This window comes from Musca domestica, unplaced genomic scaffold (assembly GCF_030504385.1).
Source record: "Musca domestica strain aabys unplaced genomic scaffold, Musca_domestica.polishedcontigs.V.1.1 30, whole genome shotgun sequence".
Classification (NCBI taxonomy): Eukaryota; Metazoa; Arthropoda; class Insecta; order Diptera; family Muscidae; genus Musca; species Musca domestica.
In genome coordinates, this window is record NW_026712300.1 from 8,513,972 (window position 1) to 8,658,150 (window position 144,179).

Genomic DNA, 144,179 nt, shown 5'->3' on the forward strand with positions numbered 1-144,179 from the left:
TGCCTACGACAGAAAATTGTCTGTGCAGGTCAACGTCTTCATGTAGCCCCCATATAACGGCACCACACGATGTTCGGTATTTTGGTTATGTTAGCGACATTATTCACCGGAATTGTTTCAAATTCGTGTTTGAAGTTCCCAATGAATACTACAGCTTACGTCAGAAAATTTTCTCTGCAGGTCCTCGTCTTCGCAAAGCCCCTACATAACGGTACCCTCCTATTTCCGGTATCTTGATAATTTTAGCGACATTATTCACTGTAATTGTTTCAAATTTGATATTTTAAGCTCGTAATGCCTACGACAGAAAATTATCTCTGCAGGACCACGCCTTCGTCTAGCCCCCACACGACAGCAACTCCTGATATTTGGTACTTGAAGTTCGTAATGGATGCTGCAGCCTAAGACAGAAATTTGTCTTTACAGATCCACATCTTCGTACAGACCCTATATAATGGTACCCCCCGATATTCGGTATTTTGATGATTTTAGCGACATTATTTAACGGAATCGTTCCAAATTTGGTATTTGAAGTTCGTAATAGATACTGCAGCATAAAATAGAAAAAGGGCCATGTAGGTCCACGTCTTCGTATAGCCCCCATATACCATACCCCCCGATATTCGGTATTTTGCTGATTGTAGCGACATTTTTTACAGGAATCGTTTCAAAGTTGGCATTTGAAGTTCGTAATAGATGCTGCAGCATTAAACAGAATTTCAAATTTCGAATGTGAAGTTCGTAATGGATACTTCAGCCCATGCTAGAAAATTGTCTGTGCAGGTCCACGTCTTCGTATAGCCCCCATATAACGGTACCCCCCATATACGGTATTTAATGATTTTAGCTACATTATAAACAGATTTTTCTTCAAGTTTCGCATTTAAGTATTGTAATAACTTATGACAAAAGTTGCCTATGCAGGCCCACGTCGTCGTATAAGCATTCGGCATTCTTAAGATATTAACAGAATTTTTAACGGATTTTATTTTTTGGAAATTGCCAAATTTGTACCAAATGGTGGAGGGTATTAACAGTTCGGCCCGGCCCAGCCCGGAACTTACAGCTTTTTTACTTGTTAAAATGTGTTTCCGCAAACTTGCTTTGATTGAAATTTAAAGTTTAATGTGATGCTGTCAAATATTCTATTAATGTACTGCGTACCTGATGAAAACTCGATCTTTTCTCCCAAGTTTTGTTTTATGATTTTTATACCCTACACCATAGTATGGAGGGTATATTAAGTTTGATATTCCGTTTGTAACACATCGAAATATACATAGACTCCACAAAGTATACATATTCTTGATCAGCATAAAAGTCTATGTCGACTCTAGCTTCCAAACGAAATGAAGTAGGTTGATAAAATTTTACTCAAATGTAAATTATGTTGCTGGACTTTTGGTATTTAAATGGGCCATGTAGCTCACGTTTTGATATAGCCCCCATATAATGATACCTCCCTATTTTCGGTATTTTGATGATTTTAGCGACATTATTCACCGGAATTGTTTCAAGTTTAACATATGAAATTCGTAATGGATACAACAGCCTACGACAGAAAATTGTCTATGCATCTCCACGCCTTCGTCTTACCCCCATATAAAAGCACCAACTGAAATTTGGTAATTGAAGTTCGTAATCGACACTGCAGCCTAAGACAGAAAATTGTCATTACTGGTCCACGTCTTTGTATAGCCTCCATATAACGGTATTTTGATGATTTTAGCGACTTTTTTCACCAGAATTGTTTCAAATTTGGTGTTTGAAGTTCCCAATGAATACTACAGCTTACGTCAGAAATTTTTTCTGCAGGTCCTCGTGTTCGTAAAGCCCCCATATAACGGTACCTCCCTATTTTCGTTATCTTATCTGCCTGTGCATGTCCACGTTTTTGTATAGCCCCCACATGATGGTACATCCCTTTATTCGGTATTATGATGATTTTAGCTACATTAATCACAGAATTTCATTCACCGGAAATGTTTCAAATTTGGTATTTGAAGTTCGCAATGAATACTATCAAATATTCTATTAATGTACTGCGTACCTGATTAAAACTCGATCTTTTCTTCCAAGTTTTGTTTTAGGATTTTTATACCTTACACCATAGTATGGTGGTATGGTATATTAAGTTTGGCATTCCGCTTGTAACACCTCGAAATGTACATTTTAGATCAGCATAAACTTCTATGTCGAGTTAGCGATGTCCGTCCGACAGTGGAATTAACTCTAGCTTCCGAACGAAATAAAGTAGGTTGACAATATTTTAGCCAAATGTAAAATATATTGCACGACTTTTGGTATTTAAAATGGGCCCTCACCATTTTCGGTATTTTGATGATTTTAGCGGCATTATTCAGCGGAATTGTTTCAAGTTTAGTATTTAAAATTCGTAATGAATACTACAGAATATGCCAGAAAATTGTCTGTGCAGCTCCACGTCTTCGTATAGTTCCCATCTAACGGTACCTCCTGATATTCGGTATTTTGATGATTTTAGCGATATTATTCACCGGAATTGTTTCAAATTTGGTATTTGAAGTTCGCAATGAATACTACAGCCTACGACAGAAAATTGTCTATGCAGGTCCGTCTGTCTGTTGTAATCACGATATCTTTCGAACGAATTGAGATAGAAGGCTAAAATTTTGCATACATGCATAGTTTACCAGTAGGCAGATTAAGGTTGTAAATGGGTCATGTCGGTTCACGTTTTCGTATAGCCCCCATGTAACGGTACCTCCCGATATTTGGTATTTTGATGATTTTAGTGATATTATTCCCCGGAATTGTTTCAAATTTCGTATTTGAAGTTCGTAATGGGTACAGGTGCACGTCTTTGTATAGTCCCCATATAACGGTTTTCATTTAGGTGGTAGTTTTAGGATTTTTTTTTAATTTGATCAATTTCCTTCGAAATGGAGGAGGGTATTAAAAGTTTGGTCCGGCCGAACTTAGATTATTTTTTGCTTGTTAACATTATAAAAGAATTTTTGATGGATTTAATTTTTTGAAAATTGCCAAATTCGTTCCAATGGTGGGGGGTTTTCACGGCACGGCCGAACATATAGTTTGTTTACTTGTTTGTTTTTAGAAATAATGGAGTTTTTGCTGGTCTGGGGATGGATTCTTTTTCTACAATAGTGAACATTTAATCAACTATTTAAATTATATGTAATTTTGAACGTATTAAATAACGTTTTTGTCGGGTCCTCTTCTATCTCGTCAACAACAATAAAATCCACAATTATGGGATTAATCCCATCTATTTTGCAAAACCAAAATGCCATCGGGCTGCTGTACAAGAATGCAAACACTGGTTGAGTTAGGAATCTCCGATATTCAGATCAGTGGAAAAAATCGAGAAATCGTAAGAAAATATGTACATTGAGCTAAACAGAGGCATAAATATAGAAAGCATACATGTAAGTGCCAATATAATTATTAAAAATAAAATTAGCTTTATTATATCTAAACTAGATACATTTGAAACTCAAAAATACTGAGACAACTCTGTATACCAAATTTTGATCGATTTTTCTCAAGTCGGAAAGATTGGGAGATTGATATGCTTCGAAGATTTACCCATTTTTTAAGTAGATTTTGGCGGATAGTAACATGTTTAATTTTTCTTTGTACTTTTTGAGTCCTTTTTGAAACAGATTTTCGGAATTTCAGCAAACGTTTTGTGCAATATAAATAAATATATGTACACAAATTTAGAGCAATACCTCTTCGTGGTCGCTTCATATTATTGAAAAAGGATGTAATTTTCTCCCGTTTAATACGAATTTTCAAGATGTGTTTCCGCAAACTTGCTTTGATTGAAATTGAAAGTTTTATGTTATGCTACCAAATATTCTATTAATGTACTGCGTACCTGATTAAAACTCAATCTTTTCTTGCAAGTTTTGTTTTAGGATTTTTATACCTTACACCATAGTACGGAGGTAACACCTCGAAATATACATTTTAGACCCAACAAAGTATACATATTCTTGATCAGCATATACTTCTATGGCGAGTTAGCGATGTCCGTCCGACAGTGGAATTTACTCTAGCTTCCGAACGAAATAAAGTAGGTTGATAATATTTTACCCAAATATAAAATGTAAATCTTCTATAGCCCCCATATAACGGCACAACCCCATATTCGGTATTTCTATGATTTTAGCGACATTATTCACCGGAATTGTTTCAAATTTGGTATATGAAGTTCGTAATAGATACTACACCCTTTGACAGAAAATTGTCTGTGCAGGTCAACGTCTTCATGTAGCCCCCATATAACGGCACCACACGATGTTCGGTATTTTGGTTATGTTAGCGACATTATTCACCGGAATTGTTTAAAATTTGGTATTTGAAATTCGCAAAGCATACTACTGCCTACGACAGAAAATTGTCTGTGCAGGTCAACGTCTTCATGTAGCCCCCATATAACGGCACCACACGATGTTCGGTATTTTGGTTATGTTAGCGACATTATTCGCCGGAATTGTTTCAAATTTCGTGTTTGAAGTTCCCAATGAATACTACAGCTTACGTCAGAAAATTTTCTCTGCAGGTCCTCGTCTTCGCAAAGCCCCTACATAACGGTACCCTCCTATTTCCGGTATCTTGATAATTTTAGCGACATTATTCACTGTAATTGTTTCAAATTTGATATTTTAAGCTCGTAATGCCTACGACAGAAAATTATCTCTGCAGGACCACGCCTTCGTCTAGCCCCCACACGACAGCAACTCCTGATATTTGGTACTTGAAGTTCGTAATGGATGCTGCAGCCTAAGACAGAAATTTGTCTTTACAGATCCACATCTTCGTACAGACCCTATATAATGGTACCCCCCGATATTCGGTATTTTGATGATTTTAGCGACATTATTTAACGGAATCGTTCCAAATTTGGTATTTGAAGTTCGTAATAGATACTGCAGCATAAAATAGAAAAAGGGCCATGTAGGTCCACGTCTTCGTATAGCCCCCGTATAGTATGGTATACCCCCCGATATTCGGTATTTTGCTGATTGTAGCGACATTTTTTACAGGAATCGTTTCAAAGTTGGCATTTGAAGTTCGTAATAGATGCTGCAGCATTAAACAGAATTTCAAATTTCGAATGTGAAGTTCGTAATGGATACTTCAGCCCATGCCAGAAAATTGTCTGTGCAGGTCCACGTCTTCGTATAGCCCCCATATAACGGTACCCCCATATACGGTATTTTAATGATTTTAGCTACATTATAAACAGATTTTTCTTCAAGTTTCGCATTTTAATATTGTAATAACTTATGACAAAAGTTGCCTATGCAGGCCCACGTCGTCGTATAAGCATTCGGCATTCTTAAGATATTAACAGAATTTTTAACGGATTTTATTTTTTGGAAATTGCCAAATTTGTACCAAATGGTGGAGGGTATTAACAGTTCGGCCCGGCCCAGCCCGGAACTTACAGCTTTTTTTACTTGTTAAAATGTGTTTCCGCAAACTTGCTTTGATTGAAATTTAAAGTTTAATGTATGCTGTCAAATATTCTATTAATGTACTGCGTACCTGATGAAAACTCGATCTTTTCTCCCAAGTTTTGTTTTATGATTTTTATACCCTACACCATAGTATGGAGGGTATATTAAGTTTGATATTCCGTTTGTAACACATCGAAATATACATAGACTCCACAAAGTATACATATTCTTGATCAGCATAAAAGTCTATGTCGACTCTAGCTTCCAAACGAAATGAAGTAGGTTGATAAAATTTTACTCAAATGTAAATTATGTTGCTGGACTTTTGGTATTTAAATGGGCCATGTAGCTCACGTTTTGATATAGCCCCCATATAATGATACCTCCCTATTTTCGGTATTTTGATGATTTTAGCGACATTATTCACCGGAATTGTTTCAAGTTTAACATATGAAATTCGTAATGGATACAACAGCCTACGACAGAAAATTGTCTATGCATCTCCACGCCTTCGTCTTACCCCCATATAAAAGCACCAACTGAAATTTGGTAATTGAAGTTCGTAATCGACACTGCAGCCTAAGACAGAAAATTGTCATTACTGGTCCACGTCTTTGTATAGCCTCCATATAACGGTATTTTGATGATTTTAGCGACTTTTTTCACCAGAATTGTTTCAAATTTGGTGTTTGAAGTTCCCAATGAATACTACAGCTTACGTCAGAAATTTTTTCTGCAGGTCCTCGTGTTCGTAAAGCCCCCATATAACGGTACCTCCCTATTTTCGTTATCTTATCTGCCTGTGCATGTCCACGTTTTTGTATAGCCCCCACATGATGGTACATTCCTTTATCGGTATTATGATGATTTTAGCTACATTAATCACAGAATTTCATTCACCGGAAATGTTTCAAATTTGGTATTTGAAGTTCGCAATGAATACTATCAAATATTCTATTAATGTACTTCTATGTCGAGTTAGCGATGTCCGTCCGACAGTGGAATTAACTCTAGCTTCCGAACGAAATAAAGTAGGTTGACAATATTTTAGCCAAATGTAAAATATATTGCACGACTTTTGGTATTTAAAATGGGCCCTCACCATTTTCGGTATTTTGATGATTTTAGCGGCATTATTCAGCGGAATTGTTTCAAGTTTAGTATTTAAAATTCGTAATGAATACTACAGAATATGCCAGGAAAATTGTCTGTGCAGCTCCACGTCTTCGTATAGTTCCCATCTAACGGTACCTCCTGATATTCGGTATTTTGATGATTTTAGCGATATTATTCACCGGAATTGTTTCAAATTTGGTATTTGAAGTTCGCAATGAATACTACAGCCTACGACAGAAAATTGTCTATGCAGGTCCGTCTGTCTGTTGTAATCACGATATCTTTCGAACGAATTGAGATAGAAGGCTAAAATTTTGCATACATGCATAGTTTACCAGTAGGCAGATTAAGGTTGTAAATGGGTCATGTCGGTTCACGTTTTCGTATAGCCCCCATGTAACGGTACCTCCCGATATTTGGTATTTTGATGATTTTAGTGATATTATTCCCCGGAATTGTTTCAAATTTCGTATTTGAAGTTCGTAATGGGCACTACAGCCTATGACAAAAAAATCGTGTACAGGTGCACGTCTTTGTATAGTCCCCATATAACGGTTTTCATTTAGGTGGTAGTTTTAGGATTTTTTTTTAATTTTATCAATTTCCTTCGAAATGGATGAGGGTATTAAAAGTTTGGTCCGGCCGAACTTAGATTCTTTTTTGCTTGTTAACATTATAAAAGAATTTTTGATGGATTTAATTTTTTGAAAATTGCCAAATTCGTTCCAATGGTGGGGGGTTTTCAAGGCACGGCCGAACATATAGTTTGTTTACTTGTTTGTTTTTAGAAATAATGGAGTTTTTGCTGGTCTGGGGATGGATTCTTTTTCTACAATAGTGAACATTTAATCAACTATTTAAATTATATGTAATTTTGAACGTATTAAATAACGTTTTTGTCGGGTCCTCTTCTATCTCGTCAACAACAATAAAATCCACAATTATGGGATTAACCCATCTATTTTGCAAAACCAAAATGCCATCGGGCTGCTGTACAAGAATGCAAACACTGGTTGAGTTAGGAATCTCCGATATTCAGATCAGTGGAAAAAATCGAGAAATCGTAAGAAAATATGTACATTGAGCTAAACAGAGGCATAAATATAGAAAGCATACATGTAAGTGCCAATATAATTATTAAAAATAAAATTAGCTTTATTATATCTAAACTAGATACATTTGAAACTCAAAAATACTGAGACAACTCTGTATACCAAATTTTGATCGATTTTTCTCAAGTCGGAAAGATTGGGAGATTGATATGCTTCGAAGATTTACCCATTTTTTAAGTAGATTTTGGCGGATAGTAACATGTTTAATTTTCTTTGTACTTTTTGAGTCCTTTTTGAAACAGATTTTCGGAATTTCAGCAAACGTTTTGTGCAATATAAATAAATATATGTACACAAATTTAGAGCAATACCTCTTCGTGGTCGCTTCATATTATTGAAAAAGGATGTAATTTTCTCCCGTTTAATACGAATTTTCAAGATGTGTTTCCGCAAACTTGCTTTGATTGAAATTGAAAGTTTTATGTTATGCTACCAAATATTCTATTAATGTACTGCGTACCTGATTAAAACTCAATCTTTTCTTCCAAGTTTTGTTTTAGGATTTTTATACCTTACACCATAGTACGGAGGTAACACCTCGAAATATACATTTTAGACCCAACAAAGTACACATATTCTTGATCAGCATATACTTCTATGGCGAGTTAGCGATGTCCGTCCGACAGTGGAATTTACTCTAGCTTCCGAACGAAATAAAGTAGGTTGATAATATTTTACCCAAATATAAAATGTAAATCTTCTATAGCCCCCATATAACGGCACAACCCCATATTCGGTATTTCTATGATTTTAGCGACATTATTCACCGGAATTGTTTCAAAATTGGTATATGAAGTTCGTAATAGATACTACACCCTTTGACAGAAAATTGTCTGTGCAGGTCAACGTCTTCATGTAGCCCCCATATAACGGCACCACACGATGTTCGGTATTTTGGTTATGTTAGCGACATTATTCACCGGAATTGTTTAAAATTTGGTATTTGAAATTCGCAAAGCATACTACTGCCTACGACAGAAAATTGTCTGTGCAGGTCAACGTCTTCATGTAGCCCCCATATAACGGCACCACACGATGTTCGGTATTTTGGTTATGTTAGCGACATTATTCGCCGGAATTGTTTCAAATTTCGTGTTTGAAGTTCCCAATGAATACTACAGCTTACGTCAGAAATTTTTCTCTGCAGGTCCTCGTCTTCGCAAAGCCCCTACATAACGGTACCCTCCTATTTCCGGTATCTTGATAATTTTAGCGACATTATTCACTGTAATTGTTTCAAATTTGATATTTTAAGCTCGTAATGCCTACGACAGAAAATTATCTCTGCAGGACCACGCCTTCGTCTAGCCCCCACACGACAGCAACTCCTGATATTTGGTACTTGAAGTTCGTAATGGATGCTGCAGCCTAAGACAGAAATTTGTCTTTACAGATCCACATCTTCGTACAGACCCTATATAATGGTACCCCCCGATATTCGGTATTTTGATGATTTTAGCGACATTATTTAACGGAATCGTTCCAAATTTGGTATTTGAAGTTCGTAATAGATACTGCAGCATAAAATAGAAATAGGGCCATGTAGGTCCACGTCTTCGTATAGCCCCCATATACCATACCCCCCGATATTCGGTATTTTGCTGATTGTAGCGACATTTTTTACAGGAATCGTTTCAAAGTTGGCATTTGAAGTTCGTAATAGATGCTGCAGCATTAAACAGAATTTCAAATTTCGAATATGAAGTTCGTAATGGATACTTCAGCCCATGCTAGAAAATTGTCTGTGCAGGTCCACGTCTTCGTATAGCCCCCATATAACGGTACCCCCCATATACGGTATTTTAATGATTTTAGCTACATTATAAACAGATTTTTCTTCAAGTTTCGCATTTAAATATTGTAATAACTTATGACAAAAGTTGCCTATGCAGGCCCACGTCGTCGTATAAGCATTCGGCATTCTTAAGATATTAACAGAATTTTTAACGGATTTTATTTTTTGGAAATTGCCAAATTTGTACCAAATGGTGGAGGGTATTAACAGTTCGGCCCGGCCCAGCCCGGAACTTACAGCTTTTTTACTTGTTAAAATGTGTTTCCGCAAACTTGCTTTGATTGAAATTTAAAGTTTAATGTTATGCTGTCAAATATTCTATTAATGTACTGCGTACCTGATGAAAACTCGATCTTTTCTCCCAAGTTTTGTTTTATGATTTTTATACCCTACACCATAGTATGGAGGGCATATTAAGTTTGATATTCCGTTTGTAACACATCGAAATATACATAGACTCCACAAAGTATACATATTCTTGATCAGCATAAAAGTCTATGTCGACTCTAGCTTCCAAACGAAATGAAGTAGGTTGATAAAATTTTACTCAAATGTAAATTATGTTGCTGGACTTTTGGTATTTAAATGGGCCATGTAGCTCACGTTTTGATATAGCCCCCATATAATGATACCTCCCTATTTTCGGTATTTTGATGATTTTAGCGACATTATTCACCGGAATTGTTTCAAGTTTAACATATGAAATTCGTAATGGATACAACAGCCTACGACAGAAAATTGTCTATGCATCTCCACGCCTTCGTCTTACCCCCATATAAAAGCACCAACTGAAATTTGGTAATTGAAGTTCGTAATCGACACTGCAGCCTAAGACAGAAAATTGTCATTACTGGTCCACGTCTTCGTATAGCCCATATATAACGGTAACTCCAGATATTTGGTATATTGACGATTTTAGCGACATTATTCCCCGGAATTGCTTCCAATGCGGTATTTGAAGTTCGTAATGGATACTACAGCCTACGACAAAAATCGTCTATGCTGGTCCATGTCCAAATAACGGTACCTCCCGGTATTCGTTATTTTGATTTTAGTGACATTATTCACAGGAATTGTTTCAAATTTGGTATTTACAACCCTTTATGAATAATACAGCCTATGACAGAAACTGCATGTGCATGTCCACGTTTTTGTATAGCCCCCACATGATGGTACATCCCTTTTTTCGGTATTATGATGATTTTTAGCTCATTAATCACAGAATTTCATTCACCGGAAATGTTTCAAATTTGGTATTTGAAGTTCGCAATGAATACTATCAAATATTCTATTAATGTACTTCTATGTCGAGTTAGCGATGTCCGTCCGACAGTGGAATTAACTCTAGCTTCCGAACGAAATAAAGTAGGTTGACAATATTTTAGCCAAATGCAAAATATATTGCACGACTTTTGGTATTTAAAATGGGCCCTCACCATTTTCGGTATTTTGATGATTTTAGCGGCATTATTCAGCGGAATTGTTTCAAGTTTAGTATTTAAAATTCGTAATGAATACTACAGAATATGCCAGAAAATTGTCTGTGCAGCTCCACGTCTTCGTATAGTTCCCATCTAACGGTACCTCCTGATATTCGGTATTTTGATGATTTTAGCGATATTATTCAACGGAATTGTTTCAAATTTGGTATTTGAAGTTCGCAATGAATACTACAGCCTACGACAGAAAATTGTCTATGCAGGTCCGTCTGTCTGTTGTAATCACGATATCTTTCGAACGAATTGAGATAGAAGGCTAAAATTTTGCATACATGCATAGTTTACCAGTAGGCAGATTAAGGTTGTAAATGGGTCATGTCGGTTCACGTTTTCGTATAGCCCCCATGTAACGGTACCTCCCGATATTTGGTATTTTGATGATTTTAGTGATATTATTCCCCGGAATTGTTTCAAATTTCGTATTTGAAGTTCGTAATGGGCACTACAGCCTATGACAAAAAAATCGTGTACAGGTGCACGTCTTTGTATAGTCCCCATATAACGGTTTTCATTTAGGTGGTAGTTTTAGGATTTTTTTTAATTTTATCAATTTCCTTCGAAATGGAGGAGGGTATTAAAAGTTTGGTCCGGCCGAACTTAGATTCTTTTTTGCTTGTTAACATTATAAAAGAATTTTGATGGATTTAATTTTTTGAAAATTGCCAAATTCGTTCCAATGGTGGGGGGTTTTCACGGCACGGCCGAACATATAGTTTGTTTACTTGTTTGTTTTTAGAAATAATGGAGTTTTTGCTGGTCTGGGGATGGATTCTTTTTCTACAATAGTGAACATTTAATCAACTATTTAAATTATATGTAATTTTGAACGTATTAAATAACGTTTTTGTCGGGTCCTCTTCTATCTCGTCAACAACAATAAAATCCACAATTATGGGATTAACCCCATCTATTTTGCAAAACCAAAATGCCATCGGGCTGCTGTACAAGAATGCAAACACTGGTTGAGTTAGGAATCTCCGATATTCAGATCAGTGGAAAAAATCGAGAAATCGTAAGAAAATATGTACATTGAGCTAAACAGAGGCATAAATATAGAAAGCATACATGTAAGTGCCAATATAATTATTAAAAATAAAATTAGCTTTATTATATCTAAACTAGATACATTTGAAACTCAAAAATACTGAGACAACTCTGTATACCAAATTTTGATCGATTTTTCTCAAGTCGGAAAGATTGGGAGATTGATATGCTTCGAAGATTTACCCATTTTTTAAGTAGATTTTGGCGGATAGTAACATGTTTAATTTTTCTTTGTACTTTTTGAGTCCTTTTTGAAACAGATTTTCGGAATTTCAGCAAACGTTTTGTACAATATAAATAAATATATGTACACAAATTTAGAGCAATACCTCTTCGTGGTCGCTTCATATTATTGAAAAAGGATGTCATTTTCTCCCGTTTAATACGAATTTTCAAGATGTGTTTCCGCAAACTTGCTTTGATTGAAATTGAAAGTTTTATGTTATGCTACCAATATTCTATTAATGTACTGCGTACCTGATTAAAACTCAATCTTTTCTTGCAAGTTTTGTTTTAGGATTTTTATACCTTACACCATAGTACGGAGGTAACACCTCGAAATATACATTTTAGACCCAACAAAGTACACATATTCTTGATCAGCATATACTTCTATGGCGAGTTAGCGATGTCCGTCCGACAGTGGAATTTACTCTAGCTTCCGAACGAAATAAAGTAGGTTGATAATATTTTACCCAAATATAAAATGTAAATCTTCTATAGCCCCCATATAACGGCACAACCCCATATTCGGTATTTCTATGATTTTAGCGACATTATTCACCGGAATTGTTTCAAAATTGGTATATGAAGTTCGTAATAGATACTACACCCTTTGACAGAAAATTGTCTGTGCAGGTCAACGTCTTCATGTAGCCCCCATATAACGGCACCACACGATGTTCGGTATTTTGGTTATGTTAGCGACATTATTCACCGGAATTGTTTAAAATTTGGTATTTGAAATTCGCAAAGCATACTACTGCCTACGACAGAAAATTGTCTGTGCAGGTCAACGTCTTCATGTAGCCCCCATATAACGGCACCACACGATGTTCGGTATTTTGGTTATGTTAGCGACATTATTCGCCGGAATTGTTTAAAATTTGGTATTTGAAATTCGCAAAGCATACTACAGCTTACGTCAGAAAATTTTCTCTGCAGGTCCTCGTCTTCGCAAAGCCCCTACATAACGGTACCCTCCTATTTCCGGTATCTTGATAATTTTAGCGACATTATTCACTGTAATTGTTTCAAATTTGATATTTTAAGCTCGTAATGCCTACGACAGAAAATTATCTCTGCAGGACCACGCCTTCGTCTAGCCCCCACACGACAGCAACTCCTGATATTTGGTACTTGAAGTTCGTAATGGATGCTGCAGCCTAAGACAGAAATTTGTCTTTACAGATCCACATCTTCGTACAGACCCTATATAATGGTACCCCCCGATATTCGGTATTTTGATGATTTTAGCGACATTATTTAACGGAATCGTTCCAAATTTGGTATTTGAAGTTCGTAATAGATACTGCAGCATAAAATAGAAAAAGGGTCATGTAGGTCCACGTCTTCGTATAGCCCCCATATACCATACCCCCCGATATTCGGTATTTTGCTGATTGTAGCGACATTTTTTACAGGAATCGTTTCAAAGTTGGCATTTGAAGTTCGTAATAGATGCTGCAGCATTAAACAGAATTTCAAATTTCGAATGTGAAGTTCGTAATGGATACTTCAGCCCATGCTAGAAAATTGTCTGTGCAGGTCCACGTCTTCGTATAGCCCCCATATAACGGTACCCCCCATATACGGTATTTTAATGATTTTAGCTACATTATAAACAGATTTTTCTTCAAGTTTCGCATTTAAATATTGTAATAACTTATGACAAAAGTTGCCTATGCAGGCCCACGTCGTCGTATAAGCATTCGGCATTCTTAAGATATTAACAGAATTTTTAACGGATTTTATTTTTTGGAAATTGCCAAATTTGTACCAAATGGTGGAGGGTATTAACAGTTCGGCCCGGCCCAGCCCGGAACTTACAGCTTTTTTACTTGTTAAAATGTGTTTCCGCAAACTTGCTTTGATTGAAATTTAAAGTTTAATGTTATGCTGTCAAATATTCTATTAATGTACTGCGTACCTGATGAAAACTCGATCTTTTCTCCCAAGTTTTGTTTTATGATTTTTATACCCTACACCATAGTATGGAGGGTATATTAAGTTTGATATTCCGTTTGTAACACATCGAAATATACATAGACTCCACAAAGTATACATATTCTTGATCAGCATAAAAGTCTATGTCGACTCTAGCTTCCAAACGAAATGAAGTAGGTTGATAAAATTTTACTCAAATGTAAATTATGTTGCTGGACTTTTGGTATTTAAATGGGCCATGTAGCTCAAGTTTTGATATAGCCCCCATATAATGATACCTCCCTATTTTCGGTATTTTGATGATTTTAGCGACATTATTCACCGGAATTGTTTCAAGTTTAACATATGAAATTCGTAATGGATACAACAGCCTACGACAGAAAATTGTCTATGCATCTCCACGCCTTCGTCTTACCCCCATATAAAAGCACCAACTGAAATTTGGTAATTGAAGTTCGTAATCGACACTGCAGCCTAAGACAGAAAATTGTCATTACTGGTCCACGTCTTTGTATAGCCTCCATATAACGGTATTTTGATGATTTTAGCGACTTTTTTCACCAGAATTGTTTCAAATTTGGTGTTTGAAGTTCCCAATGAATACTACAGCTTACGTCAGAAATTTTTTCTGCAGGTCCTCGTGTTCGTAAAGCCCCCATATAACGGTACCTCCCTATTTTCGTTATCTTATCTGCCTGTGCATGTCCACGTTTTTGTATAGCCCCCACATGATGGTACATCCCTTTATTCGGTATTATGATGATTTTAGCTACATTAATCACAGAATTTCATTCACCGGAAATGTTTCAAATTTGGTATTTGAAGTTCGCAATGAATACTATCAAATATTCTATTAATGTACTTCTATGTCGAGTTAGCGATGTCCGTCCGACAGTGGAATTAACTCTAACTTCCGAACGAAATAAAGTAGGTTGACAATATTTTAGCCAAATGTAAAATATATTGCACGACTTTTGGTATTTAAAATGGGCCCTCACCATTTTCGGTATTTTGATGATTTTAGCGGCATTATTCAGCGGAATTGTTTCAAGTTTAGTATTTAAAATTCGTAATGAATACTACAGAATATGCCAGAAAATTGTCTGTGCAGCTCCACGTCTTCGTATAGTTCCCATCTAACGGTACCTCCTGATATTCGGTATTTTGATGATTTTAGCGATATTATTCAACGGAATTGTTTCAAATTTGGTATTTGAAGTTCGCAATGAATACTACAGCCTACGACAGAAAATTGTCTATGCAGGTCCGTCTGTCTGTTGTAATCACGATATCTTTCGAACGAATTGAGATAGAAGGCTAAAATTTTGCATACATGCATAGTTTACCAGTAGGCAGATTAAGGTTGTAAATGGGTCATGTCGGTTCACGTTTTCGTATAGCCCCCATGTAACGGTACCTCCCGATATTTGGTATTTTGATGATTTTAGTGATATTATTCCCCGGAATTGTTTCAAATTTCGTATTTGAAGTTCGTAATGGGCACTACAGCCTATGACAAAAAAATCGTGTACAGGTGCACGTCTTTGTATAGTCCCCATATAACGGTTTTCATTTAGGTGGTAGTTTTAGGATTTTTTTTTAATTTTATCAATTTCCTTCGAAATGGAGGAGGGTATTAAAAGTTTGGTCCGGCCGAACTTAGATTCTTTTTTGCTTGTTAACATTATAAAAGAATTTTTGATGGATTTAATTTTTTGAAAATTGCCAAATTCGCTGGTCTGGGGATGGATTCTTTTTCTACAATAGTGAACATTTAATCAACTATTTAAATTATATGTAATTTTGAACGTATTAAATAACGTTTTTGTCGGGTCCTCTTCTATCTCGTCAACAACAATAAAATCCACAATTATGGGATTAACCCCATCTATTTTGCAAAACCAAAATGCCATCGGGCTGCTGTACAAGAATGCAAACACTGGTTGAGTTAGGAATCTCCGATATTCAGATCAGTGGAAAAAATCGAGAAATCGTAAGAAAATATGTACATTGAGCTAAACAGAGGCATAAATATAGAAAGCATACATGTAAGTGCCAATATAATTATTAAAAATAAAATTAGCTTTATTATATCTAAACTAGATACATTTGAAACTCAAAAATACTGAGACAACTCTGTATACCAAATTTTGATCGATTTTTCTCAAGTCGGAAAGATTGGGAGATTGATATGCTTCGAAGATTTACCCATTTTTTAAGTAGATTTTGGCGGATAGTAACATGTTTAATTTTTCTTTGTACTTTTTGAGTCCTTTTTGAAACAGATTTTCGGAATTTCAGCAAACGTTTTGTGCAATATAAATAAATATATGTACACAAATTTAGAGCAATACCTCTTCGTGGTCGCTTCATATTATTGAAAAAGGATGTCATTTTCTCCCGTTTAATACGAATTTTCAAGATGTGTTTCCGCAAACTTGCTTTGATTGAAATTGAAAGTTTTATGTTATGCTACCAAATATTCTATTAATGTACTGCGTACCTGATTAAAACTCAATCTTTTCTTGCAAGTTTTGTTTTAGGATTTTTATACCTTACACCATAGTACGGAGGTAACACCTCGAAATATACATTTTAGACCCAACAAAGTACACATATTCTTGATCAGCATATACTTCTATGGCGAGTTAGCGATGTCCGTCCGACAGTGGAATTTACTCTAGCTTCCGAACGAAATAAAGTAGGTTGATAATATTTTACCCAAATATAAAATGTAAATCTTCTATAGCCCCCATATAACGGCACAACCCCATATTCGGTATTTCTATGATTTTAGCGACATTATTCACCGGAATTGTTTCAAAATTGGTATATGAAGTTCGTAATAGATACTACACCCTTTGACAGAAAATTGTCTGTGCAGGTCAACGTCTTCATGTAGCCCCCATATAACGGCACCACACGATGTTCGGTATTTTGGTTATGTTAGCGACATTATTCACCGGAATTGTTTCAAATTTGGTATTTGAAATTCGCAAAGCATACTACTGCCTACGACAGAAAATTGTCTATGCAGGTCCACGCCTTCGTATAGTCCCCATATCATGGTACCACCCGATATTCGGTGTTTTGATGATTTTAGCGACATTATTAACCGGAATTCTGTCTGCCTACGACAGAAAATTGTCTATGCAGGTCCACGCCTTCGTATAGTCCCCATATCATGGTACCACCCGATATTCGGTGTTTTGATGATTTTAGCGACATTATTAACCGGAATTGTTTCAAATTTCGTGTTTGAAGTTCCCAATGAATACTACAGCTCACGTCAGAAAATTTTCTCTGCAGGTCCTCGTCTTCGCAAAGCCCCCACATAACGGTACCCTCCTATTTCCGGTATCTTGATAATTTTAGCGACATTGTTCACTGTAATTGTTTCAAATTTGATATTTTAAGCTCGTAATGCCTATGACAGAAAATTATCTCTGCAGGACCACGCCTTCGTCTAGCCCCCACACGACAGCAACTCCTGATATTTGGTACTTGAAGTTCGTAATAGATACTGCAGCCTAAGACAGAAATTTGTCTTTACAGATCCACGTCTTCGTACAGACCCTATATAACGACATTTCCCAATATTCGGTATTTTTATGGTTTTAGCTGCATTATTCACCGGAACTGTTTCAAATTTGGTGTTTGAAGTTCCCAATGAATACTACAACTTACGTCAGAAATTTTCTCTGCAGGTCCTCGTCGTCGTAAAGCCCCCACATAACGGTACCTCCCTATTTGCGTTATCTTACTGATATTAGCAACATTATTCACAGGAATTGTTTCAAATTTGGTATTAGAAGTTCGCATTGAATACCACAGCCTACGACAGAAAATTGTATATGCAGGTCCGTATGTCTGTTGTAATCACGCTATCTTTCGAATGAATTGAGATATAAGGCTAAAATGTTGCATACATGCGTAGTTCACCAGTAGGCAGGTTAAGGTTGTAAATGGGTCATGTCGGTTCACGTTTTCGTATAGCCACCATGTAACGGTACCTCCCGATATTCGGTATTTTGATTTTAGTGACATTATTCACCGGAATTGTTTCAAATTTGGTATTCAAATTTCGCAATGCATACTACAGCCTTTGACAGAAAATTATCTATGCAGGTCCACGCCTTCGTATAGCCCCCATATAACGGCACCACACGATGTTCGGTATTTTGGTTATGTTAGCGACATTATTCACCGGAATCATTTCAAATTTCGTACTGGAAGTTCCTAATGGCTACTACATCTTAGGACAGAAAATAGTCTGCGCTGGTCCGCGACTTCGTATAGACCCTATATAACGGTACCTCCCGATATTCGTTATTTTGATTTTAGTGACATTATTCACCGGAATTGTTTCAAATTTGGTATTCAAATTTCGCAATGCTTGCTACAGCCTTTGACAGAAAATTATCTGTGCAGGTCCACGTTTTCGTATAGCCCCCATATAACGGTACCTTCCGATATTCGAATTTTGATAATTTCAGCAACAGTATTCACCGGAATCATTTCAAATTTCGTACTGGAAGTTCCTAATGGGTACTACATCTTAGGACAGAAAATAGTATGCGCAGGTTCGCGACTACGTATATACCCTATATAACGGTACCTCCCGATATTCGTTATTTTGATAGTTTTAGTGACATTATTCACCGGAATTGTTTCAAATGCGGTATTTAAAGTTCGTAATGGATGCTACAGCCTACGACAGAAAATTGTCTATGCAGGTCCATATCTACGTATAGCCTCCATATAACGGTACCTCCCGATATTCGTTATTTTGATGGTTTTAATGACATTATTCACCGGAATTGTTTCAGATTTGGTATTTAAATTTCGCAATGCTTACTACAGCCTTTGACAGAAAATTATCTGTGCAGGTCCACGTTTTCGTATAGCCACCATATAACGGTACCTCCCGATATTCGAATTTTGATAATTTCAGCAACAGTATTCACCGGAATCATTTCAAGTTTCGTAATGGAAGTTCCTAATGGGTACTACATTTTGGGACAGAAAATTGTCTGCGCAGGTCCGCGACTTCGTATAGATCCTGTATAACGGTACCTCCCAATATTCGTTATTTTGGTGGTTTTAGTGACATTATTCACCGGAATTGTTTCAAATGCGGTATTTGAAGTTCGTAATGGATGCTACAGCCTACGATAGAAAATTGTCCATGCAGGTCCATTTCTACGTATAGCCTCCATATAACGGTACCTCCCGATATTCGTTATTTTGATGGTATTAGTGACATTATTCACCGGAATGGTTTCAAATTTGGTATATGAATTTCATAATGAATACTTCAGCCTATGACAGAAAATTGTCTGTGCAGGTCCACGTCTTCGTATAGCCCCCATATAACGGAACCCCCGATATTTGGTATTTTGATGATTTTAGCGACATTATTTACCGGAATTATTTCAAATTTTGTATTTGAAGTTCATAATGGATACTACATCCTATGACGGAAAATTGGCTGTGCAGGTCCACTTTTTATAACGCCCATGGTACCTACTTATATTTGGTATTTTGATGATTTTATCTACATTATAAACAGATTTTTTCTCAAGTTTCGCATTTGAATATTGTAATAGCTTGTGACAAAAGTTGCCTATGTAGGTCCACGTCGTCGTATAGACCCTAATTTTCGTTTACATTTGGTATTTTTAAGATTTTAACAGAATTTTTAACTGATTTTATATTTTTGAAAATTGTTAAATATTTACCATATGGTTGAGGGTATTCAAAGTTCGGCCCGAACTTACAGCTTTTTTACTTGTTTTCTTTATTTTAATTAAAAAAATATATTTCAAACGTCTAAGACAAACGTCTAAGAGCTAGCTTGGTAATACCTTGGATGTTATCACGGAGCACTTTCCTGTGACGTTTGGCGCTACCTTTCCCCAAGCCTTTACCACCTTTACAACGACCAGTCATTTTTTCACTTTAGTTTATTTCACTAACGTTCAAAGCACGAATGTTTTTTTGAACCCAGGTCCGCTTTACAAAATTTGAGGCTCTCTCCAACCATTGAACGCACAAGTAAAGTACAAGTATATGTGTGTGTGTGCATCTGCCGTTAGTATTGTATTTTCTCTTTTGTGTGTGCGTGTATATTTGGAATATCGATAGGTAAGAATTCCCTAACATATCAACCCCAAAAGTTGATGCTAACAGCACAATTTGCTATTAATACTTTCTATTAATACAGTGTTAACAGTGTTTGTGTGCATATCTAGTGAAGTGAAAAATTTCAAGTCAAAAATGGCTCGTACTAAGCAAACTGCCCGTAAATCGACCGGTGGAAAGGCTCCCCGTGAACAACTAGCCACCAAAGCTGCCCGTCCTGGTATAGTTGCTTTGCGTGAAATCCGTCGTTACCAGAAGAGTACTGAATTGTTGATCCGTAAATTGCCCCTCCAACGTTTGGTTCGTAAAATCGCTCAAGATTTCAAAATTGACTTGCGTTTCCAGAGCTCTGCTGTTATAGCCTTGCAAGAAGCCAGCGAAGCCTACTTGGTTGGTCTTTTCGAAGATACTTACTTGTGCGCCATCTATGCTAAGCGTGTCACCATCATGTCTAAGGATATCCAATTGGTCAGACGTACTCGTGGAGAACGTGCTTAAATTCTTGACGTTTTAAAAGCAACAATTTTACGACAAAACAATCGGTCCTTTTCAGGACCGCAAATATTTTACAAAATATAGGTATTTTTTCACTCAATCTACAATTTTAGTATTTTTTTTTTTGAAATAAATAATATATTCATAATCAGCATAAAATTCTAAGTCGATTTAACGATGTCCGTCTGTCTGTCTGTCTGTTGAAATCACGATACAGCCCACATTATTTGACGTAGAGCGCCAAAATTTAGCAGAGCAATTTGTGTTCTGTCTAGGATGGTTGGTATTAAAATGAGATATATCGGATGATTTATGCTACACGGGTCCCTGTGCGTGTGGCAAAACATTGCATGTATAGGTCCATGATTTGGTATAGCCCCCATATAACGGTACCTCCTGATATTCGGTATTTTGATGGTTTTTGCCACATTCTTTCACTGATTTGTCTAAAAATTGGTATTTGTGGATCGTAATAGGTCATAGCTCGTGTGGCGAAACATTGTATGTATACGTCCACGTTTTGATAAAGTCCCCAGATAACGGTACCTTCCAATATTCGGTATTTTGATGATTTTTGACACATTTTTTCAAGAATTTCTCTGAAAAATTTTAGATCATAATGGCTCCCAGTTCTTGTGGCGAGTCATTGTTATTAAAGGTCCACGTTTTGGTATAGCCCCCATATAACGGTACCTCCCGATATTCGGTAATTTGATTATTTTTGCCACATTTCTTCACGGATTTGTCTGAATATTGGTATTTGTAGGTCGTAATGGGTTCTAGCTCCTTTGGTAAAACATTGCTTGTGTAGGTCCACGATTGATATTTACCTGTAAAGAGGACTTTTTTTGGAAATATGTTTTAAAGAAATTAAAAAAAAAAAGATATTGACAAAATCAAGTAGAAAATGGCTTTCAATATTATTTGAATAAATTCTAGAAAGCAATATGCTAAATTTCATAAAAAATATTTGCAAAATGAAAATACACAACCGTTTGTCACTGAATGCCTTACATGGGTAGTGTTCATAAAAGATGCTATATTTTTGCGCAACAGCCTACTTGGTTGGTCTTTTCGAAGATACTAACTTGTGCGCCATATATGCTAAGCGTGTCACCATCATGTCTAAGGATATCCAATTGGTCAGACGTACTCGTGGAGAAAGTGCTTAAATTCTTGACGTTTTAAAAGCAACAATTTTACGACAAAACAATCGGTCCTTTTCAGGACCGCAAATATTTTACAAAATATAGGTATTTTTTCACTCAATCTACAATTTTAGTATTTTTTTTTTTGAAATAAATAATATATTCATAATCAGCATAAAATTCTAAGTCGATTTAACGATGTCCGTCTGTCTGTCTGTCTGTCTGTTGAAATCACGATACAGCCCACATTATTTGACGTAGAGCGCCAAAATTTAGCAGAGCAATTTGTGTTCTGTCTAGGATGGTTGGTATTAAAATGAGATATATCGGATGATTTATGCTACACGGGTCCCTGTGCGTGTGGCAAAACATTGCATGTATAGGTCCATGATTTGGTATAGCCCCCATATAACGGTACCTCCTGATATTCGGTATTTTGATGGTTTTTGCCACATTCTTTCACTGATTTGTCTAAAAATTGGTATTTGTGGATCGTAATAGGTCATAGCTCGTGTGGCGAAACATTGTATGTATACGTCCACGTTTTGATAAAGTCCCCAGATAACGGTACCTTTCAATATTCGGTATTTTGATGATTTTTGACACATTTTTTCAAGAATTTCTCTGAAAAATTTTAGATCATAATGGCTCCCAGTTCTTGTGGCGAGTCATTGTTATTATAGGTCCACGTTTTGGTATAGCCCCCATATAACGGTACCTCCCGATATTCGGTAATTTGATTATTTTTGCCACATTTCTTCACGGATTTGTCTGAATATTGGTATTTGTAGGTCGTAATGGGTTCTAGCTCCTTTGGTAAAACATTGCTTGTGTAGGTCCACGATTGATATTTACCTGTAAAGAGGACTTTTTTTTGGAAATATTTTTTAAAGAAATTAAAAAAAGATATTGACAAAATCAAGTAGAAAATGGCTTTCAATATTATTTGAATAAATTCTAGAAAGCAATATGCTAAATTTCATAAAAAATATTTGCAAAAAGAAAATACACAACCGTTTGTCACTGAATGCCTTACATGGGTAGTGTTCATAAAAGATGCTATATTTTTGCGCAACAGTGTTGTTTGTTACATTACTGGTGGCTGCATAAATAACATCATAAAAAAATGATGTACATATTAGATACATATGCACACACACATGCACATATATGCAGCCACCGTTAAATTCCAATGCTGAATTGAAATAAATAAGCATCGTCACCAGCCAAAACAGGTTTGCTGTGACGATGCAAATTGGAGTTAGTTCAGTTCAGTCTCGAATTTAAAAGCGCGTACGCAAGTTTAAAGGTTTTTAAAATTCTGTTAAAATCATGTAGCCGTATATTAGAGTCTATATGGCGACGTGGACCTGCATAGGCAACTTTTGTCACAAGGCAACTTATATCACAATATTCAAATGCGAAACTTGAAAAAAATCTGTTTACAATGTAGATAAAATCGTCAAAATCCTCGAATATAGGGAGGTACCAAGGTGGTTATAAAACGTGGATCTGCACAGAAAATTTTTTTTCATAGGCTGTTATATCGAACTTCACGAACTTCAAATGCGAAATTTGAAACAATTCCGATAAATAATGTCGCCAAAATCATCAAAATACCGAATATCGGGGTGTACCGTTATATGGGGGCTATACGAAGGCGTGGTTCTGCACAGACAATTTTCTGTGATAGGCTGTAGTATTCATTACGAACTTCAAATACCAAATTTGAAACCATTCCGGTAAATAATGTCGCTAAAATCATCAAAATACTGAATATATGGGGGGGTACCGTTATATGGGGGCTATACGAAGACGTGGACCTATATGGCCCATTTTCAATACCAAAAGTCCTGCAGACATAGTACACATTTGAGTAAAATTTTATCAACCTACTTCATTTCGTTCGGAGGCTAGAGTGATTTCCACAGACGGACCGACGGATAGACGGACAGACGGACGGACATTGATAAATCGACATAGAATTTTATGCTGATCAAGAATATATATATACTTTGTGGGGTCTAAAATGTATATTTCGAGGTGTTACAAACGGAATGACAAACTTAATATACCCTCCATACTATGGTGGAGGGTATAAAAAGGTGAAGTAATAAACATTTGGTCCGGATCAAAAAGTGAGGTTTTTAAAATATTAAAAACAACCAGTGAAGAAAGTCCTAAAGTCGGGCGGGGCCGATTTTATGATACCCTACACCACACAATTTAGTTGAGCTCCACTTAATAATTAAAGTTTTTATGGGAGAATTCAATCATACACGCTATGATTATAATTATAATTTAAAATTCAAAGGACTAAATATGCCGAAGCATTTGTATCTTTTAAATTCGGACTTGTATTGCCCATTTGGTGCGAAATTAATTTGAAATCAGATAAAGATATATATGGGAGCTATATCCAAATCTGAACCGATCTCGATAAAATTTGGCAAAGATATTTCTGAGCTGTATTTGATCCCATATATAATATAACACATTTTTATTATATTTTAAAAATCTCTTAACATTTTTAAATCAAGAAAAACATTTCTGGACCGAAAATTTATTTCTGGATTTTTTCGCAGAAATATTTTTTTGGTATTTTTTGCTTTTTGCAAAAACAAACATTTTGAAAGAATTTGCTGAACGAAAAAGTTAGGTTTTTGTGGAAATTTTAATTGGAGTTTGACACAACAAAAATTTTGCTGGAATATACAAATTTTTTTGGAAAATTTTGCAAATTACTGGAATTTTTTTTTTGTGGAACTTGACCCAATACTAGCACCTTGTGACTTTAAATTAGTTACCTAGCGTTTTTAGAAAATTTGTTGCTTCAAACAAATTTTCATAGCAATATTTTTGGCTCGTCAAAATTTAAAATTCCTCCTGCAATTTTATGGTAATATTTTTGAGGATTCTTTGTTCGACAACCCAGCACACATTTTTATTTCAATTGAAAATATTTTTCACTTTTGGAAATATTTATTGAAAATTTTCATTTTCTACAATTTTACTGCTGGGAAAAAAACCCTCGTTGGTGGAAAATCAAAAATCTTTTGGTCGTTTTTGTAGGGTTGTTTGCCTGTACAATCCTCACCTTTACTCCTTTTGGAATAATATTGATTATTTCTGGATTTTCTTCAAATAAAAGCGGATTTCAAGACATTTTATGACACCTTGGCATATCTTGATTGAGTTTGACTTCTCTGGACAACCCAGCAAACCTTTTTAAACAAAATTATTTCAGCGACACATACAAAGTAAAGTTTTTGGGATTTCGAAAAACTTTCAAGTCTTTTGGAACAAAATGAAATATAATTCGACCCAAACCAAAAATTGAACATAGATTTCGTTGATCGAATTAAAGAAGATAGCTTATCCTTATTTTTTAAAAATAAAAATTTGGATAAAGGTTTGAATCTTATTCCAAGTCAATCCTTTTCATTGGGTTGCCTTTCCTTTTTGCAACACAACAAAATTTCGGTAAAGGTTAATAATCAGCCATCAAGATGGATAAGACCCTAAGCGAAAAATTCGCAAACTGCGTCAACGATCTTCAGGATTATATTTCAATTTTTTCAATAACCAAACCGGATGACACGGTTCATACTTTGGAGACAACACGTATGGAGTTGGATTCTGCATGGGACCAGATCAAAAGGGCATATTTAGACTGCCGTGATTTTGTTCCAGAGGAAGGAGGAAAAACCATCGACAAAAATAAACTGAGGAAACATTATATGGATACCATGGGATCATATAAACAGGTGCTGAGTTCAATAAATGGACAAATTTACAATATTTTGGATGAAAAAGCACAGGAGAAAATGAAAAGAGATTCAGAGATGTCACAGCAAGGAAAGGAAGTGGATTTTACGCCAATATCACGGCTGCCGCCATGCGACACAGACACTTTTAAAGTGGGTTATCGAGAATGGCCGAAATTCAGAGATTTATTTTCGGCAATTTACATAAACAATTCATAATTAAGTAATGTCGAAGAGTTATTCCATTTGACTCAAAAGACAACAGGAGAAGCACGAGAAATTATAACGCATGTTCCACTAACTAATGATGGATATGCATTAGCGTGGAAAAATCTTACGAATCGTTAAGAGAACAAAAGGATGCAAATTAATGAAGAAATTAAAACACTTTTTAATCTACCTGGTGTTTCTACAGACTCAAGTCACACTTTTCAAAAACTACAACGCGCTGTAAATAGCTGTATTCAAACCTTGGGGATGCTTGACGTCGATGTAAAAGTATGGGATCCGATTTTAATATACATTTGCTCAACAAAATTACCTAGAGGCTTCCTAGAAGAATTCGAGAACTCATTAAGCGATTGTCAACAAATACCAAAATGGGACCATTTTGACGATTTCTTAACAAACAAATTCAAAACCTTGGAATCAGTAGGGAATATAAAACCCTCAACATCAAAATTTGCTCAACAGAAGCAAAATAACATCAATAAACCTAGATTTTTGAAAACAGTTCAAACAAATGTTACAAAAAATACAACCAATTTTGGAGGAAGAAGCAACTTAGCACAACCTCAACAAAATAAATCACACAATACTCAAACATGTCTGCAAATCAAATCATTTTATCAGGGATTGCAGCGAATTTTTAAAAAAGAGTGTAAATGACAGAATTCACACTGTGAAAACGTCACACTTAAGCTACAACTGCTTGTCTTCAAACCACGGAGTAAAAAATTGCAAAAGTCGCTTTGGTTGTCGTATTTGTACTATGAGACATAATACTTTGGAGTCGGAAATCCAAACCACAAACACATACCTAGCTCGAGTGGAAACACAACCTAGTACCAGTGCTGCTGCTCTTTCAAATCACATACAGTCCACTACAAACCTAGAACCAACTACTATTACCACTTTGACTCTCCAAGATGAGCGAATTAGTGAGCAACAATCTGGAGGAACTCTACTTTTCACAGCAATAGTACAAATTGAAACCAAAGGATAACTATACGATGCCCGAGCTCTAATAAACTCAGGATCACAATCCACTTTTATTTCTGAGAAGATGAAAAACCTCCTGAAATCACCCACAAGGAACAATCTAGTTCATATCACTGGCCTTAGTCAATTTGTTGCCGAAACATCTACGAAATCTTGCTTGTTTACTATGAGATCCAAATACGACCCTACCTTTAAACTGGAAGTCTACCTTTAAACTGGAAGTAAAGAATTTACCTTCAAATTTACCACCACAAAACTTAGATGAATCACAACTTCGAGATGTAACCTCATTAGAACTGGCTGACCCGAAATTTTACGTTAGTCAACCTATTAATTTACTTATTGGAATGGACATAGGACCATTAATATTCACAATTGGAACTCCAATGAAAACATTTGGATCAATTTTAGCACAAAAAACCAACTTTGGATGGATAGTTGGAAGACCTATGCCAGGAAGCATCCTTCAACGAAAACAAATATCACTTCTAAACACAACTTCAATAGAGAAAGTACTTACACGTTTTTGGGAGGTGGAAGAGACCCCTAAAAAAGTTTTACGGTCAGAAGAAGACCAATTTTGTGAAAAAAATTTTACTGAAACAACAATACGTCTTCAATGCTTCTTGCCCATCATCAAACAAAACAATGACATATTGTTTCCGGGACCCATTTTACAACAAGATTTGGTACTACAAATTCTAAAATGGAGATTTTTTAAGTATGCTTTTAACGCCGATATTACTAAAATGTATAGGCAAATAATGTTGGATTCAACTCAAACAAAATATCAAAAAAGTTGAAGACTATGAATTACTAACTGTAACATTTGGAGTAAATTGCGCACCGTTTCTGGCACTGAGAACTCTTATGAAATTGGCAGATGATACTCAAGATTCGTATCAAGAGCTGCAAGAATTATAAGACAAAATCTTTATGTGGATAATGTACTTGCGGGTGGTCACACAATCGAGGAGACTATAGAAGCTCGGAAGGACTTAGTAGCAGCGCTCGCTGGATTTCAACTTATGAAATCGGCCTCAAATTATCATACAATAATAAAAGATATTCCACAAGAAAATTTATTGCCTCTTAACTGGTTGGATATCTCTGAAGATGCGTCCACGAAAACGTTGAGAATTCGATGGAATATATCAGGTGATTTTTTCACTTTTACACCTCCAACCGTGGAAAACAAAAACATTTACACAAAACGAGAAGTTTTGTCAACTATAGCCAAATTGTTATACCCATGCGGATGGCTAGCGCCAATAGTGCTCGTAGCAAAACTGATAATGCAACAAATTTGGCTGGATAAAATCGATTGGGATGATACACTGAAACCAATCACCCATATAAATTTTCAAAACTTTGTCGAAAATAGCAATGATATTAAATCTCTCAGAGTTCCAAGATGGATACAGTTTACACCAGATGCTTCTTTTGAGATTCATGGATTTTGTGACGCATCAGGGAGCGCGTATGAAGCCACGCTGTATGTTCGGATTGAAAAAACTGACCATACCACACACACCTTTTTATTAGCAGCAAATACTCGTGTAGCACCAATCAAAAAACTATCAATACCAAGGCTCGAATTATGTGGGGCAGTATTACTTTCCAAATTAGCAAAATCTATTACAAACAGTCTACAAATATCAAAATATTCAACACATTTTTGGAAAGACTCTACTATCGTCTAGGCCTGGTTAAAAAAGCCTCCTTGTAATTGGAGCACCTTTGTGGGAAATAGAGTCTCGGAAATATCTGATAATGTTGGGCAAGAAAACTGGAAACATGTTGACTCTGAAAGCAACCCAGCTGACATTGCTAGTCGTGGATATTCTCCAACTGAACTAACGACTCATGAGCTCTGGTGGCATGGACCTCAATGGCTCAAAATGCCAAAAGATCGTTGGCCATCGCAAAATATCCCAAACGACACAAATTTAGAGGCTAAAGCTGTAAAAGTTCTGACTATATTTTAAGAAAGAGATGATCCATTAAAAAATTTCTCATCTTTGGCAAAAGTCTACCGATCATACGCCTATGCTCTGCGATTTTGGAAAAATACAGGCGCAATCGGCAAAATCTTCGCTCCTCATCAATAGATCTTACCGCAGCCGAAATCCAAGATGGAAAACGATCTTGCATAATTCGTACACAAAAATTCGTTTATGCAGATGAATATAATTCACTAATGAAAAAGTCTCCAATTTCTCCATCTAGCCCTCTATTGACGTTAAACCCGTTGCTCGACTCAAAGGGTATTATTCGAGCTAATGGCAGATTAGTTCAATCTCGAGCCCTTACATATAGCGAACGTCATCCCATAATACTACCACACGGAACTACCTTTAGCAAATTGTTGGTCGAATTCACTCATAAGATCACTTTACATGGTGGTAATGAATTGATGACCAGAGTGCTAAGATCCGAATTCTGGATATTTGGACTCAAATCTCTGGTTAAACAAACTATACGAAAATGTCGAATCTGCTTAATTCACAAGAAACAAACCCAAACTCAAATAATGGCCTCGCTGCCACCCGAACGTACTTTTCTGTCTCGACCCTTTACAAACACTAGAGTAGATTTTGCAGGACCCTTTAATATTAAAAGTTATTCAGGAAGGGCTTGCTTTATTACAAAAGGCTATGTTTGCCTGTTCGTCTGCTTCGCCACCAAGGCTATACATTTAGAACCAACTAGCGATTTATCTACATATGCCTTTCTCGCCGCTTTCTCCAGATTCATAAGTCGGCGAGGTTGTCCGTCTTGTATATTTTCCGACAACGGAACCAATTTTGTGGGAGCGATCGATCTATTAAAGCGAGATCGATTAGCTTTCATGAAGAATATTCAAAGTAGCACAATCCAAAACAATTTCAATCAAAATCTTACTTGGAAATTTATCCCGCCTGGCGCTCCGCACATGGGCGGTTTGTGGGAGGCCGGCGTTAAATCGTTTAAAATGAAATTGTGAAAAAGTATTACAAAAATGAATTTCACGTTTGAAGAATTTACAACTATCTTAGCAAGAATTGAAGCCTGCCTTAATTCGCGACCCTTAAGTCCTGGTAGCGATGATCCAAATGACCTTTCCCCGTTAACTCCTGGTCATTTCTTAATTGGAACATCAATTCTTACTCCTGCTGAACCCGACATTTCCGACACAGATCCTAGTCTAGTAAATCGTTGGAAACGACTCAAAGTTATTTCACAATACTTTTGCAATAGGTGGAAACTAGAATATCTCCACGAACTTCACAGAAGAACTAAATGGAAGCGTGCAAAGGAGAATGTCAAAGAAGGAGATTAAGTAGTCATAAAGGACGACAGGTTGGCTCCAAATGAATGGAAGTTGGGTCGAATTGCAAAAACATATCTCGGTAGCGATCAGAATACGAGGGTTGTAGACATACGGACATCAAGTGGCAACATTAGCAGACCTATCACAAAAATTGTCAAATTGTTTTCCGACCGACTAGCCGGAATCCTACTTACAAAGGCCATAGTACTCGCCTTTGGTTTTTTTCAGATATGGCTGCCTACTTGCCCAATCAAGACTGCCGTTTAGATGATCGCAGCCGCAGTCCCAACCAATCCGCACGTCCAACAGCGAGAAGTTCTAGCAGATCCAGACGCCCAACCAAACCCAGTCCCAGCAGACCGGCTCATAGACACCGCAGACTTCCCAGTTCCACATCGCCAGAAAGACGTCAACGAAGCCGCTCCGATGCAAGACCCCGCCAACGCCAAGAACGACCCAGCTATTGGCAATATTCCTGTGGGTTGTGTCAGGAGGACTATGCCCTCAGTGCTTGCGAGAGGTTTCGCCACCAGACCCCCTTCCAGCGCTATGAGACTGTGGAGCGTAGGGGGTACTGCAGAAATTGCCTTGCCAGAAGTCATTTGGCCCTTGACTGTCCGTTGACTGGTTGCAGGAGGTGCAACAATCGGCATCATACGCTGCTACACGGGGCGTCTCAGCTGGAGGAAGTATCCCTAAACGTGGAAGTTGTAACAACACCAAACTTTGCGTGGGATTTGGTATTTGTGCCAACGGCTATGGTGCGCATCAAGGCTGACAAAATAGAGGGGTATAGCATGCTAAGGGCATTAATCAGGCAATCAGCGACGATGTCCAAAATATCGTATGCGGCTTTCCGTAGATTGGGCCTACAATCGCGGATTTACAAAGGGCAGCGAATTACCACTTTTACGGTTTCGCCCCGCCGCACAAAGTCTCAGAGTCAATGCCTTGATAATCGAAGATTTGCCCAGGCGCATATACTCGGACCCGATCCTCGAGGACCCCACAAGAAGTTTCAGAAATAGCGCCCTAGCCGACCCTGATCCCCGAGGCAACAATCCGGTCGATGTGGAACTGGGTGCTGACGTTTACTCAGCCATAAGAAAAGACGAGTGCAAGGAGGCTGGAATTGGAGATGTCCTGGCCTATGATACCCAACTGGGTTACGTGTTTGCAGATCCAATAAATAATATGCCAAAAATATAAAGAACAATATTGTATTTCAAAAATGAATGTAAACACTTGTCATTCGGGGGCCAGAAATGTTCATAAAAGATGCTATATTTTTGCGCAACAGTGTTGTTTGTTACATTACCGGTGGCTGCATAAATAACATCATAAAAAAATGATGTACATAAGTGAACAGTACCCAAAAACCAAAAAAAAACAAAGTGTTAATATAACAACATCATACCAAAAAACATAAAACATTGTACAAAAAACCAAAACCAATTGAACAAAAAACTACAAATAAACAAAAAAAAAATTGTAAACAAAAACATTGTACAAAAAAAATAAAAATTAATTGAACAAAAAAACCCTAAAACTAAACAAAAAAGTGTAAACGAAACAAACTGAATTTGAAAATTGAAATAAAACAATACAAAAAAAAACAGAAATAAAACAACATCTTAATTACATCAAAAATAAAAAAGGTGAAGTAATAAACAGGTAGTATGAAGTATTCTGGGGATTTTGTAACTTTTCCCCGTAAATTATGACTTTTTGTGAAAAATGTTATATTTTGATGTAAATAAACAAATTCTGAAATGTTTTTTAAGAAATGTTTATAAAACTTATTAAGATTTTTCAATTTATTTGAAGGAAAACGTTTCTTCATTGAAATTATGCCAACAAGAGGATTTCTGCTGTCATAGACCACATAATAATTTTATTTTTTTCACATAGTATTTTCAAAAAGAATTTTCAATTACGGATATGTTTGTATACATAATACAGCATGTGTATATATAACCGATATAGACTTAGAACAATAGTAATATGCTAAGTAATATTAAGAACTATTTTTAAACGTAAGTTATTGAAATATTGTTTATTGATTTTGGAATCAATAAATTTGAAGCGCCGCTAACAAACGAGGGCTATTTAGGCTAAAACTCTTCCTCAATAGCTCAATTAAAGTCAGTAAAGATAAGTGTAAAAGATTGACTCAGTGCCATAACTGTCAACGTTATAAGCATATATCGACAAATGCCGTATAGATGCGTGAAATGTGGAGGCGGTCAAAAACAAAATTGATCGAGGTAATGGTGAAAAAAAAACCTTGCAGCCAGAATTCACATACTTCTGTGTTAAACGCAACAAACCAGGTCATGCGGCGAATGCTCTTGAATGTCCAATTAGAATTGCGCTAATAGCCAAGATGAATGCAGCTAAACCTGCTAAATCTTTCCCAACGCCAAAAACCAGAGTTATTAAGGACAGTGGTACAGTCCAGGCCGGTGTCCAATATGCCTCAATAGCAGCTAAAGGAAGCAGAAATGATAAGGCAACCCCATCCATGGGAAATAATCCAATGGGAGAAGCTCTGAACTCTTTAGCAATATTCGACCAAATTTGCATGGAGAGTTTCGGTAAAGATATCTTTACATGCTTTGAAAAAGTCCGCAGGTTCTCTAAAGACATAGGTACATTAGATAAAGGCAACCAAGCGAAAGCAATGGTAGGCATACTAGCAGCTCTTAGTAACGATGATTAGTCAAATAAAATGTATATTTGCTAACATAAATTCCTTAATTACAAGGCGAAAAAGGCACTTACGTCGAGTATTCCTTGACGAATACCGCCCAGAAGTGATGATGTTGGCAGAACACAAACTAGCTGCACAGCATGATTTAGTCATGGATAAATACTTATGTTTTATCCAAAGAAGATGGGAAGGGCCTGGCGGAGGTACCGCCATTCTAGTAAAAGATGACATAAAATGTGAACAAATAGCAGTAAATTCAAGGACTGGTGAAAGCACTTGTGTCAAAATGTATAGGGATAATGGGACATCAGTGTACCTAGTAGCGGGGACTTAGAGTTTCTCCGGTTCCTTTCTTTAATTGGGGATGTTATTGTAGGTGCTGGCATAAGTGCCAGGCATCCTAACTGGGGTGGTCATCTTACTTGCCCCAAGGGAATATCAAATGAATTTTTATGATCTTGCCCACATCTGATTGTTTCACCAACAGATGGACCAACAAGGATTAATAGAGAGTCTAACTCTAATATTGATATTTGTATGATCTTTATTGATATCACAATCGATGACAATGGTGGTAGGGGTATTAGTACCCTGGACTGAAATTCCGACCATTTAGCCTTTGAAATGAAAGTCAGCGGAATAACCCCAGAACGTAGGGATCGCCGTACATTTTACGATTTTAGAAGGCTCAACAAATGCTATTCTTTCTGAGGAACTACCCTCCTATCAACTCTCCAGCGACTGAAATGTTAGCATAATAGAAACAGACCAATGTGTAGAGACTGTTACTGACACATTCAAAAGAGCAATGGATGGTTCTATACACAAAATTGTACCTGGGCCAAAAGGCCCACGTAAGCTCCCTCAAAATATACTACATTTTATTAGTGAGAAAAAAGACTACGAAGGATATCATATCGCACGGGAAATCCGGGCAGATATGATATTTTGAAAGCCCAAATCAATAACTTGGACACGATTATTCAGGGTTCTATTTCTGAGTATGAAAGTACTCAATGGACGAGTTTTCTATAGTATCCAAATGAATGATAGGGTTTACAATAAAGTTAAAGCTGCTGCTGGGGTAAAGCGCGGTATCATCTCCGGCCTGCGCGATGACAATGATGACCTCATTGTCCTTGATGCCTGCAAAGCGAATTTAATCGCTGATACCATGCAAACATTTGAAGTTTCCCATAATATTCCCGACAGGGATATTTATTATGAAATTTAAGCCTTTGATATGAGCTCTCCACTTGTGCAGTTTTCAGCCAACTTCCCTGATTCCAAAACCCGACAAAGATCCGAAGCGGACAGCTACAGACCTATCAGTCTTTTCATGCTCTCACAGCCCTAGGAACACACGTGAGTAAAGGCCTAAATAATAGGCAAATTACTATAGCCGTTAGCCTTGAATTCTCCAAGGCATTCGACAGCGTCTGGCATGAGCCAGACTTGGGTTCCACCCCAACATCTGTCGACTAGTATAAAACTTTCCTAAAAATGGAAAATTTATGATCAGGGTCAAAAATGATTTCTCCACGATTAGAGACATACTTGGCTCGTGAACCCCAAGGATCCCTTTTGGACCCAATACTATTTAACATATATTTGTGTGATATCCCCCAAACTGTGGGGGATCTGCTGCTCAAATACGCTGATGACAATCTTGTTTCAGCTTCTGGTGCGCATGCAGAGAACACAAACATACGTATAAATAAGTATTTGGGACGTTTATCAGCCTTTTTTTGAAACATGGAAACTAAGCCTTAACGTCAATAAATGTAAGGGAATTATGTTTAAAGGACTTAAAAAACATCTTTTCCCCAGTGCCAAACGGTTTGAGGTAGTACTCACAGTCTCGGGACAATAAATTAGGGTTTCTTACCAAATTAAATACTTGGGAGTAAAATTTCACTCCAAATTTGACTTCATAAAATATGTAGATTTTGTTTTAGCGAAGGCAAAGAAAATTTTTTGGGCTTATCAGCGGATAATCCGGCAATCTGGTGGCCTAAATCAAGAGGTTTAATTATTGATATATAAACAAATCATTAGACCAATAATTTCCTACGCATATCTCGTATGGTTCGGCCTTTCCTCCCATCAAATGGAACGAATTCGACAATGGGAAGTAATGATATTAAGACTTTGTCTTGGCATGAAGCCCCAAATGGACGAAAACGGGATATGTATGCACCCTCATAACCGTGAGGTGTACAAAAACCCACCCTTTGACAGAATAGATGTATTTTTAGAGAAAAAATCTTAAAAAATTCCTAGTAAATTCACGTTTTTTGAATATAGTATAATAAGTGAGAGAATATAATATAATAAGTGAGAGTTTAGTAGAAAATAGTAGTATAGACACCTAGTCGAATCAAACTACCATGCTTCAGTGGCCTTGGCACCTTGAACCGAGAAGGTCTACTTTAAATTGACAATAATCTGCATTTCTACCACAGAAGGTATAAAACTTTCGATATTATCAACACCGTTTACAAAACAGATCAATAAACGATTAAGCCCTCTTTTCTTTTGTAAATATTTATTATTTATTTCTCTAGTATAAGTTAGTTTTAAGTAAAACAAAAAAAATGTAATGAACTCCTTTTTATGATTCCTTTTTTTAGAAATATTGAATAAAGATATAAAACTAGTATTACAGATATGTTTGCATACCTGATACAGCATATGTATGTTTAATAGACATAGACTTAGAAAAATCCTAATATGCTAAGTAATATTAAGACCTATTGTTAGACGTAAGTTATTGAAATATTGTTTATGAATTTTGGAACCAATAAATTTGAAGCGCCGCTAACACATAAATTTGTGAGTGTATCTGTGTTAAAAGTGAAATATAAACCAAACAGTGAATAACCATGTCTGACGCCGCCGTTGTTGAAGCCAACGCCTCCCCAGTTGCCGCTATTGCTGCCCCTACCCACCCTTCAACCCAGCAAATGGTTGATGCCGCCATCAAGAACCTGAAGGAATGTGAAGGTTCATAATTGCCGCCATCAAGAAATACTTGGCCAGCACCTACAAAGTAGATGCCCAAAAATTGGCCTTCTTCATCAAGAATTACTTGAAAGGTGCCGTTGCCAGTGGAAAATTGATCCAAACTAAAGGTGAGGGTGCTTTTGGTTCATTCCAATTGTCTGCTTCGGCCTCCAAGAAACCCAAAGCCAAGACTGCTGAAAAGAAGAAGAAGAAGGCCCCAGCCGCTGGTGACAAAAAGAAGAAGGCTGCCGCCCCTAAAAAGGCCACTGGTGAGAAGAAGGCAGCTGACAAAAAACCATCTGCCGCCAATAAGAAGAATGCCGCTGAAAAGAAGAAAGCCGACAAAACAAAGGCAAAGGCAGCCAAGAAAACCGGTACAGTTAAAGATAAACCAGCAAAGACCGCCGCCAAGGCATCTGTCACTAAACCAAAGGCACACAAAAGAAAATACATATTCGAAATATGTTTGGATCCAAGTATGTATATATTTGGGGCTGCTTGCAAATATATATTTGCATGCAAACATATTATGCTTGGGCATGGGTATATATGTGTTTGCAACATTTTGTAACATATTTAAATTTTAACTGTATAGGTTCAAACATATTTTTTATGTTAGAGGGTATTTTTTAACGGTTGAGAGAAAAGTTTTGTGACACAGACCGTAACAATAGCGCTCTCACACATTTTATAACAAAGGGTTGTTTGTAGAGTGCAGCAGAAGACGCAAAAGCGATGACAAGGGGTGTGACTTTATTTTTGCTGCGCGCTAAATACTTGTGTTTTGTTATTTGTGATGCTGTTGCGTGAAGAATGATGAAAATGTTTATAAGTGCGGTTGTAAGATTTAGAAGATTTTCTGAAAGAATTTTAGTTTTATTTAATTCTTTGGTTCCTCTTATATTGAGCTTACGATCTCGTCACTTGGGTAAAAAAAGTTTTTCGACATTTAACATTTGGAGTAAATTGCGCACCGTTTCTGGCACTGAGAACTCTTATGAAATTGGCAGATGATACTCAAGATTCGTATCAAGAGCTGCAAGAATTATAAGACAAAATCTTTATGTGGATGATGTACTTGCGGGTGGACACACAATCGAGGAGACTATAGAAGCTCCTAAGGACTTAGTAGCAGCGCTCGCTGGATTTCAACTTATGAAATCGGCCTCAAATTATCATACAATAATAAAAGATATTCCACAAGAAAATTTATTGCCTCTTAACTGGTTGGATATCTCTGAAGATGCGTCTACGAAAACGTTGAGAATTCGATGGAATATATCAGGTGATTTTTTCACTTTTACACCTCCAACCGTGGAAAACAAAAACATTTACACAAAACGAGAAGTTTTGTCAACTATAGCCAAATTGTTATACCCATGCGGATGGCTAGCGCCAATAGTGCTCGTAGCAAAACTGATAATGCAACAAATTTGGCTGGATAAAATCGATTGGGATGATACACTGAAACCAATCACCCATATAAATTGGCAAAACTTTGTCAAAAATAGCAATGATATTAAATCTCTCAGAGTTCCAAGATGGATACAGTTTACACTAGATGCTTCTGTTGAGATTCATGGATTTTGTGACGCATCAGGGAGCGCGTATGAAGCCACGCTGTATGTTCGGATTGAAAAAACTGACCATACCACACACACCTTTTTATTAGCAGCAAATACTCGTGTAGCACCAATCAAAAAACTATCAATACCAAGGCTCGAATTATGTGGGGCAGTATTACTTTCCAAATTAGCAAAATCTATTACAAACAGTCTACAAATATCAAAATATTCAACACATTTTTGGAAAGACTCTACTATCGTCTAGGCCTGGTTAAAAAAGCCTCCTTGTAATTGGAGCACCTTTGTGGGAAATAGAGTCTCGGAAATATCTGATAATGTTGGGCAAGAAAACTGGAAACATGTTGACTCTGAAAGCAACCCAGCTGACATTGCTAGTCGTGGATATTCTCCAACTGAACTAACGACTCATGAGCTCTGGTGGCACGGACCTCAATGGCTCAAAATGCCAAACGATCTGGCCATCGCAAAATATCCCAAACGACACAAATTTAGAGGCTAAAGCTGTAAAAGTTCTGACTATATTTTAAGAAAGAGATGATCCATTAAAAAATTTCTCATCTTTGGCAAAAGTCTACCGATCATACGCCTATGCTCTGCGATTTTGGAAAAATACAGGCGCAATCGGGAAAATCTTCGCTCCTCATCAATAGATCTTACCGCAGCCGAAATCCAAGATGGAAAACGATCTTGCATAATTCGTACACAAAAATTCGTTTATGCAGATGAATATAATTCACTAATGAAAAAGTCTCCAATTTCTCTATCTAGCCCTCTATTGACGTTAAACCCGTTGCTCGACTCAAAGGGTATTATTCGAGCTAATGGCAGATTAGTTCAATCTCGAGCCCTTACATATAGCGAACGTCATCCCATAATACTACCACACGGAACTACCTTTAGCAAATTGTTGGTCGAATTCACTCATAAGATCACTTTACATGGTGGTAATGAATTGATGACCAGAGTGCTAAGATCCGAATTCTGGATATTTGGACTCAAATCTCTGGTTAAACAAACTATACGAAAATGTCGAATCTGCTTAATTCACAAGAAACAAACCCAAACTCAAATAATGGCCTCGCTGCCACCCGAACGTACTTTTCTGTCTCGACCCTTTACAAACACTGGAGTAGATTTTGCAGGACCCTTTAATATTAAAAGTTATTCAGGAAGGGCTTGCTTTATTACAAAAGGCTGTGTTTGCCTGTTCGTCTGCTTCGCCACCAAGGCTATACATTTAGAACCAACTAGCGATTTATCTACATATGCCTTTCTCGCCGCTTTCTCCAGATTCATAAGTCGGCGAGGTTGTCTGTCTTGTATATTTTCCGACAACGGAACCAATTTTGTGGGAGCGATCGATCTATTAAAGCGAGATCGATTAGCTTTCATGAAGAATATTCAAAGTAGCACAATCCAAAACAATTTCAATCAAAATCTTACTTGGAAATTTATCCCGCCTGGCGCTCCGCACATGGGCGGTTTGTGGGAGGCCGGCGTTAAATCGTTTAAAATGCATTTGTGAAAAAGTATTACAAAAATGAATTTCACGTTTGAAGAATTTACAACTATCTTAGCAAGAATTGTAGCCTGCCTTAATTCGCGACCCTTAAGTCCTGGTAGCGATGATCCAAATGACCTTTCCCCGTTAACTCCTGGTCATTTCTTAATTGGAACATCAATTCTTACTCCTGCTGAACCCGACATTTCCGACACAGATCTTAGTCTAGTAAATCGTTGGAAACGACTCAAAGTTATTTCACAATACTTTTGCAATAGGTGGAAATTAGAATATCTCCACGAACTTCACAGAAGAACTAAATGGAAGCGTGCAAAGGAGAATGTCAAAGAAGGAGATTAAGTAGTCATAAAGGACGACAGGTTGGCTCCAAATGAATGGAAGTTGGGTCGAATTGCAAAAACATATCTCGGTAGCGATCAGAATACGAGGGTTGTAGACATACGGACATCAAGTGGCAACATTAGCAGACCTATCACAAAAATTGTCAAATTGTTTTCCGACCGACTAGCCGGAATCCTACTTACAAAGGCCATAGTACTCGCCTTTGGTTTTTTTCAGATATGGCTGCCTACTTGCCCAATCAAGACTGCCGTTTAGATGATCGCAGCCGCAGTCCCAACCAATCCGCACGTCCAACAGCGAGAAGTTCTAGCAGATCCAGACGCCCAACCAAACCCAGTCCCAGCAGACCGGCTCATAGACACCGCAGACTTCCCAGTTCCACATCGCCAGAAAGACGTCAACGAAGCCGCTCCGATGCAAGACCCCGCCAACGCCAAGAACGACCCAGCTATTGGCAATATTCCTGTGGGTTGTGTCAGGAGGACTATGCCCTCAGTGCTTGCGAGAGGTTTCGCCACCAGACCCCCTTCCAGCGCTATGAGACTGTGGAGCGTAGGGGGTACTGCAGAAATTGCCTTGCCAGAAGTCATTTGGCCCTTGACTGTCCGTTGACTGGTTGCAGGAGGTGCAACAATCGGCATCATACGCTGCTACACGGGGCGTCTCAGCTGGAGGAAGTATCCCTAAACGTGGAAGTTGTAACAACACCAAACTTTGCGTGGGATTTGGTATTTGTGCCAACGGCTATGGTGCGCATCAAGGCTGACAAAATAGAGGGGTATAGCATGCTAAGGGCATTAATCAGGCAATCAGCGACGATGTCCAAAATATCGTATGCGGCTTTCCGTAGATTGGGCCTACAATCGCGGATTTACAAAGGGCAGCGAATTACCACTTTTACGGTTTCGCCCCGCCGCACAAAGTCTCAGAGTCAATGCCTTGATAATCGAAGATTTGCCCAGGCGCATATACTCGGACCCGATCCTCGAGGACCCCACAAGAAGTTTCAGAAATAGCGCCCTAGCCGACCCTGATCCCCGAGGCAACAATCCGGTCGATGTGGAACTGGGTGCTGACGTTTACTCAGCCATAAGAAAAGACGAGTGCAAGGAGGCTGGAATTGGAGATGTCCTGGCCTATGATACCCAACTGGGTTACGTGTTTGCAGATCCAATAAAAAATATGCCAAAAATATAAAGAACAATATTGTATTTCAAAAATGAATGTAAACACTTGTCATTCGGGGGCCAGAAATGTTCATAAAAGATGCTATATTTTTGCGCAACAGTGTTGTTTGTTACATTACCGGTGGCTGCATAAATAACATCATAAAAAAATGATGTACATAAGTGAACAGTGCCCAAAAACCAAAAAAAAAAACAAAGTGTTAATATAACAACATCATACCAAAAAACATAAAACATTGTACAAAAAACCAAAACCAATTGAACAAAAAACTACAAATAAACAAAAACAAATTTGTAAACAAAAACATTGTACAAAAAAATAAAAATTAATTGAACAAAAAAAAACCCTAAAACTAAACAAAAAAGTGTAAACGAAAGAAACTGAATTTAAAAATTGAAATAAAACAATACAAAAAAAAACAGAAATAAAACAACATCTTAATTACATCAAAAATAAAAAAGGTGAAGTAATAAACAGGTAGTATGAAGTATTCTGGGGATTTTGTAACTTTTCCCCGTAAATTATGACTTTTTGTGAAAAATGTTATATTTTGATGTAAATAAACAAATTCTGAAATGTTTTTTAAGAAATGTTTATAAAACTTATTAAGATTTTTCAATTTATTTGAAGGAAAACGTTTCTTCATTGAAATTATGCCAACAAGAGGATTTCTGCTGTCATAGACCACATAATAATTTTATTTTTTTCACATAGTATTTTCAAAAAGAATTTTCAATTACGGATATGTTTGTATACATAATACAGCATGTGTATATATAACCGATATAGACTTAGAACAATAGTAATATGCTAAGTAATATTAAGAACTATTTTTAAACGTAAGTTATTGAAATATTGTTTATTGATTTTGGAATCAATAAATTTGAAGCGCCGCTAACAAACGAGGGCTATTTAGGCTAAAACTTTTCCTCAATAGCTCAATTAAAGTCAGTACAGATAAGTGTAAAAGATTGACTCAGTGCCATAACTGTCAACGTTATAAGTATATATCGACAAATGCCGTATAGATGCGTGAAATGTGGAGGCGGTCAAAAACAAAATTGATCGAGGTAATGGTGAAAAAAAAACCTTGCAGCCAGAATTCACATACTTCTGTGTTAAACGCAACAAACCAGGTCATGCGGCGAATGCTCTTGAATGTCCAATTAGAATTGCGCTAATAGCCAAGATGAATGCAGCTAAACCTGCTAAATCTTTCCCAACGCCAAAAACCAAAGTTATTAAGGACAGTGGTACAGTCCAGGCGGGTGTCCAATATGCCTCAATAGCAGCTAAAGGAAGCAGAAATGATAAGGCAACCCCATCCATGGGAAATAATCCAATGGGAGAAGCTCTGAACTCTTTAGCAATATTCGACCAAATTTGCATGGAGAGTTTCGGTAAAGATTTCTTTACATGCTTTGAAAAAGTCCGCAGGTTCTCTAAAGACATAGGTACATTAGATAAAGGCAACCAAGCGAAAGCAATGGTAGGCATACTAGCAGCTCTTAGTAACGATGATTAGTCAAATAAAATGTATATTTGCTAACATAAATTCCTTAATTACAAGGCGAAAAAGGCACTTACGTCGAGTATTCCTTGACGAATACCGCCCAGAAGTGATGATGTTGGCAGAACACAAACTAGCTGCACAGCATGATTTAGTCATGGATAAATACTTATGTTTTATCCAAAGAAGATGGGAAGGGCCTGGCGGAGGTACCGCCATTCTAGTAAAAGATGACATAAAATGTGAACAAATAGCAGTAAATTCAAGGACTGGTGAAAGCACTTGTGTCAAAATGTATAGGGATAATGGGACATCAGTGTACCTAGTAGCGGGGACTTAGAGTTTCTCCGGTTCCTTTCTTTAATTGGGGATGTTATTGTAGGTGCTGGCATAAGTGCCAGGCATCCTAACTGGGGTGGTCATCTTACTTGCCCCAAGGGAATATCAAATGAATTTTTATGATCTTGCCCACATCTGATTGTTTCACCAACAGATGGACCAACAAGGATTAAGAGAGAGTCTAACTCTAATATTGATATTTGTATGATCTTTATTGATATCACAATCGATGACAATGGTGGTAGGGGTATTAGTACCCTGGACTGAAATTCCGACCATTTAGCCTTTGAAATGAAAGTCAGCGGAATAACCCCAGAACGTAGGGATCGCCGTACATTTTACGATTTTAGAAGGCTCAACAAATGCTATTCTTTCTGAGGAACTACCCTCCTATCAACTCTCCAGCGACTGAAATGTTAGCATAATAGAAACAGACCAATGTGTAGAGACTGTTACTGACACATTCAAAGGAGCAATGGATGGTTCTATACACAAAATTGTACCTGGGCCAAAAGACCCACGTAAGCTCCCTCAAAATATACTACATTTTATTAGTGAGAAAAAAGACTACGAAGGATATCATATCGCACGGGAAATCCGGGCAGATATGATATTTTGAAAGCCCAAATCAATAACTTGGACACGATTATTCAGGGTTCTATTTCTGAGTATGAAAGTACTCAATGGACGAGTTTTCTATAGTATCCAAATGAATGATAGGGTTTACAATAAAGTTAAAGCTGCTGCTGGGGTAAAGGGCGGTATCATCTCCGGCCTGCGCGATGACAATGATGACCTCATTGTCCTTGATGCCTGCAAAGCGAATTTAATCGCTGATACCATGCAAACATTTGAAGTTTCCCATAATATTCCCGACAGGGATATTTATTATGAAATTTAAGCCTTTGATATGAGCTCTCCACTTGTGCAGTTTTCAGCCAACTTCCCTGATTCCAAAACCCGACAAAGATCCGAAGCGGACAGCTACAGACCTATCAGTCTTTTCATGCTCTCACAGCCCTAGGAACACACGTGAGTAAAGGCCTAAATAATAGGCAAATTACTATAGCCGTTAGCCTTGAATTCTCCAAGGCATTCGACAGCGTCTGGCATGAGCCAGACTTGGGTTCCACCCCAACATCTGTCGACTAGTATAAAACTTTCCTAAAAATGGAAAATTTATGATCAGGGTCAAAAATGATTTCTCCACGATTAGAGACATACTTGGCTCGTGAACCCCAAGGATCCCTTTTGGACCCAATACTATTTAACATATATTTGTGTGATATCCCCCAAACTGTGGGGGATCTGCTGCTCAAATACGCTGATGACAATCTTGTTTCAGCTTCTGGTGCGCATGCAGAGAACACAAACATACGTATAAATAAGTATTTGGGACGTTTATCAGCCTTTTTTTGAAACATGGAAACTAAGCCTTAACGTCAATAAATGTAAGGGAATTATGTTTAAAGGACTTAAAAAACATCTTTTCCCCAGTGCCAAACGGTTTGAGGTAGTACTCACAGTCTCGGGACAATAAATTAGGGTTTCTTACCAAATTAAATACTTGGGAGTAAAATTTCACTCCAAATTTGACTTCATAAAATATGTAGATTTTGTTTTAGCGAAGGCAAAGAAAATTTTTTGGGCTTATCAGCGGATAATCCGGCAATCTGGTGGCCTAAATCAAGAGGTTTAATTATTGATATATAAACAAATCATTAGACCAATAATTTCCTACGCATATCTCGTATGGTTCGGCCTTTCCTCCCATCAAATGGAACGAATTCGACAATGGGAAGTAATGATATTAAGACTTTGTCTTGGCATGAAGCCCCAAATGGACGAAAACGGGATATGTATGCACCCTCATAACCGTGAAGTGTACAAAAACCCACCCTTTGACAGAATAGATGTATTTTTAGAGAAAAAATCTTAAAAAATTCCTAGTAAATTCACGTTTTTTGAATATAGTATAATAAGTGAGAGAATATAATATAATAAGTGAGAGTTTAGTAGAAAATAGTAGTATAGACACCTAGTCGAATCAAACTACCATGCTTCAGTGGCCTTGGCACCTTGAACCGAGAAGGTCTACTTTAAATTGACAATAATCTGCATTTCTACCACAGAAGGTATAAAACTTTCGATATTATCAACACCGTTTACAAAACAGATCAATAAACGATTAAGCCCTCTTTTCTTTTGTAAATATTTATTATTTATTTCTCTAGTATAAGTTAGTTTTAAGTAAAACAAAAAAAATGTAATGAACTCCTTTTTATGATTCCTTTTTTTAGAAATATTGAATAAAGATATAAAACTAGTATTACAGATATGTTTGCATACCTGATACAGCATTTGTATGTTTAATAGACATAGACTTAGAAAAATCCTAATATGCTAAGTAATATTAAGACCTATTGTTAGACGTAAGTTATTGAAATATTGTTTATGAATTTTGGAACCAATAAATTTGAAGCGCCGCTAACACATAAATTTGTGAGTGTATCTGTGTTAAAAGTGAAATATAAACCAAACAGTGAATAACCATGTCTGACGCCGCCGTTGTTGAAGCCAACGCCTCCCCAGTTGCCGCTATTGCTGCCCCTACCCACCCTTCAACCCAGCAAATGGTTGATGCCGCCATCAAGAACCTGAAGGAATGTGAAGGTTCATAATTGCCGCCATCAAGAAATACTTGGCCAGCACCTACAAAGTAGATGCCCAAAAATTGGCCTTCTTCATCAAGAATTACTTGAAAGGTGCCGTTGCCAGTGGAAAATTGATCCAAACTAAAGGTGAGGGTGCTTTTGGTTCATTCCAATTGTCTGCTTCGGCCTCCAAGAAACCCAAAGCCAAGACTGCTGAAAAGAAGAAGAAGAAGGCCCCAGCCGCTGGTGACAAAAAGAAGAAGGCTGCCGCCCCTAAAAAGGCCACTGGTGAGAAGAAGGCAGCTGACAAAAAACCATCTGCCGCCAATAAGAAGAATGCCGCTGAAAAGAAGAAAGCCAACAAAACAAAGGCAAAGGCAGCCAAGAAAACCGGTACAGTTAAAGATAAACCAGCAAAGACCGCTGCCAAGGCATCTGTCACTAAACCAAAGGCACACAAAAGAAAATACATATTCGAAATATGTTTGAATCCAAGTATGTATATATTTGGGGCTGCTTGCAAATATATATTTGCATGCAAACATATTATGCTTGGGCATGGGTATATATGTGTTTGCAACATTTTGTAACATATTTAAATTTTAACTGTATAGGTTCAAACATATTTTTTATGTTAGAGGGTATTTTTTAACGGTTGAGAGAAAAGTTTTGTGACACAGACCGTAACAATAGCGCTCTCACACATTTTATAACAAAGGGTTGTTTGTAGAGTGCAGCAGAAGACGCAAAAGCGATGACAAGGGGTGTGACTTTATTTTTGCTGCGCGCTAAATACTTGTGTTTTGTTATTTGTGATGCTGTTGCGTGAAGAATGATGAAAATGTTTATAAGTGCGGTTGTAAGATTTAGAAGATTTTCTGAAAGAATTTTAGTTTTATTTAATTCTTTGGTTCCTCTTATATAGAGCTTACAATCTCGTCACTTGGGTAAAAAAAGTTTTTCGACACAGAAGTTATTTTTAAAATAACTTCTGGGGAGAATATCCCAGACAAATAACAAGGGAACTGACGAGGATTGTAGGCTCTCCGAAACCTAGGTATTCCCTGCCTTACCCCATGGTAATCATTGCCATCGTCCTCCACTAATAAACAAACGTTGTTTTTATAAAAACAACAATAAGCATATACATGCTTAGATCAATCATATATGTGTTTGTATTGAAGTATATATATGCTTACTTGTATCCACGTATAACTTTACCTGCATCCAAGCATATACATATACTTGCATCTAAGCATATATTTACCTGTAGTACCCAAACATATTATATGTTTGAGACTATAGCAAACATATACATGTTTGCTGCAAAATATTTTGGAGACATATGCTAGAGAGGCAATTTTTTTCCTCCATGCACCCAAGGCAAAACCTGCAGCTGCTAAGCTTAAAAAGGCCGCAGCAGCAATGAAGCCAGCTGCTAAGAAAGCAGCCGCCAAGAAGTAATTTTTCCAGAAAGATTACTTTGTCCACAAAAATAGCCCTTTTCAGGGTTACAAATTAAATTAAAAAAGAGACAAATATTTATTTTCAACAGCTATCGTATATTTTTTGTCACCTAAATACGTAAGTAAATTTGTATACGTGTTTTATTTTGGGAAAAAATTACTTTCGCTAGTTACTGTTCTTATTACGTAATTTTATTGAGCCAATATAATCGTGGACGCCGCTGGATTATTTTTTAACACAGGTCATAAAAGATAATAAAATATTTAAATTTTTTCCTAATTACCTTCAGGTCATAATTCTCGAAAATCCCCATAATTCGGTTATTTTTATGACTTCTACTTAATTTTGAAAAAAATGTATTTTTCATATTGTCATTTCTCTGTCAAATTTAACAAATTTCATCCAAAAATGACATTTTGGCAAAATATTTACATTTTCCATCAATACATTTTTTCCATTGAAAATTTCTGTCTCAGCCTTATATTTCATTGCTTTGCCGTTGTACTGAAACAAAATGCTCATGCATACATGATTCCCATTCGATGTTGATCAACGACGGCAAGGCAAATCACCACTAACACACACACACACATATACGACGGCAAGGCTGTTATGACATATCGCAAAAGCAAGCAAAGGCCAAACATAGGTACATATGCGATTAAGCTAAATGCATGGAAAACCATTGTTTAGAGAACAAGTTAAAAAGCAGTAAGTTCGGCCGGGCCGAACTTTTAATACCCTCCACCATTTGCAACGAATTTGGAAATTTTCAAAAAATAAAATCCTTAAAAAATTCTGTTAAAATTTTAAAAATACCGAATATAGCCGTTATATTGGGGTCTATACGACGTGGACATACATATGCATTGTTTGTCATAAGCCATTACCATATTCAAATTCGAAACTGGACCCGCACCGACAATTTTCTGTCACAGGTTAATAATGTCGCTAAAATCATCAAAATACCGAACATAGCGAGGTGCCGTTATATGGGGGCTATACGAAGACGTGGACCTGCACAGAAACTTTCAGTCTTAGGGTGTAGTATCCATTTGGAACTTCAAATACCAAATTTGAAACAATTCCGGTGAATAACGTCGCTAAAATCATCAAAATACCGAATATAGGGAGGTACCGTTATATTGGGGCTATACGAAGACGTGGACCTGCAAAGACAATTTTCTGTCTTAGGGTGTAGTATCCATTTGGAACTTCAAATACCAGATTTGAAACAAATCCCGTGAATAATGTCGCTAAAATCATCAAAATACCGAATATCGGGAGGTACCGTCATTTGGGGGCTATACGAAGACATAGACTTGCACGGACAATTTTCAATCTTAGGGTGTAGTATCCATTTGGAACTTCAAATACCAAATTTGAAACAATTCCGGTGAATAACGTCGCTAAAATCATCAAAATACCGAATATAGGGGGGGTACCGTTATATGGGAGCTATATGAAAACGTGGACCTACATGGCCCATTTACGAACCTAACCTGCCTACTGGAAAAATAAACATGTGTGCAAAATTTTAGCCATCTATCTCAATTCATTCGAAAGATAGCGTGATTACAACAGACAGACAGACGGACAGACAGACGGACATCGCTAAATCGTCTTAGAATTTTACGCTGATCAAGAATATATACTTTGTTGGGTCTGACATGAGTATTTCGAGGAGTTACAAATGGAATGACAAAGTTAATATACCCTCCATAGTATGGTGGAGGGTATAAAAAGGACAAATATTTATTTTCCACAGCTATCGTATATTTTTTGTTACCTAAATACATAAGTAAATTTGTACACGTGTTTGATTTTGGGAAAAAAATACTTTCGCTAATTACTGTTCTTATTACGTAATTTTATTGAGCCAATATAATCGTGGACGCCGCTGGATTATTTTTTAACACAGGTCATAAAAGATAATAAAATATTTAACATTTTTCCTAATTACCTACAGGTCATAATTCTCGAAAATCCCCATAATTTGGTTATTTTTATAATTTCTACTTGATTTTGAAAAAATTGTCATTTTCATATTCTCTGTCAAATTTAACAAATTTCATCCAAAAATGACATTTTGGCAAAATATTCATACGTTTCCATTCAATACATTTTCCATCAATACATTTTTTCCTTTGAAAATTTCTGTCTCAGCCTTATATTTCGTTGCTTTGCCGTTGTACTGAAACAAAATGCTCACACATACATGATGCCCAGTCGATGTTGATCAACGACGGCAAGGCAAATCACCACTAACACACGCACACATATACGACGGCAAGGCTGTTATGACATATCGCAAAAGCAAGCAAAGGCCAAACATAGGTACATATGCGATTAAGCTAAATGCATGGAAAATCATTGTATAGAGAAAAATATAATTTCTATGGATTTTTATTAGTTTATTACTAAATATTTATGATTATGGGGTTTCAACAAAAATATGATATCTTTTTGTGGGCCTGAAAAGGGCCTTTTGAGGTAGTATTTCGACGCAAAATGAAAAAAAGCAAGATATTAACTTGGAGCTGGTGTATTTAGTAACAGCTGTGGTACCTCCATTGACGGGGTGCTTAGCCAATTCACCGGGCAACAATAGACGGACGGCGATCTGCATTTCCCGACTGGTGATTGTTGAGCGCTTGTTGTAGTGGGCCAAACGAGAGGCTTCGGTGGTAATACGTTCGAAGATATCGCTGACGAAACTCTTCATGATGCTCATGGCCTTGGAGGAGATACAGGTGTCGGGATGGACTTGCTTCAACACATTTTAAATAGCGTAGCTCTCCTTACGCTTAGTACGTCTGTTCGACTTATCGCCCTTGGTAATGTTCTTTTGGGCTTTGCCGGCCTTCTTTGCTGCTTTACCACTGGTTTTAGGGGGCATTTTCACTTATTATTTGTTTGAATCACACCACCCCATTATTGAAGAAATGTGTGTGTGAGAAAAGTATAAATAGCACATTGCGAGCCTAAAATTTTTATCATTTGTGTTTTTCAGTGCTTACGTGAAAATGTCTAGTCGTTGTAAAGGTGGCAAAGTTAAGGGAAAGACAAAGTCCCGTTCCAACCGTGCTGGGCTTCAATTCCCCGTTGGCCGTATCCACCGTCTTTTGCGCAAAGGCAACTATGCTGAGCGTGTTGGTGCCGGTGCTCCCGTCTATTTAGCCGCTGTCATGGAATATTTGGCTGCTGACAACAAGAAGACTCGTATCATTTCACGTCACTTGCAATTAGCCATCCGTAACGAAGAAAAATTTAACAAATTGCTGCCTGGTGTTACCATTGCCCAAGGTGGTGTATTGCCAAACATCCAAGCTGTTCTCTTGCCCAAGAAGACCGAAAAGAAAGCCTAAATTATATCAAAAGGTATTATGGAATGAAGAAGAAGAATACAGACCATCGTATAATTCCATACAAAAATCAACCAAGCCCCCCTTTTCAGGACGACAAAAATATTTCAAAAGAGAAAAAATCTCCTCAAACTACATGTGTATGAAAAAAAAAAAAAGAAATTCTCAATCATTTTGTATTTGCCGTTGGCTTCATAAATGTTTTTATACCCTCAAGCGTTCCGTTTGTAACACCTCGAAATATAAATTTTAGACCCCACAAAGTATACATATTCTTGATCAGCATACAATTCTACGTCGATTTATCTATGTCCTTACGTCTGACCGTCTGTGGAAATCACTCTAGCTTCCGAACGAAATGAAGTAGGTTGATAAAATTTTACTCGAATGTGTATTATGTCTGCAGGACTTTTGGTGTTGAAAATGGGCCATGTAGGTCCACGTCTTCGTATAGCCCCCATATAACGGTACCTCCCGATATGCGGTATTTAGCGACATTATTTACTGGAACTATTTCAAATTTGGTATTTGATTTTCATAATGAATACTACAGCCTATGACAGAAAATTGTCTCTGCAGGTCCCATCTCCGTATAGCCCCCATAAAACGGAACCCCCAATATTCGGTATTTTGATGATTTTAGCGACATTATTTACCGGAATTATTTAAAACTTTGACAAAGCAAACAAGCCATCAGCTGCCCCTACCCACCCTTCAAACCAGCAAATGGTTGATGCCGCCATCAAGACCCTGAAGGAATGTGGAGGTTCTCATTGCCCGCCGTCAGGAAATACTTGGCCAGCACCTACAAAGTAGATGCCCAAAAATTTACCCCCTTCATCAAGAAGTGCTTGAAAGTTGCAGTTGCCAGTGGAAAATTGATCCAAACTAAAGGTAAGAGTGCTTTTGGTTCATTCAAATTGTCTGCTTCGGCCTCCAAGGAACCCAAAGCCAAGACTGCTGAAAAGAAGTTCCCAGCCGCTGGTGAAGGCAGCCGCTCCTAAAAAGGCCGCTGGTTAGAAGAAAAACAAAACAAAGGCAAAGGCAGCCAAGAAAACCGGTACAGTTAAAGCTAAATCAACAAAGACCGCGGCCAAAGCATCTGCCACTAAACCAAAGGCAAACGCAGAAAAATACACGTTCGAAATATCTTTGAATCCAAGTATGTATATATTTGGGGCTGCTTGCAAACAAATATATATTTGCATGCAAACATATTATGCTTGAGTATGGGTATATATGTGTTTGCAACATTTTGTAACATATCTATATTTTAATTGTTTGGGTTCAAACATATTTTTGATGTGAGAACGTGTTTTTTAACGGGTGAGAGAAAAGTTATGTGATACAGAGCGTAACAATAGCGCTCTCACACATTTTATAACAAAAGGCTGTTTGTATAGTGCATCAGAAGACGCAAAAGCGATGACAAGGGGGGTGAAAACTTTGTTTTTCCTGCGCCATAAACACTTGTGCGCCATAAACTCTGTATCACAGAACTTTTCTCTCACCAGTTAAAAAACACGTTCTCACATCAAAAAGATGCTTGAACCCAAACAATTAAAATTTAAATATGTTACAAAATGTTGCAAACACATATATACCCATACCCAAGCATAATATGTTTGCATGCAAATATATATTTGTTTGCAAGCAGCCCCAAATATATACATACTTGGATTCAAACATATTTCGAACGTGTATTTTTCTGCGTGTGACTGGTTTAGTGGCAGATACTTTAGCCGCGGTCTTTGTTGGTTTAGCTTTAACTGTACCGGTTTTCTTGGCTGCCTTTGCCTTTGTTTTGTTTTTCTTCTCACCAGTGGCCTTTTTAGGGGCGGCAGCCCAGCGGCTGGGGCCTTCTTTTCAGCAGTCTTGGCTTTGGGTTCCTTGGATCCCGAAGCAGACAATTTGAATGAACCAAAAGCACCCTTACCTTTAGTTTGGATTAAATTTCCACTGGCAACGGCAACTTTCAAGCACTTCTTGATGAAGGGGGTCAATTTTTGGGCATCTACTTTGTAGATGCTGGCCAAGTATTTCTTGATGGTAATGATGAACCTCCACATTCCTTCAGTGTCTTGATGGCGGCATCAACCATTTGCTGAGTTAAAGGGTGGGTAGGGGCAGCTGATGGCTTGTTTGCTTTGTCAAAATTTTAAATAATTCCGGTAAATAATGTCGCTAAAATCATCAAAATACCGAATATTGGGGGTTCCGTTATATGGGGCTATACGGAGATGGGACCAGCACAGACAATTTTCTGTCATAGGCTGTAGTATTCATTATGAAATTCAAATACCAAATTTGAAATAGTTCCAGTAAATAATGTCGCTAAATACCGCATATCGGGAGGTACCGTTATATGGGGGCTATACGAAGACGTGGACCTACATGGCCCATTTTCAACACCAAAAGTCCTGCAGACATAATACACATTCGAGTAAAATTTTATCAACCTACTTCATTTCGTTCGGAAGCTAGAGTGATTTCCACAGACGGGCAGACGTAAGGACATAGATAAATCGACGTAGAATTGTATGCTGATCAAGAATATATATACTTTGTGGGGTCTACAATGTATATTTCGAGGTGTTACAAACGGAACGCTTGAGGGTATAAAAACATTTATGAAGCCAACGGCAAATACAAATGATTGAGAATTTTTATTTTTTTCATACACATGTAGTTTGAGGAGATTCTTTCTCTTTTGAAATATTTTTGTCGTCCTGAAAAGGGCGGCTTGGTTGATTTTTGTATGGAATTATACGATGGTCTGTATTCTTCTTCTTCATTCCATAATACCTTTTGATATAATTTAGGCTTTCTTTTCGGTCTTCTTGGGCAAGAGAACAGCTTGGATGTTTGGCAATACACCACCTTGGGCAATGGTAACGCCAGGCAGCAATTTGTTAAATTTTTCGTCGTTACGGATGGCTTATTGCAAGTGACGTGAAATGATACGAGTCTTCTTGTTGTCACGGGCAGCATTGCCAGCCAATTCCAAGACTTCAGCAGCCAAATATTCCATGACAGCGGCTAAATAGACGGGAGCACCGGCATAGTTGCCTTTGCGCAACAGACGGTGGATACGGCCAACGGGGAAGTGAAGCCCAGCACGGTTGGAACGGGACTTTGTCTTTCCCTTAACTTTGCCACCTTTACAACGACTAGACATTTTCACGTAAGCACTAAAAAACACAAATGATAAAAATTTTAGGCTCGCAATGTGCTATTTATACTTTTCTCACACACACATTTCTTCAATAATGGGGTGGTGTGATTCAAACAAATAATAAGTGAAAATGCCCCCTAAATCCAGTGGTAAAGCAGCTAAGAAGGCCGGCAAAGCCCAAAAGAACATTACCAAGGGCGATAAGTCGAAAAGACGTACTAAGCGTAAGGAGAGTTACGCTATTTAAAATGTGTTGAAGCAAGTCCATCCCAACACCGGTATCTCCTCCAAGGCCATGAGCATCATGAAGAGTTTCGTCAACGATATCTTCGAACGTATTACCGCCGAAGCCTCTCGTTTGGCCCACTACAACAAGCGCTCAACAATCACCAGTCGGGAAATGCAGATCGCCGTCCGTCTATTGTTGCCCGGTGAATTGGCTAAGCACCCCGTCAATGGAGGTACCACAGCTGTTACTAAATACACCAGCTCCAAGTAAATGTCTTGCTTTTTTTTATTCTGCGTCGAAATACTACCTCAAAAGGCCCTTTTCAGGCCCTTTGCTTGCTTTTGCGATATGTCATAACAGCCTTGCCGTCGTATATGTGTGCGTGTGTTAGTGGTGATTTGCCTTGCCGTCGTTGATCAACATCGAATGGGCATCATGTATGTGTGAGCATTTTGTTTCAGTACAACGGCAAAGCAACGAAATATAAGGCTGAGACAGAAATTTTCAAAGGAAAAAATGTATTGATGGAAAATGTATTGAATGGAAACGTATGAATATTTTGCCAAAATGTCATTTTTGGATGAAATTTGTTAAATTTGACAGAGAATATGAAAATGACAATTTTTTCAAAATCAAGAAGAAATTATAAAAATAACCAAATCATGGGGATTTTCGAGAATTATGACCTGTAAGTCTTTGTTGGTTTAGCTTTAACTGTACCGGTTTTCTTGGCTGCCTTTGCCTTTGTTTTGTTTTTCTTCTCACCAGTGGCCTTTTTAGGGGCGGCAGCCCAGCGGCTGGGGCCTTCTTTTCAGCAGTCTTGGCTTTGGGTTCCTTGGATCCCGAAGCAGACAATTTGAATGAACCAAAAGCACCCTTACCTTTAGTTTGGATTAAATTTCCACTGGCAACGGCAACTTTCAAGCACTTCTTGATGAAGGGGGTCAATTTTTGGGCATCTACTTTGTAGATGCTGGCCAAGTATTTCTTGATGGTAATGATGAACCTCCACATTCCTTCAGTGTCTTGATGGCGGCATCAACCATTTGCTGGTTTGAAGGGTGGGTAGGGGCAGCTGATGGCTTGTTTGCTTTGTCAAAGTTTTAAATAATTCCGGTAAATAATGTCGCTAAAATCATCAAAATACCGAATATTGGGGGTTCCGTTTTATGGGGGCTATACGGAGATGGGACCTGCAGAGACAATTTTCTGTCATAGGCTGTAGTATTCATTATGAAATTCAAATACCAAATTTGAAATAGTTCCAGTAAATAATGTCGCTAAATACCGCATATCGGGAGGTACCGTTATATGGGGGCTATACGAAGACGTGGACCTACATGGCCCATTTTCAACACCAAAAGTCCTGCAGACATAATACACATTCGAGTAAAATTTTATCAACCTACTTCATTTCGTTCGGAAGCTAGAGTGATTTCCACAGACGGGCAGACGTAAGGACATAGATAAATCGACGTAGAATTGTATGCTGATCAAGAATATATATACTTTGTGGGGTCTACAATGTATATTTCGAGGTGTTACAAACGGAACGCTTGAGGGTATAAAAACATTTATGAAGCCAACGGCAAATACAAAATGATTGAGAATTTTTATTTTTTTCATACACATGTAGTTTGAGGAGATTCTTTCTCTTTTGAAATATTTTTGTCGTCCTGAAAAGGGCGGCTTGGTTGATTTTTGTATGGAATTATACGATGGTCTGTATTCTTCTTCTTCATTCCATAATACCTTTTGATATAATTTAGGCTTTCTTTTCGGTCTTCTTGGGCAAGAGAACAGCTTGGATGTTTGGCAATACACCACCTTGGGCAATGGTAACGCCAGGCAGCAATTTGTTAGATTTTTCGTCGTTACGGATGGCTTATTGCAAGTGACGTGAAATGATACGAGTCTTCTTGTTGTCACGGGCAGCATTGCCAGCCAATTCCAAGACTTCAGCAGCCAAATATTCCATGACAGCGGCTAAATAGACGGGAGCACCGGCATAGTTGCCTTTGCGCAACAGACGGTGGATACGGCCAACGGGGAATTGAAGCCCAGCACGGTTGGAACGGGACTTTGTCTTTCCCTTAACTTTGCCACCTTTACAACGACTAGACATTTTCACGTAAGCACTAAAAAACACAAATGATAAAAATTTTAGGCTCGCAATGTGCTATTTATACTTTTCTCACACACACATTTCTTCAATAATGGGGTGGTGTGATTCAAACAAATAATAAGTGAAAATGCCCCCTAAATCCAGTGGTAAAGCAGCTAAGAAGGTCGGCAAAGCCCAAAAGAACATTACCAAGGGCGATAAGTCGAAAAGACGTACTAAGCGTAAGGAGAGTTACGCTATTTAAAATGTGTTGAAGCAAGTCCATCCCAACACCGGTATCTCCTCCAAGGCCATGAGCATCATGAAGAGTTTCGTCAACGATATCTTCGAACGTATTACCGCCGAAGCCTCTCGTTTGGCCCACTACAACAAGCGCTCAAAAATCACCAGTCGGGAAATGCAGATCGCCGTCCGTCTATTGTTGCCCGGTGAATTGGCTAAGCACCCCGTCAATGGAGGTACCACAGCTGTTACTAAATACACCAGCTCCAAGTAAATATGTCATAACAGCCTTGCCGTCGTATATGTGTGCGTGTGTTAGTGGTGATTTGCCTTGCCGTCGTTGATCAACATCGAATGGGCATCATGTATGTGTGAGCATTTTGTTTCAGTACAACGGCAAAGCAACGAAATATAAGGCTGAGACAGAAATTTTCAAAGGAAAAAATGTATTGATGGAAAATGTATTGAATGGAAACGTATGAATATTTTGCCAAAATGTCATTTTTGGATGAAATTTGTTAAATTTGACAGAGAATATGAAAATGACAATTTTTTCAAAATCAAGAAGAAATTATAAAAATAACCAAATTATGGGGATTTTCGAGAATTATGACCTGTAAGTAATTAGGAAAAATTTAAAATATTTTATTATCTTTTATGACCTGTGTTAAAAAATAATCCAGCGGCGTCCACGATTATATTGGCTCAATAAAATTACATAATAAGAACAGTAATTAACGAAAGTATTTTTTTCCCAAAATCAAACACGTGTACAAATTTACTTATGTATTTAGGTAACACAAAATACACGATAGCTGTGGAAAATAAATATTTGTCCTTTTTATACCCTCCACCATACTATGGAGGGTATATTAACTTTGTCATTCCATTTGTAACTCCTCGAAATACCCAACCCAGACCCAACAAAGTACATATTCTTGATCAGCGTAAAATTCTAAGACGATTTAGCCATTATATAGTGGCTATACGAAGACGTGGACCTACATAGATTATTTTCTGTCTTAGGCTGTAGTATCCATTACGAACTTCAAATGCCAAATTTGAAACAATTCCGGTGAATAATGTCGCAAAAATCATCAAAATACCGAATATCGGGAGGTACCGTTATATGGGGGCTATATGATTTCTTGGACCTACATGGCACATTTACGAACTTAACCTGCCTAGTGACAAATTTGTATTTCGAGGAGTTACAAACGGAATGACAAAATTAATATACCCTCCATAGTATGGTGGCGGGTATAAAAATGAGCCTTGTAGGTCCACGTCCTCATATAGCCCCCCTATAACGGTAGCCCCCGCTATTCGGTATTTTGATGATTTTAGCTACATTGTTTGCCGGAATCGTTTCAAATTTGGTATTTGAAGTTCGTAATGGATTCGTAATCCTAAGTCAAACAAGCAAAAAAGCTGTAAGTTCGGCCGAACTTTTAGTATTCATTACAGCGTATAATGTCGCTAAAATCATCAAAATACCGAATATCGGTAGGTACGGTTATATGGGGGCTATACGAAGACGTGGACCTGCACAGACAATTTTCTGGCATGGGCTGAAGTATCCATTAAGTACTTCACATGCGAAATTTGAAACAATCCTGGTAAATAATGTCGCTAAAATCATCAAAATACCGAATATCGGGGGGGTACGGTATATAGGGGCTATACGAAGATGTGGACCTACATGGCCCATTTTCTGTTTTATGCTGCAGCATCTATTACGAACTTCAAATGCCAACTTTCAAACGTTTCCGGTAAATAATGTCGCTAAAATCATCAAAATACCGAATATCGGGGGGTATGGTATATGGGGGCTATACGAAGACGTGGACCTACATAGATTATTTTCTGTCTTAGGCTGTAGCATCCATTACGAACTTCAAATGCCAAATTTGATACAATTCCGGTGAATAGTGTCGCAAAAATCATCAAAATACCGAATATCGGGAGGTACCGTTACGTGGGTGCTATATGATTTCTTGGACCTACATGGCCCGTTTACGAACTTCGCCTTATGCTTATACGACGACGTGGGCCTGCATAGGCAACTTTTGTCATAAGTTATTACAATATTTAAATGTGAAACTTGAAGAAAGATCTGTTTATAATATAGCTAAAATCATTAGAATACCGTATATGGGGGGTACCGTTATATGGGGGCTATACGAAGACGTGGACCTGCACAGACAATTTTCTGGCATGGGCTGAAGTATCCATTACGAACTCAACATGCGAAATTTGAAACAATCCCGGTAAATAATGTCGCTAAAATCATCAACATACCGAATATCGGGGGTACGGTATATGGGGGCTATATGAAGACATGGACCTATATGGTCCATATTCTGTTTTATGCTGCAGTGTCTATTACGAACTTCAAATACTAAATTTGAAACAATTTTGCTAAATAATGTCGCTAAAATCATCAAAATGCCGAATATCGGGGGGTGCCATTATATAGGGGCTATACGAAGACTAGGTCCACGTCTCATTTTTTGACTTAGGATTACGAATCCATTACGAACTTCAAATACCAAATTTGAAACGATTCCGGTAAACAATATCGCTAAAATCATCAAAATACCGAATATCGGGGGGTACCATTATAAAGGGGCTATACGAAGACGTGGACCTACATAGATTATTTTCTGTCTTAGGCTGTAGTATCCATTGCGAACTTCAAATGCCAAATTTGAAACAATTCCGGTGAATAATTTCGCAAAAATCATCAAAATACCGAATATCAGGAGGTACGGTAATGTGGGGGCTATATGATTTCTTGGACCTACATAGCCCGTTTACGAACTTAAGCTTATGCTTATACGACGACGTGGGCCTGCATAGGCAACTTTTGTCATAAGTTATTACAATATTTAAATGCGAAACTTGAAGAAAGATCTGTTTATAATGTCGCTAAAATCATCAAAATACCGAATATCGGGGGGTACCGTTATATGGGGGCTACACGAAGACGTGGACCTGCACAGATAATTTTCTGTCTTAGGCTGTAGTATTCATTACGAACTTCAAATGCCAAATTTGAAACAATTCCGGCGAATAATGTCGCTAAAATCATCAAAATACTGAATATCGGGAGGTACGGTTATATGGGGGCTATATGATAACTTGGACCACATGGCCCATTTACGATAGCGTGATTACAACAGACAGACAGACGGACAGACAGACAGACACACATACAGACAGATGGACATGACTTAATCGTCTTAGAATTTTACGCTGATCAAGAATATATATACTTTGTTGGGTCTGACATGAGTATTTCGAGGAGTTACAAACGGAATGAAAAAATTAATATACCCTCCATAGTATGGTGGAGGGTATAAAAATAAAATTCGTTAAAAATTCTGTTAAAATCTTAAAAATACCGAATGCCTATACGACGACGTGGACCTGCATAGGCAACTTTTGTCATAAGTTATTACAATATTTAAATGCGAAACTTGAAGAAAAATCTGCTTATAATGTCGCTAAAATCATCAACTTACCGAATATCGGGGGGTACGGTCTATGGAGGCTATATGAAGACTTGGACCTATATGGCCCATTTTCTGCTTTATGCTGCAGTGTCTATTACGAACTTCAAATACCAAATTTGGAACGATTGCGCTAAATAATGTCGCTAAAATCATCAAAATACCGAATATAGGGGGTACCGTTTTATGGGGGCTATACGAAGACGCGGACCTGCACAGACAGTTTTCTGCCATGGGCTGAAGTATCCATTAAGAACTTCACATGCGAAATTTGAAACAATCCCTGTAAATAATGTCGATAAAATCATCATCATCATCAATATGGGGGGGTACGGTATATGGGGGCTATACGAAGATGTGGACCTACATGGCCCATTTTCTGTTTAATGCTGCAACATCTATTACAAACTTCAAATGCCAACTTTGAAACGATACCGGTAAATAATGTCGCTAAAATCATTACAATACCAAATATCAGGGGGGTATGATATATGGGGGCTATACGAAGACGTGGACCTACATGACCCATTTTCTGTTTTATGCTGCAGTATCTATTACGAACTTCATTTACCAAATTTAGAACGATTCCGTTAAATAATGTCGCTAAAATCATCAAAATACCGAATATCGGGAGGTACCGTTATGTGGGGGCTATATGATTTCTTGGACCTACATGGCCCGTTTACGAACTTAACCTTATGCTTATACAACGACGTGGGCCTGCATAGGCAACTTTTGTCATAAGTTATTACAATATTTAAATGCGAAACTTGAAGAAAAATCTGTTTATAATGTAGCTAAAATCATTAAAATGCCGTATATACGAAGACGTGGGCCTGCACAGACAATTTTCTGGCATGGGCTGAAGTATCCATTACGAACTCCACATGCGAAATTTGAAACAATCCCGGTAAATAATGTCGCTAAATCATCAACATACCGAATATCGGGGGGTACGGTATATGGAGGCTATATGAAGACTTGGACCTATATGGCCCATTTTCTGTTTTATGCTGCAGTGTCTATTACGAACATCAAATACCAAATTTGGAACGATTGCGCTAAATAATGTCGCTAAAATCATCAAAATACCGAATATCGGGGGGTACCGTTATATGGGGGCTACACGAAGACGTGGACCTGCACAGATAATTTTCTGTCTTAGGCTGTAGTATTTATTACGAACTTCAAATGCCAAATTTGAAACAATTCCGGCGAATAATGTCGCTAAAATCATCAAAATACTGAATATCGGGAGGTACGGTTATATGGGGGCTATATGATAACTTGGACCACATGGCCCATTTACGATAGCGTGATTACAACAGACAGACAGACGGACAGACAGACAGACACACAGACAGACAGATGGACATGGCTTAATCGTCTAAGAATTTTACGCTGATCAAGAATATATATACTTTGTTGGGTCTGACATGAGTATTTCGAGGAGTTACAAACGGAATGAAAAAATTAATATACCCTCCATAGTATGGTGGAGGGTATAAAAATAAAATTCGTTAAAAATTCTGTTAAAATCTTAAAAATACCGAATGCCTATACGACGACGTGGACCTGCATAGGCAACTTTTGTCATAAGTTATTACAATATTTAAATGCGAAACTTGAAGAAAAATCTGCTTATAATGTCGCTAAAATCATCAACATACCGAATATCGGGGGGTACGGTCTATGGAGGCTATATGAAGACTTGGACCTATATGGCCCATTTTCTGCTTTATGCTGCAGTGTCTATTACGAACTTCAAATACCAAATTTGGAACGATTGCGCTAAATAATGTCGCTAAAATCATCAAAACACCGAATATAGGGGGTACCGTTATATGGGGGCTATACGAAGACGTGGACCTGCACAGACAATTTTCTGGCATGGGCTGAAGTATCCATTAAGTACTTCACATGCGAAATTTGAAACAATCCTGGTAAATAATGTCGCTAAAATCATCAAAATACCGAATATCGGGGGGGTACGGTATATAGGGGCTATACGAAGATGTGGACCTACATGGCCCATTTACGAACTTAACTTGCCTACTGGCAAAATATACATGTGTGCAAAATTTTAGCCTTCTATCTCAATTTGTTCGAAAGATAGCGTGATTACAACAGACAGACAGACGGACATGGCTAAATCGTCTTAGAATTTTACGCTGATCAAGAATATATATACTTTGTTGGGTCTGACATGAGTATTTCGAGGAGTTACAAACGGAATGACAAAATTAATATACCCTCCATAGTATGGTGGAGGGTATAAAAATAAAATTCGTTAAAAATTCTGTTAAAATCTTAAAAATACCGAATGCCTATACGACGACGTGGACCTGCATAGGCAACTTTTGTCATAAGTTATTACAATATTTAAATGCGAAACTTGAAGAAAAATCTGCTTATAATGTCGCTAAAATCATCAACATACCGAATATCGGGGGGTACGGTCTATGGAGGCTATATGAAGACTTGGACCTATATGGCCCATTTTCTGCTTTATGCTGCAGTGTCTATTACGAACTTCAAATACCAAATTTGGAACGATTGCGCTAAATAATGTCGCTAAAATCATCAAAACACCGAATATAGGGGGTACCGTTATATGGGGGCTATACGAAGACGTGGACCTGCACAGACAATTTTCTGGCATGGGCTGAAGTATCCATTAAGTACTTCACATGCGAAATTTGAAACAATCCTGGTAAATAATGTCGCTAAAATCATCAAAATACCGAATATCGGGGGGGTACGGTATATAGGGGCTATACGAAGATGTGGACCTACATGGCCCATTTACGAACTTAACTTGCCTACTGGCAAAATATACATGTGTGCAAAATTTTAGCCTTCTATCTCAATTTGTTCGAAAGATAGCGTGATTACAACAGACAGACAGACGGACATGGCTAAATCGTCTTAGAATTTTACGCTGATCAAGAATATATATACTTTGTTGGGTCTGACATGAGTATTTCGAGGAGTTACAAACGGAATGACAAAATTAATATACCCTCCATAGTATGGTGGAGGGTATAAAAATAAAATTCGTTAAAAATTCTGTTAAAATCTTAAAAATACCGAATGCCTATACGACGACGTGGACCTGCATAGGCAACTTTTGTCATAAGTTATTACAATATTTAAATGCGAAACTTGAAGAAAAATCTGCTTATAATGTCGCAAAAATCATCAACATACCGAATATCGGGGGGTACGGTCTATGGAGGCTATATGAAGACTTGGACCTATATGGCCCATTTTCTGCTTTATGCTGCAGTGTCTATTACGAACTTCAAATACCAAATTTGGAACGATTGCGCTAAATAATGTCGCTAAAATCATCAAAATACCGAATAGGGGCTATACGAAGATGTGGACCTACATGGCCCATTTACGAACTTAACTTGCCTACTGGCAAAATATACATGTGTGCAAAATTTTAGCCTTCTATCTCAATTTGTTCGAAAGATAGCGTGATTACAACAGACAGACAGACGGACATGGCTAAATCGTCTTAGAATTTTACGCTGATCAAGAATATATATACTTTGTTGGGTCTGACATGAGTATTTCGAGGAGTTACAAACGGAATGACAAAATTAATATACCCTCCATAGTATGGTGGAGGGTATAAAAATGAGCCATGTAGGTCCACGTCCTCATATAGCCCCCCTATAACGGTAGCCCCCAATATTCGGTATTTTGATAATTTTAGCGACATTATTTAGCGAAATCGAATTCATAGGCAAGTTAAGTTCGTAAATGGGCCATGTAGGTCCACATCTTCGTATAGCCCCTATATACCGTACCCCCCCCCCCCCCCCCCCTGATATTCGGTATTTTGATGATTTTAGCGACATTATTTACCAGGATTGTTTCAAATTTCGCATGTGAAGTACTTAATGGATACTTCAGCCCATGCCAGAAAATTGTCTGTGCAGGTCCACGTCTTCGTATAGCCCCCATATAACGGTACCCCATGATATTCGGTATTTTGATGATTTTAGCGACCTTATTTAGCGCAATCGTTCCAAATTTGGTATTTGAAGTTCGTAATAGACACTGCAGCATAAAGCAGAAAATGGGCCATATAGGTCCAAGTCTTCATATAGCCTCCATAGACCGTACCCCCCCGATATTCGGTATGTTGATGATTTTAGCGACATTATAAGCAGATTTTTCTTCAAGTTTCGCATTTAAATATTGTAATAACTTATGACAAAAGTTGCCTATGCAGGTCCACGTCGTCGTATAGGCATTCGGTATTTTTAAGATTTTAACAGAATTTTTAACGAATTTTATTTTTATACCCTCCACCATACTATGGAGGGTATATTAATTTTTTCATTCCGTTTGTAACTCCTCGAAATACTCATGTCAGATCCAACAAAGTATATATATTCTTGATCAGCGTAAAATTCTAAGACGATTAAGCCATGTCCACCTGTCTGTCATTGTGTCTGTCTGTCTGTCCGTCTGTCTGTCTGTTGTAATCACGCTATCGTAAATGGGCCATGTGGTCCAAGTTATCATATAGCCCCCATATAACCGTACCTCCCGATATTCAGTATTTTGATGATTTTAGCGACATTATTCGCCGGAATTGTTTCAAATTTGGCATTTGAAGTTCGTAATAAATACTACAGACTAAGACAGAAAATTATCTGTGCAGGTCCACGTCTTCGTGTAGCCCCCATATAACGGTACCCCCCGATATTCGGTATTTTGATGATTTTAGCGACATTATTTAGCGCAATCGTTCCAAATTTGGTATTTGATGTTCGTAATAGACACTGCAGCATAAAACAGAAAATGGGCCATATAGGTCCAAGTCTTCATATAGCCTCCATATACCGTACCCCCCGATATTCGGTATGTTGATGATTTAGCGACATTATTTACCGGGATTGTTTCAAATTTCGCATGTGGAGTTCGTAATGGATACTTCAGCCCATGCCAGAAAATTGTCTGTGCAGGCCCACGTCTTCGTATATACGGCATTTTAATGATTTTAGCTACATTATAAACAGATTTTTCTTCAAGTTTCGCATTTAAATACTGTAATAACTTATGACAAAAGTTGCCTATGCAGGCCCACGTCGTTGTATAAGCATAAGGTTAAATTCGTAAACGGGCCATGTAGGTCCAAGAAATCATATAGCCCCCACATAACGGTACCTCCCGATATTCGGTATTTTGATGATTTTTGCGACATTATTCACCGGAATTGTTTCAAATTTGTCATTTAAAGTTCGTAATGGATACTACAGCCTAAGACAGAAAATAATCTATGTAGGTCCACGTCTTCGTATAGCCCCCATATACCATACCCCCCGATATTCGGTATTTTGATGATTTTAGCGACATTATTTAACGGAATCGTTCTAAATTTGGTAAATGAAGTTCGTAATAGATACTGCAGCATAAAACAGAAAATGGGTCATGTAGGTCCACGTCTTCGTATAGCCCCCATATATCATACCCCCCGATATTCGGTATTGTAATGATTTTAGCGACATTATTTACCGGTATCGTTTCAAAGTTGGCATTTGAAGTTTGTAATAGATGTTGCAGCATTAAACAGAAAATGAGCCATGTAGGTCCACATCTTCGTATAGCCCCCATATACCGTACACCCCGATATTGATGATGATGATGATTTTATCGACATTATTTACAGGGATTGTTTCAAATTTCGCATGTGAAGTTCTTAGTGGATACTTCAGCCCATGGCAGAAAACTGTCTGTGCAGGTCCGCGTCTTCGTATAGCCCCCATAAAACGGTACCCCCTATATTCGGTATTTTGATGATTTTAGCGACATTATTTAGCGCAATCGTTCCAAATTTGGTATTTGAAGTTCGTAATAGACACTGCAGCATAAAGCAGAAAATGGGCCATATAGGTCCAAGTCTTCATATAGCCTCCATAGACCGTACCCCCCGATATTCGGTATGTTGATGATTTTAGCGACATTATAAGCAGATTTTTCTTCAAGTTTCGCATTTAAATATTGTAATAACTTATGACAAAAGTTGCCTATGCAGGTCCACGTCGTCGTATAGGCATTCGGTATTTTTAAGATTTTAACAGAATTTTTAACGAATTTTATTTTTATACCCTCCACCATACTATGGAGGGTATATTAATTTTGTCATTCCGTTTGTAACTCCTCGAAATACTCATGTCAGACCCAACAAAGTATATATATTCTTGATCAGCGTAAAATTCTAAGACGATTTAGCCATGTCCGTCTGTCTGTCTGTTGTAATCACGCTATCTTTCGAACAAATTGAGATAGAAGGCTAAAATTTTGCACACATGTATATTTTGCCAGTAGGCAAGTTAAGTTCGTAAATGGGCCATGTAGGTCCACATCTTCGTATAGCCCCTATATACCGTACCCCCCCGATATTCGGTATTTTGATGATTTTAGCGACATTATTTACCAGGATTGTTTCAAATTTCGGATGTGCAGTACTTAATGGATACTTCAGCCCATGCCAGAAAATTGTCTGTGCAGGTCCACGTCTTCGTATAGCCCCCATATAACGGTACCCCCTATATTCGGTGTTTTGATGATTTTAGCGACATTATTTAGCGCAATCGTTCCAAATTTGGTATTTGAAGTTCGTAATAGACACTGCAGCATAAAGCAGAAAATGGGCCATATAGGTCCAAGTCTTCATATAGCCTCCATAGACCGTACCCCCCGATATTCGGTATGTTGATGATTTTAGCGACATTATAAGCAGATTTTTCTTCAAGTTTCGCATTTAAATATTGTAATAACTTATGACAAAAGTTGCCTATGCAGGTCCACGTCGTCGTATAGGCATTCGGTATTTTTAAGATTTTAACAGAATTTTTAACGAATTTTATTTTTATACCCTCCACCATACTATGGAGGGTATATTAATTTTTTCATTCCGTTTGTAACTCCTCGAAATACTCATGTCAGACCCAACAAAGTATATATATTCTTGATCAGCGTAAAATTCTAAGACGATTAAGCCATGTCCATCTGTCTGTCTGTGTGTCAGTCTGTCTGTCCGTCTGTCTGTCTGTTGTAATCACGCTATCGTAAATGGGCCATGTGGTCCAAGTTATCATATAGCCCCCATATAACCGTACCTCCCGATATTCAGTATTTTGATGATTTTAGCGACATTATTCGCCGGAATTGTTTCAAATTTGGCATTTGAAGTTCGTAATAAATACTACAGCCTAAGACAGAAAATTATCTGTGCAGGTCCACGTCTTCGTGTAGCCCCCATATAACGGTACCCCCCGATATTCGGTATTTTGATGATTTTAGCGACATTATTTAGCGCAATCGTTCCAAATTTGGTATTTGATGTTCGTAATAGACACTGCAGCATAAAACAGAAAATGGGCCATATAGGTCCAAGTCTTCATATAGCCTCCATATACCGTACCCCCCCGATATTCGGTATGTTGATGATTTAGCGACATTATTTACCGGGATTGTTTCAAATTTCGCATGTGGAGTTCGTAATGGATACTTCAGCCCATGCCAGAAAATTGTCTGTGCAGGCCCACGTCTTCGTATATACGGCATTTTAATGATTTTAGCTACATTATAAACAGATTTTTCTTCAAGTTTCGCATTTAAATATTGTAATAACTTATGACAAAAGTTGCCTATGCAGGCCCACGTCGTTGTATAAGCATAAGGTTAAGTTCGTAAACGGGCCATGTAGGTCCAAGAAATCATATAGCCCCCACATAACGGTACCTCCCGATATTCGGTATTTTGATGATTTTTGCGACATTATTCACCGGAATTGTTTCAAATTTGTCATTTAAAGTTCGTAATGGATACTACAGCCTAAGACAGAAAATAATCTATGTAGGTCCACGTCTTCGTATAGCCCCCATATACCATACCCCCGATATTCGGTATTTTGATGATTTTAGCGACATTATTTAACGGAATCGTTCTAAATTTGGTAAATGAAGTTCGTAATAGATACTGCAGCATAAAACAGAAAATGGGTCATGTAGGTCCACGTCTTCGTATAGCCCCCATATATCATACCCCCCGATATTCGGTATTGTAATGATTTTAGCGACATTATTAACCGGTATCGTTTCAAAGTTGGCATTTGAAGTTTGTAATAGATGTTGCAGCATTAAACAGAAAATGGGCCATGTAGGTCCACATCTTCGTATAGCCCCCATATACCGTACCCCCCGATATTGATGATGATGATGATTTTATCGACATTATTTACAGGGATTGTTTCAAATTTCGCATGTGAAGTTCTTAATGGATACTTCAGCCCATGGCAGAAAACTGTCTGTGCAGGTCCGCGTCTTCGTATAGCCCCCATAAAACGGTACCCCCTATATTCGGTATTTTGATGATTTTAGCGACATTATTTAGCGCAATCGTTCCAAATTTGGTATTTAAAGTTCGTAATAGACACTGCAGCATAAAGCAGAAAATGGGTCATATAGGTCCAAGTCTTCATATAGCCTCCATAGACCGTACCCCCCGATATTCGGTATGTTGATGATTTTAGCGACATTATAAGCAGATTTTTCTTCAAGTTTCGCATTTAAATATTGTAATAACTTATGACAAAAGTTGCCTATGCAGGTCCACGTCGTCGTATAGGCATTCGGTATTTTTAAGATTTTAACAGAATTTTTAACGAATTTTATTTTTATACCCTCCACCATACTATGGAGGGTATATTAATTTTGTCATTCCGTTTGTAACTCCTCGAAATACTCATGTCAGACCCAACAAAGTATATATATTCTTGATCAGCGTAAAATTCTAAGACGATTTAGCCATGTCCGTCTGTCTGTCTGTTGTAATCACGCTATCTTTCGAACAAATTGAGATAGAAGGCTAAAATTTTGCACACATGTATATTTTGCCAGTAGGCAAGTTAAGTTCGTAAATGGGCCATGTAGGTCCACATCTTCGTATAGCCCCTATATACCGTACCCCCCCGATATTCGGTATTTTGATGATTTTAGCGACATTATTTACCAGGATTGTTTCAAATTTCGCATGTGAATTACTTAATGGATACTTCAGCCCATGCCAGAAAATTGTCTGTGCAGGTCCACGTCTTCGTATAGCCCACATATAACGGTACCCCCTATATTCGGTGTTTTGATGATTTTAGCGACATTATTTAGCGCAATCGTTCCAAATTTGGTATTTGAAGTTCGTAATAGACACTGCAGCATAAAGCAGAAAATGGGTCATATAGGTCCAAGTCTTCATATAGCCTCCATAGACCGTACCCCCCGATATTCGGTATGTTGATGATTTTAGCGACATTATAAGCAGATTTTTCTTCAAGTTTCGCATTTAAATATTGTAATAACTTATGACAAAAGTTGCCTATGCAGGTCCACGTCGTCGTATAGGCATTCGGTATTTTTAAGATTTTAACAGAATTTTTAACGAATTTTATTTTTATACCCTCCACCATACTATGGAGGGTATATTAATTTTTTCATTCCGTTTGTAACTCCTCGAAATACTCATGTCAGACCCAACAAAGTATATATATTCTTGATCAGCGTAAAATTCTTAGACGATTAAGCCATGTCCATCTGTCTGTCTGTGTGTCTGTCTGTCTGTCCGTCTGTCTGTCTGTTGTAATCACGCTATCGTAAATGGGCCATGTGGTCCAAGTTATCATATAGCCCCCATATAACCGTACCTCCCGATATTCAGTATTTTGATGATTTTAGCGACATTATTCGCCGGAATTGTTTCAAATTTGGCATTTGAAGTTCGTAATAAATACTACAGCCTAAGACAGAAAATTATCTGTGCAGGTCCACGTCTTCGTGTAGCCCCCATGTAACGGTACCCCCCGATATTCGGTATTTTGATGATTTTAGCGACATTATTTAGCGCAATCGTTCCAAATTTGGTATTTGAAGTTCGTAATAGACACTGCAGCATAAAGCAGAAAATGGGCCATATAGGTCCAAGTCTTCATATAGCCTCCATAGACCGTACCCCCCGATATTCGGTATGTTGATGATTTTAGCGACATAATAAGCAGATTTTTCTTCAAGTTTCGCATTTAAATATTGTAATAACTTATGACAAAAGTTGCCTATGCAGGTCCACGTCGTCGTATAGGCATTCGGTATTTTTAAGATTTTAACAGAATTTTTAACGAATTTTATTTTTATACCCTCCACCATACTATGGAGGGTATATTAATTTTGTCATTCCGTTTGTAACTTCTCGAAATACTCATGTCAGACCCAACAAAGTATATATATTCTTGATCAGCGTAAAATTCTAAGACGATTTAGCCATGTCCGTCTGTCTGTCTGTTGTAATCACGCTATCTTTCGAACAAATTGAGATAGAAGGCTAAAATTTTGCACACAAGAATATTTTGCCAGTAGGCAAGTTAAGTTCGTAAATGGGCCATGTAGGTCCACATCTTCGTATAGCCCCTATATACCGTACCCCCCGATATTCGGTATTTTGATGATTTTAGCGACATTATTTACCAGGATTGTTTCAAATTTCGCATGTGAAGTACTTAATGGATACTTCAGCCCATGCCAGAAAATTGTCTGTGCAGGTCCACGTCTTCGTATAGCCCCCATATAACGGTACCCCCTATATTCGGTGTTTCGATGATTTTAGCGACATTATATAGCGCAATCGTTCCAAATTTGGTATTTGAAGTTCGAATTGGATACTACACCGTAAGACAGAAAATTGTCTATGCTGGTTCATATAGGTTCGTATAGGCCTCATATATCAGTACATCCCTATATTCGGTATTTTGACGATTTTAGGTAGAATACTCATATATATATATATATATATATATATATATATATATATATATATATATATATATATATATATATATATATATATATATGAGTATTCTACCTAAAATCGTCAAAATACCGAATATAGGGATGTACTGATATATGGGGATTATACGAACCTATATGAACGAGCATAGACAATTTTCTATATATATACATTTTATATAAATTTCATATATATATGTTTGCTGCAAAATATGTTTGAAGACATATGTTAGAGAGCCAATGTTTTCTCCTCCGTGCACCCAAGGCAAAACCTGCAGCTGCTAAACCTGGAAAGGCCGCAGCAGCAAAGAAGCCATGCTAAGAAAGCCGCCGCCAAGAAGTGATTTTTCCCAGAAAGATTACTTTTTCTAAAATATATTCGATATTCGAAAACATACTATCTAACAGCCCTTTTCAGGGCTACAAATTAAATAAAACAAGTTAAAAAGCAGTAAGTTCGGCCGGGCCGAACTTTTAATACCCTCCACCATTTGCAACGAATTTGGAAATTTTCAAAAAATAAAATCCTTAAAAAATTCTGTTAAAATTTTAAAAATGCCGAATATAGCCGTTATATTGGGGTCTATACGACGTGGACATACATATGCATTGTTTGTCATAAGCCATTACCATATTCAAATTCGAAACTGGACCCGCACCGACAATTTTCTGTCACAGACTGTAGTTCCCATAACGAACTTCAAATAACAAATTTTAAACAATTCCGGTTAATAATGTCGCTAAAATCATCAAAATACCGAACATAGCGAGGTGCCGTTATATGGGGGCTATACGAAGACGTGGACCTGCACAGACAATTTTCAGTCTTAGGGTGTAGTATCCATTTCGAACTTCAAATACCAAATTTGGAACAATTCCGGTGAATAACGTCGCTAAAATCATCAAAATACCGAATATAGGGAGGTACCGTTATATTGAGGCTATACGAAGACGTGGACCTGCAAAGACAATTTTCTATCTTAGGGAGTAGTATCCATTTGGAACTTCAAATACCAGATTTGAAACAATTCCCGTGAATAATGTCGCTAAAATCATCAAAATACCGAATATCGGGAGGTACCGTCATATGGGGGCTATACGAAGACATAGACTTGCACAGACAATTTTCTATTTTAGGGTGTAGTATCCATTTGGAACTTCAAAACCAAATTTGAAACAATTCCGGTGAATAACGTCGCTAAAATCATCAAAATACCGAATATAGGAGGGTTACCGTTATATGGGAGCTATATGAAAACGTGGACCTACATGGCGCATTTACGAACTTAACCTGCCAACTGGAAAAATAAACATGTGTGCAAAATTTTAGCCATCTATCTCAATTCATTCGAAAGATAGCGTGATTACAACAGACAGACGGACAGACAGGCGGACATCGCTAAATCGACTTAGAATTTTACGCTGATCAAGAATATATATACTTTGTTGGGTCTGACATGAGTATTTCGAGGAGTTACAAACGGATTGACAAAGTTAATATACCCTCCATAGTATGGTGGAGGGTATAAAAAGACAAATAATTATTTTCAACAGCTATCGTATATTCTTTGTTACCTAAATACATAAGTAAATTTGTACACGTGTTTGATTTTGGAAAAAATTACTTTCGCTAATTACTGTTCTTATTCGGTAATTTTATTGAGCCAATATAATCGTGGACGCCACTGGATTATTTTTTTAACCCAGTTCATAAAAGATAATAAAATATTTAAAAATTTTCTTAATTACCCACAGGTCATCCCGATAATTTGGTCATTTTTATAAATTATACTCAATTTTAAAAAAAATTGCCAATTTCATATTCTCTGTCAAATTTGATAAATTTCATCCAAAAATGGCATTTTGGCAAAATATTTACATTTTCCATCAATACATTTTTTCCTTTGAAAATTTCTGCCTCAGCCTTATATTTCGTTGCTTTTCCGTTGTACTGAAACAAAATTCTCACACATACATGATGCCCATTCCATGTTAATCAACGACGGCAAGGCAAATCACCACTAACATACGCACACATATACGACGACGACGAAAGAATCTCATCAAACTAAAATTGTATGTATGCCTTTGGCAGAATAACTGTTTTTATACCCTCCACCATAATATTCTGATGATTTTAGAGACATTATTTACCGGAACTATTTCAAATTTTGTATTTGAAGTTCGTAATGGATACTACAGCCTAGGACAGAAAATGGTCCATGCAGGTCCACGTTTTATAACCTCATGGTAGCTCCTTATTTTAGGTATTTTGATGATTTTAGCTCATTATAAATATATTTTTATACCCTCCACCATACTATGGAGGGTATATTAACTTTGTCAATCCGCTTGTAACTCCTCGAAATACTCATGTCAGACCCAACAAAGTATATATATTCTTGATCAGCGTAAAATTCTAAGTCGATTTAGCGATGTCCGTCTGTCTGTCTGTCTGTCCGTCTGTCTGTCCATCTGTCTGTTGTAATCACGCTATCTTTCGAATGAATTGAGATAGATGGCTAAAATTTTGCACACATGTTTATTTTTCCAGTAGGCAGGTTAAGTTCGTAAATGGGCCATGTAGGTCCACGTTTTCATATAGCTCCCATATAACGGTAACCCCCCTATATTCGGTATTTTGATGATTTTAGCGACGTTATTCACCGGAATTGTTTCAAATTTGGTATTTGAAGTTCCAAATGGATACTACACCCTAAGATAGAAAATTGTCTGTGCAAGTCTATGTCTTCGTATAGCCCCCATATGACGGTACCTCCCGATATTCGGTATTTTGATGATTTTAGCGACATTATTCACGGGAATTGTTTCAGATCTTTTGGAAGATGTTTAAACCACAACAACAAATCGCCATTTTCAATTGTTTTGTAATCGGTCACGATGCAAATCAAGTCACTTCTCATAGTGCAAATCTTTTAATTCTGTTCTACTTTAGACAATTAGACCTTGCGTGGTAAATTCACTATACGTGCTCTACTAGACCCTGGATCACAGGGAAGTCTAATTACAGAATCAACAGTTCAATTTTTAGGGATGGAAAAAACCAGATCACATTGTAAAGGCATAGGAAATGGTGGTGAAAACTTATATAAATTTTCGGAGAATCTTAACTTGTTCACACGAAAACAAGAGTTAGTAATTTCATGTAGTACTTTTCTTTTGTACTTTCTTCTCCTTTTTCTTAAAAACCAAACCCTTCATCTAAACATATTTCTTTGCCTAATGTTGAACTAGAAAACTTAGCTGACCCCTATTATTACAAATCTGACCAAATAGACTTAATTCTAGGATCAGCTATTTGCTCTAAAATTAAAATTCCAACAAAATTCATTCACAATGATCTTTTCTTCCAAAATACAACTTTTCGATGGGTATATCTGTACCCGCTGAATCTATCTCTACAAATAGCATCCATATTCAAACTGTGAACTTGGAAATATTCTAAAATCCTTTTGGGAAAAAAGAGGAAGTTATTTCTAAATGAAAACTTACCAGTGAAGAACTTAAATGTGAGAAACACTTCCAATCTACTACAAATCGGACCGAAAAGGTTCGATATATGGTAAATTTACCATTTAAATTTTTACTAAATTCAAATTCTTATCCTATACTTAAACAAATTGAAATTTCTTTCACAAAAAGACCCAGTTTTAGTGACACATATAAAACTTTTAAGCAAGAGTATGAATCCTTAGGGCACATGGTTAAAATAGGGACTTATCCTACTGACGTTTGTCCAAATTCTTATTTTCTGCCTTACTATGCCGTTTTTAAAGAAAGCAGTTCTACAACAAAATTGGGAGTTATTTTTGATGGCAGCCTTCTAGCTGATTATAAATCACTTAACGAAGAACTTTCTCCTGGATATCCTCTACAAAATGATCTTCCTGGCATTATGACCAAATGGCGAAGACCCAAAATAGTCTTCAGTGCAGACATTGAGAAAATGTTTCGCCAAATACAGGTCTGTCCAAACCACAGAAAATACCAACACATTCTATGGCGCAACAGCCAATTTGAAGACATTTCAATTTACGAACTAAATACTGTAACTTATGGTACAACTTCAGCTCCTTATCCCGCAATTCCTATCCTGCAACAAATAGCATACAAATATTCCCAAAAGCTCGTCAAGTTTTAGTTCACGACTCCTACGTTGACGACATAATTTCTGGTGCAGACACTTCAGAATCTGCAAAACAATTGTTCAAAAATCTACGTGCTCTTTTTGTAAAAGCTGGTTGTAGCCTCCGTAATTGGGGAACTAATTCAAAAGAACTTCTTTCCCAAATACCAGAACAGCATAGAGAAACTTATGTAACACAAAGTTTTGACCATGACAGTATGGTAGAAACCCTTGGCAATCAGTGGAATACAGAAACTGACTACTTTTCTTTTCAAGTTAATCTTGAAAAAAATCTTATTTTTAAAAACGAGAAATTCTGTCTGAATCTGCCGGATTGTATGACCCATTGGGTTGGCTTACACCAACAACTGTTGTAGCCAAATCTATATTGAAATAGCTTTGGGAACATGGCGTCGATTGGGATGAACAAATTCCTTATATATTAGTCTCAATGCCTATACCACTGATCTTCTCTGCCAAAATTTTCTAAACTATCCATTGCAAGATAGATTGAATGGTTGCCAAATTGTAGGACTCCACTTCTAAAATGATCTATACGTCCAAAATATATATAATAATAATAATAATATAATTCTGGCTGAAGAGTAGATTGAAAAACAATCATGGTGGTTTGGACCCCAATTTCTTTATGAAACTGAACAATATTGGCCAGATATTCTTCCAAATTTGCATACATCTGAAGAGGAACGAAAATCTAAAATATACCTTGAACTGTTTTCGAAATACTCAAAACTACAAACTTCAGAAAGAGTAGTCGCATATTAAAAAATAGAGATTTCTCGAAAATTGCAGAAATCCAAAATCTAAAAACCTAAAACCCTTGCAGAATTTAACAAATCCTTATGTATTCTTCGTAAAATTTCACAAAAGGTTGACTTTCCTGAGGAAATGTTTAAGCTTGCCACAAAACGAGACATGAAAACAAGCCCCATTCTAAAACTAATGCCATTTCTAGATGAAAAAGGGAATTCTTCGTGTAGGTGAACGCCTTCAAAATTCAAAGTTTCTTTATGACGCAAACATCCAATTATCTTGTCAAAGCACAATCCATTGTCTCAATTTTTAATTTCTGACGCACATGAAAAAACTTTACATGGCGTTGTTACATAAACTATGTCTTTTGTGGCCCGCAAATTTTGGATTGTATCTGGAAATCAACTTGCAATACACATAATTTAACAAGTTAAAAAGCAGTAAGCTCGGCCGGGCCGAACTTTGAATACCCTCCACCATTTGAAACGAATTTCGAAATAAAATCCTGAAAAAAATTTGGTAAAATTTTAAAAATACCGAATATTGCCGTTATATTGGTGCCTATACGACGTGGACCCACACAGGCATTATTTGTCATGAGTCATTACCAAATTCAAATTCGGAACTTGAAATAAACGCGGACCTGCATAGACAATTTTCTGTCACAGACTGGAGTTTCCATTACGAACTCTAAATGAGTAATTTTAAACAATTTTGGTGAATAAAGACGCTAAAATCACCAAAATACCGAATATAGGGAGGTACCGGTATATGGGGTCTATACGAATACGTGGACCTGAACAGACAATTTTCTGTCTTAGGCTGTAGCATCCATTGCGAACTTCAAATACCAAATTTTGAACAATTCCGATTAATAATGTCGCTAAAATCATCAAAATACTAACTATCGGGAGGTACAGTTATATGGGGGCTATACGAAGACGTTAACCTGCACATACAACTTTCTGTCTTAGACTGTAGTATCTATTTCGAACCTCAAATACTAAATTTGAAACTATTCCGGTGAATAATGTCGCTAAAATCATCGAAATACCGAATATCGGGAGGTACCGTTATATGGGGGCTATACGAAGACGTGGATCTGCACAGACAATTTTCTGTCTTAGACTGTAGTATCCATTTCGAACTTCAAATACCAAATTTGAAACAATTCCGGTGAATAATGTCGCTAAAATCATCAAAATACCGAATATCGGGAGGTACCGTTATATGGGGGCTATATGAAAACGTGGACCCACATGGCCCATTTACGAACTTAACCTGCCTACTGTAAAAATAAACCTGTTTGCAAAATTTTAGCCGTGTATCTCAATTCGTTCGAAAGATAGCGTGATTACAACAGACAGACGGACAGACAGACAGACAGTGTATCTCAATTCGTTCGAAAGATAGCGTGATTACAACAGACAGACGGACAGACAGACAGACAGACGGACAGACAGACATACGGACAGACAGACGGACATCGCTAAATCGACTTAGAATTTTACGCTGATCAAGAATATATATACTTTGTTGTGTCTGACGTGAGTATTTCGAAGAGTTACAAACGGAATGACAAAGTTAATATACCCTCCATAGTATGGTGGAGGGTATAAAAAGGTATAAAATGTTACCGATTAAATGCCGTACCTGCTTAGCAAATAATGAGCAATTTACCAAAAGTTCGTTTAACAATCATAATGGAAAAATGGGATGAAATAAGAAAATATACAGAAATACCAAAATCACGTTTTCTTCAAATTTTACAATTTTGCCTCCAAGACAACAACTATTTCATGTTCGACGATAAAATATATAACCAAGTATTTGGAATGCCAATGGGAAATCCACTATCACCGACAATAGCGGTCATACATAGTCAAATATGTAGATGATATTTTAGCAATTATTAAAAATGACGAATCAGATGAAATTCTGAACACATTGAACAAATACCACAACAAAATACAATTTACCATGGAAACTGAAACAGAAGGCTCAATATCATACTTAGATGCAACATTAATAAGAAATAACCAAAACATAGAATTCGACTGCTACACAAGAGACACATCATCTGGTAGAATAATTAACTATCATGCAACACAGCCGAAACACACAAATTCTTAATACTGCCAAAAATCTCATACATAGAATATTTAACATTAGTGACGCAAAATTCCATAATAAGAACACTGATACAATTTTTAAAATCCTAAAACACAATAGTTTTCCATATAAAGTAATATGCACATTAATTTACGGCGGATAATGAAAAGACAGAACCAAAAAGTTTTTACGGTGTAACTTACATCCCTGGGTTATTTGACAACAAACAGCTGCGACAAATCATTAACAACATTGACTTTGCATATAAATCAAACACAACGTTAAGCACAATATTTACAAACAAAAAAACACCTATTGACAAACAACAACAGAACAACGTTTTTTATAAAAATCCATGTAAAGACAAAGCAAATGAAAGCTGTAACAAAATATACATTGGAACAAAAAGCGATCACTAAGCATACGAATGAGCGAACACAAGTCGGACATAGAAAAACAAAAGGAGACAACAGCGCTATCACAACATGCCTTTCACACTGGCCACTCACCAGACTTTGATAGCATAGAAATATAAGACAAAGAGAAAATAGAAAAGAAAAGACTAATGATTGAGAGCCTTAAGGTACGGTCACACTGGGCAAATATTTGATCGAAATTTGTTTTCCAATATTTGACTAAACAAATGTGAAATTCATACAGAGTTGATTCGATGTTCACATTACAGTCAAATATTTGACAGATTTTGTTTGTTCAAGCAGTCACCAAACAGCGTCAAATAGTGCTATGGGAAAACATGTTCGACACGTGTTCACATTCGTAAAATATATTTTCCCATTAAATTGTTTGATCAAACTGTGAGAAAACATAAGTTTATTTGGCAGAGAGAAATTCACAGAGAGAGTGAAAGAGAGACATAAAGAAAATGGAGTTTATTTGGAGAAGGGAAGCAAAAGACCAGCTGTTGTGGAATAAATTCCTTGTCAGAAAATTTTTTGTTTGCATTTTTGTATGTTTGTATCATGGTAGAAAAATACAGGTAGTCGCATCGACATAGCTGCTGGGACAATGAATTGGCAAGACAATTTTGGAATTGAAAATAATCAATGAAATATTATTGAAATTTGTAAAAATTGTTTAAAAATACATATCAGTACAACCTCCGATTTGCATCGTATAAGAAAACATAGAACAAACTACTTATTTTTGTCAAAACATTTCAAAATTTTTGACACATCAATGTTTTCAAGCGATGATGATATAATAGAAGGAAAATTGGTTACCGTTGTAAAAACATTTACATTTTTGCAGTTCTGGAAAAGACCATATATTCAGGACTGTCACAGAAACCATATCGTTTTTGCTTATTGTCGTTTTTGTAAACCAATGTTGGTTTCATTTGGTGTCATGAAACCAAGTTGATTTGTCAATTTCGAATGTAAATAAAACCAATGTTCGAAACAGCTATTGTTGCTTACATGTGTTGTTTGTTTATTTGTCATTGAAATATCAGTAAAAGTAAAGAAAATAAAAAAGGAATAAGTTGCTATAAATAAAGTAAGATGGCATCAGCTGTGGTAGTTTTTGTGTTGTAGGAGAACGCTCAGAAAAGGTGACGAGAAAAGCTCTTAGAGATTTCAGCAACCCACTGGAACTGCCGGAGATAGCGTCAGTAAATTTTTTTATTGTGAACTTACTCATAAAGGTGCTTTGCAGATTTATGGTTTATGGTCCTTTACATATCCTTTAAAAAATCTTTAAAAAATCCCCGTTTATAGTCCTTTAAAAAATCTTTGAAAAATCCAAAGCAAATGAAAAGTGACAGCTCTAAGCAACTTGGCTTATTTCCAATAACAAAACCAATAACATTCTAATTCGAAAATAAAACCGATAACATTGATTTTCATGACACCAAATCATTTTTTCTTGTCGTTTTTAAAACCAATAGTGACAAAATTGGTTTCTATGACAGCCCTGATTAAATATTTTACTAAACATTAATTCGAAAATATCAAATAAACAAAACCACTTATTACATTCGTTTGTTTTTCTATTCATTAAACATCATGTTACAAATTCTCTTGTTCTTAAAGCAAAATGCTGCCCAAGGTATTAAACTGATATTTTTCCTTGTTTGACCTTACAAAACATTTGCACCGTCAAATAAATGTTTGACCCAAAAAGAAGAAAATAATTGATCATATGTGTTCACATTATGGACACACTGGTCAAATTATTGTTTTCTGGCAAATAATTTTGTTTTCCCAAAATCAGCTGTTTTTGTATTTACCGTCAAATAATATTTGGTGGTCAGATTGTGAAAAAGAAATATTTCACATTTTTCGTCAAATATTTGCCCAATGTGACCTTACCTTTAGAATACAACAACATATTGACAAGACGATGAACCTAAAAGAAGATACTGACAACATAAGTTCGTGCTATGGAGTGGCAATAAAGTAAAAAAACTGTGATATTAATTTTTAAGTAGTGTAATTTATTATATGTTCTATGTAAACTCGTCTTAAAAATTATATTGTAAGTTTATCCCATTTTGTGAATTAAAATGAAATTGAAATGCATATTTTTTGATTTATTTAAATAGACGAATTCCCCAGAAGAAGTCGCCAAAACAGCGACGAAACGTCGGGAATAAAATACAAAATAAAATAATGTTGTTTTAATTTGTATATGAAGCCTAAGGTCAAAAAGCTAAAACACTCAAACCATAGAAATAATCATTGGCCAAAAAATAACAACAATTTTTAGTTTTTTTTTTTTTTTTAAACACAGTGGCGTAGACTATGCAGGACCCATTTCTATCAAAAATTCTAATCTCAGATCTTCTTCTATAACTAAAGGCTACATTTGTATGCATGGTTACAAAAGCCATATACTCAGAGGCAGTTTCTAATCTTATAATATATGTTTTTATTAATGCATTTGTATCTTTTAATTAATGCTTTAAAGCGTTTCACTTCTAGAAGAGGCATTTGTGCTGATATATATATTGATTGTGGCACAAATGTTGTTGGTGTAAGCCAAATTTAAGCCAAAATTCAACTACTTGGCAATTAATCCCACCAGCTTCGCCCAACTTTGGTGACTTTTGGGAAGCAGGTGTAAAATCTGTTAAATATCATTTGAAAAGAATCACAAATTATAGAAATCTTACCTTCGAAGAATAAACTACATTTTAATGACAAATTGAAAGTTGCCTCAACTCTAGGCCGTTTTGTCCTCTCTTTACTCACCCTTCAGATTTTGAAGTGCTCACTCCAGCGTATTTTTTATAGGTGAGCCTACGAATTGTTTACGTGAAGAAATGTTTTTGGATTCTCATATCAATAACTTAACATAAAGAGAACATAAAGCAACATTTATGGAAAAAAACTGACTTAAAACTTCAACGGATCCTAAAATTGGAGATTTGATACTAGTCGCTGATGAAAGATGTGAACCTGTACAATGGATACTTGGCCGTATTGAAAATGGCCATCCAGAACCTAATGGACATACAAGGGTGGTATCTATTCTTATGAAAAACAAACTTATTAAACGATCAATTTCTAAAATTTGTTTACTTCCAGATAACTCACCTCATTCCGACCCTTATGTGGACAATCCAAAAACTCAACTTTAATCTGTACATGTATATAGTTCTATTGGATGTATGGTTGCTATTATGATGACTTCACTAACAGGCTGTGAGTCGGAGCATAGTGGAGGTTACTACCTCGACTAAAATTCTCCCATCGGTTGTTCATCATAGCTAGTAACCCGCATTTAAGAATATTTGCCCTTCAGGGGGGAGAATGTTGATGAATACGTCATCAAGTACAACCAACATCATCAACCCACAAGAATCTTCACCACCCACAAATGGCAACAACACCACCATTGCAAACTTCGTCAAACCCTTCATATAAATTTATTATTATTAAATAGTATTATTATTTTTATACCATCCACCATACTATGGAGGGCATATTAACTATGTTAATCCGTTTGTAACTCCTCGAAATACTCATGTCAGACCCAACAAAGTATATATATTCTTGATCAGCGTAAAATTCTAAGTCGATTTAGCGATGTCCGTCTGTCTGTCTGTTGTAATCACGCTATCTTTCGAAATTTTGCCTCCCGATATTCGGTATTTTGATGACTTTAGCGACATTATTCACGGGAATTGTTCCAAATCTGGTATTTGAAGTTCCAAATGTATACTACACCTCAAGACAGAAAATTGTCTTTGCAGGTCCACGTCTTCGTATAGCCCCAATATAACGGTACCTCCCTATATTCGGTATTTTGATGATTTTAGCGACGTTATTCACAGGAATTGTTTCGAATTTGGTATTGGAAGTTCCAAATGGATACTACACCCTAAGACTTAAAATTGTCTGTGCAGGTCCACGTCTTCGTATAGCCCCCATATAACGGCACCTCGCTATGTTCGGTATTTTGATGATTTTAGCGACATTATTAACCGGAATTGTTTAAAATTTGGTATTTGAAGTTTGTTATGGGAACTACAGTCTGTGACAGAAAATTGTCGGTGCGGGTCCAGTTTCGAATTTGAATATGGTAATGGCTTATGACAAACAATGCATATGTATGTCCACGTCGTATAGACCCCAATATAACGGCTATATTCGGCATTTTTAAAATTTTAACAGAATTTTTTAAGGATTTTATTTTTTGAAAATTTCCAAATTCGTTGCAAATGGTGGAGGGTATTAAAAGTTCGGCCCGGCCGAACTTACTGCTTTTTAACTTGTTATTAATATTACTGTTACTATTTTTTATTATTACTATTATAATTGTTATAGTATTATTATTATTACTGTTATTATTATTATTATTATTATTATTATTATTATTATTATTATTTGAGTTCATACATTCTCAGCGTTTGCTGGAATTTACGCACCGGGTCTTTGACCAAAGGTTGCGCTCTGTTGGGATGTAAAGCATCCATTATATTTTCTTATCCGATTGTCTCCCTTATTATTGATGTTGCCTTTATCAGCACAGCTTTCTGCATTTCGGTTAGGATCCTGCTATGTAAGTTTAACTTTTCTATAGATTTTGTAGTTTCCAGTGGTATAGTACCTAAAGAGCTTATTACTATTGGTAGAATTTCTATTTTCTGAAGTGTTAATGAGTTTTTCAGGTACTGTGATAATGGTTGGTATTTAGATTTCTTTGTGTTGATGGTTTCTACTATATTGTTGTCTAGTGGGACTGCGAAATCTATTATTTTTGCTGTGTGTGCTGTCTTGTCTATGATTATCATATCTGGTCTATTTGGTATGGTTATATCTGGTGGATTATTCACCAGTATTGATCTATCCCAGTATATGGTATAGTTGTCGGTTTCTAGTATGGGCTTCGGGTGGTATTTGTAGTAGTATGTAGTGCGTTCATTGATCTTTAATGATTTGATTATATTTATGTAGATTATTTTTCCAATATTGTTGTGTCTTGTTGTGTAGTGATTGTGCGTTAGTGTAGTGCAACTGTTGAGTAGGTGTGCTATTGTTTCTGAGGCTGCCCCACATCTTCTACATTGGTCGTTTGAGATAGTGTTGTCGTGCATGATATATTTCCTGTAGTTCCTCGTTTGTATTACCCCGTCTTGTATTGCCATTATGAAGCCTTCTGTTTCGGCATATATATTACTGTACTTGAGCCAATTTGCTGTATTTTCGGAATCAACGTATGTTTTGTAGATATGGTTGGGATATTTCCCGTGTTGTGGTTTTGATTTCCATTTTTGTAATAATGATTGAATACTGTCGGTAGGTCTTTCTGTGTAGTTTTTTAGGTTTAATGGTGTAAGGTTGTCGTCGGATCTTGCTATTGCGTTGTAAAGTGCCGATGTTGTTGCTTTCGTCGTGAAATAGTTCGTTAATGAATTTATTTGTTTATCATGTAAGTTTTGGATATTAAGAAGTCCTCTTCCACCCATCTTCCTTGGAATATATAATCTTTCCAAGCAAGATTTAGGGTGGTGTTGTTTATATCTGGTCAATGTTTTTCTAACAGTCCTATCTAGGTCAGTTAGGTCTGTGGGGGTCCATGATATTATTCCGAAGGTGTATGTTAAGAGAGGTATTGAGTAGGTGTTTATTGCCTTTATGAGGTTCTTTCCATTGAGCGCGGTTTTACATATCTTTTGAAGTCGATTTGAGAGTTCTTGTTTTATTTTTACTTTATGGGTTGTATGGTCGATAGTAATGTTTTGTCGGATACCCAGATATTTGTAGTGCTCCTCTTTTAGAAGTGGATTTATTTGTTGTCCAGTCGATGTGCTAAATGTTTCTCCTGTATTGTATTTACCTTTGGTTATGTTTTGCGTTTTACATTTGTCAATTCCAAATGCCATTTTGATGTCTTTGGAGAAGATTTCCACAATTTTTAGCAATTGGTTCAGGTTGGGTTTTGTTCCAGCGTATAATTTAATATCATCCATGTAAAAGCAGTGTGATATTCTGAAGTTTTCAGTTGTTTTAAGTCTATAGCCGTATAGGCTTTGTTTGAGGAGTGTAGAGAGAGGGTTGAGTGCTATGCAGAAGAGCAGTGGGCTTAGAGAGTCGCCCTGGTATATCCCCCTTGCGATCCTGATTGGGTTTGATGTTAGATTGTCGGATCCATTTCGAACATGGAGAGTGGTCTTCCAGTTTTGCATAAGTTGTTTTATGCATTTTATTATTACTGGGTTGATATTATATATGGTTAATACTTCAATTATCCAGGAGTGTGGCACGGAGTCGAAGGCCTTTTGGTAATCTATAAAGGCAGCATACATGTTCTTACGATTTTTTATAGCTTGCTTCGTTACAATACTGTCTATTATAAGTTGGTCCTTGCATCCCTTAGTTCCTTGTCGGCACCCTTTTTGCTCTTCTGCAATTATGTCCTGAGATACGCAATATTCGGATATTTCTTGGCTTATACATGCCGTGAAAATTTTGTATGCCGTATTAAGACATGTTATTGGTCTGTATTGGGCCGGAGAAGATGGGTTTTCAGTTTTAGGTTTGAGGTATGTTATCCCGGAGCTCATGTCGGCAGGTATATTTTCGGGATGTTCTAGCATATTGTTAAATATTTTAATAATTTGCGGATGTAGAGGAGTAAGATACTTGTAGTAGAAATTGTGTATTTTGTCCGGTCCGGGTTGTTTCCAATTGTGCAGTTTTTTAATTACTTTTTTGAATATGGGTTCTGTAATTGTGTAGTGACTCATGTTGAGGTTTGTTGAGGTGCTTTCGATGATAGTATTTATCCATGCAGGATGAGGATTGTGGTTGACTTCTTGGCTCCAGATTGCTTTCCAGTAGTGCTCTATTTCCACTATATTAATATTGTTTTGGGTGGATGATATCGGTATTGAATTTGTGGCTAGACTGTTATAAAATCTTTTTTGGTTATTTTGGAACTGTTTGTTTTGTTTTGACCTTTGATAGCTTTTCATGTATGATCGTAGTCTTGTTGTGTATTTTAGTAGTCTTTGTTTTATAGTGTCGCGGATTTGTTCTATAGAGCTGTTCCTTGGTTCAAATTGAGTGTGGACTATGTATTTCCTTTTTATATGGTTTAATTTATTTTTACACCTTTTCCCTGTTTTCCCGCTTATGTGGCTTGTGATTACGCCTAAGTCCCGTCTATATTGGTCTATCTTTCCCTGTAATCTGAATTGCCACCGGGGTTTTAGGTGGGTTTGTTGTTTCGACGTTGGATTGTTTATTTTAGTTCTTCTTGTTGGTGTATTATAGGGTTTTGACATGCTGGGTTTTTGTGTTTTGTTAGTTAAAGTAGCTATGGTGTTGGCACTACAGTATATAAGTGCACTTAGGTGGTTATAGTTGAGTTCATCTGATAATTCATGTGGTAGGATGTGATTGTTTACTATTGATGTTATTGCTTTTAGTTTTTTCGAGGGGATTGGTTTTGCTATATATGGTCTGTTTTCGGGGCTGATTCCAGAGAACTTAATTTTCATTTCGTTGAAGGTTTCTATTGTTTTTATTATTATATCAGTGTGTGGATCTGTGTTTGATGCTTGGGGTGATCTGTGTGGGGTATCACTTAGTATTGTGTTTTCTGGAATGGTATTAATCGTATCTGGATAGGTTGGTGTTACATTAGGTACGATACTACTTGGGGGTATTTGTGACGTAGAATCATGTTGTGATTCTCGTTCTACAGTTTGTCGTATTTCTTCTTGTACGGTTACTGGAATTAAATTATTTCTTATTATAGCAGCTCGTCTGTCTGCTATGTTTTGTGGGGTGAGATGGGATAGTTCAGGGTATTCGGAAAGAAAGAGAGTATACATTTGCTGCCTGTAACCAGTTTGGTTTTCCGCGCGTTTGGCTTTAAAGTACGCCTTTAGGACTGACATATTCATGTCTTGCGTCCACTTTATTCTGCGTCGCGGCAGCCCTGTCGTAGCGGTCGTCTGTTCTCGAATAACAGAGGAAGCGCGTGTAACGTTATTATTATTATTATTATTATTATTATTATTATTATTATTATTATTATTATTATTATTATCATTATTGTTATTATTATTTTTATTATTATTATTTTTATAATTATTATCTTTCTTTAATAATGCTATTATAATCATTATTAAGATTTGTATTTTTATTTACACTTATTCTCAATTTAATTTATATTATTTACTTTAATTTCCATTCTTTTATACTACCTTTCAATTAGTTAGTTACATACAAACTTTTATATATATTTATAAAACTATAACGTACGTCTGCTAATTATCACGATTGTAGCCAAAAAATATGTTTTTTTGGTGACCACTCATTTGCCTACTCAATTTTCTTTTATTTAACAACAACAACACATCGATCACTGATCAGTGGCGTTGTTATGATGGTCGCCTTGATGCTTGCTTGTGCGTTGCGACGCACTCACCAATATACATTGTTATTCTTATAGATTAATAACAATGGTAATGCATAATAGGAGTAGGCAAATGAAGTGGTACACAACCAACTGCACATGCATGTATACATATTAATGTGTGATAGATGTATGACTAAGCCTTTCATATTACAAATAAATATGTAAAAGAAATGAGAATAAGCTTGATTGGATTAGGTAGTCGATGACATCAAACAAGTATGATGCAAAAATGGAATGTATACAATTGCAATAATGCAACTATATGTTTTTGCATATAATATAAATTAAACAATTATTTAATAAATTTTATTTTTTAAAAAGACCGGAGCGGTTTTTACACCGCTTGTTTATTGTGAAAGCAAATTTGTTACTGATTAACTCAACTAACTTAACTCTAAATGTCACCTACGGAATTATTATTATTTATGCTGACTTTGTATTTCCCACGATAACGCCACTGATATTTGATGATTGTGGAAAAGTGTTATTATTTCGGGTTGCGCGTGTTATGTTGGTTTGCTCGTGTTATAACTGGATCTGCTGTAATGGCATTGGGTTGACTTGCTCGTGTTGTAAGTGAATATGTTATGAGAACAATAATTAAACATTTTTATTCTTAACACCTCCCCTTTAAATCCACATGTCCTCTTGTGGGACTGTACTTACCGTGTTTGTTGTATTAGAAAAAACGGTAAGGTGCGATTACTTTTATTTTTGGGTTTACCATCATCATTTTTGTAGCATTCCATACTAATTGGATCATCTTTGCAGACTGGTGATTCATTAGGATCTAGATGGGGCTGAATAGGTTTGTTGGGAGTAATTGAATGAGTTCTTCTCAAGTGATTAACGGCCAAAAGTGTTATTAATATTATGAATATAAACAGGAGAATGGTGCCAAGTATCAGACTTATGTTGTTCATTTCTCCATAATCTTCCAATCGATGAGAATTATTTAGGTTCATCTGATTTATAAATTCCAGTGAAAAAGTCTTCTGTTGCTTGGTGGTTTTCGTAGGTGGCACTAGGGCTGCTAGAGGCTTTAAACTTGATATCTGGGATGAAGTGTACGTTTTATTGTCAATTTGAACAGTTGAATTATAGTGGTGATTAACATACGAGCCGTTGAGCCATAAAGTTGAATCATCTATTAGTATCTCTCCGACATATTGATTAAGCATTATAACATCTTCCTCTATTTCCTCTATTGTTGGGACGTGATCGTTGTTGGTTGTGGTGCAGGTCGTATGTTAGCTTTTTATCAAATTTGGAATACCACTAGTCTTTGTAATATCAATAATATTATTGGTAATATTTAATGAATTATAAAATGTAAATTTGTCTTTAAGGCCGAAAATTGTTTGCTACATTGAATGATAAATTCAAATTCAATTTTCAATATTTCATCTCTATTTTTTATTTCAATTTTTTCTTACAATTTTCCTCTTTAGTTGTAGGGACACTTATGATATAAATTATATGAAATCCTTCTGATGCTATTTTTACTATCGTGAAATGTAGTAATTCGTCAATACTATTAAACGGAATGTTTTCTTTGTCAAAAATGTTATTAAGTGCTTCAATTTCGATAGCTGACAATATGAATGAATTTACAACGTTTACCTGAGCTAAATGAATCGCTAGTTCTATATTAACCATTTCTTCTTTCAAAATTTCTAATTTATATTTGAATTCAACAATTTTTTCATTTTCTTCGTTATTTTCGGATTTCATGATTTTTACAATTTCGTTAGACATGTTTGTTAATTGATTAATTATTTCAATTGAAAACTTATTAATAATTATTTGACTATCATTGTTCTTAAGAGTATTTTCAATTTGCTTTGAAATGATTTCAAAATCGTGGTAGTCTGGGCTACCAGCCAACCATTTCCAAGCTGTACCGAGAAAATCTAGCGAACATTTGGATCCTATCCTTGGTTTAATTCTAGCAATATGGGATATTATTTGGGATAAGATGAAGGATATGTATGGGATTAAGGGACGACGGCTGGTGTTTATAAAAATGTCTTCTTCAAATTTACGTATTATATTTTCATAATTCTGCAAATCGATGGTATGAATAATTTTAAATGATCCGGTTTGAATTTTTGCTAGTCCTGCATGTATTTAGAATTAGAATAGTCCAATATTTGGAAATCTGCTCTGCATAATGACAGCAGTAGTGATACTCTGTAATATATTAAGTGAATTTAGTTAATGTAGTGGTACTCTGCAATATATTACGTGAATTTAGTTAATTTTTTATGTGGCTTTTGTGAACTAATCGTGCACTACTCGGTATTGGATTTCTATTTTCCTTTACGATCTCTTCTTTATACCTTTCTGACAATTTTGTCCCTTGCCGCTTATTTATCTTAACGTAGATGCGTTGGCCTGGTAAATATTCCTTAACATCGGTTCTGTTTTTGCTGTGATATTTTATGTCACGTGCCTGTTTTTGCTGCAGTTTGTCAACGTTTGAAAGTCTTGTACGGTCGTAACTACTGGGTGAAAAATCTACAGTTCGACCGAAATATAGATCAACCGGTTTTTTCCCTATCGTTGAATGAATCGAGTGATTGTATTCGTTAACGGCCTTTTCTAAAAGTTCTTCAAAATCACGGCATACTCCTTCAGATTTAATGCATCTCAAAAGTTCGACTAATGTTAAGTGGAACCTTTTGATTTGTCCATTAACTTCGCTCCTGTAAGGTGGGCAAGTAAATACATCAATCCCTAATTCATCTTTCATCATAAACATTATTATTATCTTTCATCATAAACGATCATTCATTGTCTATTACCACCGTTTTTGGTACCCCATAAAAGAATAAGAGATCACTAAGATGTCTCCTTACATCTTCCATAGATTTTCCTTTAAGTATACGGGCTTGAGCATATTTTGAAAATTTGTCTATGGATTTTAGCACTAATTTTTTGTCCGTTGAAAAGGTATCTAAATGAAGGATTTGTCCTGGATAGGTGGGGATAGGTGTTTCATTAAGTTTTGGGTTGTTAGGGTGCCTTTTGTATTTATTTTCGTTGCAAATCGTGCATAGTTTCACAATCCTTTTTGTCTTGCCTAGCATTCCGATGAAGTAATATTTTTTTAACATCTGTATTTTATTTTCCTCGGCATTTCGATGTGCCCTTTTATGGGTGTCTATAATAATATTTTCTTGGTCAGTTTCAGATGTAACATCGTCAACAACATTCTGGGAAAATAAAACTTTGTAACTTCGAAAATGAATGGGGTATATTTCCTGAGTTTTGCCCATAATACATTCTGGTGTTTTATACAATTTCTGATTGAAGGATTTAAATAACGTTTTAAAAATTTTGTCAAGTGCTCTAGTGGGAATTCTCGTTCGTTAATAATAAGCCTGTGGTAACCTGGGAATATAATTTAAATTGGTAGGATGGCTCATTATGTATAATGAACCAAATTTGGTTCTTAAATATGTTTATGGGAATTTCTGTACTATGAATTAAATTTTTTTCGGAACTTTCGTAACTGTGCACAGTTCCTGTAAGAGAATTTATATTGAACGTTTTTGTCCTAGAAAGAGTTTCGGCTACCACGTTTGATTTTCCTGGTTGGTATTTTAGCTCATAATTATATTCTTCTAAGATGGCTTTCCATCTTTTCATCTTAGGGGTTGGTGATCGGTAAAAAATACTAATTTAGCTGCTCCATATACGTAATTTCTTAAAGTATCTAAAGCCCATATTATTGCCAACATTTCCCTTTCATTGGTAGCATAGCTTTCTTCAGTTTCTGAAAGTACTCTGGATATAAATGCTATTGGTCTACCTTCTTGGCTAAGAACTGCACCTAATGCACTGTTTGAAGCGTCTGTATTCAAATGAAACTCTTTCTTATAGTCGGGTAATATAGCATTACATCTCTAGATACCAAGGCATTTTTAAGAGTGTCAATCGCTTTTTTCTCATTCTCTCCCAGAGCAATTTTTATTTTGCTTGATTCCGCCCTAGGTATGTTACCATAAGGTCCTCTTAACATAGATGTGAGAGGTTTTGCGATATCTGCAAATCCAAGTACGAATCGTCGATAGTAATTGCATAGTCCTAAAAATGATCTCAATTGCCAAAATGTGACAGGATATAGAATGTTGACAAGTACATCAACCTTCTTCCTTATAGCTTTTATCCCTTCCCCAGAAACTACAAATCCTAAAAAATCTACTTCCTTTTTGAAGAAATTACATTTGTCAAACTGTATCTTCATGTTCGCGTTGTCCAATGTCCAAAAGATTTCTTCCAAATTTTTACATGCGACTGTTCGTCTTCGCTAAAAATAATCACGTCGTCGATGTAGACATAGCAGATCTTACCAATATAATCTCTCAATATAGCGTCGAGTGCCCGTTGGAATATGAAGGGCGCATTCTTTAATCCGAATGACAACCTTGTAAATTCATATTTGCCGTTATTGACCGAGAACGCTGTGATGAAATCAATTTTTAGGTCAATAACTGAAAAGAATTTATTTATTTATTTTATTGCTCAAATTTCTTTACCGAACACTTCAACTAGGGTTTGGTGAATGACTAAAACATTGGCAGAAAAAATTTCCAGATTCGGTTTTGGATCTTGTACGTGGTCTGATTTAATATAGTTCTTATTACTACCAGTGTCTATTAAAATATTGAGTTCTTTTCCGTCCCTCGTTTTTATATTAAAATATGGCAACGAGGAACTATTTAACCAAAAAAATTCATAAGTAAATTGAATTGTAAGGAATAACTGTCCGATTTATCATGTTCCTCTATCCTCTAATCGCATGCATTTAGATAATCTTCTACACCGTTTTGGTTGACAATTTCTTCATAATCTTCATTATAGTCAGCAGCGTCCGATGTTGCTCTGGATGAGCTACATTCTGGTAAATCCCTAAAATCTGTATTTACTAAATTTGGTGTGTCTGTTGGCTTTAAATGAAAGTTGTTGTATCATATTGGTAATGTTGATCCGGATTTATTTGAGAACGATTATTATTAGAATGTTGTCTAAAAGCATGATTACTATTGGCGGCTTGTGGTGCCTTAAACCATGATGGTTTTTGAGTCCGAGGCGGAAATGGAGGTCTCGCTTGGAATTTTTCTGTCCCTCAAAATTAACAAGTTGTGGATAGAATCCTTGTTTAGGTGTTGCATAGTTTCAGAAATTAGTAGCCTTTCTCGTCTGACCAAAGACATGGTTGGTTCTTATGTTCATATTATCCAATTTGAGTCAGATATGCAATGCTTGAGGCAGTGAATTGGGAGCGGAAATTGCTAATTTTGGTAACTCACCCCTAAGCCCTCTAATAAATGTGTCCAAAGCTTTATCTCTGTATGCCTTCGTCATATTCGCAAGACTTTTGTCGTCATAATCTAGGCATACTATTTTGTCTAGGATTAAAGAAAGGTGCTGGTACACAGCACGATAAAACTCAGTAACCGTCATACTGTTTTGTCTCAAGGAACTCATTTGGAATTCTAGTGTACTTATGTCTCGCCTATCGGAATAGTGCATCATGAGACACTTTTTGATTTTTCTTCAGTCTAAAGGAGTTCTGTAAGATTCCAGTGCGGTATCAGCGTCACCAATAACTTTCGATCTAATGGTATGTAGGATGGCAAAATACATACTAGTACCTTTTATAGAATCAAAAATTCTAGTATTCTATCGACTGACATACGCCATGAATTAAACTCTCCTGGTCTACCACTGAATTCTCTTAAACTTTTAACTATATCTGGAATCGAGTCCAATTCCTTAATATTGACTTGTGTTATAGGTTGTTCGCCAATATCCTCTGTGCTGTCTAGTGGAAAGAAACTTCTCATAATTTTAATCACATCATCTTTTTGTGTTTGAGTTAATCCCAAAAAAAAGTTGAAGACGTTCCTAAGTCTAACCCTTTTATTAACTTTCGGCTATGTTGTCTACTTCCGTCATTTTGGTAGATTTAACATGAGAGGATTAGTTGTTCAAATAAATTTAATTTTAATAAGTACTAAAATTTAACAGCAATATTATACTATAAGCTTACTTTAATAACGTTAACATATTCATTTCATTTTGCTGGCTCGTTTTGTTGATGAATATTAGCAGTATGCTGTTTTATATTATGTTAAGTTTTGTAGACTTGTTTGTAAATTTCTGTAGTTCCTCAATTTTTATTTTGATATCTTGATAATAGTTTCATTTTTCATTATTTTTTTTTTCTTTTACATTTTTTTGTATTTAATTAATGTTCACATACAATTTTTTCCTTTAATTGATCGTCACAGTTCAATAATGTTCTATTTGTCCATTTATTCTAAATGTGTATTTAATGTATTTTTTGTTTCATTACTATTCATCGAATTTAACTTTTAATTTTTTACTTCGTTCCTTTTATTTTCTTTATTTCTTGTCAATATTATTTATTTTTCTTCTCTTAAAATTTATTTCAATTTATTTATTTCCACTAATTTTAAAAGTTTATTTTCATTACTATTCATTGAATATCACTTTTAATTTTTTTTCTTTTTAATTTTTAACTTCTTTCTTTTTATTTTCATCTTCTTTTAAAATTTATTTCAATTTAGTTAGTTTATTTTTTGTTTCATTGCTTTTCATTTAATTTCACTTTAATTAATTTTTTTTATTTTATAACTCAATTTTTTATTTTCTTATTAATTATCCACTTAAATTATTTAATTTCCTTTTTTTTCAAAATTTATTTCAATTTATTTATTTCCACTTATTTAAAAGTTGATTGTCATTTATATCTTTTTTTCATTTATTTCTAAAACTAAATACGAGTTCGCGTACCAAGGCTGCTGGCTATAGAAGGCCTCCCTATTGCTATAATGCTACATGGGCGCGACGTTTTTTTTTTTTTTTCGATCGGTTCCAACGCCACTCTCACCCGCCCCTGTCGACCGAGGGGGCCACCTCCCAATTACGTAGGGAGCGCGTACACCCCATAGTCCGAACTATGGAGGGTTAGTAAGTTAGGGAAAACAGCTACAGTTATACATCAGGCTGTTGTTTAAATTCACAAATAAAGACTACACACAGGAAATAAAACAACATATAACAGATAAGAGTAGATAATAGAGAATCTGGCAACTACTTGCTTTAATACTAAAGATGTAAAATAGTGTGTTTAATGACATGCAAAGGGTCTGTCAATGATATCTCATTATATAATTTGTTGTAGATATCACATAAAGACCTCATAGGATTATAAGATTCATAATTGGATTTAGCCAAGCAAAGTTTAAGTGGTATGTAATTTCGAGTATTACGAGCAGGAATATTAAAATTTAATTCACCGGTTAAAAACTGTGAATCGTTTTCGCCACGCAATAGTTTTTTAATAAATAAAGCTCTTAACATTAAACGTCTCTTTTCCAGTGTCGAAAGATCAATTAGTTTTAGGCAATTCTCATATGGTGGAAGTGTATCATTTGTATCCCATCCTAATCCTCTGAGAGCAAATAAAAGAAATTGGGTTTGTACTGATTCCAATTTAGCAGAATATGTTTTATAAAAAGGACTTGGGCCGAACCAAACTAATAAATAAACGTTTAGTCACATAAGGATCGTCAAATTCTTTTGACCATCTTTTTATAAAACCCAGCAATGACTTGGCTTTATTTACACATGAATCAATATGCAAATTAAAACGCAATTTATTGTCTAAAATTACACCAAGATCAACGAATGAGTCTACATTGTCCAATTTGTAAGAACCAATGAGGTAATCACTTTTAAAAGGTTGTGTTCTAAACAAAGACAGTTTTTTACATTTCTTGAGATTTAGCGTCATACCATTAGCACTACACCAATTAACAAGGCAGTAGATATCATGTTGCCAGTTAAGGGAACTAATGTGAGAGTCCATATTACAAAAAAGTTTGACATCATCAGCAAACATTAGGATCTTAGAGTAACATATAACCGTTGGAAGGTCATTTAGATACAATACAAAAAGTAGAGGACCCAAATGGCTACCCTGGGGGACACCAGAGTACACAGTTATCTGTTTAGAAAGAACATTATTGAAAGAAACTCTCTGTGTACGCCCTTGCAAATAAGAAGATATCCATGATAAAAATAATGCGAAACCCATTTTGTCAAGTTTATGTAATAATAATGTGTGATCCACTTTGTCAAAAGCCTTACTGAAATCAGTATATATAATATCTGTTTGGCATTTTATTGAAAACCCCCTGTGTACATAACATATAAGTTCTAATAAATTAGTTACAGTTGACCTACCCTTTACAAATCCATGTTGGTGGTATAATATCCATGTTGGCGATATTATAGACGAAACAAAGTGCGTTAGTCTCCGCGAGACTAAAAACTCAAACAATTTCGGTATTGCACTTAATTTTGCAATACTCCTATAATTTTCGACGACACTTCTATTATCAGCTTTATGCAAAGGAATAATAAAACTAGATCGCCATACTTTAGGAAAATAACCAGATGTCAAAGAATAATTAAATATAGTGGTTAGAGGTAAATAAAGCTCATATGCACATGACTTTAAAATGTAAGCAGGTACTCCATCAGGACCAGGGGAATTACTACTTTTTAACGATAGAAGACCATTTAAAACCTCCTCCTCAGACAGAATAATTTGGGGGAAATAATTTAATCTACTAATATTATAAGCATAATTGTCATTATGATTGGATGAAGGCTTAGAATAAGTATTTTGAAAGAAGTCAGCAAACAAATTTGCTATTCCAAGGTTGTCCCCTGATTCCCTGCAACCAAGTTTCATGCTACCAGGAAATTCGCGGACTTTACGTTATGAATTTACAAATTTATAAAAGCTTTTAGGACTCTTCTGAAAGTTATTTTTCATTTTTCTTAAATAAATCGAATAAGACTTTAAATTTTCAATGTTATATTTACTTCGAGCTTGTGTAAAATGTAATACCACTTTTGTATAATTAAAAGTGGTATTACATTCTTTAAATTTTTTAAATAACCTACTTTTTATGTTGCGCAAGCGTCTAAGATGTGGGTAAACCAAACTGGTCCTGAGTCAGTTTCCTTGGATTTTTTATCTTTATCTTTTTATTGTGGGGTCTTATCCTTTACAGTTTAAGAGGGTGCCCCACGTTGGGCGCCAATTAAACAATTATTTAATAAATTTTATTTAAAAAAAAGACCGGAGCGGTTGTTACAACGCTTGTTTATTATGAAATCAAATTTGTAACTGACTAACTTAACTAACTTAACTCTGAATGTCACCTGCGGAATTATTATTATTTATGCTGACTTTGTATTTCCCACGATCACGCCACTGATATTTGATGATTGTGGAAAAGTGTTATTATTTCGGGTTGCGCGTGTTATGTTGGTATGCTCGTGTTGTAACTGGATCTGCTATTATGGCATTGGGTTGACTTGCTCGTGTTGTAAGTGAATATGTTGTGAGAACAATAATTAAACATTTATGTTCTTAAGTTATACATTTTGGTTTGATGGCTTTGGCTACCAAAGAAAGTAGTTGAAGTTGACCCGCTCTCTTTCAATTAGACAGCCGAGCTATCAACAGCTAAGTACTTTTGCAACAATAGCTTTGTAACCCTTACAGCAAATACTTGTTCTATAAAATAAAACTAATTCTGTGCAGAAAATAAAATTACTTTGTTTCTGTTTTTACTTTACACTATTGAACAGTGGGAATTATCTCAACAACAGAATATGGCAGAAAACTGTCTGTGCATGTCCACGGTTTGGTATAGCCCCCACATGATGGTACCTCTCTGTTTTCGGTATCTTGTTGATTTTAGCTGCATTACTAATAGGAATTGTTTGAAATTTAGTACTTAAAGTTCGTAGTGGATACTACAGCCTAAGACAGAAAATTGGCTGAGCAGGTCCACGTCTTAGTATAGCATCCATATAATGGTACCTCGCGATATTCGGTATTTTGATGATGTTAGCGACATTATTCACCGGAATTGTTTCATGTTTAGTATTTGAAATTCCTAATGGGTACTACAGTATATGACAGAAAATTGTCAGTGCAAATCCATGTTTTAGAATAGTCCGCAAATAATGGTACCTTCCGATACCCGGTATTTTAATTATTTTAGCGACATTATGCACCGGAATTGTTTCAAGCTTAGTATTTAAAATTCGTAATGGATACAGGAGAATATGTCAGAAAATTGTGTGTGCAAGTCCATGTTTTAGATTAGACAGCAAAAAATGGTACCTCCCGATATTCGGTATTTTGATGATTTTAGCGACATAATTCACCGGAATTGTTTCAAATTTGATTTTTAAGTTCGTAATGAATACTACAGAATATGTCAGAAAACTGTCTGTACAAGGCCACGTTTTAGCATAGTGCGCAAATAATGGTATCTCCCGATATTTTGTATTTCCAAGATTTTAGCGACATTATCCAACGGAATTGTTGCAAATTTGGTATTCTAAGTTAGTAATAGATAATACAGAATATGACAGAAAACTGTCTGTGCATGTCCACGTTTTGGTATAGCCTTCACATGATAGTACCTCCATATTTTCGGTATCTTGATGATTTTAGCGGCATTTAGTACTTGAAGTTCGTAATGGATACTACAGCCTAAGACAGAAAATTGTCTGTGCAGGTCCATGGCTTCGTATAGCCTCACTATAACGGCTCCTCCCGTTATTCGTTATTTTGATGGTTTTAGAGACATTATTCACCAGAATTGTTTCAAATTTGGAATTTGAAGTTCGTAATGCATACTTCAGCCTACGACAGAAAATTGTCCATGCAGGTCCACGTCTTCGTCTAGCCCTTATATAATGGCACCAACCAATATATAGTACTTAAAGCTCGTAATCGATACTACAGAATAAGGCAGAATATTGGTATAGCCCCCACATGATGGTACCCCACATGATGGTCCAAGTCTTCGCATAGTTCCCATGTAATGGTACCTCCCGATATTCGATATTTTGATGATTATAGCAACATTATTCACAGGAATTGTTTAAAATTTGGTATTTAAAGTTCGTAGTGGATACTACAGAATGTGTCAGAAATTTGTCGGTGCAAGTCCACGTTTTAGAATTGTCCGCAAATAATGGTTCCGATACTTGGTATTTAAATGATTTTAGCAACATTATGCACCGGAATTGTTTCAAATTTAGTTTTTGAAATTCGTAATGGGTACTATAGTATATACCAGAACATTGTCTGTGCAAGTCCATGTTTAAGAATAGTCCATAAATAATAGTACCTCACGATATTCGGTATTTTGATAATTTTAGCGACATTATTCACTGGAATTGTTTCCAATTTGATTTGGAATTTCGTAATGGATACTACAGAATATATCAGAAAATTGTCTGTGCACTTTTAGAATAGTCCGCAAATAATGATATCTCCCGATATTCGGTATTTTGATGATTATAGCGACATTATTCACCGGAATTGATTCAAATTAGGTCCACGTCTTCGTCTAGCCCCCATATAACGGCACTACCCGATATTCGGTATTTTGATGATGTTAGCGACATTATTCACCAGAATTGTTTCAAATTTGGCATTTGAAGCTCGTAATGGGTAATGCAGTATATTCCAGAAAATTGTCTGTGCAAGTCCATGTTTTAGAATAGTCCGCAAATAATTTTACCTCCCGTTATTCGTATTTTGATGATTATAGCGACATTATTGACCGGAATTGTTTCAGATTTGATTTTGAAGTTCGTAATGGATACTACAGCCTAAGACAGAAAATTGTCTGTGCAAGTCCATGTTTTAGAATAGTCCGTAAATAATAGTACCTCCCGATTTTCGTAATTTGGTAATTTTAGCGACATTATTCACTGGAACTGTTTCCAATTTGATTTTGAATTTCGTAGTGGATACTACAGAATATGTCAGTAAATTGTCTGTGCACTTTTAGAATAGTCCGCAAATAACGATACCTCCCGATATTCGGTATTTTGATGATTATAGCGACATTATTCACAGGAATTGTTTCAAATTAGGTCCACGTCTTCGTCTAGCCCCCATATAACGGCACTACCCGATATTCGGTATTTTGATGATGTTAGCGACATTATTCACCAGAATTGTTTCAAATTTGGTGTTTGAAGCTCGTAATGGGTACTGCAGTATATGCCAGAAAAATGTCTGTGCAAGTCCATGTTTTAGAATAGTCCGCAAATAATTTTACCTCCCGATATTCGGTATTTTTATGATCTTAGCGACATTATCCAACGGAATTGATGCAAATTTTGTATTTTAAGTTCGTAACAGATAATACAGAATATAACAGAAAACTGTCTGGCATGTTCACATTTTGGTATAGCCCCACATGATGGTACCTCCTTATTTTCGGCATCTTGATGATTTTAGCGAAATTAAGTACTTGAAGTTCGCATTGGATACTACAGCCTAAGACAGAAAATTGTCTGTGCAGGTCCACGTCTTCGTATAGTTCCCATATAACGTTACCTCCCGATATTCGATATTTTGATGATGTAAGCGATATTATTCACCGGAAATATTTCAAATTTGGTATTTGAAGTGCGTAATGTATACTACAGTCCAAGAAAGAAAATTGTCTGTGCAGTCTTCGTATAGCGCTCATATAACGGTACCTCCCGATAATCGATATTATGATGATTTTAGCGACACTGTTCACCGGAATTGTTTTAAATTTGGTATTTGAAGTTTATAATGTATACTACAGCCTACGACAGAAAATTGTCTATACAGGTCCACGCCTTTGTCTAGCCCCCATAGAACGGCAACTCCCGATATTCGGTATTTCGATGATGTTAGCGAAATTAAGTACTTGAAGTTCGTAATGGATACTACAGCCTAAGACAGAAGATTGTCGGTGAAAGTCCACGTTTTAAAATAGTCCGCATACCGATATTCGGTAGTTTGGTAGTATTGGTAGTATTCACCGGAACTGTTTCAAATTTAGTATTTGAAGTTCGTAATGGATACTGTTTAAGAAAGAAAAAGGTGATTCCTGCTTGCAATCGGTTGAGTGTTCGTGCTCAACACTGTAAACATTACATGTTCGTGTGTAACTACAGAGGTAAATTAGGTTAACTATTGGTTTGAATATCAATAAAGAATTCATATATTTATTTGAATAAGAAACTAAAACTATCGTGTTTTATTTCTATTTATTTTTCTCTGAAAGAAAAAGCTTCATACCACAATGAAATGCTACGTTCCACCAATGAAATTTGTCATTCATTTTGAACCAACGTAGAGTTTCATTGAATGAATGAAAAAAGTTTCATTGAGTTTCATTAATGTAAAATTAACGAATATCGGGAGGTACCGTTATATGGGGGCTATATCAAATCATGGACCCATGCATGCAATGTTTCGCCACCGAAGCTGGAACCGATTATGACCAACAAATACCAATTTTCAGACAAATCCGTGAAAAAATGTGGCAAAAATCATCATATTACCGAATATCGGGAGGTACCGTTATATGGGGGTTATACCAAAACGTGGAGCTATAATAATTACAATGTTTTGCCACACGAACTAGGACCCATTATGATCCACAAATACCAATTTTCAGACAAATCAGTGAATAAATGTCGTAAAAACCATCAAAATACCGAATATCGGGAGGCACTCTTATATGGGGGCTATACCAAATCATTTGGTATATGAAGTTCGTAATAGATACTACACTCTTTGACAGAAAATTGTCGGTGCAGGTCAACGTCTTCATATAGCCCCCATAAACTTTGCTGTGAAAAAGATCTGCCAATAGAACTTGAGTCGAACCTGGAGAGTTTCTAGTGTATAATTCGCATATGCTAATTTGCAATAAGTTCGAAATATATACTACTTTCCAGAGAACGGCCCTTGTAAGCCATCATCCACACCAAATATGCCTGATGAGCCGCTTAACCAACGGCGAAACGCGTCGCATAGTGGTGAGTGTGTGATAGTGTCTATCTGGCTTTCCTTTTCACTGCAAATTCCTGATCATTAAGCTCGTCTCGAAAGAGAAAACAAACACATAAATCATAAAACATATGATCTTCGTCTTAACAAGGCAAAACTCAAAAATTCAGCCGAGCCTGGCTGTGGGATTTGAACCGCGGACCTCGGTGTGCAGCCAACTAGAAGTTGCCGTCTCTACGTTCAGAGCCATTAACCCGTCTTCCTAAAGCAGCACTAAAACAAGTGTATGCATTGGAAGCAATGTAGTTGTTGTGGACAAAAAATCCATCACTACAAAAACAAAACTTTGCTGTGAAAAAGATCTGCCAATAGAACTTGAGTCGAACCTGGAGAGTTTCTAGTGTATAATTCGCATATGCTAATTTGCAATAAGTTCGAAATATATACTACTTTCCAGAGAACGGCCCTTGTAAGCCATCATCCACACCAAATATGCCTGATGAACCGCTTAACCAACGGCGAAACGCGTCGCATAGTGGTGAGTGTGTGATAGTGTCTATCTGGCTTTCCTTTTCACTGCAAATTCCTGATCATTAAGCTCGTCTCGAAAGAGAAAACAAACACATAAATCATAAAACATATGATCTTCGCCTTAACAAGGCAAAACTCAAAATTCAGCCGAGCCTGGCTGTGGGATTTGAACCGCGGACCTCGGTGTGCAGCCAACTAGAAGTTGCCGTCTCTACGTTCAGAGCCATTAACCCGTCTTCCTAAAGCAGCACTAAAACAAGTGTATGCATTGGAAGCAATGTAGTTGTTGTGGACAAAAAATCCATCACTACAAAAACAAAACTTTGCTGTGAAAAAGATCTGCCAATAGAACTTGAGTCGAACCTGGAGAGTTTCTAGTGTATAATTCGCATATGCTAATTTGCAATAAGTTCGAAATATATACTACTTTCCAGAGAACGGCCCTTGTAAGCCATCATCCACACCAAATATGCCTGATGAGCCGCTTAACCAACGGCGAAACGCGTCGCATAGTGGTGAGTGTGTGATAGTGTCTATCTGGCTTTCCTTTTCACTGCAAATTCCTGATCATTAAGCTCGTCTCGAAAGAGAAAACAAACACAGGCACCACACGATGTTTGGTATTATGGTTATGTTAGCGACATTATTCACCGGAATCATTTCAAATTTCGTAATGGAAGTTCCTAATGGGTACTACATCTTAGGACAGAAAATTGTCTGCGCAGGTCCGCGACTTCGTATAGACCCTATATAACGGTACCTCCCGATATTCGTTATTTTGATAGTTTTAGTGACATTATTCACCGGAATTGTTTCAAATGCGGTATTTAAAGTTCGTAATGGATGCTACAGCCTACGACAGAAAATTGTCTATGCAGGTCCATATCTACGTATAGCCTCCATATAACGGTACCTCCCGATGTTCGTTATTTTGATGGTTTTAATGACATTATTCACCGGAATTGTTTCAAATTTGGAATTTAAATTTCGCAATGCTTACTACAGCCTTTGACAGAAAATTATCTGTGCAGGTCCACGTTTTCGTATAGCCACCATATAACGGTACCTCCCGATATTCGAATTTTGATAATTTCAGCAACAGTATTCATCGGAATCATTTCAAATTTCGTAATGGAAGTTCCTAATGGGTACTACATTTTGGGACAGAAAATTGTCTGCGCAGGTCCGCGACTTCGTATAGATCCTGTATAACGGTACCTCCCAATATTCGTTATTTTGGTGGTTTTAGTGACATTATTCACCGGAATTGTTTCAAATGCGGTATTTGAAGTTCGTAATGGATGCTACAGCCTACGATAGAAAATTGTCCATGCAGGTCCATTTCTACGTATAGCCTCCATATAACGGTACCTCCCGATATTCGTTATTTTGATGGTATTAGTGACATTATGCACCGGAATGGTTTCAAATTTGGTATATGAATTTCATAATGAATACTTCAGCCTATGACAGAAAATTGTCTGTGCAGGTCCACGTCTTCGTATAGCCCCCATATAACGGAACCCCCGATATTTGGTATTTTGATGATTTTAGCGACATTATTTACCGGAATTATTTCAAATTTTGTATTTGAAGTTCATAATGGATACTACAGCCTATGACGGAAAATTGGCTGTGCAGGTCCACTTTTTATAACCCCCATGGTACCTACTTATATTTGGTATTTTGATGATTTTATCTACATTATAAACAGATTTTTTTCAAGTTTCGGATTTGAATAGTGTAATAGCTTGCGACAAAAGTTGCCTATGTAAGTCCACGTCGTCGTATAGACCCAAATTTCGTTTACATTTGGTATTTTTAAGATTTTAACAGAATTTTTAACTGATTTTAGTTTTTTGAAAATTGTTAAATATTTACCATATGGTTGAGGGTATTCAAAGTTCGGCCCGAACTTACAGCTTTTTTACTTGTTTTCTTTATTTTAATTAAAAAAAATAGATTTCAAACGTCTAAGACAAAGGTCTAAGAGCTAGCTTGGTAATACCTTGGATGTGATCACGGAGCACTTTCCTGTGACGTTTGGCGTGACCTTTCCCCAAGCCTTTACCACCTTTACCACTTTTTTATACCCTCCACCATACTATGGAGGGTATATTAACTTTGTCATTCCGTTTGTAACTCCTCGAAATACTCATATCAGACCCAACAAAGTATATATATTCTTGATCAGCGTAAAATTATAAGTCGATTTGGCGATGTCCGTCTGTCTGTCTCTCCGTCTGTCTGTCTGTCTGTCTGTCTGTTGTAATCACGCTATCTTTCGAATGAATTGAGATAGGTGGCTAAAATTTTGCACACATGTTTATTTTTCCAGTAGGCAGGTTAAGTTCGTAAATGGACCATGTAGGTCAACGTTTTCATGTAGCCCCCATATAACCTCCCTATATTCGGTATTTTGATGATTTTAGCGACATTATTCACGGGAATTGTTTCAAATTTGGTATTTGAAGTTCAAAATGGATACTTCACCCTAAGACGGAAAATTATCCGTGCAGGTCCACGTCTTCGTATAGCCCCCATATAACGGTACCTCCCGATATTCGGTATTTTGATGATTTTAGCGACATTATTCACGGGAATTGTTTCAAATTTAATATTTGAAGTTCAAAATGGATACTACACCCTAAGACAAAAAATTGTCTGTGCAGGTCCACGTCTTCATATAGCCCCCATATAACGGTACCTCCCTATATTCGGTATTTTGATGATTTTAGCTACACTATTCACCGTTTATTTCAAGTTTCGAATTTGAATATGGTAATGGCTTATGACAAACAATGCATATGTATGTCCACGTCGTATAGACCCCAAAATAACGTCTGTATTCGGTATTTTTAAAATTTTAACAGATTTTTTTAAGGATTTTATTTTTTGAAAATTTCCAAATTCGTTGCAAATGGTGGAGGGTATTAAAAGTTCGGCCCGGCCGAACTTACTGCTTTTTAACTTGTTCACTTTAGTTTATTTCACCTATCACTTCACTAACGTTCAAAGCACGAATGTTTTTTTGAACCCAGGTCCGCTTGTACAAAATTTGAGGCTCTCTCCAACCATTGAACGCACAAGTAACCCTTCAGAAAAAAAGAGTAGTACCGCAGTGCTGCTCGAGTACTCGCCAAGCGACACCGACCACTCGCTCTTCATTTCCCCGTTAACGGTAAGAGCTGCCGACTTTTACACTGGACTGTCGTGTGAAAATCAGTACTCGCTTTTGCAGCGCTCTGTGAGGGGTGAGCGACTGCTGAATTTTGCATCAGTCGCCATTGAAAGAAAGTAACTGAACATACTGCACGATCGTAATTATTCGCATTGCCTTTGCGAATAATTAAAAGAATGAAAGACAGATTTTGTTTTCATTCAGCTATTTTTATTTCAAAATATTTTTTTCTTTTTTTTCTTTTCTTTTTCACTTAAAAAAAACATATATTTTACTTGCAAGTCCACACAATGCACAAAACACAAATCACAAATAAGCACCCTGCAGAAAACGGTGGAGGTATTGATGAACTGCGAGTGGTGCTACACTGATGAAAAAGTCAGTAGTATCAATGGTTGTAGGCGGCGAGTACTGCTTGACTACTCGCAAGTGCTGCACTGTTTTTTTTTTTTTATAATCGCATATATTGGTAACACTGTCAGCATCTGATTATGCCCTTCAGAAAAAAAGAGTAGTACCGCAGTGCTGCTCGAGTACTCGCCAAGCGACACCGACCACTCGCTCTTCATTTCTGCAGGGAAAGTACAAGTATATGTGTGTGTGTGTGTGCATCTGCCGTTAGTATTGTATTTTCTCTTTTGTGTGTGCGTGTACATTTGGAATATCGATAGGTAAGAATTCCCTAACATATCAACCCCTAAAGTTGATGCTAACAGCACAATTTGCTATTAATACTTTCTATTAATACAGTGTTAACAGTGTTTGTGTGCATATCTAGTGAAGTGAAAAAATTCAAAAATTCAAAAATGGCTCGTACTAAGCAAACTGCCCGTAAATCGACCGGTGGAAAGGTATAGTTGCTTTGCGTGAAATCCGTTGTTAACAGAAGAGTACTGAATTGTAGATCCGTAACTTGCCCTTCCAACGTTTGGTTCGTAAAATCGCTCAAGATTTCAAAATTGACTTGCGTTTCCAGAGCTCTGCTGTTATAGCCTTGCAAGAAGCCAGCGAAGCCTACTTGGTTGGTCTTTTCGAAGATACTAACTTGTGCGCCATCTATGCTAAGCGTGTCACCACATGTCTAAGGATATCCAATTGGTCAGACGTACTCGTGGAGAACGTGCTTAAATCTTGACGTTTTAAAAGCAACAATTTTACGACAAAACAATCGGTCCTTTTCAGGACCGCAAATATTTTACAAAAAATAGGTATTTTTTCACTCAATCTACAATTTTTAGCATTTTTTTGAAATGTCTATTGAAATCACGACAAAGCCCACATTATTTGACGTAGAGCGCCAAAATTTAGCAGAGCAATTTGTGTTCTGTCTAGGATGGTTGGTATTGAAAATGAGATATATCGGTCCACGTTCTAGTATAGTCCCCATGTAATGGTACCTTCCGATATTCGGTATTTTGATGATTTATGCTACACTGATTTGTCTAAAAATTGGTATTTGTGGATCGTAATGGGTCCTAGTTCGTGTGGCGAAACATTGTATGTATACGTCCACGTTTTGATATAGTCCCCAGATAATGGTACCTTCCAATATTCGGTATTTTGATGATTTTGACACATTTTTTCAATAATTTCTCTGAAAATTTTTAGATCATAATGGCTCCCTGTTCTTTTGGCGAGTCATTGTTATTATAGGTCCACGTTTTGGTATAGCCCCCATATAACGGTACCTCCCGATATTCGGTAATTTGATGATTTTTGCCACATTTCTTCACGGATTTGTCTGAAGATTGGTATTTGAAAATCATAATGGGTTCTAGCTCCTTTGGCGAAACATTGCATGTGTAGGTCCACGATTGATATTTACCTGTAAAGAGGACTTTTTTTGGAAATATTTTTTAAAGAAACTAAAAAAAATATTGACAAAATCAAGTAGAAAGTGGCTTTTAATACTATTTGAATAAATTCTAGAAAGAAATATGCTAAATTTCTTAAAAAATATTTGCAAAATGAAAATACACAACCGTTTGTCACTGAATGCCTTACATGGGTAGTCTGAAGTATTCTGGGGATTTTGAAACTTTTCCCCGTAAATTATGACTTTTTGTGAAAAATGTTATATTTTGATGTGAATAAACAAATTCTGAAATGTTTTTTAAGAAATTTTTATAAAACTTATTAAGATTTGAGCTTTTCAATTTATTTGAAGAAAAACGTTTCTTTATTGAAATTATGCCAACAAGAGGATTTCTGCTGTCATAGACCACATAATAATTTTATTTTTTTCACATAGTAAAATATGAAATTTCATCGATATTTTTCTTTGACCCTAAAGTAAACATATCAGGCTACATTTTCAAAAAGAATTTTCAATCAACTTTTCATAAAAAATTCGATTTTTTTAAATTTTAGTTGGAAATTTGTGATTACAAACGACAAGTGATAATTACACTAAACTTTCTTTAAAACATAGCCTGAAATCTATACTTTAAAGGTATAAAAAATTTTTATTGGAAATTATCAAAGCTTCTTCAGGAAAATTCAATTTCTCCGAAAACTTTTGTAAGAAATTAAACAATTGACTACTATGCACATCTCATCTTTTCGATATACCTACACTTTAGCCCGCCGCTAACAAATTACGGATATGTTTGTATACATTTTTTATTTTTTTTTCAAGATTTATTTTATTTACCCAATCCATTTGTTTTACAAAGTTTTCCTTAACTCTAATTACATAAACATAAGTTTTTTTCCTTACAGTGTAATACTTTTTCAAGGAATATTTCATTCAATTATATTAATTAATCAGGTAGGCCAGCCCCATTTCCAATTTTTGATTTATTTTGACTTTGTCATTTATCATTTATAAAGATAACAAGAAAAGGGCAGAAAAAACTTGTTTTTTTTGTATATATAATACAGCATATGTATATATAACCGATATATACTTAGAACAATAGTAATATGCTAAGTAATATTAAGAACTATTTTTAAACGTAAGTTATTGAAATATAGTTTATGGATTTTGGAATCAATAAATTTGAAGCGCCGCTAACAAACTAGGGCTATATAGGCTCAAACTCTTCCTCAATAGCTCAATAAAAGTCAGTAAAGAAAAGAGTAAAAGATTGACTCAGTGCCTTAACTGTCAACGTTATAAGAATACATCGACAAACTGCGGCATGCATCTATAAGGCGTGAAATGTGGAGGCGGTCAAAACCAAAATTGATCGAGGTAATGGCGAAAAAAACCTTGCAGCCAGAATTCACATACTTCTGTGTTTTCGGAATTTCAGAAAAACTTTCGTGCAATATAAATAAATATATGTGCACAACTTTAGAACAATACCTCTCGTGGTAGCTTCATACTATTGAAAAGGTATGCAATTTTCTCCCGTTTAATACGAATTTTTATACCCTCCACCATACTATGGAGGGTATATTAATATTGTCATTCCGTTTGTAACTCCTCGAAATACTCATGTCAGACCCAACAAAGAATATATATTCTTGATCAGCGTAAAATTCTAAAACGATTTAGCCATGTTCTCCTGTCTGTCTGTCTGTTGTAATCATACTATCTTTCGAACAAATTGAGATAGAAGGCTAAAATTTTGCACACATGTATATTTTGCCAGTAGGCAGGTTAAGTTCGTAAATGGGCCATGTAGGTCCAAGAAATCATATAGCCCCCGTATAACGGTACCTCCCGATATTCAGTATTTTGATGATGTTTGCGACATTATTAACCGGAATTGTTTCAAATTTGGCATTTGAAGTTCGTAATGGATACTTCAGCTTAAGACAGAAAATAATCTATTTAGGTCCACGTCTTCGTATAGCCCATATATAATGGTACCCCCCGATATTCGGTATTTTGATGATTTTAGCGACATTATTCAACGGAATCGTTCCAAATTTGGCATTTGAAGTTCGTAATAGATACTGCAGCATTAAACAGAAAATGGGTCATGTAGGCCCACATCTTCGTATAGCCCCAATATAACATACCCCCCGATATTCGGTATTTTGATGATTTTAGCGACATTTTTTTACCGGAATCGTTTCAAAGTTGGCATTTGAAGTTCCTAAGAGATGCTGCAGCATTAAACAGAAAATGGGTCATGTAGGCCCACATCTTCGTATAGTCCCCATATACCGTACCCCCGGATTTTCGGTATTTTGATGATTTTGCGACATTATTTACCGGGATTGTTTCAAATTTCGCATGTGAAGTTCTTAATGGATACTTCAGCCCATGCCAGAAAATTGTCTGTGCAGGTCCACGTCTTCGTATAGCCCCCATATAACGATACCCCCTATATTCGGTGTTTTGATGATTTTAGCTACATTACAAACAGATTTTTCTTCAAGTTTCGCATTTAAATGTTGTAATAACTTATGACAAAAGTTGCCTATGCAGGTCCACGTCGTCGTATAGGCATTCGGTATTTTTAAGATTTTAACAGAATTTTTAACGGATTTTATTTTTATACCCTCCGCCATACTATGGAGGGTATATTAGTTTTGTCATTCCGTTTGTATCACATCGAAATATACATTTTAGACCCCACAAAGTATATGTATTCTTGATCAGCATAAAATTCTATGTCGACTCTAGCTTCCGAACGAAATGAAGTAGGTTGATAAAAGTTTACTCAAATGTAAATTATGTTGCAGGACTTTTGGTATTTAAATGGGCCATGTAGGTCACGTTTTGGTATAGCCCCCATATAATGATACCGCCATATTTTCGTTATTTTGATGATTTTAGCGACATTATTCACCGGAATTGTTTCAAGTTTGGTATTTGAAGTTCGCAATGAATACTACAGCCTACGACAGAAAATTGTCTATGCAGGTCCGTCTGTCTGTTGTAATCACGATATCTTTCGAACGAATTGAGATAGAAGGCTAAAATTTTGCATACATGCATAGTTTACCAGTAGGCAGGTTAAGGTTGTAAATGGGTCATGTCGGTTCACGTTTTCGTATAGCCCCCATGTAACGGTACCTCCCGATATTTGGTATTTTGATGATTTTAGCGATATTATTCCCCGGAATTGTTTCAAATTTCGTATTTGAAGTTCGTAATGGGCACTACAGCCTATGACAAAAAAATCGTATACAGGTGCACGTCTTTGTATAGTCCCCATATAACGGTTTTCATTTAGGTGGTAGTTTTAGGATTTTTTTTTAATTTTATCAATTTCCTTCGAAATGGAGGAGGGTATTAAAAGTTTGGTCCGGCCGAACTTAGATTATTTTTTGCTTGTTAACATTATAAAAGAATTTTTGATGGATTTAATTTTTTGAAAATTGCCAAATTTGTTCCAATGGTGGGGGGTATTCACGGCACGGCCGAGCATACAGTTTGTTTACTTGTTTGTTTTTAGAAATAATGGAGTTTTTGCTGGTCTGGGGATGGATTCTTTTTCTACAATAGTGAACATTTAATCAACTATTTAAATTATATGTAATTTTGAACGTATTAAATAACGTTTTTGTCGGGTCCTCTTCTATCTCGTCAACAACAATAAAATCCACAATTATGGGATTAACCCCATCTATTTTGCAAAACCAAAATGCCATCGGGCTGCTGTACAAGAATGCAAACACTGGTTGAGTTAGGAATCTCCGATATTCAGATCAGTGGAAAAAATCGAGAAATCGTAAAAAGATATGTACATTGAGCTAAACAGAGGCATAAATATAGAAAGCATACATGTAAGTGCCAATATAATTATTAAAAATAAAATTAGCTTTATTATATCTAAACTAGATACATTTGAAACTCAAAAATACTAAGACAGCTCTGTATACCAAATTTTGATCGATTTTTCTCAAGTCGGAAAGATTGGGAGATTGATATGCTTCGAAGATTTACCCATTTTTTAAGTAGATTTGGGCGGATAGTAACATGTTTAATTTTTCTTTGTACTTTTTGAGTCCTTTTTGAAACAGATTTTCGGAATTTCAGCAAACGTTTTGTGCAATATAAATAAATATATGTACACAAATTTAGAGCAATACCTCTTCGTGGTCGCTTCATATTATTGAAAAAGGATGTAATTTTCTCAATCTTTTCTTCCAAGTTTTGTTTTAGGATTTTTATACCTTACACCATAGTACGAAGGTAACACCTCGAAATATACATTTTAGACCCAACAAAGTATACATATTCTTGATCAGCATATACTTCTATGGCGAGTTAGCGATGTCCGTCCGACAGTGGAATTTACTCTAGCTTCCGAACGAAATAAAGTAGGTTGATAATATTTTACCCAAATATAAAATGTAAATCTTCTATAGCCCCCATATAACGGCACAACCCCATATTCGGTATTTCTATGATTTTAGCGACATTATTCACCGGAATTGTTTCAAATTTGGTATATGAAGTTCGTAATAGATACTACACCCTTTGACAGAAAATTGTCTGTGCAGGTCAACGTCTTCATGTAGCCCCCATATAACGGCACCACACGATGTTCGGTATTTTGGTTATGTTAGCGACATTATTCACCGGAATTGTTTAAAAGTTGGTATTTGAAATTCGCAAAGCATACTACTACCTACGACAGAAAATTGTCTATGCAGGTCCACGCCTTCGTATAGTCCCCATATCATGGTACCACCCGATATTCGGTGTTTTGATGATTTTAGCGACATTATTGACCGGAATTGTTTCAAATTTCGTGTTTGAAGTTCCCAATGAATACTACAGCTTACGTCAGAAAATTTTCTCTGCAGGTCCTCGTCTTCACAAAGCCCCCACATAACGGTACCCTCCTATTTCCGGTATCTTGATAATTTTAGCGACATTATTCACTGTAATTGTTTCAAATTTGATATTTTAAGCTCGTAATGCCTACGACAGAAAATTATCTCTGCAGGACCACGCCTTCGTCTAGCCCCCACACGACAGCAACTCCTGATATTTGGTGCTTGAAGTTCGTAATAGATACTGCAGCCTAAGACAGAAATTTGTCTTTACAGATCCACGTCTTCGTATAGACCCTATATAATGGTACCCCCCGATATTCGGTATTTTGATGATTTTAGCGACATTATTTAACGAAATCGTTCCAAATTTGGTATTTGAAGTTCGTAATAGATACTGCAGCATAAAATAGAAAAATGGCCATGTAGGTCCACGTCTTCGTATAGCCCCCATATACCATACCCCCCGATATTCGGTATTTTGCTGATTGTAGCGACATTTTTTACCGGAAACGTTTCAAAGTTGGCATTTGAAGTTCGTAATAGATGCTGCAGCATTAAACAGAATTTCAAACTTCGAATGTGAAGTTCGTAATGGATACTTCAGCCCATGCCAGAAAATTGTCTGTGCAGGTCCACGTCTTCGTATAGCCCCCATATAACGGTACCCCCTATATACGGTATTTTAATGATTTTAGCTATATTATAAACAGATTTTCTTCAAGTTTCGCATTTAAATATTGTAATAACTTATGACAAAAGTTCCCTATGCAGGCCCACGTCGTCGTATAAGCATTCGGCATTCTTAAGATATTAACAGAATTTTTAACGGATTTTTTTTTTTGGAAATTGCCAAATTTGTACCAAATGGTGGAGGGTATTAACAGTTCGGCCCGGCCCAGCCCGGAACTTACAGCTTTTTTACTTGTTAAAATGTGTTTCCGCAAACTTGCTTTGATTGAAATTTAAAGTTTAATGTTATGCTATCAAATATTCTATTAATGTACTGCGTACCTGATGAAAACTCGATCTTTTCTCCCAAGTTTTGTTTTATGATTTTTATACCCTACACCATAGTATGGAGGGTATATTAAGTTTGATATTCCATTTGTAATACATCGAAATATACATAGACTCCACAAGGTATACATATTCTTGATCAGTATAAAATTCTATGTCGACTCTAGCTTCCGAACGAAATGAAGTAGGTTGATAAAATTTTACGCAAATGTACATTATGTTGCAGGACTTTTAAATGGGCCATGTAGGTCACGTTTTGATATAGCCCCCATATAATGATACCTCCCTATTTTCGGTATTTTGATGATTTTAGCGACATTATTCACCGGAATTGTTTCAAGTTTAACATATGAAATTCGTAATGGATACAACAGCCTACGCCAGAAAATTGTCTATGCATCTCCACGCCTTCGTCTTACCCCCATATAAAAGCACCAACTGCAATTTGGTATTTGAAGTTCGTAATCGACACTGCAGCCTAAGACAGAAAATTGTCTTTACTGGTCCACGTCTTTGTATAGCCTCCATATAACGGTATTTTGATGATGTTAGCGACTTTTTTCACCAGAATTGTTTCAAATTTGGTGTTTGAAGTTCTCAATGAATACTACAGCTTACGTCAGAAATTTTCTCTGGAGGTCCTCGTCTTCGTATAGCCCATATATAACGGTAACTCCCGATATTTGGTATTTTGACGATTTTAGCGACATTATTCCCCGGAATTGTTTCCAATGCGGTATTTGAAGTTCGTAATGGATACTACAGCCTACGACAAAAATCGTCTATGCAGGTCCATGTCCAAAGAACGGTACCTCCCGGTATTCGTTATTTTGATTTTAGTGACATTATTCACAGGAATTGTTTCAAATTTGGTATTTACAACCCTTTATGAATAATACAGCCTATGACAGAAACAGCCTGTGCATGTCCACGTTTTTGTATAGCCCCCACATGATCGTACCTCCCTCTATTCGGTATTATGATGATTTTAGCTACATTAATCACAGAATTTCATTCACCGGAACTGTTTCAAATTTGGTATTTGAAGTTCGCAATGAATACTATCAAATATTCTCTTAATGTACTGCGTACCTGATTAAAACTCGATCTTTTCTTCCAAGTTTTGTTTTAGGATTTTTATACCTTACACCATAGTATGGAGGTATGGTATATTAAGTTTGGCATTCCGCTTGTAACACCTCGAAATATACATTTTAGATTAGCATAAACTTCTGTGTCGAGTTAGCGATGTCCGTCCGACAGTGAAATTAACTCTAGCTTCCGAACGAAATAAAGTAGGTTGATAATATTTTACCCAAATATAAATTATGTTGCAGGACTTTTGGTATTTAAAATGGGCCCTCACCATTTTCGGTATTTTGATGATTTTAACGACATTATTCAGCGGAATTGTTTCAAGTTTAGTATTTAAAATTCGTAATGGATACTACAGAATATGCCAGAAAATTGTCTGTGCAGGTCCACGTCTTCGTATAGTTCCCATATAACGGTACATCCCGATATTTGGTATTTTGATGATTTCAGCGATATTATTCTCCGAAATTGTTTCAAATTTCGTATTTGAATTCGTAATGGGCACTACAGCCTATGACAAAAAAATCGTGTACTGGTGCACGTCTTTGTATAGTCCCTATATAACGGTTTTCATTTAGGTGGTAGTTTTAGGATTCTTTTTTAATTTTTTCAATTTCCTTCGAAATGGAGGAGGGTATTAAAAGTTTGGTCCGGCCGAACCTAGCTTCTTTTTTACTTGTTAACATTATAAAAGAATTTTTGATGGATTTAATTTTTTGAAAATTGCCAAATTCGTTCCAATGGTGGGGGGTATTTACGGCACGGCCGAACATATAGTTTGTCTACTTGTTTGTTTTTAGAAATAATGGAGTTTTTGCTGGTCTTGGGAAGGATTCTTGTTATACAATAGTGAACATTTAATCAACTATTTAAATTATATGTAATTTTGAACGTATTAAATAACGATTTTGTCGGGTCCTCTTCTATCTCGTCAACAACAATAAAATCCACAATTATGGGATTAACACCATCTATTTTGCAAAACCAAAAAGCCATCGGACTGCTGTACAAGAATGCAAACACTGGTTTAGTTAGGAATCTCCGATATTCAGATCAGTGGAAAAAATCAAGAAATCGTAAGAAAATATGTACATTGAGCTAAACAGAGGCATAAATATAGAAAGCATACATGTAAGTGCCAATATAATTATTAAAAATAAAACTAGCTTTATTATATCTAAACTAGATACATTTGAAACTCAAAAATATTGAGATTGATCGATTCTTCTCAAGTCGGAAAGATTGGGAGATTGATATGCTTCGAAGATTTATCCTTTTTTTAAGTAGATTTTGGCGGATAGTAACATTTAATTTTTTAATTTAATTTTTCTTTGTACTTTTTGAGTCCTTTTTGAAACAGATTATCGGAATTTCAGCAAACGTTTTGTGCAATATAAATAAATATATGTACACAAATTTAGAGCAATACCTCTTCGTGGTCGCTTCATATTATTGAAAAAGGATGTAATTTTCTCCCGTTTAATACGAATTTTCAAGATGTGTTTCCGCAAACTTGCTTTGATTGAAATTGAAAGTTTTATGTTATGCTATCAAATATTCTATTAATGTACTGCGTACCTGATTAAAACTCAATCTTTTCTTCCAAGTTTTGTTTTAGGATTTTTATACCTTACACCATAGTATGGAGGTAACACCTCGAAATATACATTTTAGACCCAACAAAGTATACATATTCTTGATCAGCATAAACTTCTATGGCGAGTTAGCGATGTCCGCCCGACAGTGGAATTTACTCTAGCTTCCGAACGAAATAAAGTAGGTTGATAATATTTTACCCAAATATAAAATGTAAATCTTCTATAGCCCCCATATAACGGCACAACCCCATATTCGATATTGCGATGAATTTAGCGACATTATCCAACGGAATTGGTGCAAATTTGATACATTAATTTCGTAATACAGAATATGATAGAAGACTGTATGTGCATGTTCACCTTTTGGTATACCCATACATGATTATACCTCCCTATTTTCGGTATCTTGATGATTTTAGCGGCATTTAGTATTTGAAGTTCGTAATGGATACTACAGCCTAAGACAGAAAATTGTCTGTTCAGGCCCATGTCTTCTATTCTCTCTATATAATGGCATTTCCCGGTATTCGTTATGTTGATGGTTTTAGCCACATTATTCACCGGAATTGTTTCAAATTTAGTATTTGAAGTCCGTAATGGATACTACAGCCTTCGAACGAAAATTGTCTGTGCAGGTCCATGTCTTCTATAGTCTCCATATAACGGCACCTCCCGGGTTTCTTTATGTTGATGGTTTTAGCTACATTATTCACCGAAATTGTTTCAAATTTGGTATTTGAAGTTCGTAATGGATACTCCAGCCCAAAACTGAAAATGATGATTTTAGCTACATTATTCACCGTAATTGTTTCAAATTTGGTATTTGATGTCTGTAATACATTCTGTTTAAGTAAGAAATGTCTCGATTTTTTTATAATGGAATCGTTGTGTAGTTTGTTGCAACACTTATCGTATTGTACATTTCAACGAATTGGCGCTAAAGCTACCACCTTCAGTCTGTCTTGGTGATTCCTGCTTGCTATCTGTTGAGTGTTCGTGCTCAACACTGTAAACATTACACGTTTGTGTGTAACTACTAAGGTAAATTTGGTTACCTATTGATTTGAATATCAATGAATTCATATATTTATTTGAATACGATACTAAAACGATCGTATTTTATTTCTATTTATTTTTCTCTCCCCCTTTATCGGAGCGCAATTTCGGCGCATTAACATATACTATAGCTTTAGACAGAAAATTGTCTCTGCAGGTCCTCATCTTCGTAAAGTCCCCACATAACGGTACCTCCCTATTTTCGGTATCTTGATGATTTTGGTGACATTATTCATTGGAATTGTTTCAAATTTGATATTTTAAGTTCGTTATGGATACTGCAGCCTGGTTTAGTTAGGAATCTCCGATATTCAGATCAGTGGAAAAATTCGAGAAATCGTAAGAAAATATGTACATTGAGCTAAACAGAGGCATAAATATAGAAAGCATACATGTAAGTGCCAATATAATTATTAAAAATAAAACTAGCTTTATTATATCTAAACTAGATACATTTGAAACTCAAAAATATTGAGATTGATCGATTCTTCTCAAGTCGGAAAGATTGGGAGATTGATATGCTTCGAAGATTTATCCTTTTTTTAAGTAGATTTTGGCGGATAGTAACATGTTTAATTTTTCTTTGTACTTTTTGAGTCCTTTTTGAAACAGATTATCGGAATTTCAGCAAACGTTTTGTGCAATATAAATAAATATATGTACACAAATTTAGAGCAATACCTCTTCGTGGTCGCTTCATATTATTGAAAAAGGATGTAATTTTCTCCCGTTTAATACGAATTTTCAAGATGTGTTTCCGCAAACTTGCTTTGATTGAAATTGAAAGTTTTATGTTATGCTATCAAATATTCTATTAATGTACTGCGTACCTGATTAAAACTCAATCTTTTCTTCCAAGTTTTGTTTTAGGATTTTTATACCTTACACCATAGTATGGAGGTAACACCTCGAAATATACATTTTAGACCCAACAAAGTATACATATTCTTGATCAGCATAAACTTCTATGGCGAGTTAGCGATGTCCGACCGACAGTGGAATTTACTCTAGCTTCCGAACGAAATAAAGTAGGTTGATAATATTTTACCCAAATATAAAATGTAAATCTTCTATAGCCCCCATATAACGGCACAACCCCATATTCGATATTGCGATGAATTTAGCGACGTTATCCAACGGAATTGGTGCAAATTTGGTACATTAATTTCGTAATACAGAATATGATAGAAGACTGTATGTGCATGTTCACCTTTTGGTATACCCATACATGATTATACCTCCCTATTTTCGGTATCTTGATGATTTTAGCGGCATTTAGTATTTGAAGTTCGTAATGGATACTACAGCCTAAGACAGAAAATTGTCTGTTCAGGCCCATGTCTTCTATTCTCTCTATATAATGGCATTTCCCGGTATTCGTTATGTTGATGGTTTTAGCCACATTATTCACCGGAATTGTTTCAAATTTAGTATTTGAAGTCCGTAATGGATACTACAGCCTTCGAACGAAAATTGTCTGTGCAGGTCCATGTCTTCTATAGTCTCCATATAACGGCACCTCCCGGTTTTCTTTATGTTGATGGTTTTAGCTACATTATTCACCGAAATTGTTTCAAATTTGGTATTTGAAGTTCGTAATGGATACTCCAGCCCAAAACTGAAAATGATGATTTTAGCTACATTATTCACCGGAATTGTTTCAAATTTGGTATTTGATGTCTGTAATACATTCTGTTTAAGTAAGAAATGTCTCGATTTTTTTATAATGGAATCGTTGTGTAGTTTGTTGCAACACTTATCGTATTGTACATTTCAACGAATTGGCGCTAAAGCTACCACCTTCAGTCTGTCTTGGTGATTATTTTTCTCTCCCCCTTTATCGGAGCGCAATTTCGGCGCATTAACATATACTATAGCTTTAGACAGAAAATTGTCTCTGCAGGTCCTCATCTTCGTAAAGTCCCCACATAACGGTACCTCCCTATTTTCGGTATCTTGATGATTTTGGTGACATTATTCATTGGAATTGTTTCAAATTTGATATTTTAAGTTCGTTATGGATACTGCAGCCTGAGACAGAAAATTGTCTGTGCAGGTCCAAATCTTCGTATAGTTCCCATATAACGGTACCTCCCGATAATCAATATTATGATGATTTTAGCGACATTATTCTCCGGAATTGTTTCAAATTTGGTATTTGAAGTTCATAATGTATACTACAGCCTACGACAGAAAATTGTCTATGCAGGTCCACGCTTTCGTCTAGCCCCCATAGAACGGAACCCCCCAATATTCGGTAGTTTGATGATGTTAGCGACATTATTCACCGGAATTGTTTAAAATTTCGTATTTGAAGTTCATAATGGATAATGTTTAATTAAGAATTGTCTCCATTTATTTAAAATGGAATCGTGGTGCAGTTTGTTGCAACACATATAGTATTGTACATTTCAACGAATTGGCGCTAAGGCTACAACCTTCAGTCTGTCTTGGTGATTACTGCTTGCTATCGGTTAGGTGTTCGTGCTCAACACTGTAAACAGTACACGTTCGTGTATAACTACTTAGGTTAATAAGGTTACCTATTGATTTTAAACGATCGGGTTTTATTTCTATTTATTTTTCTCTCCCCCTTTATCGGAGCGCAATTTCGCCGTATTAAGATTGGTGCCTGCCGAGCCGGATTCACCATCTCGGAGTAACATTTGGTCCAATCGAGGCGGATTTATCAATTCGCTGTCCTTTATTTTACACTTTATAAAAATACAGTCCATTGATATTGATATATTTTCGGTTCTTGTCTTCTATGCTTGTGTGGAAGAAGTAATCATCACCACCAAATTTATAACATCATCTGCATCATCATCATTTTTATCCCCATCATCATAATTTTTCTTTACAAACAAAAGGTAGGGGCAGTGCATTTTTATTGTTGTGAGCCTGCGAAAACAAATATTATAATAACAAAGCGGCCACTTTACAACGCGTCGCGGAGTTCCCTTTTCGTTTGTGGCCAAAGTTAAATTATCGTGGACAACAACATCGAACAGTGCAAGTGCAAAAGAAACATAATTTGAAACAGTGAATTTGGTGCATACTTTTTGTATAAATGCTATCATTTTTCTTTTTGTCACATTTGTGTTTGATCTCATGTTCGTTTGAGATAAATAAATAAAATTGACCAAAAAATTTAAGCACTCATTCCTTCATTCCCAAATTGCATTGTTCGGTGTTCAATAATCATACATAATTATTTGTACATATTTATGCTGTTGACATATTTACGTTCTATTGCTTTCTGGTTGTTTGTCGTTTGATCATACACAGTCGCTGTATACACACATACCCTTGTTGCTGGCAGCCGTCCTTGACCGTCAGTAATAAACATACATACGTTGATTGGTTGTTCTTCTTTGTTACGTGTACGCTACACTACAGGGGTCGGTCGATTGTGGTTAGGTAACACGTTTGATACAAAATAAGAATTTTTTGTGAATATTATAAATAAGTTTGTGTATGAATAGTAAAAAGCATTTTAGACAATTTAAATTGCGAGCACCCTTTAGTCGGCATATTTTAACTATTGTGTTGGTTAAGAAACGACCATAATTCATTTGTTTTTTTTTTTGTTTTAATTGACTTATTCAATTTTAGTCGATATTTTTTGAATTTCTTTGGTGATTTTTCGAATCTTTTACATTTTTGTGATATTTGAAACACATATAAAAATAATTTGTAATATTTTCATTTGATTTAATTTTTTTTGGATTTTTTGGGAATCTGTTTGGACAAATTTGTCGTTATCTTTCTACAATTTCTGTAGAAAATAGAATTTGGTTCTTTTAATTAATAATCATGTCGCAAAATAGCTTTGTTGCTTTCAATTGTAAGTATAAGATCCTTTGTAAAGTAATAGTTTGTTAGAAAACTAAAACTTGAGATCTGGATTTCTTCGAATTAAAAGCCCGTAGCTCTACTCTCGAACAAGTATGGAAAGCCACTGATGAGATTCAGATGCAGCCACCCAAACGGATTTTGATACCGTTTATTCGAAGTATGAGGAAGCAAGGAAACAATATATGGTTTGCTTAAGTAGTTTGAAAAATAGGCTATCTGAGGTTAGTCGGTCGAGAAAATCATCTTCGAATTCGTCTCGTAGCAATTCATAATCCACATAATATTCCTCCAGAAGCACAGTTTCGCGATGTTACTTTAATAAACTTTAACTCTTCCACTCATATTTCTCGTGAAGTTGGTGTTCAAGCTAGTTCCACAATATCGCCTATTGGAAATCCTAGTATCGTTACGAGTTTTGTTGATCCGCCTCAAATAGATAGTGTTCACAACGTTGCTTTGCCTCCTTGTGATATGGACGTTTTCGATGGTAATTTTCAAAATTGGCCCAAGTTTAGAGATTTATTTAGCGCGATCTATATAAATAATTCGCATTTGAGCGATATTAAGCACCGTTGTTATATAGCCTTAAAGGACGAATATGATAACCCTCGGTTACTCGTCCATACTCATTTGAAAACTCTTTTCGCGCTTCCTGCTCTTGAATAAGGAACGCGGTATTAATGGATTTTGGTCTTTCGGCGATGTCCAATTATCGTTTTCGTATGTCTCCAACGTTTGGCAAAAATTACAGTGACACTGTGGGAGCAAGGTTTCAAAAATAAAACTGCGATTTCTTTGTGGAAGGACTTGGATAGTTTTCTGACGGAGAGAATTCACTTGTCTTCACGACATGATAAAAGTTGAACCATCACCAAAACCGGTTGTTAAATCTCTTTCTTTTTCGTTATCTCCTCGGCAGTCATTCATTTATTTATTTATGAATTGGGATTTATTTATTTATTTAATCTATTAGTCTATGGATAATTCCTTACAGACTATATATGTACATAACTAATAATTGTATAATTAAAATTAAGAATTTAAAAACATTATTATTTTACTTTTTAATAGTATTAATATCCACTGTAAAATCGATAAAATTATAAAACGCGTTAAAATCTTTTGAAATTCTTGTTAAAGGATCAGCATTTGCATAGCTCATCCTGGAGAATTGAATTGCTAGTGGTGGATAGTGGCGGGTAGTACGTTGAGGAACATTGAAATTTATGTTGTTAACAAGAAAACCAGCAGAAATATCACCCATAATCACATTATAAAGAAATGAGACATTTAGCATTTTTCTACGGCTTTCCAGAGTTGGCAGCTTGATCAGTGAGAGTCTATCAGTGTATGTTGGAAGATTATCATATGAAAAGTTCAAACTTCGTAGACAGAAAAGTAGGAATTGTTTTTGAACAGACTCGATGCGGTCGCTGTGTGTTTTATAAATTGGATCCCATATGACCGAAGAGTATTCCAAAATTGGGCGAACAATTGACATGTATGAATTTTTTGAAACATAAGGATCCTTAAACTCTTTGCTCCAACGTTTCACAAAACCAAGAACTGATTTTGCTTTGTTTATAGAAACAGAAATATGAGATTTAAAGTTAAGTTTACAATCCAATACAACTCCAAGATCAACGAATGTATCAACTTTTTCCAGAGAATAGTCACCGAGGGTGTAACAAGTATCCAATACTTTTTTTCTTGTAAATCTCATAAGTTTGCATTTCGAATAATTAATTTCCATAAGATTAATGTTGCACCAGTTAACAAACGAATTCAAATCATTTTGAAGCAACTGATTCTTACATATCTCCGAAAGGCTAAGAAATATTTTCACATCGTCGGCATACATCAAAATATTTGAAAATTTTATAGATGAAATAAAGAAAATAGGATTGGTCCTAGATGACTTCCTTGTGGGACTCCAGAAGAAACCATAATACTCTTCGAAATGGCATTTTTAAAACATACTTTTTGTGTTCTATTTTGTAGATATGAAAAAATCCATTCGGAACTTCTATTTGTAAATCCAATGTTTTTAAGTTTTAATCGTAATAATTTATGATTAACTTTATCGAATGCCTTGCTGAAATCTGTGCAAATTACATCAGTTTGCTTTCCTTGAAGAAATCCTCGATTTATAACTGTAGTGAAATCCTCTGAAATCCGTGCTGATAGGGTGAAACAATAGAACTAATGCAATGGATAAGGTTTTCAGTAATCAGTTTTTCAAAAAGCTTTGGAATCACGCTTAATTTTGCTATTCCTCGGTAATTGGCCACATCAGATTTATTTCCGTTTTTAATGAGTGGAATGATATACGATGTTTTCCAAACCTCAGGAAAAACAGCTTGAGTTATGGAAGCATTGAACAATATGGTAAGAGGATAAACAAAAGCATCGTCGCACTTCCTTAGGATGCAACTCGGGATATTATCTGGTCCAAAATCATAGCTATACTTTAAAGTTTTCAATCCATTTAAAACCATAGAGCTGTTTAATAGTGAAATAGATATTGATTGATTAGTGTTAATTTCGAAGGGGTAGTTGTTGTCGCTAAATGTTTTAGTAGAATATGTTGTACTGAAGAAGTCTGCAAACATGTTAGATATAACATTTATATCTCAGGATTCAGCATCATCGTACTTTGAATTTGGTGGAAAATCGGTGGATTTGCGCTTCGAATTGACAAATTTGAAGAAAGACTTCGGATTCTGTTTAAAGTTATTTTTGAGTTTTGTCAGATAATTTGAATAGCAAATATTATTCATAGTAGTATATTCAGACCGTGCTACAGAATATCTTCCGTAGTCAATGGAAGATCCTGCCTTTTTATATTTCTTATATTGTTTATTTTTCACATTTTTAGCCTTTGCCAAAGCTGTAGAGTTCCATGGTGGCCTAGAAAGCTTCTTAATTACATATTTCGGTACGCTAATATCAATAAAATCGTATAGCTTTTTGTAAAAAATATCGATAGCACCATTTAAATCGTAAGTGCTAGACAAAAGGATATCCCAGTCTGTGTTATGCATAAGTTCACGTAACTGCTCAAAGTTTGTTTTCGAAAAACATAAGGATTTCTCACTTTGAGTCACGGGTATGATTTGGTTTCCAGTAGGAAACGAAACATTAATTTTGATAGTTGGATGGTGCTGGTCTTCGGGAAATGTTAACGGATCAATTCGTTGAATGTAACATTCATCCACTTGATTTACAAATATCAGTCCAATAACTTATTATAGGTGTTACGGATACAATTTATTTGAAAAATACCAAGATCAAAAAGTGTATCGAAGAATAATTCATAAAATGTGTGTATATTTTCGGGCAGCAGGTATTTATCCCCAGGTAAAAAATTCCACAACATGTTTGGTATATTAAAATCGCCAAGTATACAAATTAGATCCTCTGGCTTAGTTTTTTGAAAAACTGCTTTTAATGCATGGCTATGCTTTTCATAAATTATTTGCGGTGATGATGGAGGAATATAAGAGCATATTATAAACATTTTTTTCAAATTGTTCTTTACTTCGACGGCAATGAACTCAATATTTAGGGAAGAATCAAGATCCAGTAATTGGCAAGAAAATGTATTGGAGACAGCTATGAGCACTCCACCGCCGTTGCTTACACAGTCACGTCTAAAGATATTGTATTTATTTGACAGAATTTCCGAGTTTAAAATACGTTCATTTAACCAGGTCTCAGTCATTACTAAGATATGATGTTCAAAGGTAAAACTGTCAACATACAATTTCGATATTTTAGATCGAATACCACGGACGTTTTGATAGGCAATAGATAATGTATCATTACAAAAAGTGCTTAGTTTTTTGAAAAGTTAACAGAGTTTTGATGAATGTAAGCATTATTATCCGGCATTTGTCTTTCTCTATATATGTATTCACGAACTATATTATGTTTCGGCCAGAACTCAGGATCATTAAGACGAGTATACATTTCATCAGAGGTTGTAATTTTGAATGATGCAATTGAACGTTGTTGCGAAAAATTTAATTTATGTATGTTAATATCATTAAATTTTCCAATTTTAGATATGATGTAACGGTCAATTGTCTCAGTAGTGGTATCCGCTGGAAGTCTTGATATGAAAATGCTTCTTTTTGGCGGGACGGCAGTAAGGATAACCTCAACAGGGGTTACGTTATAAGGAGAAGAAGGATTGACGACTGATTCAGGATCATGGTTTGTTAGGCGTTCAAGCCTGGTAGGAGGTACATCATTAACGGAAGTACTGTATGAACTAATTGGATTATTTGACGTAGAGGGATTGGATGAAGGAAGATTAGGTATAGGTGATGAATTGTTGGAAGTAGAATCAAGCATTGGCACGGAAGGCGTGCTTGATAATGATGTACTATAGTTATTTTCAGAGCGTTTTTCTTTGTTTGCATTCCTAGCTGATTTTCGACGCTTCGGAGATGATTGTGGTGAATTCATATTCTCTAACAGCTTATAATTTTCAAATAATTTACCGTAATCATTTATTCGATTAGAGAGTTTAGCTGAATCTTCTAGAATCTGCAGAAAAGTTTGTTTTTGAGATTGGAAAAATCGGTAAAAGCTCACTCCAATTTTTCTGCAATCCACACAGCACCAGTGAAGTCCCTTGTTGTTCGAAATTGCATCCGCAACAAGTCCAGAAATGTAACTACATTTAAGATGGCAATTTTCGTGACATAACCAGCATGTTATCAATTATTATTTAAACACGCCATTACATTAATATATTTTTACAATATGACGTACAGAAAAAAGTTGTAAAATTTGAAACAACGTAAAATTTATTTGCGATGGAAACGGTGTAACAAGGTTTTAATCAGGTTGATACAGCAAAAACAGGGTGTTGTAGTGAAACAGGGTGATGTAAACAGGTTAGTCAATCCAGGACACACACCGCAACGATAGCAGGAAAGATAACAGGTTCACAAGTTCAAGCCAGTGAACAGGTACGATCAACGAAAAACAGAATGCGAGATGACGTACGTACTTGTGTATGAACAGGTAGGTTCAACAGCAACTAAAGATAACGAGAGCACTTCTATTTACGTTATTTACGAATGAATGCATAAAAGGAAATGGTAAAATTTATCAATGTTGGTTTTTGCATTGTATTTCTAACTGCTTAACATCACAAAGAAATGCGAATACTCGATAGCACACAATGTTGGCGAAACTGCGAGAGATCAATGGCTCAGATTATATGATGATTTTGCTGCGACGAGGCGAAAAAATTGTAAACTTATAGGAGCGAAACACAAACACGACCGTACACTACAGTGTCGAAAACGTTAAAAGCGATATGACGTATTAATTGTTCACTTGTTCACATCAAAGAATGTTTGTAATATTCATTGTCCCTGAAAACTTCAGCGGTCGTGCTGAATTCGATTTGAGGAAATCTACCCTCGCTTGCGGCCATTGGATTGAATTGTAACTGGACCAATTTCGCATCGAAATTACATAGAGATTTTCGTCGTCATTATTAAACATATTTTTTCGAAATTGATATCTCGTATTGTAAAGTGGCCACAAATGTACTCGTTTTTTGGAGCAAATCCGCCACTGCGGATCTCATGGAACTAAAATCCGTAACTGCGGATAACGTGGAAATAAAAACCGTAACTTCGGATGTCGTTATTGTATCGTAAATATAACCCATAACTGTGGGTTTTGTTTTGAACTAACTGGTGATAACTGTGTGTTCTTGGTGACTTTGAACTATCAATTTGTTTATCGTTTACTTTCGAAACTGCTCACATGTTGCACTGTACCACCACTTATACTATTTACCGAATTAATTTATACTGTTACACCATCCCAGGATGCTGTAAGGTGGACGGCTAATTTTTAAGTAAGAATTGTCTCCATTTATTTAAATTGGAATCGTAGTGCAGTTTGTTGCACCACATGTCGTATTGTACATTCGTTGAAATCTGTTTACTACTTCTTATTGCAATATTGATATGTCAATGTCAGATATCAACGAATTGGCGCTAAAGCTACCACCTTCAGTCCGTCTTGGTGATTCCTGCTTGCTATCGGTTGGGTGTTCGTGCTCAACACTGTAAACATTACACGTGTGTGTGTAGTACTAAGGTAAATTTGGTTACCTATTGATTTGAATATCAATAAAGAATTCATATATTTTTTTGAATAAGAAACTAAAACGATCGTGTTTTATTTCTATTTATTTTTCTCTTTCCCTTTATCGGAGCGCAATTTCGGCGCAATAACATATACTATAGCCTTAGACAGAAAATTGTCTCTGCAGGTCCTCATCTTCGTTAAGTCCCCACATACCCCACAACGGGTAGTCCCCACCCTATTTTCGGTATCTTGATGATTTTAGTGACATTATGCACTGGAATTGTTTCAAATTTGATATTTTAAGTTCGTAATGCATACTCCAGCCTAAGACAGAAAATTGTCTGTGCATGTCCTGTCTACGTATAGCCTTCATATAACGGTATTTTCATGATTTTAGCAACATTATTCACTAAAATTGTTTCAACTTTGATATTTGAAGTTCGTAATAGGTACTACAGCTTAAGACAGAAAATTGTCTGTGCAAGTCCAAGTCTTCATATAGTTCCCATATAACGGTACCTCCCGATAATCGATATTATGATGATTTTAACGACATAATTCATCGGAATTGTTTTAAACTTGGTATATGAAATTCGTAATGGATACTACAGCCTATGACAGAAAATTGTCTGTGAATCGTAAAGACCCTAATATAACGGCTATATTCTTTATTTTTATTAACATTTTTAAAGTATTAACTAAAGTTTTTGTCGGGTCCTTTTCTATATCGCCAACAGCAATAAAATTTGCAATTATGGGATTAAGCCCATCTATTTTGCAAAGCCAAAATGCCTTATATAACACTAAACAGAGGTATAAATATAGAAAGTATACATATATATACCAATATAATTATTAAAAACAAAATTAGCTTTATTATATCTTAACTATATACATTTAAAACTCAAAAATGTTGAGACAACTCTGCATACCAAATTTTGATCGAATCTTCTCAGTATGGAAAGATTGGGAGATTGACATGTTTCAATTCTTTGCTCATTTTTACATAGATTTTGGGGATATTAACATGTTTAATTTTTATACCCTCCACCATACTATGGAAGGTATATTAACTTTGTCATTCCGTTTGTAACTACTTGAAATACTCATGTAAGACCCAACCAAGTATATAAATTATTGATCAGCGTAAAATTCTATGTCGATTTGCCGATGTCCGTCTGTCTGTCTGTTTTAATCACGCTATCTTTCGAACGAATCGATATAGAAGGCTAAAATTTTGCAGACATGTTTATTTTGCAAGTAGGCCGGTTATGTTCGTAAATGGGACATGTAGGTCCACGTTTTCATTTAGCCCCCATATAACGGCACCTCCCGTTATTCGGTATTTTGATGAATTAAGCGACATTATTCACCGGAATTGTTTCAAATTCGGTATTTAAAGTTAGCGATGGATACTACATTCTAAGACAGAAAATTGTCTTCGTATAGCCCCCATATAAAAATTACTTCCGATATTCGGTATTTTGGTGATATTATTCACCCGAATTGTTTCCAATTTGGTATTTGAAATTTCAAAGGTATACTACAGCCTAATACAGAAATTTGACAGAGCAGTAACACGTCTTCGTATAACCCCCATATAACGGCACCACCCGATATTCGGTATCTTGATGATTTTAGCGACATTATTCACCGGAATTGTTTCAAATATGGTATTTGAAGTTCGTAATGGACAGAAAATTGTCTATGCAGGTCCCCTTCTTCGTTTAGCCCCAATATAACGGCACCACTCGATATTTGATACTTGAAGTTCTAAGTTCTACCTCCTAAGACAGAAATTGTCTTTGCAGGTCCACGTCTTCGTATAGGCTCCATATTACCCAATATTCGTTACTTTGATCGTTTAGCGGCATTATTCACGGGAATTGATTCAAATTTGGAATTTTAAGTTCGTAATGCATACTACAGCCTAAGACAGAAAATTGTCTGTGCAGGTGCAAGTCTTCGTATAGCCTCCATATAACGGCACCTTCCGTTATTCGGTATTTTTATGATCTTAGCGACATTATTCGTCGATTTTTTTAAGTTTCGCATTTGAATATTGTAATGGCTTATAACGAGTTGCCTATGCAGGTCACGTCGTCGTACAGACCTAAATATAATGGCAAGATTCTTTATTTTTATTAATACTATAGAATAATTTTTGATGGATTTAATTTTTTAAAATTACCAAATTCGTTCCAGATCGTGGAGGGCATTCAAAGTTCGGCATTGCCGAACTTACAGCTTGTTTACTTGTTTATTTTTATGCCCTCCATCTTGGAAAGTAGGGTATATAAATTTTGTAACATCCTTAAATATTCGTCGTAGACCCCATAAAGTATATATATTCATAATCAGCATAAAATTCTAAGTCGATTTAACGATGTCCGTCTGTCTGTTGAAATCACGATTTGACATTATTTGACGTAGAGCGCCAAAATTTAGCAGAGCAATTTGTGTTGTGTCTAGGATGATTGGTATTGAAAATGAGATATATCGGTCCACGTTCTGGTATAGTCCCCATATAACGGTACCTCCCGATATTGGTTATTTTGATGATTTATGCCACATATTTTCACGGATTTGTCTGAAAATTTGTGTTTGTAGGTCATAACAGGTACCTGTTCGTGTAGCGAGTCAGTGTAATTATAGGTCCACGTTTTGTATAGCCCCCATGTAACGGTTCCTCCCGACATTCGGCATTTTAATGGTTTTTGCCAAATTTATTCTTATGTTTCCTTTACCTTAAGATGGAGGGTATTAAAAGTTTGGCACGGCCGAACTTAATGTTTTTTTACTTGTTAAAAATAATGGTTTTTTTTCGGTCTGGACTCTTGTTCTACGGTAGTGAACATTTAATCAACTATTTAAATTATATGAAATTTTTAAAGTATTAACTAAAGTTTTTGTCGGTTCCTCACGCCCACGCCTTCTATTTCGTCAACAACAATAAAATCCGCAATTGTGGGATTAAGCCCATATATTTTGCAAAACCAAAATGCCTTCAGGATGTCATACAAGAAAGCAAACACTGGTTGAGCCAGGAATCTCCGATATTCAGATCAGTGGAAACAATCGAGAAATCGTAGGAAAATGTATACATTGAGCCATATAATAAATAAAATGGATGTAGAAAATATATCACTACAGAAAGTATATATCAATATAGAAAGTATACATATATATATATGTATATATATATATATATATATATATATATATATATATATATATATATATATATATATATATATACCAATATAATTATTAAAAACAAAATTAGCTTTATTATATCTTAACTTGATACATTTGAAACTCAAAAATGTTGAGACAACTCTGCACACCAAATTTTGATCGAATCTTCTCAGTATGGAAAGATTGGGAGATTGACATGTTTCAATTCTTTGCTCATTTTTACATAGATTTTGGGGATATTAACATGTTTAATTTTTATACCCTCCACCATACTATGGAAGATATATTAACTTTGTCATTCCGTTTGTAACTCCTCGAAATACTCATGTAAGACCCAACCATGTATATATATTCTTGATCAGCGTAAAATTTTATGTCGATTTAGCGATGTCCGTCTGTCTGTCTGTTTTAATCACGCTATCTTTCGAACGAATCGATATATTTTAGATATGATGTAACGGTCAATTGTCTCAGTAGTGGTATCCGCTGGAAGTCTTGATATGAAAATGCTTCTTTTTGGCGGGACGGCAGTAAGGATAACCTCAACAGGGGTTACGTTATAAGGAGAAGAAGGATTGACGACTGATTCAGGATCATGGTTTGTTAGGCGTTCAAGCCTGGTAGGAGGTACATCATTAACGGAAGTACTGTATGAACTAATTGGATTATTTGACGTAGAGGGATTGGATGAAGGAAGATTAGGTATAGGTGATGAATTGTTGGAAGTAGAATCAAGCATTGGCACGGAAGGGGTGTTTGATAATGATGTACTATAGTTATTTTCAGAGCGTTTTTCTTTGTTTGCATTCCTAGCTGATTTTCGACGCTTCGGAGATGATTGTGGTGAATTCATATTCTCTAACAGCTTATAATTTTCAAATAATTTACCGTAATCATTTATTCGATTAGAGAGTTTAGCTGAATCTTCTAGAATCTGCAGAAAAGTTTGTTTTTGAGATTGGAAAAATCGGTAAAAGCTCACTCCAATTTTTCTGCAATCCATTACATTAATATATTTTTACAATATGACGTACAGAAAAAAAGTTGTAAAATTTGAAACAACGTAAAATTTATTTGCGATGGAAACGGTGTAACAAGGTTTTAATCAGGTTGATACAGCAAAAACAGGGTGTTGTAGTGAAACAGGGTGATGTAAACAGGTTAGTCAATCCAGGACACACACCGCAACGATAGCAGGAAAGATAACAGGTTCTCAAGTTCAAGCCAGTGAACAGGTACGATCAACGAAAAACAGAATGCGAGATGACGTACGTACTTGTGTATGAACAGGTAGGTTCAACACCAACTAAAGATAACGAGAGCACTTCTATTTACGTTATTTACGAATGAATGCATAAAAGGAAATGGTAAAATTTATCAATGTTGGTTTTTGCATTGTATTTCTAACTGCTTAACATCACAAAGAAATGCGAATACTCGATAGCACACAATGTTGGCGAAACTGCGAGAGATCAATGGCTCAGATTATATGATGATTTTGCTGCGACGAGGCGAAAAAATTGTAAACTTATAGGAGCGAAACACAAACACGACCGTACACTACAGTGTCGAAAACGTTAAAAGCGATATGACGTATTAATTGTTCACTTGTTCACATCAAAGAATGTTTGTAATATTCATTGTCCCTGAAAACTTCAGCGGTCGTGCTGAATTCGATTTGAGGAAATCTACCCTCGCTTGCGGCCATTGGATTGAATTGTAACTGGACCAATTTCGCATCGAAATTACATAGAGATTTTCGTCGTCATTATTAAACATATTTTTTCGAAATTGATATCTCGTATTGTAAAGTGGCCACAAATGTACTCGTTTTTTGGAGCAAATCCGCCACTGCGGATCTCATGGAACTAAAATCCGTAACTGCGGATAACGTGGAAATAAAAACCGTAACTTCGGATGTCGTTATTGTATCGTAAATATAGCCCATAACTGTGGGTTTTGTTTTGAACTAACTGGTGATAACTGTGTGTTCTTGGTGACTTTGAACTATCAATTTGTTTATCGTTTACTTTCGAAACTGCTCACATGTTGCACTGTACCACCACTTATACTATTTACCGAATTAATTTATACTGTTACACCATCCCAGGATGCTGTAAGGTGGACGGCTAATTTTTAAGTAAGAATTGTCTCCATTTATTTAAATTGGAATCGTAGTGCAGTTTGTTGCACCACATGTCGTATTGTACATTCGTTGAAATCTGTTTACTACTTCTTATTGCAATATTGATATGTCAATGTCAGATATCAACGAATTGGCGCTAAAGCTACCACCTTCAGTCTGTCTTGGTGATTCCTGCTTGCTATCGGTTGGGTGTTCGTGCTCAACACTGTAAACATTACACGTGTGTGTGTAGTACTAAGGTAAATTTGGTTACCTATTGATTTGAATATCAATAAAGAATTCATATATTTTTTTGAATAAGAAACTAAAACGATCGTGTTTTATTTCTATTTATTTTTCTCTTTCCCTTTATCGGAGCGCAATTTCGGCGCAATAACATATACTATAGCCTTAGACAGAAAATTGTCTCTGCAGGTCCTCATCTTCGTTAAGTCCCCACATACCCCACAACGGGTAGTCCCCACCCTATTTTCGGTATCTTGATGATTTTAGTGACATTATGCACTGGAATTGTTTCAAATTTGATATTTTAAGTTCGTAATGCATACTCCAGCCTAAGACAGAAAATTGTCTGTGCATGTCCTGTCTACGTATAGCCTTCATATAACGGTATTTTCATGATTTTAGCAACATTATTCACTAAAATTGTTTCAACTTTGATATTTGAAGTTCGTAATAGGTACCACAGCTTAAGACAGAAAATTGTCTGTGCAAGTCCAAGTCTTCATATAGTTCCCATGTAACGGTACCTCCCGATAATCGATATTATGATGATTTTAACGACATAATTCATCGGAATTGTTTTAAACTTGGTATATGAAATTCGTAATGGATACTACAGCCTATGACAGAAAATTGTCTGTGAATCGTAAAGACCCTAATATAACGGCTATATTCTTTATTTTTATTAACATTGTAAAATAATTTTCGAACTTACAGCATTTCTACTTGTTTATTTTTAAAAATAATGGAGTTTTTGTTGGTCTGGGGTGGATTCTTGTTCTACGGTAGTGAACATTTATTCAATTATTTAAATTATATGCAATTTTTAAAGTATTAACTAAAGTTTTTGTCGGGTCCTTTTCTATATCGCCAACAGCAATAAAATCTGCAATTATGGGATTAAGCCCATCTATTTTGCAAAGCCAAAATGCCTTATATAACACTAAACAGAGGTATAAATATAGAAAGTATACATATATATACCAATATAATTATTAAAAACAAAATTAGCTTTATTATATCTTTACTTGATACATTTGAAACTCAAAAATGTTGAGACAACTCTGCATACCAAATTTTGATCGAATCTTCTCAGTATGGAAAGATTGGGAGATTGACATGTTTCAATTCTTTGCTCATTTTTACATAGATTTTGGGGATATTAACATGTTTAATTTTTATACCCTCCACCATACTATGGAAGATATATTAACTTTGTCATTCCGTTTGTAACTACTTGAAATACTCATGTAAGACCCAACCAAGTATATAAATTATTGATCAGCGTAAAATTCTATGTCGATTTGCCGATGTCCGTCTGTCTGTCTGTTTTAATCACGCTATCCTTCGAACGAATCGATATAGAAGGCTAAAATTTTGCAGACATGTTTATTTTGCAAGTAGGCCGGTTATGTTCGTAAATGGGACATGTAGGTCCACGTTTTCATTTAGCCCCCATATAACGGCACCTCCCGTTATTCGGTATTTTGATGAATTAAGCGACATTATTCACCGGAATTGTTTCAAATTCGGTATTTAAAGTTAGCGATGGATACTACATTCTAAGACAGAAAATTGTCTTCGTATAGCCCCCATATAAAAATTACTTCCGATATTCGGTATTTTGGTGATATTATTCACCCGAATTGTTTCCAATTTGGTATTTGAAATTTCAAAGGTATACTACAGCCTAATACAGAAATTTGACAGAGCAGTAACACGTCTTCGTATAACCCCCATATAACGGCACCACCCGATATTCGGTATCTTGATGATTTTAGCGACATTATTCACCGGAATTGTTTCAAATATGGTATTTGAAGTTCGTAATGGATATTGCAGCCTACGACAGAAAATTGTCTATGCAGGTCCCCTTTTTCGTTTAGCCCCAATATAACGGCACCACTCGATATTTGATACTTGAAGTTCTAAGTTCTACCTCCTAAGACAGAAATTGTCTTTGCAGGTCCACGTCTTCGTATAGGCTCCATATTACCCAATATTCGTTACTTTGATCGTTTAGCGGCATTATTCACGGGAATTGATTCAAATTTGGCATTTTAAGTTCGTAATGCATACTACAGCCTAAGACAGAAAATTGTCTGTGCAGGTGCAAGACTTCGTATAGCCTCCATATAACGGCACCTTCCGTTATTCGGTATTTTGATGATCTTAGCGACATTATTCGTCGATTTTTTGAAGTTTCGCATTTGAATATTGTAATGGCTTATAACGAGTTGCCTATGCAGGTCACGTCGTCGTACAGACCTAAATATAATGGCAAGATTCTTTATTTTTATTAATACTGTAGAATAATTTTTGATGGATTTAATTTTTTTAAATTACCAAATTCGTTCCAGATCGTGGAGGGCATTCAAAGTTCGGCATTGCCGAACTTACAGCTTGTTTACTTGTTTATTTTTATGCCCTCCATCTTGGAAAGTAGGGTATATAAATTTTGTAACATCCTTAAATATTCGTCGTAGACCCCATAAAGTATATATATTCATAATCAGCATAAAATTCTAAGTCGATTTAACGATGTCCGTCTGTCTGTTGAAATCACGATTTGACATTATTTGACGTAGAGCGCCAAAATTTAGCAGAGCAATTTGTGTTGTGTCTAGGATGATTGGTATTGAAAATGAGATATATCGGTCCACGTTCTGGTATAGTCCCCATATAACGGTACCTCCCGATATTGGTTATTTTGATGATTTATGCCACATATTTTCACGGATTTGTCTGAAAATTTGTGTTTGTAGGTCATAACAGGTACCTGTTCGTGTAGCGAGTCAGTGTAATTATAGGTCCACGTTTTGTATAGCCCCCATGTAACGGTTCCTCCCGACATTCGGCATTTTAATGGTTTTTGCCAAATTTATTCTTATGTTTCCTTTACCTTAAGATGGAGGGTATTAAAAGTTTGGCACGGCCGAACTTAATGTTTTTTTACTTGTTAAAAATAATGGTTTTTTTTCGGTCTGGACTCTTGTTCTACGGTAGTGAACATTTAATCAACTATGTGAATTATATGAAATTTTTAAAGTATTAACTAAAGTTTTTGTCGGTTCCTCACGCCCACGCCTTCTATTTCGTCAACAACAATAAAATCCGCAATTGTGGGATTAAGCCCATATATTTTGCAAAACCAAAATGCCTTCAGGATGTCATACAAGAAAGCAAACACTGGTTGAGCCAGCAATCTCCGATATTCAGATCAGTGGAAACAATCGAGAAATCGTAGGAAAATATATACATTGAGCCATATAATAAATAAAATGGATGTAGAAAATATATCACTACAGAAAGTATATATCAATATAGAAAGTATACATATATATATATGTATATATATATATATATATATATATATATATATATATATATATATATATATATATATATATATATATACCAATATAATTATTAAAAACAAAATTATTATTATTATGTCTTAACTTGATACATTTGAAACTCAAAAATGTTGAGACAACTCTGCATACCAAATTTTGATCGAATCTTCTCAGTATGGAAAGATTGGGAGATTGACATGTTTCAATTCTTTGCTCATTTTTACATAGATTTTGGGGATATTAACATGTTTAATTTTTATACCCTCCACCATACTATGGAAGATATATTAACTTTGTCATTCCGTTTGTAACTCCTCGAAATACTCATGTAAGACCCAACCATGTATATATATTCTTGATCAGCGTAAAATTTTATGTCGATTTAGCGATGTCCGTCTGTCTGGTTTTAATCACGCTATCTTTAGAACGAATCGATATAGAAAGCTAAAATTTTGAAGACACGTTTATTTTGCCAGTATGCCGGTTATGTTTGTAAATGGGCCATGTAGGTCCACGTTTTCATTTAGCCCCCATATAACGGTACCTCCCGATATTCGGTATTTTGATGAATTTAGCAATATTATTCACTAGAATTGTTTCAAGTTCGGTATTTGAAATTAGTAATGGATTCTACATCCTAAGACAGAAAATTGTTATCGTATAGCCCCAAGTTCCAAAGGTATACTACCGCCTAATACAGAAAATTGACTGCACAGGTCCACGCCTTCGTATAACCCCCATATAACAGTACCTCCCGATATTCTGTATTTTGATGATTTCAGCGACATTATTCACCGGAATTGTTTCAAATTTGATATTTGAAGTTCCCACTGAATACACTTGAATACATTTTAAGTTCGTAACGGCTACTACAGCCTAAGACAGAAAATTGTCTGTGCAGGTGTTAGTCTTCGTATAGCCCCCATATAACGGTACCTCCCGATACTCGGTATTTTGATAATTTAGCGACATTATTCACCGGAATTGTTTGAAATTTTGTATTTGAAGTTCGTAAAGCATACTACAGCCTATGACAGGCAATAGTCTATGCAGGTCCATGTCTACGTATAGCCTCCAAATAACGGTTCCTCCCGATATTCGGTATTTTGATGATTTCAGCGACATTATTCACCGGAATTGTTTGACATTTAGTATTTGAAGTTCGCAATGCATACTGCAGCCTATGACAGAAAATTGTCTGTGCAGGTGCTAGTCTTCGAATAGCCCCCATATAAGGGTACCCCCGATATACGGTATTTTGATGATTTTAGCGACATTATTTACCGGAATTATATTAAATTTTGTATTTGAAGTTCGTTATAGATACTACAGCCTACGCCAGACAATTGTCTGTGCAGGCTGATGACAAAGGTTGCGTATGCAGGTCCACGTCGTCGTATAGACCCTAATATACGACTACATTCGGTATTCTTAAGATTTTAACAGAATTTTTAACTGATTTTAATTGAAAATTGCCAAATTCGTTTCAAATGGTGGAGGGTATTCAAAGCTCGGCCCGGCCTAAACTACAGCTTGTTTATTTGCTTATTGTCGGAAATAATGGAGTTTTTGTTGGTCTGGGGCTGCTTTCTTGTTCTACGAAAGTGAAGGTTTAAACAACTTTTTAAATTATATTAAGTTTTGAACGTATTAAGTAAAATTTTCGTCGACTCCTCTTCTATATCGTCAACAACAAAAGAATCCACAATTATGGATATTCAGATCAGTGGAAACAATCGGGATCTCGTAAGAAAATATGTACCTTGAGCCATATATAAATATATCACTTAACAAAGGCATAAGCATAGAAATTATACATTTAAATCCCAAGAGAATTATTAACAATAAAATTAGCTTTATTATATCTAAACTAGATACATTTGAAACTCAAAAATATTGAGAAAACTCTGCATACCAAATTATGATCGATTCATCTCAGGTCTGTAAGATTGGGAGATTGACATATTTCGAAGCTTTACACAGTTTTTGAAGTAGATTTTGGCGGATAGTAACATGTTTGATTTAGCTTTGTACTTTTTGAGTCGTTTTTAAAACACATTTTCGGAATTTCAGAAAACTTTTTGTGCAATATAAATGAATAGTACACAAATGTAGAACAATACCTCATCGTGGTCACTTCATATCTCCCGTTTAATACGAATTTTCAAAATGTGTTTCCGCAAACTTGCTTAGATTTAAATTGAAAGTTTTATGTTATGTTATCAAATGTTCTATTAACCTACTGCGTTCCTGAATAAGACTCGATCTTTTCTCCCAAGTTTTGTTTTAGGATTTTTATACCCAACACCATAGAATGAAGGTATATTAAGTTTGACATTCCGTTTGTAACACCTCGAAATATACATTTTAGACTCCAAAAGGTCCAGGTCTTCGTATATCCCCATATAACGGCACCACCCGACATTCGGTATTTTGATGATTTTAGCGACATAACTCACCGGAACGGTTTCAAATTTGTTATGTGTAGTTCGTATTTGATACTACAGCCTACAAGTACGTGGTATAGTCCCCACGTACAGGTACCTCCCTATATTCTGTATTTTGATGATTTTAGCTACATTATTCGCCGATTTTTTTCAAGTTTCGCATTTGTATATTGTAATGGCTTATGATAAATGGCTATATGATTATTATAAAGGAATTTTTGGTAGATTTAATTTTTTGAAAATTGCCAAATTTTTTCCAAATGGTGGTAATCAAAGTTCTGCTTGGCCGAACTTACAGCTTGTTTACTTATTTATTTTTAGAAATAATGCAGTTTTTGCTGGTCTGGGGCTAGATTATTGTTTCTACGATAGTGGACAATTATTCAACTATTTAAAATTTATGAAATTTTGAATGTATTAACTAAAGTTTTTGTCGGGTCCTTTTCTATCTCGTCAACAACAATAAAATCCACAATTATGGGATTAAGCCCATCTTTTTTACAAAACCAAAATGCCGTCGGGATGCCGTGCATGAATGCAAACACAGGTTGTACATTTAAATGCCAATATATTTAGTAAAAATAAAACTAGCTTCATTATATCTAAACAAGATACATTTGAAACTCAAAAATATTCAGCCAACTCCGCATACTAATCGGTTCTTCTCAGGTTTTTTTAAGTAGATTTTGGCAGATAATAAAATGTTTAGATTTTTCTTTCTATATTTTGAGACATTTTTGAAACGGATTTTCGGTATTTCAACAAACGTTTTATGCAATATAAATAAATATATCTACAAAAAATTTAGAACAATACCTGTTTAACTCAGGGGAGTGGAGAATTGACAGACAGAGGCAACAACAATGTGAACTCCCCGGAGTTATTATGTGAGGGTGATTCGCGTGTGTGGTGAATGCGATGAAAGGGAGAAATATAAAGCAAGGGGACCCAAGAAATTATTAGCAATAAATTCTAAATAGTTTTATTCTTTATTTGTGTATTTCTCTTTTCTAATACATCCAAATCCTTTGTAATTTGGGGTGGCGATAGAGGACACGAGCAGTATATGATTTCTTATTATGGACAATGTTGACGACTGCTGTTCCATAAAAGCACATTCTGTAATGGTATAAGGAGACACAGAATCTAAGGATCTAGTCTTTGTCTTCTTTGCACGAATTGCAACAATATTTGCTAATACAGTTTTTAACGAAATGTCCGGTACACAGACAATTAATGCAAAGATTATTCCTCTTTACAATGGAGAATTTTTCCTTAAAAGGAAGTCTAAGAAAACGTGGCAGAGGGGCTCTGGTTACGACAAACAGATAAGAGGTGCTCGGCAATGAATTGTTAGACCGAGGAGAAAGCGCACAGTTTGATAATACTTTGTTGGTCGGGTGAGCTAAGTGCTTAAATTTGAAAGAATTTGTAGGTGGAACACTCGAAAATGACTTAGTCAAGCAGTTAGGTGAAGCGACTATAAAAATTTTGTTAAAATTTTAAAAATACTTAACATATCCGTTATATTGGGGTCTATACGACGTGGACATACATAGGCATTGTTTGCCATAAGCCATTACCATATTCAAATTCGAAACTTGAAATAAACGGTGAATAATGTTGCTAAAATCATCAAAATATCGTATATAAGTAGGGGCCTTTATATTGGAGCTATGCGAAGACCTGGACCAGCATAGACAATTTTCTGTCTTAGGGTGTAGTATATATTTTGAACTTTAAATACCAAATTTGAAACAATTCCCGTGAATAATGTCGTTAAAATCATCAAAATACCGAATATCGGGAGGTACCGTTATATGGGGGCTATGCGAAGACATGGACGTGCACAGACAATTTTCTATCTTGGACTGTAGTATTCATTACGAACTTAAAATACCAAGTTTGAAACAATTCCGGTGAATAATGTCGCTAAAATCATCAAAATACCGAATATAGGGAGGTACTTATATATGGTGCCTATAAGAAGACCTGGTCCCGCACAGACAATTTTCTGTCGCAGAATGTAGTTCCTACAATGAACTTCAAATACCAAATTTGAAACAATTTCCGTGAATAATGTCGTTAAAATCATCAAAACACCGAATATCGGGAGGTACCGTTATATGGGGGCTATACGAAGACATGGACTTACACAGACAATTTTCTATCTTAGACTGTAGTATTCATTACAAACTACAAATACCAATTTAAAATCATCAAAACACCGAATATCGGGAGGTACCATTATATGGGGGCTATACGAAGACTAGCACCTGCACAGACAATTTTCTGTCTTAGGGTGTTGTATCCATTTTGAACTTCAAATACCAAATTTTAAATTACTTCCGGGAAAAAGGTCGCTAAAATCATCAAAATTCCGAATATCGGGAGGTACCGTTATATGGGGGCTATACGAAGACGTGGACTTTCACAGACAATTTTATATCTTAGGGTGTAGTATCCATTTGGAAATTCAAATACCAAAATTGAAACAATTCCGTTGAATAATGTCCCTAAAATCATCAAAATACCGAATATAGAGAGGTACTGTTATACATTACAAACTTAACCTGCTTACAGGAAAAATAAACATGTGTGCAAAATTTTAGCCATCTATCTCAACTCATTCGAAAGATATCGTGATTACAACAGACAGACAGACGGACTTTGCTAAATCGACTTAGAATTGTACGCTGATCAAGAATATATATACTTTTTTGGGTCTGACATGAGTATTTCGAGGAGTTACAAACGGAATGACAAAGTTAACCCTTTCGCTACAAGTTTTTACTGGGTGGCTAAAAAAATCGAATTTTTTGGATTTCTACTATTATTTGCTGTGTAAATAACAATCAATACTTACATTTTAAAAATTTTAATCCTAAATGTGTTTTTCAGAATGTATCCATATGGATACAAAAGTACTGAGTGGTAAATAAAAATGCTGGTATGTTATTTTATTTAATTATTGAAATTTTATTTTTGTTAGTAGTTTTGAAATACAAAAGTAATTTTTTGATTAAGAGCAAATTTTGCTTTATGTAGAAACTAAAACATGTAAAAATATAATTCATATCATTACAATAAAATAACACAAAATAAATTATTAATCCATATTTAATATATAAAGTATAATCTGAAAATAAAAAAATATTCACTTCACATGATGGTATTCCTTAAAGCAGTTTCTCGATCCATTGGGAATGCACAGGAAAATATTGCACTTTGAACATTTAAATCGTGTTTGTCCTTTACATCCTTCGACTTTACATCTACCTTTATTCGTCATGTGTTCTGGCCAATGCTGATAACCGTCATATTGGAAAAAATTGGAAGGTGTGGCTTGACGTTTCCTCTTGAGGGTCATTGCGTTAGTTGAAGATTCTTCATTTTGGCATAATGTTGGGCGTCCACGCCCACGAGAACTTGCCTGCTGCTTTGATCGAGCTAAAAGGTCATCAGCAATATCATTTCGAAAGCACAGTAAGTCCACATGCTGATTTTTCATATTATTTTTCTCGTGGTTCATTCTATATTCTAACCACGAGTTACATACAACCAAATCAATAAAGTGGTCGAATATTTTTAGAGTCCACTTTCCAGTTCTAATCGAAATTGTATACAACGAAAGAAGAAAATCCATTTCATCTACTCCTCCCATATTATTGTTGTACTCTGATAAAATGTGTGGTTGTGTTACATTAATACTTTTCTTTTTTTCAACACAAAATCGGGACACTTTATTAACGGGCTCATGGCCATGAATTGATGACACGAGTTGCACAATTCCTCAATCAAGCCATCGAAGAAGAAAAATATTATCTGTTCTTTCTACTCGGTAGTCAAAACTACCACGTCCTTCTTTTTTCAAATCCTTTTCAGATTTTAATTCAACTTTGCCGACTCTATTTCCTCTTATAGTACCAGTAGCCCAAATTCCTTTATGCCGTAAATATAATGACAAATTAAGGACGTAAAATAATTATCAAAATATAGTTTATGATTCTTTTCCTCTGGAACAGTTTTTACAAGATGAATTACAATATCAGAACAAAAACCTATCCCTTCGCCTGAAAGTATTGTTCCTTTTCCCTGATATATCTCAAAATCATAAACTATACCCTTTGAACTGCAAAAGCAAAATATTTTCATTCCCCATTTGATGAGTTTTTTGGGCATATGCTATCTCAATGAAGTTCTTCCCTTAAAAGGGACCATCATTTCATCCACACAAAGATTTTCATCTTTTGGAATATGATAAGACTTTTTTGTGAACATATTTATTATAGGACGAACCTTAAAGAGCTTGTCGTCTGCTGGTTGGTCTACTGTAAACTTTAAATTATTTCGCAAAGAATGAAATCTATTTTTGCTCATATTTTCTGGGAATGATGGTATTACGGTGCCCATTTTCCATCAGTATTTCTAGAGCTATAAAATTTATTAGTTCATCCTTTGATAAATTTAGAGACTTTCCACATTTAGCCATTGATGTATGGTTTGTTGAATGTACTATTTGTTGAAGGAAGTTTTCTGTAAAGTACTCCGAGAAATACTCGACAGGCGATTTCATATTTTTTTTGGATATGTTTCAGAAAAAGAAGTATCTTGGTTAACCAAATTATCTTTTTTTCAGCGAAATTGTGCAGCCTTTTTATGCGGAACACGTGGAGTTTCGGAAATTATTGGACTCTCTTGAACGGTTACTTCTGCTGCAAGACGTTCCTCGATATCAATAATTCCATCGCCTGCATCGTTGTCGTTATCAACATTGATATCTTGTAAGATAATTTCATATGGACCTTCTCTTGAAAGTTCTTCTACTAAAAAGCTGTTATTATTTTCAAAAGCATTGTACAAGTTGTTTATAAGTTCAGATTTTTCCGATTTATCCGAAATATCCGAATCATCAAAATTGGTTAAAATTTTTTCAATTTCAGAATTTATAAGCCTGTTTGCCATTTTTTATGTTTTAATATTGTATGGGTGCAGAAAAATAACGTCTGTATCGTATCAACATCAAACGCAAAATGATTTGCGTGGATAATGGTTACTACCACAACTCTCGTTTGTATCCATATGGATACATACAATTTTAAAAAATCGGCAGAGCTTTCCTTTGTTTTAAAATCAAAAATTATAAATGGCGAAAGATATAATAAACGTTGCTCTTTATAAATGTTAAGTTGTAGAAAAAATAATATTGGTATTTATGCATGTATGTTAATGCTTCTATTGATAGGCGTAACTTTGGGAAAACAGACCTTATTAAACTGCCCTCTATTTTATCTAACACTGTATGGCATCTAAGTGATGACATTGACTTATGTGTCTCAAAATTTTATGAGCAACTTAATTTTGCATTATCTAGCTCTGTACCTATAGCAAAACAAAATTTAGATCAGGGTCCTGCTTGGTTTACCCCTTCACTGAGACGTTTACGTAATTTAAAAAGCAGATTATTCAAAAAATTTAAAACGTCGAATACTGCACTGAACTATTCAAAGTATTCTTCCGCTAGGAGTAGATACAACTCTGAAAACTGCAAATGTTATTTCCAATATTTAATAAAAATGAAAGAAAATTTGCTACATAATCCCAAAAACTTTTTTAAATTTGTAAATTCCAAAAAGAAAGCACATAAATTTCCCAGCAGTATGAAACTTGGCAGTGGTGAATCTTCTGACAACTTAGTGATTTCTAATTTATTTGCTGAGTTCTTTCAATCTTCTTATACCCAGAATACTTTTAATGGTTCTTACAGCTATAATATTGAGAAATTAAATCATTTTCCCCGTATTATACTGACGGATGACGAAGTTTTCTATGGGTTAAGAACACTACGCTCCTCATTCTCTCCAGGCCCTGACGGCGTTCCAACGTACATTTTAAAATCTTGTGCTAGTGAAATTTCTGTACCTCTCACTAAAATGTTTAATTTCTCCCTATCTAAAGGATATTTCCCATGCTTTTGGCGATCGAGTTTTGTTATTCCCCTGCATAAATCAGGAAATAGGAGTGTCATCAGTAATTATAGATGTATCGCTAAATTAAGCGCCATTCCTAAACTCTTCGAACTTTTGGTATCACGAAGAATATTACACTACATAAAAAGCATAATTTCACCTTGTCAACACGGTTTCATGAAAGGTAGATCTACAATTACTAATCTATTAGAATTTGCTTGTCATGTTCAAAAAGGTTTTGTGAATAAGCAACAGACTGACGTTATTTACACTGATTTCAGCAAAGCTTTTGATACGGTAGTTCATAAACTCTTGCTTCAAAAACTAGACTTAATGGGTTTCCCAACATCACTCTTAAACTGGATATCCTCCTACTTACATAATCGTACACAAAGAGTTATTTTTAATGATGTCTCTTCGAAGAATATCATTGTTTCATCAGGTGTACCCCAGGGAAGTCACTTGGGCCCATTACTGTTTGTTCTTTACCTTAATGACCTTCCAAACGTAGTTCGTTTTTTCCAAAATTTTAATGTACGCTGATGATGTGAAGCTTTTTCTTCACACAAATTCACTTAGCGATCAAATCTCTTTGCAATATGATTTATACTCACTCGTAAACTGGTGTAGTGCAAATGGTATGACCCTTAATCTAAAAAAATGCAAAAAGTTGTCTTTCTTTCGATCCCAACCTTCATTATCTAATTACTTTATTGGCTCCCACAAATTGGATAATGTTGATTCGTTTGTTTATTTGGGCGTAATATTAGATCCTAAGCTTCGGTTTCATTTGCATATTGATTCTTGCGTTAATAAAGCGAAATCTTTACTAGGATTCATCAAGCGCTGGTCTAAAGAGTTTGATGATCCTTACGTAACTAAAAGATTATTTGTTAGCTTAGTGCGTCCAGTATTAGAATATGGCTGTATATTGTGGAGTCCATTTTATAAATTTTACTCTGATAAAATTGAATCTGTACAAATTCAGTTTTTAATTTTCGCTTTACGTGGTTTAAACTGGAACGTTTCCGAACCTCTTCCTCCTTATGAGAGTCGGTTATTGTTAATTGACCTTCCATCACTTGAAAGAAGACGTCTTATGTTAAGAGCACTATTTATCATTAAATTAGTACGCGGTCTCATTGATTCTCTATTTCTTATAGGTGAAATATACCATAATGTTCCTTCTCGCAGAACTCGTAATTTTGAACCCTTAAAATTATCGTTTGCGAGAACTAACTATGAGCTTAACAACCATATGAGGTCACTTTGTGTTATTTATAACAGTTTATTTAACACTATTTGCTTAAGTAATCCATTAAATACAATAAAGAACTATATTCTACATATGTAATTTTGTTTGTTTAATGAGTATTCGTTAATTGTTTCATGTCTTTGTCTTAATTTTCCAAACTCATTTTACGGCATCTTATCTACATCTCCCCAAGCGGAACTAGTAGAACTCATAAACTGTAAACAGTAGATTGAAATTCTGTTATAAATTACTAACCTGCTTGATCATCTGGCACTTGATCTACATTTCCCTTTGCGGTACAGTAGACACAGCCAATGAGCAGCAATTTTTAAAATCTGTACCTTGTTAACTTTGTTTACTAATCTGTGTGTGTCTGTTGTTTTTGTTATTTTATTTACTGGCTGATGAAGTTTCTTTAGCCGGTGCGAAACCATTGCTAACCCGCCTTATTCCGGACTGTGGTGTGTACGCGCTCTCTACGTATAG

General features: G+C 35.9%; 3 protein-coding genes and 4 pseudogenes across 3 annotated transcripts; 5 read left to right on the top strand and 2 right to left on the bottom strand.

The window, feature by feature from the left end:
• Positions 1–20,311: 20,311 nt before the first annotated feature.
• Positions 20,312–20,880, top strand: LOC131803501 (histone H3-like). Its single transcript, XM_059124852.1, has one exon. It carries the CDS (start codon positions 20,483–20,485, stop codon positions 20,843–20,845), a length of 363 nt encoding a protein of 120 aa, XP_058980835.1. The 5' UTR covers positions 20,312–20,482; the 3' UTR covers positions 20,846–20,880.
• Positions 20,881–45,049: 24,169 nt separating this feature from the next.
• Positions 45,050–46,615, top strand: LOC101888155 (histone H1.2-like; annotated as a pseudogene).
• A 3,029-nt stretch (positions 46,616–49,644) lies between these two features.
• Positions 49,645–50,002, top strand: LOC131803495 (histone H2A-like). Its single transcript, XM_059124848.1, has one exon. It carries the CDS (start codon positions 49,645–49,647, stop codon positions 49,984–49,986), a length of 342 nt encoding a protein of 113 aa, XP_058980831.1. The 3' UTR covers positions 49,987–50,002.
• A 2,768-nt stretch (positions 50,003–52,770) lies between these two features.
• Positions 52,771–53,161, bottom strand: LOC131803494 (histone H2A-like; annotated as a pseudogene).
• A 118-nt stretch (positions 53,162–53,279) lies between these two features.
• On the top strand, positions 53,280–53,657 carry LOC131803493 (histone H2B-like; annotated as a pseudogene).
• Positions 53,658–55,121: 1,464 nt separating this feature from the next.
• On the bottom strand, positions 55,122–55,512 carry LOC131803512 (histone H2A-like; annotated as a pseudogene).
• A 127-nt stretch (positions 55,513–55,639) lies between these two features.
• LOC131803482 (histone H2B-like) lies at positions 55,640–56,008 on the top strand. Its single transcript, XM_059124843.1, has 2 exons — positions 55,640–55,724; positions 55,773–56,008. Exons 1-2 carry the CDS (start codon positions 55,640–55,642, stop codon positions 56,006–56,008), a joined length of 321 nt encoding a protein of 106 aa, XP_058980826.1.
• Positions 56,009–144,179: the final 88,171 nt, after the last annotated feature.

Excerpts from the sequence above, each read along its gene's own strand:
- LOC131803501 (XM_059124852.1), top strand. The coding sequence starts at position 20,483 with ATGGCTCGTACTAAGCAAACTGCCCGTAAATCGACCGGTGGAAAGGCT.
- LOC131803482 (XM_059124843.1), top strand. The coding sequence starts at position 55,640 with ATGCCCCCTAAATCCAGTGGTAAAGCAGCTAAGAAGGTCGGCAAAGCC. Across the intron at positions 55,725-55,772 it reads GGGCGATAAGTCGAAAAGAC|TCCATCCCAACACCGGTATC; the intron begins GTACTAAGCGTA and ends TGTTGAAGCAAG.
- LOC131803495 (XM_059124848.1), top strand. The coding sequence starts at position 49,645 with ATGTCTAGTCGTTGTAAAGGTGGCAAAGTTAAGGGAAAGACAAAGTCC.